Raw genomic sequence first — 144,179 nt, 5'->3', positions numbered from 1 at the left:
GGGTACCATAGTGCCCTGCCTGTGAAGCCGGTGGTCCTGGGTTCGAATCCCGGTAAGGGCATTTATTTGTGTGATGAACACAAATATTTGCTACTGAGTCATATGGGTGTTTTCTATGTATGTATATCGTCGCCTAGCAGCCATATTACAAGATTTGCTAAGTTTGGGGCTAGGTTGATCTGTGTAAGATGTCCCCTGATATTTATTATTTATTTATTATTATTAATATATATATATTTATATATATATATATATATATATATATATATATATATATATATATATATATATATATATATAAGTATCATATATATGTCTGTAGAAAAACTATGTAATACATATATATTCCAAAATCTTGTGCATGCGTTCTATAAATACACTGGAGTCACGTGTAAAGTGGGTCACTGGGGTCATGTTACACCGAAAGGAGCTAACTAATAAGGGATTTGAAGCTTAGTATTGAATTTCTTAGTTAATTAATTCCTCGTATACCTACTCTCCGCTGTTCGCTAGACAACGAGAATTGACATTAATCAAATATGAATGTCAAATAAATCTCACAAAATATAGGTAATAAATAGGCTTTAGCCATTTTTTCAGCAACATTCATTATTTGCCTATATCTTCTTTGAACCCCATTTCATTAAACGAGTTCAGTAAAGCAAAAACCAGCGCCGAAGGCGGTGGATTAAGGGCTCAAGCTATCAAATGACGTTGAAATCCATTACTTACTATCTTTCAACCTAAATTAACTTGCATAATTCCGAATACAAGTCACTCAGCTGTCTAACCTCGTCGGATGGGAAAAACGCTATGAAATATAAAAAAACATATTCAGCATAGGAATATAAAAAGTACCTAAACATTAGAACTTAGGACGAATAATTTAATGAAGGCACTAAGCGGATTTGCATAGCTAATTTTAGATAAGCTAGTTTAATTATTACGTAAGTTATAAGAACTTTTTTTGTAATTAATTTATAAACCTTTCTGGATAAATGTTTAAATCAACAACTAAATCCGGTTCGCTTTACAATAATTGACATCTATTCTTTATTTACTGCGTAAGATCTCTCACAAGTCTCACAACAGAATAAGATTTAGATAGATTCAAACGTATGATCGGTTTATAGGATCCCATGTCAACTCTACTATCACGTTTACAAAATTGTAGTTATTGAGTACCTACTGTTGTAGGCTATAGTTACATTGTTTAAGCTAAGTCAATAAGTAAGTATTTATTTGCAAAGAATAAGTAGGTATAATAGTGTTTTAGGTGGTAAGTGAAAATTGGTTGCTTATTCTGCTATTTGTACTATACTGGTTGTACTAGAAATAAATATTACCATTTTGTCTGTCCATCAAATACGTATAAAGAATATAAAGACATACGAAGTAATGCGAGTACGCATTTAGACGGCTACAATTGCTACAAATATATATTTTAAAATCTATTCATTTACTTAGTCTAAAAAGAAGACAAAAACTAAAATTTGACGCGTGTCCCTGCACCAGCAGTTAACATCAAAATATCTTCTACAATATAGTTATTCGGATAACATTATATTAGACAGTTTTAATAAACGCGAAAATATTACCCAATGATCTCAAAAAACCGGCCAAGTGCGAGTCGGACTCGCGTTCCAAGGGTTCCGTACTTTACACAATTTAAACAATGTATTTTTTTATGTAAAATGTCTTTAAAAAAAACCCGTAGGGGTCGGATCAAAAACTAAGTAATTAAGTCCGACTCGCGCTTGACTGCACATTTCTAATAGGTTTTCCGGTGATCTATAGGTAAAGATCTATTTTGTGTATTTTTTCAAAATTTTTGACCCGGTAGTTTCGGAGATAAAGGGGGGAATGTTTATTTTTTGCCTATTTTTTGAATAACTTCTAAACTATTTATCTTAAAATTATGAAGAATATATATTTGAGATTCTCACAATGAACTCTTTCATTTCATTTGATATTTAACACGATATAGTTTGACAAACTTTATTTTTTAATTTTCTCATTTACCCCCCAAAAGTGGATCCCGTGTTTAAAATTAATTTGTTTACGTTACATGTCCATCTTTGGGTCACAAACTTACATATGTGTACCAAATTTCAACCTCATTGGTCCAGTAGTTTCGGAGAAAATAGGCTGTGACAGACGGACAGACAGACGCACTAGTGATCCTATAAGATAAGGGACATAAGGGTTCCGTTTTTTCCTTTTGAGGTACGGAACGCTAAAAATCGGCCGAAATTTTATTTATATTAAAAAGTGCCGAGCACCCAAACATTCATTTATATAAGCAATCCGAAATCATGTAACGATACCTATTTGAGCATGAATGCCAAAAATAAATATGATAATACCTATAATTTGATTTTGACACTTTTTTCATAAAAGAAATTTCACGTTTCCCGGACTCACCCAAATACCTATATCACTATATAGGTACATAGTATAAAACAAAGTCGCTTCCTGCTGTCTGTCTGACCCTATGTATGTTTAGATCTTTAAAACTACGCAACGGATTTTGATGCGGTTTTTTTAAATAGATATAGTGATTCAAGAGGAAGGTTTATATGTAAGTAAAGGCGAAGCCGGGGCGCGTCGCTTTTTACTGAGTTTATATGAATGAGAATACCCACGCCAAAAGTAGGTACAGTACATAACACATAACATACATTTAATTAAAGGTTGCGGGTTTCCATTTAAATTTTAGCGTCTAGGTAACCAAACCTACCATTATTGTGTTCGGGAAATAATAAATCTCTAAGATTTCGATACCATGCTCAGGTCTTTTGTGTGCAACGACATAGGTATCTAACCTTTTTCCAGCATAAATAAGAAGACCGTTTTGTATTTACATTATTTGATGGGAACATATTTTTCAACACACTTGCTCGTAACGTGGAATTTATTGAACCGCTCATAATTAAACGCGCGCGAAAAACATTATATTACAGCACTTGTTAGGCAATAATAATGAATGATAACCCGACTGACATAAGAAGGTGTTTAACTGATTGCTATTAATACATGTGGAAACGGAGCCTTCTTAAATTGGTCGAGTAAATTTTACAACAAGGACTGGAGGGCGCCGGCACCAGGCCGGCCCGCCAGCGGCAGGGTCGAGGGGCGGCAGGCAGTATGACAGATTTTAGACTTTTCCTGTTTTAACAAATAAAATTTGATTAATATTAAAGCTTCATTTTGTACTCGTAAGTGTATTGAAAAACTTCGTATGAAACGAGTGTGCATTGGTCGTTACACACATCGGCTTCTTTATTGCGCGCTAGCTTACAGCTCACGCGCACAATATCACCAATTTTTTATTTGCCACGCGTACCGTATTTGGGTAATGGGTATACACGAGCGCCTGCAATCTGTAAAAGTAGGTAACCGAAGTTGCGTGTCAATCAGAATAATTTAGTTAACTAATCCTCTTGTACAATGATGGGTCTGTGTTCTGTGCGAATATTAAATGGTAATCTCAATCATGTGCTAGTGGCGAATCCTGGGGCCCTATTCGAGATGCACAACTGTCAGTTTCGGCTTCAACATCAGTTCAACAGTGGAATGAATCATTTGTTCATCAACCGTGGAAAGTGTCATTTGGTATAACCAAAACTCATTCATTGAAAAAATTATTAAACAAAAATCAACTTTGTTTTCTTACTACTATACGGTTTAAAATGGCTCTGAACTCGTCGTGGTTCGGTTTGGTTTCGTTGTCACCTAACTGTGGATTGCTAATGTCAAATTTACCTATTCGACAACACACGATTTCTTCCATTCAACTGAAGTTCAACACGTAACGTCACTTAACGCATGTCGAATACCGCTCCTGTTTGCCAGCCTCTACCTACACTAGGGGGCAGGCTATTATACTCACTAATGAGTTATTATGTATACCAGTTTAATAACACCAGCTGGCCAAGCGACAACTTCCAATTTCAGCGTATATTACAGTCGGGTCGCGTCCCGCAGCATAGGCGACGGATGCACTACGGTCTCCTGTTTTATGCGACCCGACACCAATAACTTTATATACCTAATACAAAGCAAACAATTTGAATAAACAAAAATCTAGAACAAAGTTCTATAATATAGGATGCGCGTTATACTTAAATTATCAGTCAACTGAAGCGTTTCTCAAAAAAGTTAATCGTTTTACTTGACAAGTACTGGGAAAGAAAATTAATATAGGTAGGTAAGAACTTTAATTAATGTCTCCTTATAAGAAAACGGTTTTATTGACCGCGAGCCAGTTACAAACTTTTAAGACCAAGTTTTTGATTTTGATTAGGTACTTACCTACTTGTAAAATTGTGAAGGAGATGAACATGTATTATGTTTGCTATGATGTGTAGTGAACGTCAGCTAGCAGTAAAACACACAAAACGTTAGTTAATATTAATAATATGTTTGTAACAGCTTTACATGTCCTATCGACAAAAATGAATCATAGATATGCAAGCATTATTAAATTTGTACTTTTATAAATTATTTAAACAGTGTACTTAAAACTTGTTATTGCAATTTCAAGCTTAAAGAGTCAAAACAAAACGAATACAGTTTTAATGAGCACTATTTGTTAAATAAATTAATAGTCTAAAAAACACTATAAAAACACGCATTTATAAATGCACGTAAAAACCAGCGATACTCCATCCAACGATATTCCATCATGGAATGCCAGTGCCTATCTTCCGGCTTCATCATCAGACCTTGAAACCTAATCGTGGTCAAAGTTCATTCCAAGACTTTTCTATCAAATCCAAACACAGCTATTATGATACGATGTTCCATCATGAAGTTCCAGTTCATATCTTCCGGCTCCATTATCAGATCAGTTCGACAGTACCATATTATTGTATTGTTATCAGAACTACATACAGCTGCCAATTTTCATGACGCTACGATCCTTGGAAGATGGTTAAATAGATTAGATTAGTTACCTTAGATTCCATTACATAGTTAGGTACATACAGGTCGACCTAATAAAAGCGTGTTAAAAAAATATATTTATGCTACTTTAATGATAATGACACCACATTTCACCTATTGTTCAAGTTTCCAAACGTGTATGAATATAGTTTATGATAATATTATATTTATATTGGCACAGTGTTAATGATGCCAGCATATTTAAAATGTATAATTTTGGATGCCTACGAATAGGCACGATTAGTGTTTTTTGTTAGTAAATGCTGGCGTCCACAGAAAATATAGAAGGCGAATTATTGCGATTCGATTCGCCTCGGTGAGTCTAGTGGACGCCAGCCTTAATACGGAATAGTTATGCTATAGCGATACTGATACCTAGACGGCTAACATTTAGGTAGTCTAGACGCCATGTTTATAGAACGCCATGTAAAGCTCTGGTTTTTTAGGATAGCCGTGCAGTTCATGCATATTTAGCCGTATTACTTTATATGGAGACGGCCGCTATATGAAGGCCCCACTATCCTAGGAAAATAGAGCTTTAGGGGGGAAGGGCACGTAAGTAAAATATAAATAGAAATATATATTAATAGGTACCTATACCTACGTAGGACTAGCATTCGGAGTCAGTTTGACTAACAGTCATTATGAAGAGACTTTATCCACGAAAAAAGAAGTGAAATCAAAATACAGAAACCATAAATTAACTCAAATGTAAGCATCTCCGCGGACAACTTGCGGAAACTTTCCACAATGAACCATTCAAGCTGTACTTTTAAATTGTTATTAAACTGCGAGAAACTTAAATAATATTTCTACAGCTTCGTCAACTTTCATCCGCTTTTTACCACTAAAAATGACGTTACTAAAGTCTAGTTCGGACTATTTACGTTAGTAATTTAGTCGAGTGGCGAGTATTACGTGACTGAACACCAAACATTTTGTCGAGTAGAAGAGTCAGAATTAGTAGAGTGGATCCATTTTATTCTAATTTTTCTGGCGAGTGAGCCTTCCCCCCCCCCCCCTGGTCCTCCCACCACTCTTACTAATCTGCTCGACTAAATTTTTGCTGTTAAAAATAGTCCGAACTAGGCTTAAGTGAGGCGCCAGTGCATCAAAGTTGCAAAACTATTATGTTTCAATTTACTTTCAATTCCTTTCAAATAGGTACTTACACTTACGATATTATTACTTATTCTGTGTTCGCACGTCGCTCCGAAATCAGCGTGACAGCGCTATGAGCGTATACAGAATGATCAATCCAAATGGGCCAGTAGGGAGAAGTCAGAAACTATGAGAGATATCGACATCTGTTCTTAGGAAATGGCTTCGATTTTCGATTTAATAACAATGCCTTTTTTTTACAACTTTTTTAACAGGGATCGCTATCTCTCATAGTTTCTGACTTCTCCCTACTGACCCATTTGGATTGATCACCCTGTATACCTATCAATGTCCCGCGTCCCGCTCGTAAACCGGAGCGGCGTGCGAATCCAGATCCAATGTGAGGACCGCCTATTACCTACCTACGCAAGTATTTCTTAGTAAATATGAAGACGTCAAGCATTGAAGGATGCCTTTCAATAAAAGCTGTAATCAATCAACATCAAGTTCAGAGGGTTCGCAAAAAAATCTTTACAAATTTAGCCGAATGAAAGAGTTGACAGATCTTTGTAATGACACCTGCCATTCTGCGACCGGCAAAGATGGGTATTGTAAGCAGCATCTGGTTTTATGAGAGCATAGATTGAGTGTCCGTACCTCTCTAGTGAAGCCATTTCAACTGCGACATTATGTCGCACCCGTGGTTCACCCTTAACCAATACTAAAGAAAATAGAGTATATAGTTATTGTCATAATAAATTTTTTAGTTACAGTGAATTTACTGCCCTCTATCGACACAGGATTAAAACTAAAAATGTATATAAATACCTATCATATGGATAAATGTTTTTTTTTTTTTAGACTGACTCGTGTTCTTTCACTGATATGTGTTAAAATTGTTAAATATCAAACGGTATCGCCCACGCCATCTACACGAGTATAGGCCAAAGGTGTGCCGCCATCTATTCGAGTATAACTTTTTCTTGATTTCCGAGGCATGTTTTTTCGTTACGATTGATTTTACTTATACGGAGTTACATATATCTTTTAATTTCTCATGCTGTGAAAGAGGGTCATTGTTGTTCTAAAAGGTGTGCAGAAAATGATACGTGTCTGCACTAGAGCATTTTACGTTCGAAGTACGATTTTTTTAATTTTTTTTAGGATAAGCAATTAAATTTTGAGTTGAAATGGATTTGTTATACAATTTTCATTCTGATATTTGACTCCCTATTCCATAAATAAAGATACTTTTGCATAAATTGTTAATAAAATTGAAAGTACCCTCAAGAAATACTGTAAAAATTCATCCTGTCATGTTAAAAAAAAAGCATTTTACTTTCCTCGTATTCGAAATGAATAGTATAGTGTTTAACTCGGGTGAAAGGCATCATTTCATCCCTTGGTTAACAATCTACTATTGCCAATACTAAACAATATCAGGAATATATGCACTGACTGAGTACAGTAGCGTCGTCGGAAATTTCACGAAACTACCTTACGCTTCAAGTTGTTCGCTGAGATGAAGTTTCCTCGCATGGTTGCGCGTTGAATGAATGAGTGATGAGTTGATAAAGATACACCTTTCATAACAAAATATAGGCATTACACGGGTCAACATCTTTTCACTGTACATATAGGTGTTGTAGAAATCCGTTCAGTAACTTAGACTGCATCAAAGACTGCATGGTGTAATTATTAACTTAACAATATTAACCGAATCTTCCCATGAAGATTAGGTAAAGACGAAAATTCTATTATTTTTAAGCGTTTTCACTTAACAAGGCAATTTCCGCAACTGGTCTATAACATTCGTCATGTAGAATTTAATGAGCTGTAATATCGTCCTAGATTATATTTTCATACAGTGCATACATTAAGAGTAAAAGTAATTTTCTACAGAATAAAGCACATTTTTAACCGACTTCAAGATTTCAAAAGGAGGAGGTTATCAATTCGGTTTTTTTTTTTTTTTTTTAATGTTTGTTACTCCATAACTCCGTCATTTCTGGACCGATTTTGAAAATTATTTTTTACATACATTTTTATATCAAAATCAAAAATCAAAATCAAAAATGTTTATTTTCTTTAACAATCTCATCATCTTAAAAATTAGTGGTTGGAACCTCCTTTTAAGCTTTAAAAGCCTGTGCCAGGAGGTACCGCCCTTCCTTATCTGGAGAATATTAACAATAGCGCGTGCTACATTTATGAGTAGGTATTTATGCTAGGTAAATATTACATTAAGATTTACTTACAGTTACAAATGTTACAATAATAATGCTGAGAAGCTTTATACAAGACATGCAAAAGGTATGTACATATAATTAGAAAAATAAACAGATGTATGTACGGCTGTGTGTATTTTATGTTCAATAGGTTAGTCAAATGAGCAATTCTTCTGTTTCCTCATATGTCTGTGTTAAAAGCCAAGCCGGTATAATCTTTTTGCACTCATAATAGTTTTTACTGTGAATATTAAGGTGTTTGTTAAAGAAGTTATATAAGTGTGCAGATAATGCTACGTAATGCCGTTTTGCAAATTTAGTATTATTTTGAGGTACAGTAGCAACTTTATACATTCGTCTTCTTTGTGTGCAAGTGTTATCATATGGTAATAAGTTATGTTTTTTCAGAACTATGTAAAGAATAAACAATCTTCTTATGGAAAGAAGTTTTGTCATACTATATAGTTTTTTAGTGGGAAATCTTTTTTTCTTAAAATACATGACCTTTAATAGGCTGCGCTGTGCACGTTCCAGTTGTAAGAAACGCGTTTTGGCTGCGCCTCCCCAGATAGGTATACAGTAAATTATGACGGACTGTACCAAAGCAATATATATCTCTTTGAGTAAATCTTTGGCAGAGTCTCTAGATTCATCCACTCCCCTTGGCACCACATATCTTAAACTTTTAAAGATCCAGATTAATTTTCTTATTCGTGAGGAGACATATTCAAGGTGTGGGTACCAAGAGAGCCGCTGATCCATGAAAACTCCTAGGTATTTGGCTTGTGCAACTTTTTGGATGATTGGACAGCTACAACTACATATTCCAGAGGTCAGCGTATCTTCGCAAATATGTATTTTAATAGTAAAATTACTGCTAGGTTGTGTGTTGTTAGAAATACTAAAGCAAACATAGTTTGTTTTTGCTGTGTTAAGCGTTAGTATATTATTATGCAACCATTTCTGGATTTGTCGTAATCCTTGCTCAGCGTGAACTCTAACTTCATCCCAAGTCGCCCCTGTAAAAACGACAGCGGTGTCATCGGCATACGAGAAGATTTTAGCATTAGTGATTTGCATACCGCAGAGATCATTTATGTAAACTAGGAATAAGGTTGGACCAAGAACGCTTCCCTGCGGTACGCCGTAAGTGATTTCCTTAAGCCCCCCTGTACAGTTTTCTAGTTTTACTTTTTGTTTTCTATCAGACAGGTAGTCCTTAAGTAAAAGAAGCGGAGTTCCTCTTATTCCAATTTTTTCTAGTTTATGTACAAGGATGGGAACAGAAACGGTATCGAAAGCTTTTTTCAAGTCTAGGAATACGGACATACACTTTTGCCGGTTATCTAATTGCTCTACTACTAGTGAGGTTAACGCTGCTACCGCATCTTCGGTTGATTTACGTTGCCTAAAACCAAATTGAGTGTTTGATAGGATATCAAATTGGTTTAGGTAAGCTATTAATCTGGAATTAAGCAATTTTTCAACAACTTTGGAGATTGCTGGTAGCACCGATATGGGTCTGTAATTACTAATATCGTCTCTGCTCCCTCCCTTGTAAACTGGCGTGATAACTGCCTGTTTGAGTAGAGTAGGAAATATTCCTTTCTCGAAACAAATGTTTATAAAATGTGTTAATACGGGGACAATTTCTGCATTTGCCATTTTTAGAAACTTTGTAGGGATATTGTCCCAGCCAGGAGCACTATCGGATTTTAGATTCATTAGTGTACTATATACCTCTTTATAGTCAACATCAAGTAGAACAAATGAATTCGGCTGAGACGATAAATTTTGCAAATAAGTGTTTTGCTCATCAACTGACAGATTAGTCTGCTGAGTGAGGTTCTTACCAATATTTACGAAATAGTCGTTTATAAAATCCGCGGAAGCAATTTGTGTTGATTTAAGGTTAAGTAATTCTGAATTAGAAGTGTTATTCTTGTTAGAATATGTAATGTTCTTAATATTTTTCCATAATTCTTAATTATTTTTCGTATTTTTTGCAATCAATTCTTTTTCATAATTTCTTTTAAGTTTCTTTATAAGCCTATTACAATAATTTCTATATCTAATATACGTTATTTTATTGATTTCGTTGTAAGGATCAGTTTTAACCGCTTTTTGTAGTCTATTACGATTTCTGATGCAGCGAAGCATACCTTGTGTTATTGTCTATATACATATAGATTGGTCCCGTTTTTGTCAAAACGCAGTTCTGATGATGGGATTCATGAGGAATCGAGGGAACTCCTCAAAAGTTAAAGGCATACATATAGTGGTTTTAGTATTTTCATCAACAAATCAAGCACTTACATTTAAAAAAAGTGACATTTGATGAATTGGAACTGCTGATGATGATCAGAACGGAACTCTTTAATGACGCATAGTTCACGTTTGGCGATTTGTCCTTTTCGTTATGTTTGTTAAGCAAGTTAGGTTTTCAAGAAACATTTTTATCAAGCTCGAGTTCTGATGATGGGATCCATGAGGAATCGAGGGAACTCCTAAAATGTGAAAGGCATACATATAGTGATTTTTGTATTTTATCAACAAATCCAGCATTTCCATTTTAAAAAGTGACATTTGATGAAGTGGAACTGCTGATGATGATCAGAATGGAACTCTTTAATGACGCATAGTTTACGTTTGGCGATTTATCCTCTTCTTTATATTTGTTAAGCAACTTAAGTTTTTAAGACATATTTTTGTCAAGCTCGAGTTCTGATGATAAGACCCATGAGGAACCGAGGGAACTCCTCAAATGTGAAAGGCATACATATTGTGATTTTTGTATTTTCATCAACAAATCCAGCATTTACATTTAAAAAAGTGACATTTGATGAAGTGGAACTGCTGATGATGATCAGAATGGAACTCTTCAATGACACATAGTTCACGTTTGGCGATTTGTTCTCTTCCTTATGGACCCAGACCCAAACTTGGACCCGGACTCGGACCCGGACCCGGGTCTGGACATGGACCCCAACTCGGATCCGGGCCCGGACCGAACTCTGACCCAAACTTGGACCCGGACAGCCGGACATGGACCCGGACTCGGATCCGGACCCAGACCCGGACCCGGAAATGCTACTAGAAAAGTGGGTTAGGGTTAGAACTGTGACCCTTACAGAAACGAAATGCTATCAGAAAAGTAGGTTAGGACGTTAGGTTAGGTTAGAACTGCGACCCTTACAAAAACGAAATGCTACTAGAAAAGTGGGTGGTTAAACCTCCTTTTCTACATTATTAGGCAATATTATAATAATTAGGCAATTAGGCAAAATTAGGCAAAAAATGGATTACGATAATTAGGCAAAAGATGCTGTCTTTTTCATTTCATTGTCTGGAATCTAAGAGTGCACCATCAACAATAAGTAAACTTTCAGCGGCATCCCCCATTGAAGTCGGTTTTTTTTTCTTAAAAATTATTTAAGATGACGTCGGTTCCTCAGGTGCCCTAAATTGAAATGGTCTTCTGATTACATAAAATATTACATCTAATTACTAATCTCATAAATGTTCTAGTAACGTCATCCTTAAGTCCTTTACATAGATTGTATTATAATAAGTAATATGAAACTTTTATAGCTCTTGCATGTAGTCTTTGAACATGGGCAATGCCGGCGAATGTAGGCATGAATAGGTACCTCGTAAAAGCTTCGAGATACGAGCCATAAAGATTTCGCTAAGCACGTACCTTCGACGCATGCTCCCTGCGGCGATTTTATACGTGAAAAGGGTTCGTCCAAATCGTCTCCAAAATAACGCTACCTACATAAAAAGCATTTTAAACGATGATACAGAATTTTAATTATTTGACCACATTTATGTGGTGAAATATTGTTTACAATTAAGTAGGTACAAAAACTATTATGACAAATAGTTAATACGTGTAATTGACACAAATGATTCCCAGTTTAACATGGTTCTGGACTATACTAAAATATTATAATGAAATTCAATTCATAACACTAAAACGACTTTCAATCTAGGAGTACTTAAACATACATAATCCAGGAGTAACTATTCTCTATTAAAAGCTCTTACCTAGTTCGCGTGAGGTAATCAATCTAAAAAGGTTTTTACCGATTACTTATGAGAGTTATGAGAAAAACTACTTAGTCGTAATATAGTCGTAATATTCGCTTTCACCATTTAGCTGTCAAACCATTAAGAAGCTCGAGTGGCCGTATTTTTATTGACCAACGTTTTCCTGAAGTGCAGGTAAGCGTGCGTACTGCGTATCCGTATATTTTTATTATTTTTGCTGGATATTTTACATCGACCGTACCTATAGGAGAGGAGCATAAGCCTATTGTATCATACTTATTAACACTAGGATATTGAGAGATGTGACAAAAAATAATTATAGCAAGTAGAAAGTGAACTTTAACCTAAGTAACTAAGGTTCTTATAAACGTCATCCGAATTCGGTTCTGAATCGACTGACATTTCATTAAATTCGGCTTAGTACCAATTTAGGAGTAGGTGTATGCGTGCGTACGTTTACATATACAGTGTAGTGTAGATTAGAAAATAAATAAATTTTAGTTCTTTCTTTTGGCTTTAATGTTTGGCTAGAAAAAAAATATGGCTAATTAACGTGTTACCTAATAAGGATGACTTAAGGATTCTAACACAGTGCCAGTTGCAATCTGATTAAGTTTATGAATATATAAGTACCTATGTCAAATTGATATTAATTAAATTATACAACTTTGAAATGCCAAGGTAAACCCTCCAGTGAATGAACACCCCCCAGTGAATGAATAAATTCACGTTTTTTGTCTAAAATAAGAAATATAGCAATTTCTACCACTTGTCGTATTTTTTTCTTATTAACAACTAAATTTCCTATGCAATGGCAACCCGTGATAAATTTATTTTCGACCAGTTTTAATGTGACTGGCGTTTGAAGTTTACGTGTTTCTGGTTCCCAGATAGGTATCTGGATCCCAGATAAGGACAGTGTACGTTTGGAGCAACATATGAAGTGCTTATTTAATGTTTAGCTGTACAGTTTAGTTATTTGGTTAGATTAAACCTTCTATAAATGTACACTTTGTCGGCGTATTATGCATAAAAGTATACTTATTTATTTTTTATAGCTCCATTACTGGTTTATCAAGTGTTCTGAAACCAGTAAATGAACGGTGTGTTCATTTACTGGTGTCGACCAGTTTTTTTTTTTCAAAATTTATATGTAAACGAAATGGTATTGTTATCGTTTTTTGTGATTCTGCATAGAAAACGATTCTGATTCATTCAGCCAGTATTGGAACAAAACAAATGTATAAAGTCCATTTACTAGATTTTTAATGCCTATGTATAAACAATACAAAGTTTGGCTTGTCCATTTATTAGATTTCTACTAATTCTATGTATGAACAATGTAGGTAGCAACGAACAATGTAATAACAAGTTTATTATTTTAAGCATTATTTGCTAAGCCTGACCTTTTTTCATCAAAATATGCACGCTGTTTCTTGATTTAAAGATATTCTCTTTTTCTTATTAAGTAATATGTAACAGGTTTCTGTTCTGTTCATCATTTTATAGTATTCTTATCTATTTGGAGGGGAAGAAATCAATATGGAGGGGATAAAAGTACGAGAATGAACGCTTTCGCTATACCTACTAAAATAGAGCTGGAAACGGTTTTTGTGTTAAAAATGTTTTTTTAATGCTGATTCAAAAGATTTATGTTTATTCACTGGGTTTTGCGGTGTTCATTCACTAGTTTTATTGTTCATTCATTAGGTTTTTGGGTAGTTTAGTTTTGATAAATTCTGTTATAACTCAAAAACTATGAAAGTAATAAAAAATCGCAGAAATTATTTATTAAATGAGGATTGATTAAATTGCACTACCAATTATTAATGAATGCCGAGAAATGATTTTTCAAACTTGGATAATTGCTTAAGTGTTCATTCACTGGAGGTCTTACCCTATCTATTTTTTGTCTCACGCTCGCAGCAGCATCGATTTTTTTTTGACTAAGCATTTTTAAGCATAAAAGAAGGCTGATTGAAAACATTTTAACCAGTTTGTGTTTCTAAAGAAATATTAATAGGCAATAAATTCTTGAAAGCAATCTCATTTAAAAGGGCTAGGCTGTAGCCGCTAACCTGTGTCGTATTGTTTAGCAAAGTGAAACTCAACCCATTATTAAGACCGCTAGGAATTGTCGTTTCGAGGAAATTGAACGGAAACAGAAAACATTGGAATTGTTCAAGAGTAGGTACGATTGAACGTCGAAAGAATTGTTTAGAGTTTTCATATAAGAATTTGGGTAAGAAAACATAATTTGCAATTCAATATAATTTCTTTATTAGTGACGCAACGAATAGTACTTTTATTTATAACACGAATAACATTTTCAGAATTTTACGAGTATGAATAGCAGCTATGATTGACGTACAACTTGCAGTTATCCCCATAGGCCAATAACCATAAGGCTTCCAAGTTCCAACTGCAAACATAACTTCATCACAAATGTACATATTCCATTTTTTTGCTACCTTTTTCTAGTTGACTACGGGATCCTTAAGGATGACTCACGCCTCGGCCCGGGCCAGGACCGAGGCGTCCGACATGTAATTTCCTATGACGGCGGATCGGTGATCACGTGATGTCTTCCATAGAAAATGTAGCGCCGGAAGGTCCGGCCCGGTCCCGGTCCGGTCTAGCGTGAGTCATCCTTTATAGTTTCGCCCGGCTGTCCGTCCATTGGCTTAGCTCAGTAAGTAATCGTTAGTACTAGAAACTTAGAAAGTTGGAATTTGGCATGGTGGTTTTTGATAAAGATATATTTTCGGAATTGATCGCTCCGATAGTTCGAACAAATGTTGGATGCCTTCTAAGTTTAGAACCATGAATCCAAAAACTGAAAAAAAAAAACATAAATGCTAAGCTTTATAAAGACTTGCAATAAAAACTATTTTAAACATGGTTGGTAATAAAGCCGTTTTTGGGTTTCACTAAAACTCGGGCCTTAGTAAAATGTCTTAAGTCTGTCTTTTATGACGAAAGGGCAACTATGGAACCCCACAGCGAGCAATCTGAGCATGGCCCGACGTCCTTGTGGCCGGTGTTTTGTGTTAAATATGCAACACAAACAGAGGTATTTTCTTAATGGCGAAGATATGTTCTTTGTTTTTTTATTTTAAACCTGGAAAACTCGCAACGTTATTCTTCAACGGCTTTCGATGAATACTTTATCATACATTATTTCTATTAGTATTCTAATATGACTGATAGAAATAACAAGAAACCTTTTTAATATTTGGCGAATACGATTATTCGTATTCGTTACATCACTAGTTTTTATCGAGTTTTATCAGGGGCAGTCTCTTGAAATATAAGTACCTAAGCAAAGAAAGAAATACAAGAAATATACTTAAATAATAATATAGAAAGAAGCCAAGGTTTATGTTGCCAAAGTTGCGTCAAAGAATTGGAGACATTTAAATTGTAAAAAATATAGAAACACTATTTAACTTCCAAGAAAAAATATATTTTATTACTTACTAACTTACCATTTTCATGCAAAATGCAAATACATATTTTGAACGGTACCTACATTTTATTACTCCGTTCCGCCCAAACTTTACCTACATACGCGCTCTTTCCCTTACCGTAAAGGTACTCGTATGATTTACGATGGAGTGGGTGAGATTTTATCTCATGAGGGTAATGGAATCGTGCGCCTAGTGTGTTTAAATCACTGTCACTTTTGTCATATCAATCACCGGCGCATTGTCTAAACTCATTATCATTAACGTCTTGACGTGCTGCTGACGCTACGATGAAAGGGCAAAATGTCAAGTGCAAGATATAGAGAAATGTTTTGAGCCCCTAGGTATTGTTTGGAGAACTTGAGCAGTTGGGCTCTGTTCGTTCAAACTGAAAGATAAAGCAATTTTTCTCTAAAACGAGACTTCGCTAGTTTCTATGACCTACCTAAAAAATGCGAGAAACTTGCTCACACAGGAATGAAACAAGGGTTAACATAACTATCAGAATGCCTACAATTAAATTACGTAACATTGAAGCACCTACCTTCGAGCATTTTATCGATTCACCTAATTTTAAATTATGTACCTAACGATCACTTAAAGGTCTTAAACTAAACATTAACTAAGTAATCTAAATTTATAACAGTTAAGTTCAAATAACCTAATGGACAAAACACCTAAGTAATGCACGAATTACCCAATGCACGAAACACCTAAAATTTATATCCTACATAATGGACGATAGATAACTGATCCTAACAAGGCTTAGTTCCCCCTCTGGGTTGGAAGGTCAGATGGCAGTCGCTTTCGTAAAAACTAGTGCCTACGTCAATTCTTAGGATTAGTTGTCAAGCGGACCCCAGGCTCCCAGGAGCCGTGGTAAAATGCCGGGATAACGCGAGGAAGAAGAATAAGAACGAAATATCTAATGCACGTTTCAACTAAAACCGTTTTACCGAAGCTCAGAATATCTGGGAAAGTGTATACAACTAATGCATGAAATACCTAAATCTTATTAAATTCTAAAACGGGACTTAATCGCGTAAGTATTTAAGTTTCAAGACTCCGACGTTTCCTTCGAGGACGTCGTCGTCCCCGTGGTCTTAAGTCCCGTTTTAAAATTTAATAATGTGTAAGAATCGTGAAAGTTTAAATCAGTATGTATACCTAAATCTGATATTCATCAGGGGTGTGTAATGATCGCTATAACAGTCTATTTTCATTCGATGTAACAACATGTTATGGTATAATTTTGAAAGATATATCACTAAGATAATATGATCAACAATGTGTATTAGGCAAATTGTTTTTCTACAAGATATTAAATAAAAGTCTTAATAATAACAATCTGTTGGCAAGTACCTAGACTTGGCTAACGAGATAACCATCAGCCATGTAAGATGTTGACTCGACGATCATTATTCCGATTGTCGTGTCAGGTGTGATACGTGTGTAAACGGTCTCATAGCGAAGTCTCGACCAACACCTAGAAAGACTCTCGCTGGGTGGCTAGATCAAGGGTCAGATGCAGAAGGCGGTAGTTTTGGGGTTTGGACACGGCGCGTAGGTATAGTATTAGGTATGTACGTCGGTTCCTCAATCTGCGGCCCTAACCACCGGCAGCTTGGGCCCTGCCCCGCTGCTGGCGGCACCCTATGTTAGGTTTTTTATAATGCGTTTATATGTATTTTTTTAATATTTTACTTTTATATCCATATTGTAAAAAGCCTTACCTGAGATAAAAGATAAATAAAGAGAATAACATTGTGTTGCTATCCTCAAAAGATCCCAATTACCTTCGAATACCTAATTTTCGAACTTGTGTAAATACACAAAACCTCGAAATGGAAAAGGTAAATCCTTGATTGAGCAATGATTTCGGGCGGAAAACTAAGTAAAACATACGGTTTCCCCTAAAGCTCCACAACACTCGGAAATGGCTGTATTTACGAGTCGTCGGGACCCTGAAGTAGTTAATAGACACTAGCAGTGTGCTCGAGTAGATCCGATGAACGTAGGGAATGATTGACATTAACCGTCGAAACGCCAAATAAATGTAAGGGCATGCACAGATGAACTGTGTATATATACGTGTGCACTGACAGGCTGAAATATGGGACTAACAGACTGCATTATTTATGAAAACTTCAGCATTTTCTTTGCAACATAGAAATGAAATTCCGCAAAGTAACGTACGTACTTTTACTGATTTAATTTATCACTTAACTAATATTACCTACTCAATCTACTCATACAATTTAATGTACTAGGAACCGATGTTTTAAAAAGTGAACTAAAGATAAGAAGTAAGAACATTAATTTTAGGTATGTACCTCTGTCATTTTCATAGGTGTGAGTAAAAAAAACGACCATACTACGTAGTTAATATCGGACGTACTCATAGGTACCATATGCAGAATAGGGGTTGGAGATATTAACTTCATTTCACGAAACTACAAAAAATAAGGTATTGTTTGTTATTTTTATGTTATTTGAAGACATAAGATTTTATGAGAATCGCAAACTTAATTAATTAATTAGCCCCGATAGAAAAAAATCACAAAGTTAGCTCTGATTTTGCATTTTTTAGCTAAAAACCCTAACATTTTCATGATTACTTAGGTACTGTTTTATACTGATGTTTATTCTTCATTTTATATTTAATGAGTGTATATATAGGCTCAGATATTTCAGTAAAATACATAAATAAATGTATAATAAAACTCACGGCTCACAATAAAACGCTAAAATGACTAGAGTACCTAGTATCAAAGTACGCGCTCTATATTTAACTTTAATTTAATATGAACGTCAAACACAGACGATAGAAAAACCACCCACGGTAGCTTTGATCTCGACTCATTTACTGGATAAAATCCTGATCTCAAATATCTCAATCAGAGGTTGAATAAATATATTTACAGTATTACAAGGTTACAGGGTTCAGCAGTTAACAAGGAACCCTTTTAGTTTTGCCGTCCATCTGTCCGTCCGCGGCTTAGCTTAGTGACCATGAACGAAGCGACGTAGAAAACAGTAATTCCATTTTGGGGTGGGTACACTGCGTGTGTATACTATATGAGTACGTGTACACTGTGTGTGTAATATGAACTACGGAGTACTTTCTATTTCTGTATGCCATATCACATTGTTGCGTAGGCGGTGTGACGATGACACGTCGAATAGATTTGATGGGCGGCGGCATTATCGCCGGTTTTGGGACCGCCGGGACAGGGCACTGTCGTGAATCGCTTTTAGGATATTAAACTGACTCGTGACCTATGCATGGACAAGTTAAGGCATTTAATGGTTGTCATACGTGTGTGTCAGCGAAACATGACGAGCATTTTATTCTGTGTAGTGATGATTTAGACAATGATAACTAGTATTAGTACTGCTTTATTGATAGGAATAATACAAACATATACTAAATTATAATATTACAAAATTAAAACTAAAGTTAAACCTAGAAATAGAATAAAAACACAAACTATAAAATATACAAGTACTTAAATAAAAACTGTAGGTATTTTTTACAATAACAAATTTCTACCGTCGGTATAAGTACTATATATATTTTACCTGTAATAGTTATAATTTTTCTCAAAATGCCCGCTATTAGTGCCGATAAAAAAGGTTATCACGACGTAAAAATTACCCACTAAAGAAATTAACCTTCATTCAAATCTCATTTTGTTCAGCCCCGATCCCTGCGAAGTTCCTCACTGCGACCTTTTTCTCCGGATATTGTTTTGGATGTCCTCTCGATAAGGGAACATTATCGGTTATCGTTACTGAGAGGTTTAATAAAAGTGCAAAACCTCTAAAACTTTTTGCAATCTCCCATAAAGATTCAGGCCACGGCCGACATAACATAAAAAATGCTTTAAGTGTGGCAGAAGCTGTAAAGGTGCACGGATATTTGGGACGGGCGACGTCTAGATGAGTTTTAATTTTATTTCCACATATCTGTCCAATCTAACGAGAATCTATATGACTGGATTGGTTCGTCTAGTTGCTAAGCAACAATCTGTTTGCCAGTATCTACTGGATATAGAAATATCCTTTATTACATTATTTAATAAATGATGGATGAGATAACTTTCTGGCATAAAGAATTACTTACCTAAATAATCAATACACTAAGAAAGTGAGGATAGTATTCTATTGGTAATTGTTAAGAATGTTTGTTACCTTAGTAACAAAAACTTTAGTATAATTATGTTGTGTAGGTAAAAATCTCACCGCGGCAGACGGGAGACAGCATTATCATTGCAATCGCAATCAATTCATGGTAGGCACCTACTTTTAGGCGATTGGGTAGTTATTAAACGTTCCAGTCATTACTTCATTAGGTAGAGTATGGTTATTATTATTTCCTTTATTTATTTGGAGGCTTAGGTTAGGGTTTTATAACATGCATATAAAAGTAAAATACAAAAACACTTACAAAACATTACAAAAAATATATAAACACATTATAAAAAACCTAACCTAGGGTGCCGCCGGCAGCGGGGTAGGGCCCAAGCTGCCGGTGGTCAGAGCCGCAGAGACAGGAACCGGCGGACTATCCGCGCCGTGTCCAAGATCACCGCCTTCTGCATCTGACCCTTGATCCAACCACCTAGCGAGAGTCTCTCAAAGTGTTGGTCGAGACTCTTCGCTATGAGACCGTTCGCTGAAACGACTATCGGGACAATGATCGTCGAATCAACATCCCACATGGCGGTTATCTCGTGAGCCAAGTCTAGGTACTTACTGGACTTGTCCTTCTCGGCTTTCACGAGATTCTCATCATGGGGGATGGTGATATCGACGAGCACGGCCCGGCGCTGCGATCGATCTATTATCACAATGTCAGGCTTATTGGCTACAATAGTCCTGTCAGTGATGATAGATCGATCCCAATAGAGCGTGGCACGACCATTCTCGAGAACTGGCACAGATAAATACTTGTAGTACGGTACTTCGCGGTCCACAAGGCCGTATAGAAGAGCAAGCTGCTGGTGAATAATCCTGGCTACGAGATTATGTCTGTGCAAGTACTCGCCGTTAGCAAGATGAGAACAACCGGAAATGATATGCCTGAGTGACTCTCCGGGACGGCGGCATGCCCGACAAATGTCGACCGTACCGTCCTTCAGGATATATTTCCGATAGTTGTTCGTCATCATAACTTCGTCCGCAATTGCACAGGCAAAACCCTCGGTTTCTCCGAAGAGGTCCCCGAATCGTAACCAGTTCACCGACGCGAGCAGGTCTACATCGGGTCCCATGAGGGCCTTATAGAACCGCCCGTGTAGCACCTTACTCTCCCATACCGCCCTGCGGCCCGCAGCACTTTGTACCACAGGTTTGTGCCAGTTCTCGTTTGCCAGGGAGAGCGGCGTGAAGTTCCTGTCCACTGCCACCACATCACGATGCATCCCACGCTCGTTGTTAAGGAAATAATTCCTGAGATTGCACACCTCGCGGTTGTGGGGATCTTTGGCGTTAAGGAAGCCTCGACCTCCACACTTCCGTGGGATTTACAATCTCATAACTGACGAGCGTGGGTGTAGCATACGGTGTGTGGTGAGCATTAGACGGACCCTCCGATCCAGTCCGATCTGAGTCCACCTTAGTATGCCAAAGGAGTATATGAGTAAGGGCATTACCCAGGCGTTGAAGGCGCGCACTTTGTTGCTTCCTGACAAAAGACTGTTAAGGACTTTTGTGAGCCGACTGAAAAAGCGCTCCTTCACCGACCGTCTAATACCCTCGCCCTCAATACCTAACGACTGTGACATACCAAGGTATTTATAGGTTTCTGATTCAGAGATAGATTTGAAAGACATTGTCTCAGAAAGTTGTAAATTTGTTGAATTTACAACCTCCCCCAGCTGTACATGCATAACCGCACACTTATCGACACCAAACTCCATTCTGATGGCGGTACTGAAAACTTCTGTTGTTTTCAATAGCACCATCAAGTCTTGGTTATTTGTCGCAAATAGCTTGAGGTCATCCATGTACAGAAGGTGAGAAATGACTTCACCCTCTCTCCGAAGCCGGCAACCTAACCCTGAATCCTTCAGCAGGGTGCTGAGAGGATTCAGAGCTAGGCAGAACCACAGGGGACTCAGACTGTCACCCTGAAATATTCCTCGCTCGATCCTTATAGAGTCCTGCGGGCCAGGGCGGTCATCTCCACCTCCTGGTTGACGAAGGACTGTGATCCACTGCCTCATACATGCACTTAGGAAGGATATTAAAGCTGCATCAAGTTTATACAGCTCAATACCCTTCTCAGCCATGAGTGAGGCACCGAATCATAGGTCTTCTTATAGTCAATCCAGGCGGCCGAGAGGGCCCCCCTGTTCCGCCGAACTTGCTGGCATATGGTCATTATTTATTATTATTTTAAACTTTATTGGACATAAAAAGTGTACAACAGGCGGACTTAATGCCATTATAGGCATTCTCTACCAGTCAACCATAGGGCTAAACAGAAAAGTGTCAAGGTGGGTGCACTGAGAAAAAACAAAAAAAAACGTAACGAGCGAAGTAAAACTTCTACATAAATAATATGTATAATAATATGTTGACTATGAGTACACTACTTATATAAGGGTTACCTACCGACTAATTCCTACTATGCCTTGCAGCAGGTTGTTATAAAGCAAACGTTCGAAAGAACGCTTGCTTGGAGCCTGTCTGATCGACAGAGGGAGCGAATTCCAGAGACGGATTGCTTGTACGGTGAAGGCAGAAGAGAGAAACCACTATGTTATCTTATTAAAATACACAGTAAAAAAGCGTCCTTACCTATATTTACCTACTTAGTGCTAGCACCTAGCATGTTTCTGTAATACGGGTTTAAATGTATGAACTTCTGGGAACAGCGTAACGAACAGATCGCCGAATGCATATTTGATGTAGAAATAAGGGTGTAGGTAGCTAAAGGGTGACCTTTGCAATTTGCCGGGAGCACAAGGCTTTACGTCCCACAAGGGGTTGTCTGGCCATTATTCTATTGAATTGTGCGGCTCACGTTTGGTTCACAACAGGCGTTGTATGAAATAGGATTAAATGCGCATAAAAACCTTTTCGTAAAAGGTACGACAAGCCACAGATCCCTTAGCGACTTAGAAGAATTATATATAAGACGACTTGCGGTCAACATGCATTGGCATTGGCACTCACATGCTTATTTAGTGCCTATACCTGTGAGTAGGTACGCAACTATTTCAGTTGCGTCCATATTTATTTACCTACGACCTGGAAATAACTCTTGTAAATGACTACTCAGTAGGTATATCAATCAAAATTGAGTTCGAGGGATGAACAACACTGTTAGAAAATGATAAAGGATATAATGCAACTAGTGTGGCTCGCGGCATAGTATATACCTGTGTATTAAAGTAAAACAAAAGTAAGAGTGCATAAGTGGTGAGCGAGAGTCTATGCAAATGCTTAAAAAGGAATTAGGTACTTACTTATTCATTTATTAGGGTTCCGTAGTCAACTAGGAACCGTTATAGTTTCGCCATGTCCGTCCGTCTGTCTGTCTGTCCGAGGCTTTGCTCCGTGATAGTTAGTGCTAGAAAACTGGAATTTGGAATGTATATGTCGGCAACAGATCGTAAAATCGGGCATATCGAGATATTCCTAGGCATATCATGAAACGCCGCCATTTCATGATCTGCCTAGCGACCACTAGCCATATCGTGCAAACTTCAAGGTGTGATATTCCTAGGCAGATCATGAAACGCCGGCATTTCATGATCTGCCTAGCGACCACTAGCCATATCGTGCAAACTTCAACGTGTGATATTCCTAGGCAAATCATGAAATGCCGGCGTTTCATGATCTGACGATAGTCCACTAGCCATATCGTGCAAAGTTCAAGGGTTTCAAGTGGAAAGATAAATATCAATTATAAATTAGAATTATTTTGTATTAGGCGGCTATATTTTACGGTTTTACAACAAAACAAAATGCGAAATCAGCTAAATCACGTCTGATGCCGTAGATAACTACCTAACAGTTAAACTCGATCAGCTGATGCTTTTCCGCCATCTTGCCGCAAACCAAACTTACGACGAATGTGCGACGAATACATTGCTCCTATTGATCTGCCGCCTCTTTTATAAACCATATCGTGATATGCCTAGGTTAATCTTAGTCAGAACATGAAATGGCGGCTTTTCATGATATGCCTAGGAATATCTCGATATGCCCGATTTTACGATCTGCCGCCGACATATATATAAATCAACAAATCCGAGTCGTAAATAAAAATAAAAACAAATTTTTAGTGAACTCCCATACAAATTATTTTTTCACCTCAGCAGCACGAACAAGGGTACTTTGCTGCTCAAAAAGAGTGAGCAAAATCGCATTTTGCTCACTGAGACAAAATGACATTCAAGTGACCTATATATTCGAATGTCATTTCGTCATTTAGTTAATAAGGAATGTTTGCATGCTTCTTTAAGTAAAATGTACGCACTTAAAATTACCCACTGTCCAACTATGTTTACCACTACATTTTTGCAAATAAATATATCTTATCTTAAGAGTGGGGCCTAATACAAGTTCGAAATACTTGGATTCTATTCCCTCTGTCCCTTTCACGTCATTAGCAAAAAGAAAGAGACAAAAAAAGTTAAATGGTCATTCAACGGTATATTAACGGTTTATAATAGACCCCCGAAATAAGTCAGAACGCATCGTTCCAAAACACCTATGAGTATGAATTCGTAATAAATAATTAATAAAAAAAAGTTTCAAATTTTATTGAAACACTATATTTTACGTATTTTATTGTAAAATTAAAATAATAAACTTAAAAAAATACAAAGATTATAACGCAAAATAAATAATTCTATTTTTAACGATCTCTACTATAGCTGACAAATAATAGTATCTACAGTTCGGACTCTATCTTACAAAGTTTTTTTTTAACAAAAAAAGTTGTCGATTGAACTGTCAAATTATATTCGTTATTTCCATATTAATTACTGAAATTTATTTCGTTTTGTTTTTGTGTTTTATTGCGGTAATTAAACTTAATTGTTAGAATATCTTGAAAAGATGAGCGAAAAATTGATGAAGGAGGATTACATTTTTTCAGGTTGTATTTTTCCTCCCTAAATATGTTCTCACTGCTGAGATGAAAAGTCTTGTGTACTACACGAGATCAAAGTTATTTACATCTCGTGTGCTTTTGAGTCCCTTGCTACGCTCGAGATTCTAAACTAGATTCACTCGCTACGCTCGTGAATCTATTATAGAATCTTTCGCTTGCACGGGACTCAAAATAAGCACTCGAAGAAATATCAAACTTTGCTCTCTTGTTGTACAAATAACTATTTTTTGCTTATTAGTTTTTTTTTATACCACGACGGTGGCAAACAAGCATACGGCCCGCCTGATGGTAAGCAGTCACCGTAGCCTATGGACGCCTGCAACACCAGAGATATTACATGCGCGTTGCCGACCCTTTAAAAACCTGTACACTCCTTTTTTGAAGAACCCCATACTGTAGCCCCTCGGGAAAACCTCGGCAAGGAGCTCATTCCACAGCCGAAGCGTACGCGGGAGGAAATTCCTCTTAAACCGCACAGTACGCGACCATTTAGGTGCTAGGGTGTGAGGATGAACGCCCTGCCGATGGCGAGCGGTGCGGTGATAGAAAGCGGCCGTTGGCATCATGTCAAACAATTCTTCAGAGCACAAACCATTGTACAGGCGGTAGAACACACACAAGGAGGCAATTATTATAGTGTAGGATATCGGGGTGTCCAACAACCACCTTTGGATGAAGTGATTATTTTCGGAAATAATCGCTCCGAAAGAAAAAAAATATGTCCCCCCTCTAATTTTTGAACCATGGGTCCAAAAAATACGAAAAAAATCGTAACAAGAGCTTAACAAATACTTTCAATGAAAACTATAGCGAATATTGCAAAAAGTCTGTCTTACTGTTCTTAGTAAAAAGACGTATTATACAAAGCGCTGCGAAAGTATACCTACTCCCTTTTGCTTGTAATGTACTGATTATGGACATGATACTGATGATACTTACTATTAGCCCCCGTTTAGCCTATTTTGACAGAATGGTAACTACGGAACCCTACACTGAGCATGGCCTGACATCTTTATCTTTTAGTAGCCTGCCAAAAATGTATGCAGAAACCTATTAGACTTGTGTCAGGTAAGATGGAATTTCTACTTAAGTTTGAATATCTACTAAATAGAGCAGTCTTGTAAGTTTGTATGCTCGAGTAACTGAACACCGAAACAAATTAATATTAATACTATCTACATATACCCACGCTTATATAATTTTTAAAACTTTCTCTCGAACTAGTATGGAGTTGGATATTATTTAAAAGTTCGTTTAACGTTACCCGACCACAAAGTTACCGGAACTCAAATAAGTAACTTAACAGTTATATAGGTAGTAACAACACATACGTTTGTTTTTGCCGCAACTGAACCATAAGTCAAGGGTGAAGCGGTAACCAGCTTATAATGGTCCTATCAAGAGGCACTAATTCATTATGTTAACGAGACACTGCCTCCGACGTTGATGGATTACGCTTTTTTCTCCCTTGCATAAACGTAAGGACCGCAGAAATGCGTAAAAAATGGACCAATAACTGTATGCAAAACTGGAGCGTCTTCGTCATAAAATAATAGGTTATTGAAATTTTCCACCCAGCGGAGCGGGGCAGACGAAACTGCGTAAACAGCTTTTTCTCTAGTAAAATTAGTGTGAAGAATGCATACGATCTGATGGAAAGTTTCACGTTTCTATTGCAAATTGGACGTCATGCATGATTGAGTTTTAGACGTAAAGTTATGAACGGTTGAGCGAAGCATATCAAATAGGTAACTGGAGCAGACTAGTTTTCGCATTTTTGTGACTGTAGGTATTAGGTATGTTTATCCCATCAAAAACATAAATGTGAAATGAGAGCCAAGTTCAACACGAAGAATAGGTATGCGTCGTTGTCGACTTCGCCGGAAAAAGAATTGAGATCTATAGGTATGGGTGCCAAGTTCTAGTTTGCTTAGGATGTAATTAAAGTTCAGGATTTGACTAGGCTAGTTTTTACGTACACGCTATAATTATATTTGTCTATTTTATTTTTCTAAAATTTTGTTTGTTGTTATAAAAACTATAAACTGGCATAAAAAATTATTTTTTCTACAGAAATTATAAGTTTATTTATAATTCATTAATTCATCATAGTTGATTTCGAAACTAAAATTTATTTTTGCTATTACAAATTCGATCGGCGCTTAGTGTGTAGGTAAATAAAAACTGTTTTTTGGAAAATAATAGAAATCACTAAAAAAAACACTGTTTATTTATCTTAGTTTCGTAACCACACAATCGCCAAGCTGGATGCCAAATTTCAACTTGCTAGGTCATCTGGAAGTGGGTTAAGTTTTTGATGTTCGGTGAGTCAGTACGTGAGTAGATACTTAAGTCAGTGAGAAAAATCCCGATTTTTAGATGTATATGTCTAGGCTTTCCATCACAAAAGGGTCCTTATGCTTCAAGCGCAATAAGATCGTTTTCATCTAAAATTCCAACAGAAATTCTGGTAGAAAGGTCCTTATTGCACATGAAGCATAAGGACCCTTTTCTGATGGGAAGCCACATATATCTTAAAAACCGGTTGAGCTATATATATATTCATGAAATTTGGGGTTCTAGTTAGCCTTAAGGGTCTTAATAAATGAACCAAATTTCATATGTTTATGTTAGATTTTGAGTTACGTAGGGGTCAAAAGTGGCTCCAAATGGTTCGTGTAATATAACACACGGCCGCTGCGTCGCCAGTTCTCTTCTTTTGAACTTGGCTTGACACGCTGCCGCGTGCATGTCTAGACCAAGAATTCCTAGACAAGCGAACCCCGGGCTTTGAACAGCAGTTGAGTTGCAATCGGTTTAAACCCTAAGACCAGCCAGAAATTTTATTCCTAGATTACGTTATGATTGTGAAATGTCTATGCACCAAAGGAGACTAGAACGGAAAATAGGTATGGGGGCGTTCAAATATTACGTAATGCAATTGGGGGGAGGGGGGGTCTTGTAAAACGTTACGATGCGTTACAGTACAGGGGGGTTGGAACAAGGCCTAACGTAACATATTTTTTTTAATAAATATCATTGTAATCACTCCTATTTCCCGGAGGGGTAGGCTAAGACCACGATACCTCTTTCGCTTCCTTTACTTTCATGCTATAACATTCCTAATACACGGGCGCTCATTTCTTCAATTTTATGATTATGCTTTCCTAAACATAATTGTGACTTTTAGGTAAAAATGGTCACTTTGGTGTTACGTAACTTTTAGGTAGGGGGAGGGGGAGTACAGAAAAACGTTACAACGCGTTACACGGGGGGGAGGGGGGGTCAAAAATCTTCGAAAATTGCGTCACGTAAAATTTGAACGCCCCCTATCCTACGATACTACAATATTGGTACTGTGCGAAGCTACCCCGAGTGTGAGGTGCCTTACATGGACAAAATCTCGTCACAGAAACGAGAAAAATAGACTACTTACTTAGATGTAGAGCTATTGAGATATTTTTTGAATGAAAAACAATTACAATTTTAGAAATGTTATTTTTGTTAAGTAGATAAATAATTAACACATCAAATAATAACATCTAGTTTAATCTCTTTGTCTTTATGCTGCGCGGCGCAATGGGCCTCTACCAGCTTCCTTCCATGAAAAGTCCTGTGACAATAATTGCACTTATGGCGTCGCACACCTGTATGGACACTGGAGTGTACCTTCAACTGGTTTGAACTGGCAAAACTTTTGTCACAATGTTGGCATTTGAATGGCATTATACCCGTATGTTGCCTCATATGAATTTTTAACTGGCTTTTAGCTTTATACTTGGCTTCACAAATTTCACAGCTAAAGGGCCTTTCGTCACTATGCCAAAATAGGTGGTTCTTCAGGGTCACTTCTGATGGAAACCCTTTAGTACAAACTGGACAGCTATAAGGCTTTTCTTTATTGACGAATCTTAAGTGATTTTGTAAAGTAAAGTCGGATTTAAATGTCCTGTTACAGTGAGAACATTTGACCGGGGCGTGTTTGATGTGTCGATTTGATACGTGGCACTGAAAGAAACAATTTTATTTGATTTTTTTGGTTATTTTTTTATTTGAAACTTTCTAAGCGAGGTTTAGGTAGGTATCTAGAACTGAGAGTGAAGTTTAAATGACGCGTCATAATAAGCACATTTCGTAACATTAAATAGAACAAAAAGATGACGTAGAGAGACTAAGAAAGCTATACATTCCTTCCGGCGCCACGGAAGTCGAACATAAGATAAATACATGACGATATATCTTCTCGTATTCTATTTTAATAACTAGGTATCACTAGTATCGTTGAAATTTAAAATATGGGGTTAGAATACTATGAAGTATGAACTAACTACCTATGCACGACTGATGAAACGACTCTTGCCAAACTATACCTAACAAATGTTATCTGCTGCCGCACCATCTGCGTTAGCACGATTGCGTTCATTATGTCCGCTTCACAGTTGTGCATGAGCGGCTGCGTGGTGCCGCGAATCACGGGTCTTCCATTAAATCTCGCTTTAGCTGCATTTTAAAAAATGAAACGAAAGTGCTTTATTGCCACAAGAAAAAAATTACAAAACGTTATGCTACTTGTTGCCTGAAAGCTTCCACGCGCGATTCGCGACTTGAGTGTGGAGCGCGAACATAATCCTCGGAAAAATCTATACAACGTACCTTCAAGTTGAAGAGTCGCTTGAAACCACGGCCACAAGTTTCGCAAATGTATTTATTGAACTCTGCATGATCGATCATGTGGGCTTCGATTGCATTTCTATATAAAAATCTGGAATAGTATAACAAAATGGTTAAAATGGATACATAGTGTTATTAATCCTTATCGACCGGTGAGATGACATAAAGATGATAAAGAGGTTAGAATTCCTTTTAAAATGTTAATTCCTTACTTCTTTCCACATATGTCACATATGAATTTATCAACCCTGTGCCACCGGTCGTGGTCCCGCCAGCACTTGTACGTCTTGAAGGACTTTTTACACAGAGTGCAATCCAACCCTGGCTTTTTTAAATGTACTGTCCTGTAGTGATACTGAAGGACAGCAGATGAACGCATAGTAGCGTCACAGACATGACAAAACATTTTGGCCTTTAAATCTTTTGGTTGATGCGCATATCTGGAAAAAAAGAATGCTGCAAAGTTTTGGTTTCGCGCTATTAAAAGGCGAGATTTTTTTATAAGTACCTATTTGAAGATACGACACGCAAAATAATATAGCTGCCGAGCCAAAAAAAAAAACTTCGGCTCAGTATTTCGAAGAAAATGAAAAGTATCTTCAACGTACAGATTCCAAAAAATACTGACCTATGTGAAACCATACTCGCGAAATCTTTACCGGCAAAATCACAATTTCTGCAATTCATGTCATTGCTGATATCATGGCCGTCCAAATGCTGTTTCATTAGCTCCCGATCGGATGTAAATTCGCATAGACCTAAAAATATTAGAGCATAGGTATAATTTTTTCAGAAAATTAGTTGAGGTACAAGTAATTTTAAAAGTAGACATTGAATCGCTTATACTTGTCCGGTTACGATGGATATTCCAATGATGTTAAAACTGTTAATTGCTTATTATATAGGTACAAAGAGCGCCCCCAGATAAAATCTAGGCGGATAAGGTGTCACAGACTGTAGAAACGAGGCTGCGGGGCTTATGGAGATTATGAAAACAGGGCGCCCCAAACCGTATTCGGCTTCGTTTAAGACGGCTAAAAAATAGGGTGTTTTTTTTATGGAACACTTGATAGCGTTTTGGGACGTTAGTACTGTCATTTATTTTATGTTTCTAATTATGTCTTCAATGAGCTTTTAGTTTTAAGCTGTGTCCAAGTTTAAGTAAGGCTAAGTAAGCCGACGAATTTATTCATGTGTAAAGATTACTATTGCCTTTAATCTTTGCATTTAGTTTATTAATATAAGGCACCATACTAACTAGCAATTTTATTATTAATACAACACAACCCAATACAACTGGGGTATGCTCCATGAGAAGGCGGTGCTAACAAAGCTACGAGTATGAGCAGCAGTCCGTACATCAATGTCTAGCGGGTGAGGTGAAAAGCTGAAAAGCTCTCTGACCTCGCATAGGTGTTGCGGATCAAGAGGTCTCATTGCACTAGTTTATTGGAGGAGTCGACTACCCGTATTCGCAAAGCAATTTTATTATTTTGTCATTATTCTCAATATTAAAAGCTTCTCAAATGTGAACAACTTTGGGAACAAATCAAATTATGTTATTAAATATTTTGATTTGTGTTTTTAGGTAGTCACACTACTATATATAAATTATAAACTGTAATAGATGTCATATATTAAAGAAAAAGCCGCGCGTTAGCCGCTTTTGTCTCGTTAAAGAGGAAATTTTAACGAGACAAAAGAAATGCTACTTTAGTTTTTAAATAAAAAGTTTGACATTCCGTTGAAAACGAGTGTGCTATAAGCTGCACAAATGCATACCCACTTTATGAATGGAATTTATGCATAGCAGGTGTGCACTTTTGCAGCTAGGTGTACATTGTTATTGTTATGCACATTGACCGGCACGAGTCTGGGGCTGTAGATACCGATCACATCTGGTGAACTGGTTAACGTAACATATGATAGCTATCATCTCATAAAAAACCGGCCAAGTGCGAGTCGGACTCGCGCACGAAGGGTTCCGTACCATTACGCAAAAAACGAAAAAAAAAAATCGTTTTTAGTATTTGTTGTTACATTGGCGACAGAAGTACATCATCTGTGATAATCTGTCCATCTGTATGTCTGTCCCGTTTTTACCCTTTGGGTACGGAACCATAAAAACATCTGTCAAACGTATGATAGGTTAAATTTTATTGTAATAATTATCACGATTTTATGTAGTTTAAATGGCGTGCAATCACGATATAGTTTTGCAGAGTTGGACTAGATGGCGGTAGCTAAGTTACAATTAGTTTTTTTCTGACCTAACTAATTTTTATCAAGCAGATATGTCTACGAGCAATACTAAAAATGTTTATATTAAAGGATTTTTTTTAATTAATACACTGCTTCCGGCATGACTTCTCTGATGTGTATGTGTGAGAAGGGCGTTTGTTTTCTTTGTAAATAACATTTGCGTGTTGTTAGTTGTTACATGCGAATACATTTATTTTAATTACACACAAGATCTTACCGCAATATAACATTTCACTCCAAGTAACTGTTGTTTTATTTGTGTTTTCACAAGTTTTTAAATGATTCAGTAACCATTTTTTATTTTCTGTAAAACAAAAAGCATTGCTTTAAAGTTTTGAACTAAACCATGACTACTTATCTAATTTTATTAAAAAAAAACTTACTGTACTCCCTCCTGCAATTATCGCATTTCAATTTATTTTTGATATCTTTGGATTTTTTCTTTTTTATCACATTGAGGCCAATGTCTGATATAAAAGAATCAGTTCCCTCAAATATGCTTTCTTCCAATACTTCGACAGATTCTTCTTTAAGTGAATCAATGTCATCATGGTTTTTAATAGTATCAATTCCAGAGTAGTATGCATGTCCGTCTATATGTAAACTGTTACTTTCAACAATGTGAATTTCATGGTTTTCCACCTTTATGTTTATCTTGTTTACAGAACACTTCTGTAAAGAAAACAATTGGACATTAAATACTTGTTTTACAAGTAACAGGTTTATCAAAAAAATATTTTGAGCCAATTTTTTGAAACGATAGAGGAACCCCAGGTATATCCTAATAAACCTACATCTAAGTGGATGGTAAGATGATCAGAATCTACTGTTTAGAATTATGTACATATATATGAAATCTCCTAACATAAGCTGACGGTTAAGCATGGGGATAATGGCAAATATCTTCAAAAGAAGTTTAGGTCAAAAAATATTTCTTTGATACACACTTTTATTGCAGACTGTACTCCCACTCTTTTGCATGTCTGTCAAGTCAAGTATCTAAAGTTTTTTCTAAGAGTAAAATCAATGTGTAGGAGTTTTTCCTTTGAGGAATTTCTTTGGCAACCTTCAACTGCATCATCAGATGATTATGTCTGTGTTAGCATATCATTTCCTTGTAATCAGAATTACAGAAATATGCCAAAAACTTGATATCAGACACCAAAGTGGTTCTAAAATTAATTGTCAGAAATATAGTATATGAAAAACCCGTAAACTCAAGTAATACAATTGAAAGTATAATTCTGACAAATAATATGGAATATTTTTGCTTAATATTTTTATAAGGTCCCTTACAAATTCACAACATATCATTAAACAATAAAAACATATCATTAAACTCACCATTTCATCTGGCAGTAGCGAACACCAAAACTCTTCTGACTTATGGCACTGCTTTTTGAATTCTGCATAGAGCTTTATTAGATCTGCACACTTGCAACATAATAGTTGTGAGCCCCCTTCAACTGATACCTAAGATACAAAGAACATAAAGAATTATAAATCCAGACTCATTGGGTCAATTATAGATGTATATATATCACAGCCAAATAACACTAGACCTACTCATAGTGTTGTGTTCCTGCCGGTGAGTTAGGTTGCCAGAGCTCAACGAGGGTGCGGAGTGTTAGGGTTCGCAACACGCATGTAACTCCTCTGGAGTTGCAAGGGTACATAGTCTACAGAGACTGCTTAATAATCAGGCGGGCCGTATGTTTGTTTGCCACCGACGTAGTATAAAAATACTGGGCACATAGATTTGCTTTTTGCTTTAACGTTTGAATAGTATAAGGGTAAATAACGATTCGTAGCCGGAAAGACAAATGGTCCAAAGATATCACTGTCTGGTACCCCCGTGATGGGAAAAGGAGAAAAGGAAGACAAAAGAAAAGATGGGAGGACGAAATTAGAGGAATAGCTGGACCATTATGGAGAAGGAAAGCCATGAACAGGGAGTTATGGCAAATTCTAGGGGAGGCCTTTGCCAAAGGGCAGACTGACAATGAAAACGTCCCGGATGTCAGAAACACAAATTAGAATAAGTGAAATATATATATAAAGATGTTTTTTTATTGTTAAAAATAAGTCAGTAATAAAGGCTTTATTTATTTATTTATTTATTTATAAATAAATTGTACCTACCTAATATGCCATGCCTATAAAATTATGCCATATCAGACTACTGTTGTGTAATTCTAAAATTTTAAAATCGTGTTTACTATTTACAATAATATGAACTGAATTAAATAGTACAAAGTGATTTTCAAATATGTTAGAGTAATTTGAGCTAATGTCCGATGTCCAATAGTATCAGTTTCAAGAAGAGTAAATCGACAAGATTAGTAAATATGTAATGAATAAGCTAACACTCTTTATGTAAGTATATCATTTATTTCAATGAAGAGTCACATTTGTTATTATGAATTAGGAATTGCTTCATATTGATATATAGATTACATTTTAGTAGATATTAATTTAGCTTCTATCTGGGGTATATAGATAATATATTGTGCTATACTTCGTACTGGACATAATAAATACACAGTGGACGTCTCATAGCATTTTGGGGGTAGCTCAGTTGAGGTAGAGCACATAACCTCTTACAGCAAAATATGCTAGACCCATCCGGTATCCTATGATACTTAAATATCCAGGTCCTTTAAAGGCCGGCTTTAAAATGCATGCAAATATAATGGAAGCATGTACTTCTAGGAATGATAAAAGTGTAGAACGGTAGGCTTGAGACTTCTGACTGGTAATCTATTCATGTTGTATTTTTTCTTCAAGTCGGCCGCATAAACATAAAATCAACAAGAACATATAACCTAACGATTGATTCTACTTCCTTGAATTTTAAGCGATAAGTAGTGACTTACCGATATATCGACGCAGAATTGATATAATTCTTTCCAAGCACCGCCTTCACCACTCAGTTGAACATAATTTGTGCTTTTTGTATCAAGACATGCACGACAGGCCTCTATAAGCTCAAGTTGGGGTTGGTCAGGTAAGGACATTTTAATTATAATAAATAAATAAGGACAAAGTTCGGAGGATAAATATACAACAAATTTTCATCAATTCGCTGAACTTCACTTTTCACTTTATTTTTTGTGAACTAAGAACGTTCGAATATGTCGTGAGTGGTGCAATTTTCGAAATACGCTACGAGGTACAAACCAAAACTATTGTATTACCTTCTCAATTATTATTTTCCTTAAGTTTTATGTTTTAATTCAATATCAGAAAAGAATTTTGCCGTCAATGTAATTGATTAAATTTAAAAATTCAATGTTTCCCGTATTTTCATTTGATTATGCTTTGAAATCTGAACGCTCTTCTGTCAATGTCAAGCGAGAGGTTCCTTTTTTGTAACAGGCCACATACACGAGCGCTTTTTCAACGCGCGTTAAAAAAGCGCTTGAATCCGCCCGCACGCTAAATTCGATTTAAAGACCAAGGCTTAAAGTTGAAAATGCATCAACCCTTAATAAAAAGCGCTACCGCCATCGTTCTGAGGTGTGAATAAATACGTCATGTTTTACAAATACACCGTCTAGTCGTAGTAGTCGTCGTACTTACCACTAGACGGGTGGTAGACGGTTGTCACACTGGATGCGATTCGCACTTTTGCACGTCGCTCAGATCAGATGTTTAAGCGAGACAATTCTATGCGCGTATTACATAGACCTAGCATTACATAGACCAGCTATACGCGTGCGCCCGTAAGGGATAGACATAGATGACGTCATAAACGTGGGGATACCATATTGGTAAAAATTACCCCAATATTTGATATCACGTTGGGGCGATTACCCTGAAGGCAAAGTTAGCTTGTTTGACGGTATTAAAAAATTGTTAAATAAAATGTCAATGGGCCGTTCTTTTTAGGCGTATGAACAATGAAATACCTCCTATAATTCGCGCAGGTGGTACAAAACTAAACATGTTTAGTAAATAAAACGTAAAATAAAATGTATTATGGGTTTTAATTTAAAGAAATCACAAATCGCAATCACACCAATTAATGTACACCACATTTAATCTTCACAACATTTGTTCATTTATTTTTTGGAATTAGAAGTACGAAAAAACTTCGAGGTCAAAATTACCCATAAAATTATGATATTTTCATCTGGTATCCCTAACATGATTGTTATGCAGCTAAATTAAGAAGAAGTTTAAAAATGGCTGACCTCAGACTCCTACCTACCTACGTAATTTGGGCGGATAATTTTACAAATAATGTTTTGTTAATTTGCGTAAATAATTGTGATATTTTTATTGAAATCGTTTGATTCTACATTGCTTTGAGTGTAACGTAATTTTACGATGTTATTCTCACATATTGCGTTAAGAGGAAGGTGTAAAATACCGTACTTACGTGTGAAAGGTATGATCTCATATTTTTGCTCAGAGCGGCTATTACAGCCGATTACATAACAATTCACCAGTATTTTATCAAAGTTCAAGCATTCAAAACGCTAACCATCACTATATTTCATAAGAGAAAGCACAATTTCATACAAAACAACGATAATTAAACAAGCAACGAACAAACATGACATGTCACGTACTTATTTGTTTGCCACAACCTCGGTTGTGGCAGCGGTGGAAAAGTGAAACTATGACAAGGACAAACAATAACAGCGCTTTCTCTGTTACTCCTACTGAAAGATACATAAGACTATCCCGTTCGGTCATTTTCCCCCACCCCTCATGACCGATCCAGTTATACTAGATTCATGGCGTATTATAGCGACATCCCGCTCGCACAACGGAGCGACGTGCAAATTGTATCCAGTGTGATAACTGCAGTACGCTAGTCTATTAGTACCTTTATATTATAAGTTGCTTGCGCACGGTGTACATAAATTAATTTGTCAAAGGACTGTCTCATTTCAAACATAGACAGAGAGAATCATACTATCTTCGTCTTACACTAGTACTAGCACCCAAAAGAAAAGGATGAGTATAGTTTTTTTTGTTCTTATTTACTGACAATTTGGTCTGACCAACTATAGCAAGTTAATCAAATCGTGTGGGAGCTCCATTCCAACACACTAATTAATACCAGTACCCAAGTTTTTTTTTTTTTCAATAAATATATAGTTGGTCAAGCAAATGTTGTCAGTAGAAAAAGGCGCGAAATTCAAATTTTCTATGGGACGATATCCCTTCGCGCCTACATTTTTTAAATTTGCCGCCTTTTTTTACTGACAAGATTTGCTTGACCAACTATAGTTGTTCAGCAAGTAAGTATATATATAGGCACATTATTCATTTGTTTAATAATAGTTTTATAAATAACAGTTGATTTCCGCAATACCGCAGTAGGTATAGTAATCGACCAAATAGAAAATGTTATTGCCCCATCATACCTATCTACTGCTCAGGAATGTTTATATACATATGTAAGTACATATTTTGAAATCCTTCGCTTCGCTTTGGTTACTTTTCAGCGCAGCCGAGTCGGGCATGCTGCCGTATACCGGTATACGGCAGACCCGGCAGTATCCAATGAGGATTTCCTCCACCTCTGACAAAAAAAAGTTCAGTAACAGAATATGTTATTAAGTAATTATACTTAGTTACTTCGTAGAGGGCCCTCCACACTCATGCGCAAATCACGGCGTGAAGCCGTGAACGCGAGTGTGGAGTCAATTTCGCAGATCTGCGACGCCGCTCCACACTCGCGTTCACGGCTTCGCGCCGTGATTCGTGCACGAGTGTCGAGGGCCCTTAAGACATGGTAGAGATATCTGTATCTCACTTCTACGTATTGCCGCGTCCCTGTCGTCAGTTAATGAATAAGCAATGTGTGTGAAGCGCAGAATACGTAATACGCAGTATCTTCTTAGTAGTTTGTGCGCAAAATGCAGAGCCGACATACATTTTATTACAAAATTATTTTGAAACAAAAGCTCGACGCGACAAAACATTCTTTTAAGTGAGCGCTGCCAAGTGGAGTGTAAACAGAATCTTCAGGTGTACTTGTAACTGTGTCGGATGCGAGATGCGAGCCTCACCTGTAGACGTGGCACGTGGCACGTTCCTGCCAGACGCGTAGGCTACGTGTCGTGAATTAATACGAACTTCTTTGAATTCACTCATTATTTTTCCTTTGTCCCGTTGAAAATTATGCCAATAATAAGTATACCTTTTTCTCCATATGCTCGGAAATGTTCACCTTACTGTAGCAAAAAACTATTTTCAAAAAGAAAGCTGTCGCGCCAAGCGCCAAGCGCGCTGTAAGTTGGTAAGTGGTATGTATCAACCAGGTTCTACTTTGTCATGTGGCAACACTGACAGATAGAATGACAGTTCTCATGGCGGGGAAAAGCACGATGGCGCCATTAGAGAAAAAATGAAGGTACGTGCATGAGGTGTTGGACGGCGCTGGATGTACTGAGTCGGTACACGGTGCGCCTTCACGCTGTAACGAGAGCCTGCCCAGGTGAGTGTTTATACACTTATTTATGCGTAGTTTCACTAAGGTGCAGTCCAATCTCGACATTGGACTGGGAAGCCCGGGGCTTCCCTGAGTGTGTACCGGAAGCACACAGGCAGGCATGTAGTACGGTCGATTATGAGCTGGAGTATAAGGGCCGGATCTAGGGGGCAGGCATATGGAGGATCCCGTGGGGGCACCGCCCCTACGTCCAGGTGGTGTGCAGGACACCAGGGTACTAGACGGTAGTACCTAGTCTGGAGGCGAACCGATCGTACGGGAGAGTCACTCTGGATAGGCCAGTAGACTGCACTCATATAGGTACAGACGTGCGATGCCAACTCGGAAGTAAATGTACTTGTACATGTAACAGTGTGGTCGTAGGTGACCCCTTCTCCTACTCTCATGTAGCATGGTGTTATGTGTATTCATGATGATATATTTTGTTGCCCAGAGCAATCTATACCCAATTGGATTCAGGCACGTGTATTATGCATGGCTGGGTATAGATGGCGCGACAGAAGCTCTTAAATATGGACAAACTAAAATAAATAAAAAATACATCAACTGTGATATACGGACAGACAGACAGACAGCCATAACAAAACTACAAGGGAACCCTAAAACCGCCAAGATAATAATGCCACCTTTTTGGTCAAACAGCATCAAAACCGGGTCTTAAATTCAACGACTAAAAATCAGTATAGGGTAGTGGGACCAAAAGATGACCGAACCCCAGAAGATGAACATTTGGCTTTAAAATCGAAATAATTAAATCCTGACGTTACCTTACGTGCTTAGTAGTATATTTTACTAGAACTGTAACTCTTCCCCGAGGCTAACATTTCAGATTTAAGACAATAAATCTACGTATGCGGTCGTGAGTGGTCGCCGCGTACATTCTTCCCGCCAAAAACATAGTTTGTAAGGAAATCTTATTAAGATATCCGCTTCAAATTCTTCAAAACACAAGCCTTTAGTTGCGTATAATATAGAATAGGGATGATGACATATGTTGAATTTTATAACAAAATCTAGTAACAGATAGCAAATGAGCAATTTATCACAATAATATAGTTATTAAAATAATGTATGGAAGTACTACAAAAATACAGGACTTGAAAGTTTCAAAATTTAAGTAATTTTTCAACTTCCAAAAAGGAAAAAGTAAGGGTACCATCTGTTTCCTTACATTTTATCCAAAAAAATATTGTATCGCAACTATACACATAAGCGCAATATTTCACCGACAAAATCGCAATTTTCTTATTTTGTCCATACATTCAAAATGGGCTCTCAGTGAACTTGACGTCACGTTCACTTATCGTTTTGCTAGAAGCGTTTCGTGAGTGAAGTACGACTGTCGGGCTTTGACTAACATTTCTGGCTTTTGTATTGCTTCAATGCAATGGGTCCCATATAGACATTTGATCCTAAAAATAAACCTGATCGATTGATACCATTAATAAAAATTTGTCTTCTAGCCTATAATACATATATTGATATGATTTTGCTTCGTATACATTCTAGACTAGACTACAGACTATTCATTATAGACTATTTTTTCTACAGTTACATTTACTATTTATTAAAATATGAGAAATTTGCTGTTCAAGTTATGGTTCCGATATAGTGCGTACCAATAGATTACCCATAGATGAACGGTGTTCAACTTTTAGGCATGACCTAGTTTTTAAAATGCCGTTATTCTATCTATCTTTTGAACACTATAAGACCATTTTATATGATTTATTTGTTAAATTTCCATACTTGAAGATATCATTTATATTGGTTCAACTATAGGACCACATTGTTCATCTTCTGGGCAAATTGGCCTGTTGTGGCACTTATATTTATTTTTATAAAAGTACTAACTGAATAATGATAATATAGTTTGTCAAAGGACAATCTCATTTCAAACATAGACAGAGAGAATCATACTATCTTTGTCTTACACTAGTACTAGCACCCAAAAGAAAAAAATTAGTAGTTTTTTTTTTGTTTTTATTTACGGACAATTTGGTTCGGAGTCGTTTAATCTTAACTTGAAAATAAAAGTGACTTTAAACGCGTTCTAACATATAGAAAAAAATCTAAAGTTGGGGTAGTCGCTTAATTGTTCATCTATTGGTGCCACTACCCTAATACTTATAACATTTTGACGATTCACGAAGTTAAAACTGAGAATAGTTTTTTAATCTTCAATAAGTACCTACCTAATTACTAAAAAGTTCATGAAATAAAACTATGAAAACGGATTATATCGCGTATATTGAATTTATAATACATCCCGACGTTTCGAACTCTTTACAGCGTTCGTGGTCAACGGGTGACGGGTGAGTCACCCGTTGACCACGAACGCTGTAAAGAGTTCGAAACGTCGGGATGTATTATAAATTCAATATACGCGATATAATCCGTTTTCATAGTTTTATTTCATGAGTAACTATCGCGGTAACCGAAGAAAATATTACTAAAAAGTTTTTTTGTCACAATTCAAAATAAAAGTTTTACCGCCAGCCTAACTGCACTTTTAAGTGCACCTCTGAAACGTCTATCATGCAAAACGAAGAATTGACACATTTATCACTACCAGTGAGGAAAAATGCCCCTCCTATTCCTTCGCTAGTTTGGACGAAACTTCACTGTCGCAGGCAAACTTAAAATTGTAGGACAATACCTTTGTTAGCACTAGCCATTCTGTTCCTCGACTGTGACGTCACTTGGCATCATGCCCTAGTTTCCTGGTAATGGGAGGGCCCGGGTAATGAGCGAGTCATTTATGATTATATACACCGATAAAAGCTGAACACTTCCATATTCTTATATTTTTAGGAGTAATTTATCGTTGCCCAACCAAAGAGCTAGCTAATACCCAAGCAAAGATAATTTTAAAATGGGGCATTGAAAGCAGCTTACCTGATCCCGTGCTGTGCGACGCCAAAATGGTTTTAGGATACTTTCCATAACTTTTGAACGAAGATTAGCATTTTGAGCTTCTTAGAGATCAATTTACTAAGGGAAACTGAAAAAAAACGAAGGGTTCCGTACAATTACGCAAAAAACGGCAAAAAATCACGTTTGTTGTATGGGAGTACCCACAGAAATATATCAAGATAGAAGGAAAGAGTGTATCTCGCGTGGCGAAACAATGACACGGTGTCACAGTTGCTCGCCGCGAACTTCAGTTCAGTCTGCTCCCGGCGACCGCGGTCTGCTTGCGACGAAAATGGTTTGTTGCGCAATAATTAACTGATCAAACACTTCCAATAAAGTTGGAGCTGTTAATGGAGGTATTTCCTTTCATCGGTAAGTACAATTTGTCCTTAAATATCTGTTATTAATTAAAAAACTATTTATTTTATTATTTTCATCAAAACAGTAGCGGACGATTGTGTGCCAACGCTAGCTTTCCATTGCGGCTTAAATTTGACAAGCCAGACCAGACTTGGCGTGCGTTCAAAACCAGCGATGTAAAAATAAGCTATTCAAACTGTCGAGTCACGTTCAAGGTCGATTTCTCATTTTTTCTATAGAAAAGTAAGAATAGTGCTGTACACTGCGATTTTCTTACTCGATTATTAAAATCGATTTTGAAAACAGACGAAATGATAATTACGTTCTTATATTATTAATGACACAACATCAATATATATATTTTTAATACAGTTGCTCAAAAAGTGCTACTTTACGTAGCTGTTTAGCGTGCGGAAAGTTGGTTTTCGCGAGCTAGTGCTGTTCACTTTCTAATTTTTTTTAAATTTACGCTTGTTCCAATTCACGACTACTTATTGATGAGTGTTAATATTAGTTTCCTTTAAACGTAATCGTAATCGTAACTCGTAATTAACATAAAAACCTACTGTTAATGTAAGAATACGATATATACATATTTCATATTTTATTACTTACCTCCTCATCATTATAGCACGTTTATTTTTTAATATTGAATATTGAACGAAATTGATTGATTGATTGATTTAAATTCGATTGAAAAACCGGTCTTAATAATGGAAGGTAGAGGTAGGAATAGCTGTCGAAACGCCTGTCAAAGAAAAGGCGTTTTTTCTTACTGCAAGTATGTTTTAAGTTTCCAAAGGCAACATTCGATGTTGTTTTTATTCCTTACTTGCTGTTATTATTATTATTTCGCAACTGTATTAAAAAGCGTCGTTCGATACACGTGCGGACATGTCATTCTTCACTCGTTATCGATCGATATCGATATCTCGGTACTCGTGAAGTAATGACATACTTTCCGCACTAGCATCGAAATGTACTATTTTGATTTAAAATTCTGAGCTTTCTCATTTCCTCTGCCAAAAGTAATTATCATTCCCTCTGTCAAAAATAATGATTATTTCCTCTTTCGGTTCTTATCGATATTTTAGAATCGATGCCGTGTCCTAATCGATCTGTGAATCGATGCTTTTGAATCGTTTTCGCTCGGCAAACTTAAGCAAAATGTTACATGCTCGGTCTCCCTACAAATTGCTGAGCTATTTCCTTCTATCTTGATATATTTCTGTGGGAGCACCACTTAAATATTTATTTTATTCTGTTTTTAGTATTTGTTGTTATAGCGGCAACAGAAATACGAGTACATCATCTGTGAAAACTTCAATTGTCTAGCTATCACGGTTCATGAGTGACAGACAGACGGACAGACAGACGGACATCGGAGTAATAGGGTCCCGTTTTTACCCTTTGGGTACGGAACCCAAAAACACATGTAGATACTTTACTTTCCTCGTATTCGAAATGAAATAGTTATTTGTTATACAAGGGTGCAAAGTTGTATTTTACCCGCGAGTGTGGAATTGAAACACGAGCAAGCAAAAGGATTCTATAGTTGAACCACTAGCGAAGCGAGTGGTTCTAAAATAGAATCCTGAGCGTAGCGAATGTTGCAACACACGAGAAGTAAAATACATTTGCACCCGTGTGTAATACAAAAATTTTCCCCTCACTATAGCGAGGAAAGTGCAACATCCACAGGCGTTAGATTAACTTTATCACTGGAATCACTCATTTTTTTACGATAATACGATATTATAACAGAAAACTCTGGAAGTTGTGTATTTTTACGTGTCGGAGTCGGTGAGAAAATTTTTGTTGACAATGTTGACATTTCTGACGATGCGTTTTGAAATTGCATCGACTTCAGACGTTCAGAATTACATTCAACATCATTTAAAAAAACAAATGTTTTTTTATGGAATTTAAGGTTTATGACTTAAAATAATTAAATAAAGCTAAATTTGGTATTTTTTATTAAATTCTCAAACCATGTATTTAATGATAATTAATATCGAACGGACCATTGTTATGAGCGTTTTACGTTTTGTTATCTGTCAAAAGCTACTTAAACACGCTCCATCCAAGGTCAAATTACTTTCCCCACTAGTGGATAAAATGCGTTTTTCCCCGCTTGTTTCAAAGGATACAAGACGGCTTTCCGAGCTAGTGAGGGAAAAAGTTTTTTGCGTAATGGTACGGAACCCTTCGTGTGCGAGTCCGACTCGCACTTGGCCGTTTTTTTTTTAATATGACTAAGTATAATTTTGACAGCATTTCTTGAGCGTACTTTCAATTAACCATTTAGGTAAAAGTATCGTTATTTACAGAGGGAGTTAAATATCAGAATGGAAATTATAAATCAAATCCATTTAAATCAAATTTCAATTGCTAGCGTAAAAAAATCGTACTGGGAAAGTCAAATGCTCTAGTGTAGTAGAAACGTATCACTTTCTACACACTTTTTAGAACAACAATTAACAACTTTTTTAAATTATGATGGAGTATTATTTTACCTACCTAAACGAGTTATTGCTAGTAATACTTGCAATCTTCTTTTTATACAATTTCTTACGATGTTAATGATTAAATAACTAACATTCTCGCGAAATAGCTTAGATTCTCTTGAGATGCAATCTAATTACTGGAGATACGTGAATGTTTAACTTCCGGAACGCGAAATAAGAATGAGAAGCGTGGAGTGTATTAACTCCTTGCGCCAATTACTTTACGTACCTAAACTACGTAAATCTATTTAATATTATATATTCGTGGAATGAAATACTTAATATGTAATATATATTCATGCAATATTTTAACGGTGAGCTCTTATCGGCAGAACATCTTAGCTTCCAGTAGATTACCTATTTATTTCTTTAAATCATGTTAAGCAATGTTTCATTTTGCATAAAAGGCAGCTAGTACTTTATTTATTTTTCCCCTCACTAGCTCGGAAAGCCGTCTTTTATCCTTTAAAACAAGCGGAGAAAAACGCATTTTATCCACTAGTGGGGAATAGTAGATTGTGTCACAAGGGAGCAAAATGACATATTTACGGCGAGGGCGTACAATTGAATCCTAAACGAAGCGAAGGATTCTATAATAGAATCCCGAGAGTAGCGAGGGATTCTAAAGTAGAATCCTGAGCATTCTTGAGGAAGGTTTTAGTGTATAATTTGTAAAGGTTTTGTATAACCCGTGCGAAGCCGCGGCGGGTCGCTAGTTTATTACAATTAGCTATACATACCACCTTACAGAATAGTCCAACACGTGATTATATATTACATTAAAAAAAACCGGCCAAGTGCGAGTCGGACTCGCGCACCGAGGGTTCCGTACATTACACAATTTAAACAATGTATTTTTTATGTGAAACGTGAGAGATAGGTAATTTGCGGGTTACGATTTATGACGTAATACCTATTTAAAAAAAACTACTTACTAGATCTCGTTCAAACCAATTTTCGGAAGTTTGCATGGTAATGTACATCATATATTTTTTTAGGGTTCCGTACCCAAAGGGTAAAAACGGGACCCTATTACTAAGACTCCGCTGTCCGTCTGTCCGTCTGTCTGTCACCAGGCTGTATCTCAAGAACCGTGATAGCTAGACAGTTGAAATTTTCACAGAAGATGTATTTCTATTGCCGCTATAACAACAAATACTAAAAACAGAATAAAATAAATATTTAAGGGGGGCTCCCATACAACAAACGTGATTTTTTGCCGTTTTTTGCGTAATGGTATGGGGAACCCTTCGTGCGCGAGTCCGACTCGCACTTGGCCGGTTTTTTAGTTTTATCATTCTCTTATTTTAGAAGTTACAGGGGAGGGGGGGGGACACATTTCACCACTTTGGAAGTGTCTCTCGCGCAAACTATTCAGTTTAGAAAAAAATGACATTAATAGAAACGTCAATATCATTTTTGAAGACCTATCCATAGGATACCCACACGTATGGATTTGATGAAAAAATTTTTTTGAGTTTCAGTTCTAAGTATTGGGAACCCCCAAAATTTATTGTTTTTTTTTCTGTTTTTGTGTAAAAATCTTAATGCTGTTCACAGAATACATATACTTACCAAGTTTCAACAGTATAGTTCTTATAGTTTCGGAAAAAAGTGGCTGTGACATACGGACGGACAGACAGACAGACAGACATGACGATTCCATAAGGGTTCCGTTTTTTGCCATTTGGCTACGGAACCCTAAAAACGAAACATTGGCAAACAACAGTAAGTGCATAAAATATTAAAACACTACTTATGTGAATCTCTTAAATATTTGACAATAACTAAACATAATTTCACGGCTTGTAACTTCTGTAAATTCAGTCAGCGTGCAGATAAAGAAATCTTTTTTGGTAGAGACTTCATTTAATATTAATATTTCTCTGACAATAACCATTAGCCAATAAGTTGGTGAGTGTCCCGCGTTCAAAAATAGAGTTAGCGTTTTTAGCTATTTTCAGCCTTTTAACTTCTTAACGGCCAGATTAAGATAATCCCTGATCCAGGCCTCATTGCAATTTCATAGACCAAAAATGAAGGGAATTGAGAAGCCGTTTTTCCTTGATTAGACCTAACCCTGTTAGTGATAAAATAGATTTAGAACAAGTAAAACAAAGTATGAATAGTAAGGATGTTATAAAACATTTTTCAATTGGTGAGAAGGTGATGGTACGAGACCAAAGAAAAAACCAAAAAAATTGGTATCTAGGTAAAATAATTGAAGTTCTAGTTCCAGGGGTAACTTATAGCGTAGAAGTAGATGGTCTAATTGGAAAAGACACGTGAATCAATTACTCGAATGTTCTCAAAGCATAGAGTAGTTATTTAGATTAGTACCAGAGATTTGTAATTATTTTTTGTAAGTGGAGGGAGAGTGTTGTATCTATATATTAATAATACGAGCTGGCAACTCAAGCAGTCTCCCGCCAATATGGATGGAACTGTCAATGTCATCTCTCTGTTCGTGTGATATAAAAAAAAGCATTGCATATGAAATATTATCTGGTCGTATTAATTAATTACACCAAGTTAATTAGAGATATAACATTGGGATTTTCTGGGAGCCGATTTGGCCTTAAAAATTACAAGTCTCATACAAAAAATATATGTCTTAGAATACCTAAGTATAGCAGCAGCAGCTAGCAGTGTTGCTGAAAAAAAAGTGTGTGCGTGTAATCTCTACGCGCGATTGAAGTAAAACTTCTTTGACGGTGACGTTTATCGCTATGTTGGCACTTTGACGTGTGTACTATTGTGCGTGTGTCACTACTGATCGTTACTTCCGTCAGAAAAAAATCTGAGTTACCCTTTAGTCGCGCCTAAAGAAGTTTTACTTCAATAAAGTATGGCAAACCTATTTTGTAAGTAACAGTCTTCGAGCAACACCGCACCGGCTTCCGACCAAGACGTAAACTAAGATATCTTACTATACAAATCGTTCTGCCATTTTTTGCGGGGGGAAACCTGCACATAGTCACACTTCTCACTCACTACATATGTTCCATTCCACTTACAAGCTACTCCTGCTTGACAAACTAGATACTGAACTATTATAGTAAGTACATTACGATACAAGTGCGAAAAATAGAAAATTCGCAACGAGTGGTGATAAATTAAAACACGACTGAAGGGAGTGTTTTAAATCGACACGAGTTGCGAATTACCTATTCGATTCGCACATGTATCGTACAACGTTTTACAGAACATATGGCCCTTTAAATTTTCGACATAAGTCACGTAATGTGCCAATTATCGCACTAGTGCGGTAAAGTAGCACCATATGTACTGTAAAATATATTAATAACGGGTCACTCACGTATTTTTAAGTCGAAAAACGCTCGACATGTTTCACTCAGTACCGAGGAGTGTCATCAGGAGCTTGCGTTACCGGTGGCGGCCCGTTATTATTACTATATTGAATATGCTTGTCTCACGGAAGTTTTGTTATTTATTAAAATAGATACTGAACTATTTCATTTTAGCGAAAAATAGCTCAAAAGAAACAAACGATTTTCCACGAAATGGAAACTGTACAAATTCAAAAAAAAGCTAAATTAAAATATTTCTTAAATTTTTATTTGTCTATTATTCACTGTATTCTCGGAATTTGTTATTTTGCCTGTCATGGAAGCTTTTCCACGTTTCCAGCTTTTTACGTTATAACGATGAAGCTCTGCCCTCCACCATTAAAGTACCACTCGCAGGCTTGAATACCTTACAATCAAGGACAAGATCTCGTGACCTACGGCATATTAGAATCAACGTTTCAATTATTCACACATTTAAAATTGCCCCCATAGTTTTATTGCGTCTATTGCGTACACAGGTGTCTGTAAATTACCGCCCTACTTAGAGTTGAGGGGGTGGCTCCGTGCTTATAGATCGCGCGGCGACCAGTGAGTCTCGAAGTGCCGGTTCGCGCGGACGCCTGCACGACGCCGCGAGAGAGAGACGCGTATACACGCTTATCCCCACTCTGGCACGCTAGAGCGAGACGCAGCACATCGACGTTTCAACAGGTCGTTATTGTTGCCTCTACTAAATGGTGTTTTTGTGCAATAATTCTTCCATTTTTTGCGATGGAGTTTGATGACGCAAGCAATTTGTTACGGTTGCGCTTTTGAGCTTTAATAGCATTTACATTTTAGGTAAAAAAAAAAATTTAAGTACAGGCGAAAACTTTTTTAGCAACCCTTAAAGTAAAGCGGTAAAATATTTAGGTAGGTACTCATTAATATTTTATAATGAAGACATACCTTAAAAGGGTATCATGGTTCAGATGTGACAAGAGTAGCAAAGATATGTAATTTCGTATAAGATAAGTATATACCTAAGGAAAAAACGTGCCTCGGAATATCAAGAAAAAGTTATACTCGAATAGATGGCGCCACACCTTTGGCCTATACTCGGCTAGATTTGACGACACCGTTTGATTTTTAATCATTTTAACACATCAGTGAAAGAACATGGGTCAAATTCATATGACGTTCTAACAAAAAAAACATTTATCAATATATATAATATATATTTTTTCGATATTTTTAAACGTTTTAATTTTTAGTTTTAATTGTCGATTGTTGTTGTGTCGATAGATGGCAGTAAATTTACTGTAACTACAAAATTGACTATAACAATAATACGAGAGGTAAATATTTTTATATTTTAAACATCAATCAATATTTATATATGTATTTAAAAATTACAAATTAAGTTACCTAAAACTAAAGCTTACAAATAAAAATTAAAACTATAATATTGTCTTCGGTTACCGCGATAGTTATTAGTTACTCATGAAATAAAACAATGAAAACGGATTATATACTTACTGAAAATCAGCGTCGCGGAGTGTGCCATTGCCATGTTGGCTCACACCGTGACACCAAGCTGAGTAAGGACCATTTAGCGCAACCTCATTCTGTTTAATTATTTCTAGTTTTAGTCTTGTTATGTTGTGCTAATAAATGCTTTTTCTTTCTTTCTTTTTTCTTTCTATATCGCGTATATTGAATTTATAATACATCCCGACGTTTCGAACCCTTTACAGCGTTCGCGGAGTCACCCGTTGACCACGAACGCTGTAAAGGGTTCGAAACATCGGAATGTATTATAAATTCAATATACGCGATATAATCCGTTTTCATAGTTTTAAAACTATAAATTTTAAAAAATTAAACCTCTTTCTGCCGTTCCCGGTGCAAAGGTGCCCATGATAATCGCAGCATTTCCACGCTGGATTACCGGCCTCTATACTATCTATTCTCTTTGGAGGTAGGTACGCGTAGCTATCAGCCACCCTGCCTTGCGATCAATGGCTAGGTATAATAAGTATAGGTACATGCATATTATAACTATAACTGTTTTCAAAAGTCGGTTGTTTTGAGTGGGTAGGTGTCTACTTTGCCTTGAGTTTTATTATTAATAATTAATGAATTTATACTTAGATACTCGTGTCTCGTATATTGATTGGCGCACTTAATATCAGTAATTAGTGATAAAGGTTAGATTTTTCCATAGTAAGTAATTATACTAATTATAAAATTAGCTACCTCCGTTTTAACTATTGGGTCTTGCGAGCCCGGTCATTTATAAGGCGTAAGGTTATAGATCCAACACTATTATTATCCTGTTATTACCAATTATGAAATTAGATATTAAGTATATAATATATAGATAATATATAGCTGGCGGCTTTCTCGCACAACGTATCATTGCATTGCGATGCGATACAGCGGGGAAATGCCACCAGCATCCTTGGTACAATGCCTCAAGGGCCTATTTTAGATTTAAGCTAGTTATTAATTTCGTTTACGTAGTACCACTGTATATATCTTGTATGTAAATAAATAAAGTTAATTTTTTATAAATATTTATATATAGATAGATAGTTAACATAAACTTACATTAAATAGAGCATGCATCGGTTTATTAAAGATAAGTAAGATTCATTCACTAAAGACACATTCACTTTCGCAGTGCATGTGTCTCTGTTCGCAGGCGCTTTTTGCTACAAAGCTCAGTTGAGCTAGTGAGATCCACTCAGTTTATAATCTACAAAGATGCTTTAATTTTTAGGGTTCCGTATCCAAAGGGTAACAACGGAAACCTATTACTAAGACTCCACTGTCCGTCTGTCCGTTTCTCTATCCATCTGTCTGGCACCAGGCTGTATCTCATGAACCGTGATAGCTAAACAGTTGAAATGCATGCAACAAACGTGATTTTTTTTGCCGTTTTTTTGCGTAATGGTACGGAACCCTACTTGCGCGAGTCCGACTCGCACTTGACCGGTTTTTTTACAATACATGCATTTTTCATGTTTTTTTTTTTGCATTGAAAACTGAAAATGTAATCGATTTATTAAGTTTGGGCAATATTCTACTTTTCACATTGTTACAATGATAGTAAATTTGAAAGCCATGAGGAATTTTTGATCGAGCGAGCACGAATCGCAAGCGAAGCGGCTCCGTTTCAGCTTGGACAAAAGTACTTTGTATGTCTGTCCGACTGTTCTCCCCTACAGGTCGCATTTCACGATCAATTCTCGTGATAGTTGGTGAGATTTAGAATTTTTAGTCGATTTAATTGTTGCATTTTTTTGAAATGGTGTAGGCGGAAGCACACAGAAACACTAGTGACCAAACTCAATCGTCAATGTTGTAATTTGGTGAAAATAAGGGTTGGAAAAAATAACTTCACGATTGGTGCCCAACTTCGCCCAAGTATAATAATAATTATACAAAAAAATAGATAGATATCCATTGAATTCACAATAAACAGAGCTGCGTGAAATATGTTTTAAAGTAAACAAGTGCGAGTCGGACTCGCGCACCGAGGGTTCCGTACTTTTTATTATTTGTTGTTATAGTGGCAACAGAAATACATCATCTGTGAAAATTTGGAAGCCTGGTGACAGACAGACAGACGGACAGCGGAGTCTTAGTAATAGGGTCCCGTTTTAACCCTTTGGGTACGGAAGCCTAAAAATATATATATAAAACAACCTGATTTCACCACCCGTCCCCAACTTCGTCCATTTTTTTTAAATGATGATAATACTAAAACTTATTCCATATCCTAAATGTAAAGTACTAAACACCCATGATACAAGTTATAGTAGAATTATGATTTAATAGGCGAAGTTATGTACTAAAGGCGAATTTAGGATACGTATTTTTGCCAACCTTATTCTTCATTAGCTGCAACATTGATAACGGGGTTAGATAATAATATCAGGTTTCTTTTTAAATTAGGGTAAGCTACTACACACTCGCCAAAATTTCAAATTAATTGACCATTTCTAATAATAGTAGGTACAGCAGGCATTTAATTTTTGGTCGAAGGTTAATTCAAGTAAATAGTGTTTAGAGACTTATACGAGTAATTGAAACAAACACCCCCCCCTGGCTCTAGGGGGCCCTGCAACGGATAATTGTGTTACAAATGTTATCCAGCTACGCTGAGTGTTAGTACATGCGTTACATAACCGTACATATGTTACCGCCTACGTAATGTGCAAGAGCCAATAGTAATAAATAAAAAGCAGTATAAAAAATCATTTTATTGTCGCAAAAACAAACTTACAGCAACAGACGAAAAAAGAATGTGCATCAATAGGATGCAAGTCCAATAGGGTTGTTGACTGTATACCTATATTAAAAATATAAGTATTTATTAAATTATAAACTGGCTTGACAGTCAACTACCCTATAAGGTCTATAAGCATTATTTACAGCACACAACAAGTAGCGATAAGTATGCATACATTTATAAAAAACTACTTATATAATATTTATAACATTTTGAACTATTTGTAAACATTTCTAAATTCTTATTCACATCGACGGGACTTAATCGCGTAAAATAAGTTTTAAATTTACCTCCGACCACGAGACCACGCCGTCCTCGAAACGTCGGAGGTAAATTTAAAACTTATTTTACGCGATTAAGTCCCGTCGTTGTGAATAATAATGAGTAAAAATCGTGAAAGTTTAAATCAGTATTTCTAAGTTCTATTTCATTTCAAATTCTAAGTGCGACAATAGGCTCGGGACTCAGCTTTTCCCGCGAGTCTGGTGACTGCACAGCGCTGTTTTTCAGCCCGCACCTGTCTCTTTGCGTATATAAAAGAAAATATTAATTGCTAGCTATAGGGGGAGAACATGCCTTCGTAGCCTCTAATAACATTTAAGAAGGTGCTCATTTAAATTAAAATAACATTTTTTTACCATTTATTAACAGCAATAGTTACCTATTTAATAAACATGAAAGGTACCTTGTAGCTAATTTCTGATTGTAATAACAGATTATGAACTTGATCGGGATCTGTTTCAACCTGATGAAACGCCAGTTATGACACCGACAGATAATATCCACATCACAAATCTGTTAGTACAATCCCAATACGCCTTCTGCTCGAGATTAATATCAATATGTCTCACTTGCACCAATGATTTTACATGTCATTCTTGTCGTAGCGCTACGCCGTAGCGTTCATAGCGCGTATGCTTATCGGTCATAATTAAATTCTGGCCCCGAGTTCCATAACGTCGGATCGGATGTTAACATTTATTTGCGCCAATTTGAACTTCCAATTTGTATTTACAATACAATAACATATCAATAACGGTTTTTTTGGGTTCCGTAGTCAAATAGGAACCCTTATAGTTTCTCCATGTCCGTCTGTACGTCCGTTCGCGGCTTTGCTTCGTGATTCGTGATCGTTAGATCGTTAGATCGATAGAGGCGCGTGCTACAAAGCTGCAACTCGGCATAGATAAATACATAAATCATGCATGGCGACTCAAAGAGCATACGAGTATAATAAGATAGAGCAATACTGTCATAGTAAATTTTGTAACAGCTGTAAATTCACTGCCATCTATCGACATACTTTAAAACTATAAATGAAGATTTATAAAAATACGTTTACGATTTATAAATTTGCATTAATTATTTTTATATGATTTTGACCCATTATCTTTCACTGATATGCGTTAAAATTATAGATAACAAACGAAATCGTCAACGCCCTCTATACGAGAGTAGGCCAAAACTAGTGGCGCCCTCTGATCAAGAATCAAATTTTCGTGATTTTCGAGGCACGTTTTTTCCTTAGACTGTATCCATCTATTACGGAGTTATATCTATCTTTGATGGCGACAGAACGTTAAAATAAAAACTAGAAAAAATATTTTTTTAGGGTACCTCTCATACAAAAGGTTTTTTTTCGCTTAAACCCAATAGTGCGGGGTATCGATGGATAGTTCTCTTAAAAAGAATAAGGGTCTCCAACAACCATTTTTTAATAGCGAATATTTTCGGAAATAATCGCTCCGAAATAAAAAATATGTCTCCCCCCTCTAACTTTTGAACACGGGTCCAAAAAATATGAAAAATCTTGAAACAAAAGCTTATTAATAAGTACTTTCTATGAAAACTATAGCAAACATAGCGAACAGCCTTTTTTGAATTATTACAAAAAGTCTTCTCTTCTTAGTAAACAGACGTTACAAAGCGCTGCGAGGGTTTTCGAGTATGCTTATAATGTACATGATTTTAGAGTTCTGACAGAATGGTAACTACTAACTACGGCACCCTACACTGAGCATGGCCCGACATGCTCTTGGCCGATTTTTTAAAGTTCGAATGCTGCTCATGATTATTACATACACCACACGTCATGTATTCACATAGAATCATGGTATCTTTGTGTCCTTAAATGTGTAAATGTCCGCTCGTAAAATAGTTATTTGTTATACAAGGGTGCAAAGTTGTATTTTACCCGCGAGTGTGGAATTGAAACTCGCTTCGCTCGTGGTTCAATTATAGAATCCTTTCGCTTGCTCGTGTTTCAACACACGAGAAGTAAAATACATTTGCACCCGTGTGTAACACAAAACTCTTCCCCTCACTATAGCGAGGAAAGTGCAACATCCACAGGCGTTAGATCATCTTCATCACTGGAATCACTTATTTTTTGCGATATTATAACAGAAAACACTGGAAATTCTGATTTTTACGTAAGTCGGTGAGAAGTGTAAAAAAAAGTAAAAATTTTGTTGACAATGTTGACATTTCTGTTCTGACGTATGAAATGTCAACGATGCGTTTTGAAATTGCATCGACTCAACTTGTGCGTTCAGAATTATATTTAACAGCATTATAAAAAATATAACGTTTCTTATGGAATTTTAAGGTTTATGATTATGACTTAAATTTATTAAATAAAGCTAAATTTGGTATTTTTTATTAGATTCCCAAACCATTTATTTAATGATAATTAATATCGAACGAACCATTATTATGAGCGTTTTACGTTTTGTTATCTGTCAAGCAACTTAAACACGCTCCATCCAAGGTCAAATTACTTTCCCCACTAGTGGATAAAATGCGTTTTTCCCCGCTTGTTTTAAAGGATAAAAGACGGCTTTCCGAGCTAGTGAGGGGAAAAAATATTTGTTCGAATGTGTGAAAATGTGGAAAAAATGATTTTTTTCCACCAATGAAACAACCAGGTATACCGATATCCTTTTTCGTAAAATCGAAATCATCATGGAAAACGTTTGAATATCGAAAATAATAATATTTATCTACGCACATATCATTAGTGCTCTATAATGCGTTCAGAAACCGTACGAAATGACCAGCATTATTACAACCAATTTTACTACGAGCTTTCTTGTCTGTGGTAGTGGGTAAAATCTAAAATCTGTACTTTAATGTTATTACAGTATCGATTTATGTAAGGTTATAATAGTTATAAGTTTAGGAACAGCTGTCAAAACTCGAGCGGGACTTTATTCTAGTATCCATAGATACAACAGTAACATACACACAGGTATATAAACAGTTATCGATACGAAACGTCAATCCAGTATGTTTTTTTTTATTTGCAAGCTCGTGATATTCTCGCTTTTCTATACCTCTACTTTTTTTTCGTTTGTCATAAATTTTTATCTTCCCCCAACTCACGTCTCCACCTTTATCACTCATTTACATGTAAATATAAGACGATGTAAATAAACGACGCCTTTATAAGGAATCGTATCAGAAGGATAAAGAATGGCGCAGAGCAACAAGTAAGAGCTTGATAACGACCTACTTTTGCCCACGCTCAGCTATAAAATGTCAAGTTTAACTCTGTTACACTTCTGTATATAATATTTTAAGATAGAAGCCTGTTTTCAGCTCAAGTTATCGTTTAAGCTCTCTTAGAGTAATAAAACACAAGATCACACTATTTGGAAATATAAATATATACATTCTGGTATAATCATAACTATTCTGTACTATTCTTTAGTGCTTACTATTCATTTTGATAGAGAAAATATTTGATTTTAATCTGAGTAAAATATTAAAAAACATAACCTTACTGACTATTAATCTGGGGTCCAATTCGACTCGTAAGTGACAGACGATGACGATGTTACAGCTGAACTGTTAAGCTTTAAAAGACTAAAGGCTATAAGGCAATCACGACCAGTTGCAATACAGTATGTATATGTTAGCCACGTCTCCTTCGGTTACTTTGTCTAATCTTTGGCCTTTGCCCTACTCGTCCAACAAGGTACGTCCTAGCGACCTTACGTATGTCTATATATCAACTCTGAACAGTCTGAACGTTCGAGCAAGTTTTTAAATGCATGTATGAATGAGTGAAGTAGATACGCCAAACACGACAGGGTCCCACACCCGACAAGGGTATATGTGAAACTCAACGGACCGAAACAGTTTCATAAATATGTTGAAATTGTTGCGTGTCATCATATTTAAATATTTCGGGTACACGTGTTGATGCCCGTGGATTATAATCACATTAGCATAACTGTATATTGCAGCAGTAAAATGCCATATAAATAGGCCAAGTAATAAGAAGGTATAGAGGGAAATGCTAGGAACACAATTTTTGACTTTGTAGCTTTGTTTGGACTAGTTAGGAGATGAACATATCAAAAGTCCCCGACCGTAACCATTGGAAGTATCAAGCGGGAGGCGAATTTTGTTATAGACTTTTTTTGCTGCCACTCCTCAACCCACCAGCGGAGCGGCAGTTGACGTTCACGAGGGTTTATCATACATAGCCGTTAACCGCTATACGAGTTTTCGCCCGGGAGGCGATGACTGACGAAATTTGCGCCTGGCTCGCGGTCTAATGTATAGAAAAGTAAATTACGTAGACGTTGGCGTATATGTCAGTGTTGACACTGTCAGTGACTCGTGGTACGGGTACTGGCTTATGGCCGATTTTTCAGTTACCATTTAACTCGTCCGATAACTATTCCAAAGAATTAAGTTATGAGAATGAAACATGAGAATCGTGTTATCAATGGAATAAATCCTATAGGTCTGTTTAAACTGCGGACTGAAAAATCGGCTCTTATAACAGTTATATTTTTTAAACTATCTGGCCAGCAAAGAGGGTCTATACGCTCACTGGTTTTATGGTACTTGTACCAAATTCATTAATGTTTTGAAGATACGTAAATCATATTTGTCAGGAAATAGTCGACGCGAGGGGATTTCACTTTATGAATAAAGGAAAGCGAAAGACCGGACACCACATAATGTATCGACGCTCTCACGAGCATGACACGTGTCACAGGCTACACAACAATATTTCCGTCGAGAGGAAAGGGGACGACTGGTTCTCCATACAAAGGTTTCTCTCTGGATATTTACATTAGGTATAGAAAATATTTTTATAAAATTATCTATGTTTATTTTACTATAGCTATGCTTGATTACTTGATTTTCGATTTTTTGGTTATTATAAGAATTAGGATTGAAAAACCCCCATAAAATTTTTAAAAAGCTCTTATAATTATTATTAATAATTAGAAAATCGAAAAAATAAATAAACGTATCGGCAAAATTATGGTCACTAATGTACATTTTCTTTAACGTCTATACCTAGGGACTTCAGGGAGGAAAATAGGGACTATGTTTCACAACATTCACGAATAAATTTAAAATTATAGTGTTTTTGGCCACAATTTATATTTGATAAATCGGAAAAAACTTCAAACAGAAGGTAATGATTCCGACGTTACAAACAAGTATTCCATATAAATTCTATAGGTTAGCCAACATCGCTATTTTATCGCCTGCAGTGTTAATTTTTTTGCTATAAATTTTCCATATGAATTGAGGTTTCAGCATTGTGTGTAGATACGACATAACAATTGAATGAGTTTCCCAATTTAACATACCTACATAATATGTGATCCTTGGTGAGGCGGAACTGTCTATTTCACGCATGCATTACATGAATGACCCGACAAATAAGTTTAAATCATTTACAAATTAGGCATCATTAATTGTATTTTTACCCCTGGCGGGACATATTCCTTTATAGGGCGAGATAATGTTTGTTTGTTTGTGAGTTTATACACGTGTTCGTGCATACTTACTAATTACTTAAAAGTCGTTTTGATTACGGTTTCCGGTGAATGATTCGTGTTTTACAAGCGATGGTTCTTTTGGTTTTAGTTTTTAACCCACTAGATGGCGCTGTTATAGTTTTGTCGGTTTTTTATTTATTTTACATTTATAGTTATAAAACGTCACTAATACAGACCGCCAACTACTTATTCTTAGGTAACTAGTAAGTAAGAACACAATGAACAATAGGTTAACGAACGAACAGACGAACTAGGTAAGATCTGTTTTTTTATTCCGTAGACTAAAATGACGTTTCATGTGTATGAGATGACATTTCTTAGTACCACATGAAATGTCATTTTAGTCTACGGAAGAAAAAAACAGAATATAGCTTAATTAACAATCGCTCCCGCTCTTTTTTTAATAACCAAACTTCTCTTATCATCTTCCTATCAAAAACTTTGTGACGTGACCCCGGCCGTCTCCATCGACCTAATTACTCAAAGTAAACTTTTCTCATAATGCAAGGAAGTCATTGGCTCGATTACTGGTATTGACAAACAATATTGGTAGGTATATATATATACATATATTTGTAATCGACTTATCATCAACAATTACCCTGTAATTTACCATAATATTGGGGGGCAAGAAATAACATACTTAGATAAGTTTTCTTCATATGTTTTATTTTTCTCCTTAACAATTATTAATGATTGATATTTTGAACGAGCAAATAAGCCAATATCTTCAATAGACTACCTACTGATTTCTTATAAACAAACGTCCAATTAATTTGATTTAATTTCTCCATAGTCCTGTTCACGAACGATGAGAATGATGACGAAAACTGTCCCAAATTAATTTTTCAGTATGTAATTTTGGGGTTACTACCATAGTTTTTAAACGGCGACAAGATAAGCATTAATCATTACTTATTTTCTCGAACTGATCGAATAACAAGTTAGATTATTATTCATTGTTATTTACCAACTACCAAAAATCAACTCATATATATTTCAAAGTCAACTCGGCTTACAAGTATTTTTCCCTTGTCTTTTAATTATTAATTTTTCTTCGATTGTAGTGTAGAAGACCGCGGGCCAGGAACAGATTTCCATGACCAATCGCCTCCCGGGCGAAAACTCGTGTATAGTGGTTAACGGCTATGTATTATGAACCCTCGTGAACGTCAGCTGCCGCTCCGTTGGTGGGTTGAGGAATACATAGATGTTAACCGGTATACGAGTTTACGCCCAAGACACGATGACTGACGAAATTTGCGGCGCCTGGCTCGCGGTCTATAGGTGCGTAATGAAAGTAATACTGGCTTTGCAATTAATTCAACCAATTTTGTAATTATTTTTTGTTAAAGAATAAATATACCACCGTTATAAAATAATAAAGACTGTATACGATAAAACCCGGCCATGCATGATCTGGTATATATATTATTTTTACCGAATGCACATATTTAAGCAGTTATTTTATATATATATATGGGGTACTCTACATAATAAAACTTTATTCCGAAATTTAGAATGTCGAATTTTATTATTCCGATTTTTAAATGCTCGACCAATCAAAATCAAAAACCCGAAAAGCCGAATTTTGTAAATTCCGAACCACATAATTCCGATTATAACAATTTCGATGGTGACAAACACCGAATTTAACAATTACGATTTTTGAAATCACGAATTCCGAATTGCCATTATTCCGAAATTTTAAATTCCGAACCACATAATTCCGATTATAGCAATTCCGACAGTGACAAACGCCGAATTTAACATTTACGATTTTTTAAATTACGAATTTTGAATTGCCCTTATTCCGAATTTTATAATTCCGAATTGACGTGATTCCTATTTTAAATATTCCTACTTTTAAATTTCCGAATAACGACGATATTCCGAATATATTTCTTGAGGGTCTCAGTTCTAACCTAACCTAATCCACTTTTCTGGCAAATCTTCGTTTTAGATTATTTTAAACCGGGTCACTCACGTATTATTAAGACCCTCCCCCCTCCCTCCCCCTCCCCTCCCCGTAACCCCCCCCCCCCCTTCCCTCGTAAATTGGACCGAAACATGTCGAGCTATTCGACTTAATAAATCTTCGTTTTCTTGAGGGTCGCAGTTCTAACCTAACCTAACCCATTTTTCTGGCAACAGTTCGTTTTATTAGGGGTCGCAGTTCTAACCTAACCTAACCCACTTCTGGCAAGAGTTCGTTTACTTCGGGGTCGCAGTTAAAACCTAAACTAACCCACTTTTCTGGCGACAGTTCGTTTTCTTGAGGGTCGCAGTTCTAACCTAACCCACTTTTCTGGCAACAGTTCGTTATCTTGAGGGTCGCAGTTCTACCGAATTTATTTATGCCGAATTTTTATGCCGAATTTAACGTGATGCGGCACGACAGGCACCCGTATTAATAACTAAAACGTGATTCTTCATTTGAATATCACGGATTTCATTTTTCCAACCTTACAAAAAAACCGAATTTCTGAATACCGAATTACTAAAACGCGAGTCTTCATTTGAATATTACGAATTTCATTTTTCCGACCTTACAAAAGACCGAATTTCTGAATACCGAATTATTATATTTCCGATCGGACAATGATTTTTCGGAATTAAAGAATTCGGAAAAAAATATTTTCGGAAAAGTGTAATATCGGAACTTTAAGCTTTTGGTCATATGACAATCGGATTTTTAGTTTTCGGAAATAGCACATTCGAGATTTTATTCCATCGTGTTCTTAAAAATCGTAATTTTGATATTTCGGACTTATAAAAAATCGGGATTATGAAAATCGTTGTTATAAAAATCGGAAAAACATGTTTCGAAATATTTGGGTGTTCCCTATATATATATATAGTAATATATAATAAAAATACAATCATATTACAATGTATGGGCATGTGTAAGTTTTCGCCGAATATATTTCATCATATCTTTTTTTTTTTTGTCCAGGGTTTTTTGATAATCTTTACTCGCTTCTTGCTACAAACCCACAATTGTGTTTATATTTTTACAACCTGTTTTATACACATTAGGATGTCATCCTACCAAAAAAACTTACTTTTTGAAACTCTTTTCTACTTGAGGTAATCAGGAAGACTTTCTACTCCAAGCACTGAAAGTCGTGTTTGTATGATGGGAGGCCAGTATAGGTATATTGCCAGGGAGTATATTGCCAAAAAGTCGAATTCATCAAAGTTAAAACGCCTCATAACTTTCTCAATCTGAATTCAATTAGAAAAAAATGTTAGCTATTTTGAAAAGATAATTTAATAAGTTATAAATTGGCTTATCTTATTAAAAATAATAAAATGTTTTTTGGAGAATTTGGTAAAGATTGTCAGGAGACCGTGGACAATTTTTTTTTAAGTACTGTGGAATATATACTCAATGCTCAAAGTCACAGTCAACCTAATGTTATATTGTGTTTGTAATTTTATTATGTAGTTTGATAACCACAAATTAATAAAAAAATTAATGAAAATGCACATTCATAAGATTTACCATATCATGCGTGGCCGGGTTTTATCGTGTACAGTCTTTATCCATGGTGGTTTCTGGCGGCGGCGTGGTTTGTTCTTTAAGCACCCGAGGCATTTTTGTGTCAAATAAAATTTCCCTTTACCTAATACAAATCTTTGCGAGTAAACTTAATCTATTTAATTAAAATAATGTAGCTATTTTATCTCTGGTTTGCCTTTTACGCCTTATCCTGGTTAATTTTAGGTAATTTAAAACGTTATACTCAAATGAGAGTATTTTTCCTACTAATGAAGCCAAACAAATCTTATCTGATGATGATACTGGATTATCAGTTTCACTAGGTTGTAGTTTCGAACTAGCGACATCGACAAAGTTAGCATAGCTTTTTAGTTAATTCGAACTTTCTTTGCGTTGTCCCAGCTTTTTGGCGACTGCCATCTGACCTTAAACCCCAGAGGGGAAACTAGGCCTTATTGGGATTAGCTCGGTTTACTCATAATGTTTTCCTTCACGGAAAAGCGGGTCTGTGTACAAGCATACGGCCCGCCTGATGTTAAGCAGTTTCCGTAGCCTATGTACGCCTGCAACTCCAGAGGAGTTACATGCGCGTTGCCGACACCTAACCTAACCTAACACTCCGCACCCTCGTTGAGCTCTGGCAACCTTACTCACAGGCAGGGACACAACACTATGAGTAAGGTCTAGTGTTATTTGGCTGCGGATCGTACTTATCATTCTTACTTTATATCATACATTTTTCCCCTGGTCGCTAATATTTATATGTATATTTGTATAACCACTATTTATAGAAGTTTCGTGCCAGCGCGGCTACGCGCTACGAGCGTAGTCGATAACATCAATAACATGCAAAATCTCGGATATAAAAAACAGCGACTACCAATAGAGAACCAGACTATCGGGTCACTGGCACTTTTAATGAAATTGGAGTTATAGCGTAACGTTAGCTTATCAGCTGTTCATGAATTTAAAGTGAATGTGTTTTTTTTCCAGATACGGCAAAGGTCCACCATGTGCTACTTCAGCATCATAGTGATCATATTCGATGTTGTGTGTGTGAAGTGAGTGTGTAAGTGATCGAGTGTCTGATGACCCGGCGACTGAATAGTGGTCATCAAAATGAAGACGCATCGGTTTTGGAATATACCCCTGTTTCTGCACATGATGGTGGTGTTAGGTAAGTGAAATTGTTTATTGAATTGAGTTATATTATGACGGCGTCAGCATCAGAAGTGACTCCGAATGGTTTGTGTGGCACACATGAGTTTTGTGGTTTGTTTTATACATAGGATAGTGACTTTATTATCGACAGAAGCCACTTACTTCGATTATGAATTAGTTACTGGTGTTTATATTAACAGAGATATTATAATTATACCGGTATTGTACGAGTGTGGAGATAAAATATGTTACAGTCCGAGACGGAGAATAGGAAAGTACCGCAATGGAAAATAACTTGTCAGATATAACGGATAGAATACTAACTCTAAACAAATGATTCCAAAGAAAAGTATTATGAATATGAATAGTTCAGTCATTTATAAATTTACTTCGAAACAATTCCATTCTTTGACCGTAGCATTAGCGAAGTTCTCCGTTTTAACTCAGGCATTTTTCTTTCGTATGTCCGGATGTTCTCCTCTACAGGTCGCAATTCTTAACTGATTCTGGTGAAATTTTGTGACCAAATTCTTTGATTAATTTTTTTTTTGTCGATCCAGCTTTGGAGATTTTCAAAATGCGGAAATTGGCATAAACGACTTAAGCGTCTATGGCGCTTAAGACCATTGTGAGTTCGCTGTGATAACCACTCAACGAACTAAGTTTTTTCCAGTTTTACATTTTCTACAGCTCACAGAGCCACTATATTACTAGTGGCTATGGACGTAAATTCTGCAAATATCCGCCCTTTTACGGTATTTATTACAGATTATCAATATCTTTACTGTAATATAAAACAGTAAGTAACATTTGCGACATGTTATTTGCATATAAGTGATGAAAATTTGCGGTCTCTTGTACCTTATTTAGAGAGGTGGCGCCGCTTCTAGTGTTAACATTAATTATCTCTTTCAAAACCTTGACTCTCAAAACTTTGACAAAGTACAATTCAGCTTAATTGCTGTTTAAGTTATTGTCGCCGTGCGGCTAACCCACGCGACCAAAATGTTAACAACTCCACAGTGGCCCAACGATTAGGTCAGAAAATATTTAAAAGACTGACTTATATAGTTAGTTCTCGGTTTTATAAAATTCGTTCGTAACTTTCTTAAATTATACTATAAATAACTTATAAAGTCACTTATATTCGTTTGAAGACATCACAATAAAGATATTAATTATTAAATTTTATTTAACAACTCAACCATAAAAAAACAACCATCAAATATTTTTAGTTCGTTATGGCATTTTGCCATTACGCTTTTTTTTATTTCTGTGTTTTTTTATTATTATTACTTAGGAGTGTTAAAGGGGAACGAAAATTTGATCATTTTTGCGCATGCATGGTTTAGGAGATACAGCCCTATAAAGATTTCTGCGTGACTAAACAACTTATCCTGGTGAAAATAAAAATCTTTATAGGGCTGTGTCACCTAAACCATGCAACGTAGCGCAAAAATAATCAAATATTTGCTCCCCTTTAATACCCCTCGCACTGAATAACCTATCACATTAGGACATGAAACAATCATGATGAGATCATCATCATATTTTTATTATTATTTCATTGCAAGTTTGAGAAAAGCACTACACAAATCTCGGCGAGAAACGGGGTTGCCGGCCGCGTATCCCTAATATCTTGGGTATAGTGATAGCTGTCACTGAACCCAAACTATGTTAAAAAATACTATAGATGAAACTTAGATAGTAAATACTAACCATCTTAAGAATACCTACTACTTTAAATTCTTCCTGTTTTTCAAGTTTCACTCCGTCTGTAGACTACCGTTTCCTAAACTGTGTAATGTAGAACATACTATGCGCGTCTCAAGTTAATGCTCCGTATATCTTGTGTACTTTAAAAGCAGTGTTGGCTTGATAAATGACTGTTGTAGCCCTTTCTTCGGAGTGCGTAATTTACCCGCCAGTGTGTTGCGTTAATATTTAAGAGCTAAGGCACTTCTGTTGTGTAGGCGATGAGTAACAAGATTGAGCGAGGCTGCGTAGACATGCTACACCTAGTAAATAGAAGAAAAAAATATTCGATTACACTCTTGGTCCCTCTCGTGCACTAGAGGCTTGAGGGTTGAGGGTCTACCGCGAAAATGTAAAATCGAAATTTCATGGGACATAAGATAGTTTTAACTCCTTCAGTGTGTGAAAAGGGGGGTGGAATTTACTATGGAAGTGGTATATGGAAACAAATTCTATGCAGACGAAGTTTCGGGCAGAAGCTAGTAAAAAAATACATAAAACAATAATACAACGCAATCTATCAAATAAATTAACAGTGACATCTCTTATTTTCCGCTATTTTACTAATATCAGCGGCCTTTACTCTATCAAAACACTATTTTTTTAAGATAAGATAAGATAAGATAAGATAATATTTATTGTATAACTGTGTACGATGTTGGTAATAATACATTTAGGATTCAACAGTTTGTCCATCACGGACGTACAATATACTTAAGACTAACCTATAACTAAATAACAAAATTAATACATGCATGCACTATTGTCATAAGCGTCAAATTCTTTCATGCTGTAGAACACTCTACTAATAAGCCATTTTTTTAGAATGGTTTTAAATTGTTTGCATTCGACTGACTTTATTTCAACAGGCAACTTGTTAAAAACTTTTATTGCTGCAATGTAGGCACTTTTATCCATAAGCTTATTGTTCACCTTTGGGATACGATAATTATATTTATATTGCACGCGCAAGTTATCATTAATTGAGGACAGTTTTGTGAAATACTCTCCATTGCGCTTTACAAAGAGGCAAAGCTCGAGTATATAGATTCCAGTTAGAGTCAAAATCTGCTTTTCCTTGAAAACATTTCTAACTGAGTGACGGTGGTGCAAGTGAAACATGTTTCGTAAGCATCTTTTTTGTAACCTGAATGTAGTAAGAACATCAACAGAGTCACCCCAATAAATTATGCCATAAGTGAGTTGTGAATGTACATTTCCATAGTATGCGCTCTTAACTACATTTTCTGAACATGTTTCAGAGAGTATAGATAAGGCATAAGCTGCTTTTGCAATTTTACAGTTTAAATCAGCAATGTGAGACTTCCAATTGAGATGAGAATCTATTGTAATTCCTAGGAATTTAGCACTGTCCACTTGTTCTATTGGCACCGCTTCTTGTGTTACGGTGATAGACATAGGTGAAGTTCTATAATTTCTAATTTGAACGAGTTTTGTTTTGTTTAAGTTAACATTAAGGTTTAGTGTTTTCAGCCATTCAATTACAGTGCCTAGTGTGTTGTTTATATTGTGTTCAAGTTGCTCATCAGTTAGTGATCCTGAAAATAAAAGTGTAGCGTCATCAGCAAATAGAACGCATAATTCATTGACAATTTTGGGTAATTCGTTAATAAGTTAAGGTTAATAAGGTAAGGTTTTTTCCATGCCTGACAATGATAAGAAATGTTAAACAAGTTTATTGTAAGTTACTAACGACATTTAGACAAAAAATTCAACATCTTTCTAGGGAAACGTCTACTACGAAATTTGTATGTACTTATAGGTAGGATAATAGTCTTGTGAACCCAAGGTTACGGACTTGAAATCCGCTGTACTATGGTTTTGTTAAGGCACCTATATAAATAAATAAATAAATAAAAATCATTTATTTCAGACTAAAAGGTCCATACATAGTAAAAAACTAAAACTAAAAACTAGACGGCGAGTGCAAGCAGCCTCTGCCAACGGTTGAGCATGGGGCCATTTTCGCGCTCCATAAACACGCCCAGAATGCTGTTATATAGCCACTTATTTCATAAAAAAATATTTTCGTTTGAGTAAAGGAATTGAGTAATGGTATTTTCACGTTGATTTCACGTCATAAATAATATGAAAAAATCGAAAAATATAGCATTATTAAAAATTATATTTATTTTTTTATACTTTATTGCACAATATATATATATATATATATATATAACTTTATTGCACAATGTACAGATGGCGGACTTAATGCCAAATGACATTCTTTTAATCTTTTTTTTTAACCTGACTTGGGCTCTCTATTACACTAGGACGCAACGACGACGAACGCTGTAAAGAGTTCGAAACGTCGGGATGTATTATAAATTCAATATACGCGATATAATCCGTTTTCATAGTTTTATTTCATGAGTAACTATCGTGGTAACCGAAGACAATATTATGTACACTAGGGTAATTAGAGCGGTAGGACTGTGTGGAGGGATGGTAGCCTGGGGAAAATCCAGGACCCTTCCGCATCACACGAGACGATTTTGCTACGCTGGAATACTCCTAAAGAGTTTTCGCTCCAGCGCAGATCAGTTGAGCGGTCTCAACCTGATCTGGGGGTGTATAGGGAATCGAGCTAATGGGAGTTTTGTCGCTGGTTCGCAATAACCTAGCCGAGCCGAGAATACTCCAGCAAGAAACTCGGCTAGGCTCGACGACTGTCGGAGTGATGCTATCCGGTACGCGGCGGTACCGGGTTGTTAAGGGACTAAATGTGTCGATGTGGTCGCGTGGTGGACGTCCCCGCCGGCGGGAAAGCCTTTGTGTACGCGTTGTGTCCGCGATGCATGCTCAGCAGCCATCCTAGCGATGGACGCTGAGTTTGCGTCGTCCGGATCCGTGAGTGTGTGCCTGGGACGACGGACCGAGCGTCCCCTAATCAGTGTGGTTCAGGTTACTTCAGAGGGGGGAGGTGGAGGAGTGGGAACGTAGTTCGCAGCCTTCCTAACTAACGGATTTCTATGGTGGGGAGTGTTATCAAAGTAACGCCGGGCATTCTATACCAGTCAACCATAGGGCCAAACAGATACCTTGAATGGGTGCAGAGAGAGGAATACTTATAGTGTTTAAAAAAACTATACTTATAAACTACATAAATAAATAAAAATACAAAATACATACTTACTAACCAATTTACTGTTTTTATAAAGATTTTCAGGGGTATTTATTAGTTTTTGAAATAAAACAGCAATGGACGTAAATTGTATTGCCTAGGCGTATTTGGCTTTCGACTGAACAGACAATCGGCTTTAAGTACAATATACGCTGTTATTACACTAATACATTTTTTTGAAATAAAATAGCAACGGACGTAAATTGTATTGCTTAACCCTTAAATGCATAATGATGTATATATGCATCGTATATTTGATGGTCCGTGGCTCAATATGCAGCTATCCAAAATCACATTTTGTTCAGCGTTGGAGGTAATGGCGACCAAATGAAAGCAGAGAATCTGATATCTTAATTTAATGTTTTACAGAAGGCTGGTTAGAAAAAGTGGGCTTATCTACATACATGTAGAAGCTTATATAGTAAAGTACAGCGCCACACTATGACACTACGGATTGGTTAGGAACTATTACATACATTGACATAGCTAACAGCTTATTGAGCACTTAAACTAGTACACAATAGTTTCGGTAGATGTCACCTTTACATATCATAGGACGATTGAGAGACTTAATCTGTCTAGATTAGGTAAGTAGGTACTTAGGTATGCTAATACCTACTTATCTGCTACTTGTTAAGATAGGTCTTAACATTTTGCCACCCCTTGAAATAGTTAATGTTTTATGAGTAACATTAGGTATTTCAAAGAATAGGCTTTATACATTTTACCTATCAGTAAGGATGGGCAGAGTTCTTTGTTACGAGTTATAGTTAGGTAATTACTTAAATTTTAATTAGATCTGTGCCCATTCTTATAAATGAAACAACAATAGGAAATGATTTTTATTTTAAATAGGGAGTAGGTATTCTAATTATGTACATAGGTACTAGGTAAGTAAGGTAATTTAGGTACTTAATTATACTTATTAGACACTTAGTTATAATTATTTGAACTTTACATTAGGTTGGTACTGTTGGTAGGTATTTACTACTTATATGACTTCACCCGAAGTAGGTAATGGACAAATGTTATTGAACGCGCGTTGGATGTCCCCTCTGGCGGTTCGGATGACGGCCACCCTGGTGACGCCATCCCGGCCCGGCTGCGTCGCGACGATCTTGCCCAGCCTCCACCGGCAGGGCGGCAGACGCTCGTCTCGTACCAGGACGACGGTGTCGACTGCGAGGCTTGGGCCGCGCGCGCTCCTCCACTTCGTGCGTTCCTGCAGCGTTCCGATGTAGTCACGTGACCAGCGCCGCCAGAAGTCCTGCGTGATTTGTTGCAAAAGTTGATAGTGAGTTAATCGGTTCTTTGGTACATGGTTATAATCTTCGTCCGGAAGTGAATTTGGTGCTTTTCCAATTAAAAAGTGAGCTGGCGTAAGGACAGGATAGTCAGGATTTGAACTAGGTAAGGGACATAGTGGCCTAGAATTTACCATAGATTCTACCTGATATAGGATTGATACAAATTGTTCGTAAGTTAACAAAGATAACCCTAACACTCTTTTTAAATGATATTTGGTAAGTTTTATACTAGATTCCCATAGGGACCCCATATGAGGTGTATAGACAGGAATAAAACTCCATTTTATGCCCTCGTCTGCGCAATGAGATACTAGCTCGCTCGAGCTGTCCTGTAGGTATTTTTGTAAATCTTTTAGCTCGTTACTAGCCCCATGAAAGGTTGTTGAATTGTCACTCACCAACTCCTTCGGTTTACCTCTCCTGGCGATGAATCGTCGCAGCGCCGCCAGGAAATTGGCTGACTCGAGCCCTGTAATTAATTCGAGATGAATTGCCTTTGTTGCAAAACAAATAAACACTGCTATATAGCACTTAGAGACCTTGTAACCACGCCCTGTCCTATCTCTAATGTTATAAGGTCCTCCATAATCGATACCCGTGATAGCAAAGGGGGGGGAAGGATTTACCCTTGAGGGGGGTAAGTTTCCCATTATAGGGTTAGTAGTCTTTGGATTTGCTCTAAAACACGGAACGCATTTATTTACAATTTTCGAGGCTAACATCCTACCTTTTGTTGGCCAGATGCGCTCGCGAATAGTTGAAAGTAATAACTGAGGGCCAGCGTGCAGAGTACGTATATGTGCGTTTGCCATCAGTAGTTTGGTAAGCGCGTGCTCGTGACTTAATATTAAAGGATGTTTTTTTTCATATGCATAATGCGAAAGACCGATTCGTCCGCCTACGCGAACGAGTCCGTCCTTCATGAATGGGTGTAAAGATAATATTTTTGATTTGTTAAGAACCGGTTTATTGTTTTGCAATAATTTATATTCGTGTGGGAATGATTCCATTTGTGCATGTCTAATTAATGCGTGATCCGATTTTTTTAATTCTTCTACGGACAATGGTCCTGATAATTTATTATTTGGATTAATTGTTCGAGTTTTATTTTTTGTATTATATATAAATCGAAGTATGTATGCTAATACATGAATAAGTGTTTTATCGCTTGACCACCTGTGGAAAAGATATTGTATCGTGTCGTTAGATTCTGTGCTAATAGCCAAGGTGAGAGTTATGTTTACGTCGCTCTCGGCCTCGGGTGCATGATTTAGTGACTCAGAATCGTGGGTCGGCCATGTGTCCGGACTTTGGGTCAACCACGCCGGCCCAGACCACCATAACTGGTTGGTTTCCAGCTTGCCTGGTGCTACCCCTCGGGACAAAAGGTCGGCGGGGTTATCCTCCGAGCGGACCCACGACCACTCGTGCTTGTTTGTAAGTGATAATACTTTTGTGACTCTGTTACTAACAAAACAAGTTAATTTAGGGTTACTATTTTTTATCCAACATAATGTTATTTTTGAATCTGACCACAGGTTGATTCCGGAAACGTCACATTTTAATGCTCGTTTTATTTTGTCGACATGTGTCGCGAGCAGTAAACTGGAACAAAGTTCCAAATTTGGAATAGTTTGGGGTTGTATTGGACTTATTTTTGATTTTGAGTAAAGTAGGTGAACTTGTACGTTTCCTACTCTATCGCTTGATCGTATATAGATGGCAGCGCCATAGGCTTTAATACTACTGTCACAGAACCCATGAATTTGTATCGTTACATAATTGGGTATGACTGTACATCTCGAAATTTTCAATTGGTTTAATAAAAACAAGTCTCGATAGAATGTGTTCCATTCTTGGATCAAGTCTTGTGTTAATTCGGTATCCCAATCTAATTGAGCCTTAAATAATTTTTGAATAAATATTTTGGCTACTACAATTACTGGTCCCGTCAAGCCTAGGGGGTCGAAAATGGACGAAATTACCCCTAGTACCTTTCTTTTGGTGATTGGGTGTGAAATTTGGTTTTCTTTAATGGTATACATAAGCTCATCTGAGTCACTAGACCACGCTAAACCCAGGACCTTATGTGTTTTATCTCCAAATTCGGTTGTGTGTGTGTTTTGGTGTGTGTGTGTTTCGCTCACCCGTTTTATGATGACTTCGGAATTGGACTTCCATTTCCGCAGCGTGAAGTTGGCTCCCCGCAGGATCTCGTTCACCTGTGATGCAGTTTCAGCTACCTGATTCTCGTCGTCGCCGCCGGCGATAAAATCGTCCATGTAGAACTGGTTCGCTATGGCCTCTGCAGCTGCTGGAAATGTGTGTTGGTTTTCGTTTGACAATTGTAACAAACATCTGGTTGCAATATGTGGTGCTGACTTTAAGCCGAAACTTAATGTGGTCAGCATATAAATTTGGAGTCGTTGGTGAGTATTTTCCCGCCAAAATATGCATTGTAGGTATTGTTGATTTGGTTTAACATAAATACATCTGTACATTTTTTGTATGTCAGCGTTAATAACATATTGGTATTTTCGGAATCGTAGAAGTATATTTATGAGTTCGTCCTGTATTATTGAGCCTTTGTATTGGATATCATTCAAAGAAATGCCGTTATCAGTTCTGCATGAGCAGTCGAAAACAATTCGAATAGGGGTTGAGGGGGAGTCGCGAAAAACAGCTTGGTGGGGTAGAAAATTACATGGGCCATCATAATTATCTTGTAATTGAATCATATGGCCAGCTTGTTCGAACTCGCGCATGAAATTCACATATTTATCTTTAAATTCGGGGTTCCGCTCGAACTTGGATTCTAATGTTTTGAACCTCCGATATGCTATGTGCCTAGATTGACCTAACTTGGTAGGTGGCTGCTTTAATGGAAGTTCTATTTCGAAATTACCCTCAGAGTTGTGAGTGTGAGTTTTCAGAAATATATCCTCACATTGTTTTTCATCATAGGGTAAATTTGGTGCGGAACCCTCCTCTATTTCCCAAAACTTTTTTAATTGAGTTTCTACTGTAACTTTACATTGAATGGCAGACTCGGTTTTTTTTTGTACGGAACCCGTGACTATCCATCCTAATCGCGAGCGTCTCAGAACCGGTAATCCGGGCCCGAGCTTGTATTTACCGGTAAGAAGTAAATCAAAGAATATCTCCCCACCGATAAGCAAATCTACATCTTGAGCTAAGTTAAACTCGTCATCAGCTAATTTATAACGCGACGGAATGTGCCAACGTTGCACGTTTGGTATTAAAATGTTGGTAGTACAAATTATAGGCGTAATAAAACAGGACAAATTCGTTGTAAAGGTTCCGTCTAAGGAATGCAATGTTACGTCACACGATTCTAAAAGGCTAGACACTTTTTCATTGAAACCTATGACATTTAAGGCAAGTTGTTCCTTGTTTAATTGTAACTTTTTGGCCGCGTTTTCGGTAATGAAATTTTCTTGCGAGCCATTGTCTAAAAATGCCTTCATTTTATGCACATTGTTATGCTTATCCCTAACGAGCACTTGGGCTGTTGTAAGGAAAACTGACCTTTTTCGCGCATTGTTTATTTGTTTTTCGATTAAAGTGTTATTCGACAAGGTAGTCTCGATTTGACTAGAACTCGGTTGTTCGTCGATTAACGTTGATATTGGTAATCGCGTTGGTACGGGGTTACTACCTACATGAGTGTTGGTATTTGGTTTGTGTAGTAACGTATGATGCTTGCCCTTACATACTCGACATGTACTGGCCCTGCAGTTTGTTAAGACATGCGTTCCGGACAAACAATTAAAGCATAATCGTAATTTATTCACGGCTCGGATGCGCGCGATAACGTTTAATGCACTAAACTTTGGACACTGATTAATATAATGCGTACTCGAACAATACGGACACTGGTTACATTTAAACTGTTTGGAGGTTACCTTGATAGGTTCGGACGTGGTTACCATGGCCTTCTTGGAAGTGCTGGGTGCGTCCGATGGTACTGCTGGGCTGGTCGCTTCCAGCCGGTCAGCTCGGTTCTTTAGGAAGGTTTTGAAATCCTGCAACGAAGGCAATTTTCTCAAATCAACACTGTTTTCCCACTTTGATTGCAATCGACTGTCTAACTTTTTAACTAACATGTGAATAATTGCGAGATCCCAATTTTCGGTAGGTACATTTAATGAGCGCAAAGATCTCAAATGTTTGGAAATATTATCGCACAGACCTCTTAGACCCGAAGGAGTTGACGGTACCGGTTCCACGTCGAACAAGGCTCGCATGTGGTTGGTGACTAAACGTTTAGGATTATTATAACGTTCACAAAGCATCTGCCACGCGAGCATGTACGCGTCCTCGGAGAAATCGAGCGAACTAATTACCTCAAGTGCGCCGTCTTGTAAACAACTGCGTAGGTACTTATATTTTACGATCGGTGCTAAGCTAGCTTGGTTGACTAGGGCATCAAATGTGTCTCGAAATTGCAGCCACTGTGTTAGGTCTCCGTCGAAGCTAGGGAGGCTAATTTCGGGATATTTTATCGACTCACCGAGGGGTTGCTGCGGCGGGGCTTGCGGACTATGGTCATTTGGTGTTGAATCGGTATCTACCTTCGCCAGCAGCTTGCCCTTAGCGCTAAGTCGGTAAAATGTGTCCTCAAATGACATACGCTCGGCCTCGTGGGCTTCGATGTCCCCTTCGTCGCTGCACAGTGTCTCGATCCGGTCCTGTATCTCAGAGAAATCATTGTATAACTTTGGTAATTGTTCTAGTCTTAAGCTTATGTCTACAATTATTTCGGCCGTCAATGCACTTGAGTCGATTCTTTCTATAAATTTATTAAATACAGTTAATTTTCGCTTACAGACACCTCGTCTATTTTTTAACTGCCTAATTTCTAACTCTTCTAGAGTGCTTTTGGAAGTTTCTAACATGATTAAGAACGATTACAATTTACAATTTGTAGGAAATAAATCGATTACAATTAAATTTGGTAGGGAGATTTGGTAGATAGGTTAGGGAATGCCAGCTCACTTGCCTTCTCGATTGATGCTCGTGCGCGTGGCGTAGCTTGGTGATTGCCCTCGCTTGGGCGCTCCTTCTGCCTCTGGTGTGGTACCACCCACGTGGTCCCTTTGGTACTTGCGGTAGCCGTTCCCTGCTGCGGCTGCGGTGCCACGCACGTGGTCCCGCTTTGGTGGCTCGGTCGGCGCCTGTCGCGTTGGCTCAGGCCGCTCGATCGAGTGGTGTGGTCGCCTCCTAGTCACCTCTTCAGCTTCTTCAGGTCGGCGGAGCCCCACGCGGTTGCTGCCTACGTGGTAACGTTGCTCTCCCGGCCTAAATCAGGATACGCGGCGATTCCTCGACGTACCGGCTCGCAAATTTTACTAAATTTACTAGCGATTCGCTTTAAAGTACTGAGATTAACCGCGATTTAAACTAGGGGTCACCATTATGTTCAGCGTTGGAGGTAATGGCGACCAAATGAAAGCAGAGAATCTGATATCTTAATTTAATGTTTTACAGAAGGCTGGTTAGAAAAAGTGGGCTTATCTACATACATGTAGAAGCTTATATAGTAAAGTACAGCGCCACACTATGACACTACGGATTGGTTAGGAACTATTACATACATTGACATAGCTAACAGCTTATTGAGCACTTAAACTAGTACACAATAGTTTCGGTAGATGTCACCTTTACATATCATAGGACGATTGAGAGACTTAATCTGTCTAGATTAGGTAAGTAGGTACTTAGGTATGCTAATACCTACTTATCTGCTACTTGTTAAGATAGGTCTTAACACATTTATTACTTTTATACAGCATGACACATCTATTTCAATTTATTAAAAAGTTATACAAAAAATCATACATTTAAGGGTTAAGCGTATTTTAATGGCTTTCGAGTGAACAGATAATCGGCTATAAGTGTACGCTATCTATAATTATACATTGTACGCTGTTATTACACTAATACATTTTAATGGCTCTCGACTGAACAGACAATCGACTATAATTACATTGTACACTGTTATTACACTAATATTTTTGTTTACATTTTGACTGAAGACGAAAACGAAAATAAACAAGTGGAGTTGACTGTATGATACAGTTGAAATTGGATGATCTCAGTGGAGAGAGCATTCCATGTCAATTCAAATACAAAGTTATGCGGCTTATGCGGGAGGTGTGGAGACACCGTAGGTATAGTTAAGAAAATTAGACCATGATTAATTGTTTTGGATTTTAATCTGTTTTTGATGTATTACTATAAATACAGTAAATTTATCATTTGGCACGATTTTAATTGTATGGAAACAAAATGTATGGAAACAAAATTTCTCTCGTTGGTGATTTTTCTAGTGTCTTAAGCTAGATTGGTCTCGCAGAAGCTGTTGATCCTGGATAGAAATAAAAAAAATGACGATTGGACGTTTTTCCGAAATCTGTAAATGTCAATAAAACTTACTTAATAAAAAAAGTTAGGGATGGTCTTCAGTGACCATTTTGGCTTGCACGGGATCTAGTAGCTGCCCTTTGCGCCTCATTTAAAAATACACTGTGTACAGGTACGTACAGTTTTCTTTTCATAAGTTACTTGCTGCATACATATTACCTATTTAACACACTCGGCCGGATTTTATTTCCTATAATAGAGTCAAAACATTATAAAAACACTTATATTGACCGGGATATAGACCGTGAATACCGTGATTACCTTTTGTATTATTTTTGAGCTCCCGATATTTAAAACAAAATATCGGCAGCTCAAAAACAATACAAAAGGTAATCACGCGGTCTATATCCCGGTCAATATAAGTCTAGTGAAACTAACCGTGAATCATTCAATACTGTTATTATAAAAAGAAATGAAATATCAAACCATATATTAGAACTTAAACTTGTATAATTTGTGTAATAAAGTCGCTCTTCTAATGTCTAAAGTAAACTTTCAGGTACTTATTACGTTTATTAAGATACAATAGCAGTAATGTGGTAAATGTCTAAAGTCTACGTAAACTGTAATGAATAATATAAATTATTACAACTTAACAGGCTTTTATATTGTCAGTCAAAAAGCTTTTAGGCTTATAGCGTGAAACCATCGTATTTAACAGATTAAGCATGACTTGCAAATTGAACGAATAAATATGATAATAGAAAATAAAAATGTAACGTGTTTTAGGTACTTATTAGTATTGAAAAAAAACGTTTCAAATTCAGAATAATAAGCGTTATCTTAGTCATAGATTGCTTCGACCAAATTTATTTACGATCCAAAAAACATCATTTATGCTATCCGAATGTCACCACATTCGGATAGCAAAGCAGCTGCATTATTGCAGTGCTGCAGTTGACGCGGGCGTTGTCATTGTAAATTCCCTTAATTAAATGAGTCTTTTACTTTAAGCCTAACACTTTTTACAAAATACCTACTTGCTCCTGTAGTATCTGTATCTTAAAGGCCAGCAAGTACAGCAATACACTTACAACCCCTGTGGTGTTGCCCATGGTGACGGTAAACGCTTACTATCAGGCAATTCGTCTACTCGTTTGCCTACTATTACATTATAAAAACGTTTTCGTATTACTTTATATTAAATAGGTACTTAGCTAAATACCTAGCACTAAACTACTACTAAAATGGCCTAGCACTAAGAGCGTGCGACTTTCAATCCGGAGGTCGCGGGTTCAAACCCCAGCTCGTACCAATGAGTTTTTCGGAACTTATGTACGAAATATCATTTGATATTTACCAGTCGCTTTTCGGTGAAGGAAAACATCGTGAGGAAACCGGACTAATCCTAACAAGGCCTAGTTTCCCCTTTGGGTTGGAAGGTCAGATGGCAGTCGCTTTCGTAAAAATTTGTGCTTATGCCAATTCTCGGGATTAGTTGCCAAGCGGACCACAGGCTCCAATGAGCCGTGGCAAAAAGCCGGGATAACGCGAGGAAGATGATGATGAGCTAAATACCTCCCGGCGCTTCACTGACTTGCTTATTCAAAATGTCATTATCTTGGATGTTGACATGGTATAATAATATACTCCGCCTGGTACTCTCTTCCGAGACTCGCGAACCACGTGACTGAGGCTTGTGTCAGTCACATGGTTCGCGAGTCTCGGACGAGAGTACCAGGCGGAGTACCTATATTATTATACCATGAATGTTGATATCAAACACAGAGTGTAAATTCGAGAGCAATATGGAATTATGGACACATAATATTGCTCATATAAAATATTTACGCTGTACATGTTATAACTACAGATGTTACATGTCTATTGTTCGAAATTATTATTGTTACGAATTGTAGGTATGTACAGAAAAAGTAACAATCTAGCGTGGAAACTGTCATGCAGGGCTGCATACCATGTACGCTCCATTTTTACTTACAGTGTGGCTACCACCAGTTTGGCACTGACATAAACGCTATCGAGAACGTAACTTACTTTCTATGCATCTCACTCGTACTCGCATATTAGTGCGAGCGCGCGAGATGTAAAGAAAGTAAATCACGTAGACTTTAGCATATAATTATGTCAGTTTTGACACTGGGGTGCATAGAAAGAGCCCCCACGCAGGGGTGCAAGGAGGAGGAGGAGGAGCCTCCTCACAAGACGCAATATGAGCAAATGATGTGTTTTTACGATACATCCAAGCGTCCGCGCAACCTGGGCATTACGGTCAACTCTTGTGTTGACCAGCAAATCCTTCCACCACGATGGTTTCAACAAGTTCTAATACGAAATTATACATGCGATCAAAAAATGCACTTTTCAGCGCCAGCCTTGACTGTCGTCTCTATAAACATAGAGCGCTTCTCGGGTGACAAAGCACAACTTCTGTCTGAAATGTGCCGCGAGACACAGTGTCACGTTTTATGCATTCAAGAAACCCACCGTGACACAGGCCATCTTCTTCTTCTTCGTCTTTGCCTTTATCCCATTATTTGGGGTCGGCTCTCCTCGTTCTCATGCGCCAGGACCGTCTGTCCTGGGTTGTCTGTGGATTTAATTGGGCTCGTTCTAAATCCTTTGACACGGTGGACCACCAAGTAGCAGGCCGGCGCCCTGGTCCTCTTTTGGTTTCCTGAAGGGCCAGCGCCTTTTTCACGACATGGTCATCGCCACGCCTCATAACATGTCCATACCACCTCAGCCTCTGTTCGGAGAGTTTCTCAGTGATGGGCGCTATTTTGAAACTTCCTCTGATGTGCTCGTTACGCACTTTATCAAGTCTAGTTACACCCGCAGCCCATCTCAGCATCCTCATTTCGTTGGTATGGACTTTTTGTTCACCGTGACACAGGCCATCAATGGCTGCATATACGCGAACTGATACTCGCAGCTTAAATTCCGCATGCAAAACAAGGCAGCGCGATCTTTACAAGACCGGACACCCGGATTACTTCTTCTTATGTCCTGAGGGAAAGTATGGAGCTTATAACCCTAGACATTAGTCAATGTACGATTACTTCAGTCTATAAGCCACCTCCACACTTTCCAGCCTTGGGACGTATCCCCACTAGGCGACCAACGGCCGACAATTATCATAGGCGACTTTAACAATCACAGTACTACGTGGGGCTACCGAGACTCAAAAGCAGATGGTGAAAAAGTGGATGTATGGGCAGAAGCGAACGGGCTGATACTTCTGCATAACCCCAAACTACCTTCCTCCTTCAACAGCGGGTGCTGGAAGCGGGGCTACAACCCTGATCAAATGTTCACAAGTGTGGCACGGCTCCCCAAACGATGATACACATGCTGTCCTGCCCAGCGAACCCGCACACATGTTCCGAGCAAGATTTACGGAACGCAACAGACAGGGCGTTAAGCGCCGCTACCTTCTGGTCCCGTTAGATATAAAATACGAAACCATCGACACGAGAAGAAGAAGAAGTTTTGACACTGTTAGTGACTCATGGTACGGGTACGGTTGCAGCTGTCACTAATAAGTTGTGCGGTTTACGAGTCAGTCGTTTAATCGGTCACCGTTAAAATACTATTTCCTGTAGGCCGAGCACATGATTGACGCGACAGTATCTCGCCGCAAGATAGACTACCCGTCTTTTGCCAACTGTATGAATTAAAGGGGGACGGGTAGTCTATGTCGCGGTGAGATACTCTCGCGCCAATCATGTGCTAGCCCGGCTGATACATTATTTCAGTTCCAGTGTCTACAAAAACAGAGCATTTGCAAATTTAAAGCTTTGTTTTTTTTGAAGAAAAACAGCATGAAACCTCTCCCAAATCATTTACTAAAAACAAAAGTCGGTCGGGGCTTCAAAAACATCAATGTTTGGACGGTTGAGTAAAATTCCGGGAACGGGAATAATAAAACAACATTACAAATGTGTGCACGTGCTGCGATCGGAAAACTTCTTACTCACGTATTCGTACAGGCAAACTTTGCAGAGGGGCCTAACTAAATTTATCCGTGCGTCCCGACCATTAGCGACTTTCTGCCTTAAAGATCAGTTTCCTGGTTAAAAGTGACTGACAAAAGAAAACAATAAAACGATCTGAATTTAATTCCTATATTTAATGTAACAGAGCGTAGGTAATGTAGATATCTGTTATCAGAATTGAACACCTTATACCAGAAGCTAACTGGACTAAAATATTCACGCCGGCTAAGTATTAAACCTTTTCACCAATATATCATCAAACGCGTTTACAAACATTTAGCGAAAACAAGTCTCTGGAGGTGAATCTTAAAGTTGTAATGTGACCGACCGAAAATTCTAATTTAGGAAATTGTCCCATAAGTCGGTTTTGATTTTCAATTTGACACAAGAATCCAACAAAATGACAAATTATCTAAACGAATGACAACCTTAAGCGCTCTTAACAGACTCACAATCTGCTTAAGTTGCGTCGACAATGTTAATTATATCATTTTGCAGTCCAAATTTTCCTTACTTAAGAACGCCATAATAAGATAATATTTTTTCATCACATTCGCTCAGTAAATGTGGAAATTGCACGCAGGCTTAGCGCGATCTATAGAAAAAGCGTTTTCCCTAGGGAGTTATGTAGTTTCTAGTATTATAATTAACAGTTTTTTGTCTTTATACTTCATTTTTGTATCGCAAGTGTGATGAAAAACATTGTGTGTAACTCGGGGCGTAATAATATTGCAAACTCGAGTTTATAAATCGTTCCGGCAAGCCGTCGCGATTTAACTATACTCTCGTTTGCAATATTTAACTTACGCCCCATAATGTTGCACAATGTACTATATTTTTAATGTAACTAATGTTACTCTGAGCCACGAAAACTGTGGGTTATTTCTATTTGTACAGCGTAGAATTTCTACAACAATAATATACACACATATTGCTTACCCTCCGTCAAGTAAGAACATACATATATCGGCATAGCTTTAAGTATTAAGGTCTTCGTAAGTAAATCATGAAAGAGAATCACTGGGGCAGAAACAGGTCAATGAAGATGAAAGGATAACTTAGACGCCTATGGCTGAGACCAGTCAAAATGTCACACAGGAATCACAAAAGGAGGCTTGACTTTCTCCTACTAGTGGCAAACTTGAAACATCAAAATAGCAGTAATAGAATTTTGTTCTGTTTTTAGGTTACATAAAATACCAAGACGATATCACGTCTGTGAAATGTAAGTAGATAATACTTAAGTACCTAATGCTGTTAATATTAATGTTCTTTTGCAGTAAGTAGCATAATATACTTATATTATTTTATAATTTTAAAACGAATACGGGACTTAATCGCGTAAAACTTACGTTTATTTATAGCCTGACGTTTCGAACGTGACGTTACGTTCGTCGTCACCAAGACTGGCGAGGAATTGTATCAACATCTTTCGGCGCGGGTTTTGAACCACCGACACTCTTGATCTTGATTATTTAGGTACTTGTACGCTAGGGTTGTCACGATCAAGATCGTAGTCACGGGTAGCTCGCAAAACCCGCACAGCAAGAAGATATTGATACAATTTCCTCGCCAGTCTGCCTGTGATCACAAACATAACTTCATGTTCGAAACGTCAGGCCATAAAGAAACGTATTAAGTTTTACGCGATTAAAAGGAAAGGGGACGGCCGCTTCTCCATACAAACGTAGTCCCCATTTGCCTCTCTGGATATTGACATTATCGAAAATGTTTTTACATAATTTGACGTATATTAACCATAGCTATACCCCTACGTTTGATTTTTTAAAATTTTTTGATTATTTAAAACATTTGGAGCGGAATACAAATTTCATACAAATTTTTAAATTTTTAATTTTTTCATACAAACTTTCATAATAAATTAAAAATCATAGCTGTGGTTGATATACAACAAATTGTTTCAAAAATTTTTCAATAATGTAGTTCAACTTTAACCTGTATCTCAAAACTTCAACTTGCCATAACTTCTTCATTTTTATTAACATTTCGGGGCCTCTTCGAAATTTGGGGTACTTGAAATATTAGAAAGTATTTTTCATTCTTGAAAGTGAAAAAAGTACAAAAAAAATATTTTTGGTTAACTTTAATCTGCCGATGCCACTTTTTTGAGAATCACTCACATATTTAATAATTGACGCTCAATAAAACTGAACCTTCCATGTTTATAATAGGTACTTTATTTTGTTTGAAGTGGCAATTAAACTAAAAATAAATTTCCAACAACAAATGCCAGTGGACAGTTCCCTCCCACCTCGTGCTAGTTCAAAGTTTCCCTGTTCCCAGGGACCGGTAATAAAATTACGCGCAATTATTCCCCGGGCTCGGGCTGGCCATTTGGCGCACCCGCGCTGCCTTTCAGAGTGATTCCAGTTAAATCTTCCCGCGCTAGAAATAGAAGTCCTGGAAGAAACTTAGACGACTTGACGACGTGTGACCTGATTCTTGAAGAATCTTGATTCAAGGATCGGTTGTTGCGTTGCCAAGTAATATATTTAGTAGCTCGCTTTGTTTAAAAAAGCTCCTTACCCAACTACATAAATGTAAAGAAAAAAAGAATCGCTAATAATACATATTACTTACAATGTACTTATCTCTTGTATGTACTTACAGCGAGCTGCAAAAGTGCTCATTATAAATTAAATCCATTCATAAACTGGCCATGCTATTTTGCAGGTCGTTGTACGAACTAGTATATACCTACATATTATATTAATATAATATAGGTATGTGGTGTAAGTTTCTACATAATTGTGTTTGTTTTAAGCACGTTTTGCATGCTCAGCGAATGTTTAATGTATAAGATTAAGTTTGATTTGCCTCAGCTGTAGGTGTCATGAATTATAGACTTAGGGTCGGTTGCACCAAACCGTCTGTCATCGTTAAAGAGTTCGCTAAATTTTATTGTATGGGAAGTTTCATAGTTCACGGCCAATTGCTGTTGATCAGTCTGTCAAATGCGGAAGGTGCAACTGGCCCTTAGGGTAGCCAGTGGTTATTTTTACAAGCTGTAACTTGACATGTTCGTATGTAACTTTTTTTTTTTCAAATACAAACCATTTTTCAACCACTTCCTGATATCTCATGAAGCTGAAAATTTGCATACGTATGTAAGTCGGGTGACAATGTAATATAATAGTACCATCGAGCTGATCTGATGATGGAGACAGGAGGTGGCCATAGGAAATCTGTGATGAAAAACGCAACCTAATTGTGTTTGGGATTTTTAGAATTGTCTCGATGAGTATTAGTTGCTTTTGGAAAGAAAAGTGCAGTCAGCAATAAAAGCTTGTACCAAAACTTATTTTTTTGCAAAAATTCGCTATTTTACATAGACATATATATTACTTCGTAAAGACCGGCCTTACGAGCACTACAAATGGGGCCGATACATTGGAGTCAAAATCGCATTTAGTTACACCAGCGCGCTCAGTCGTGTGGCGAATTGCGCAGTGGAAAGGCGTTACCATTGGTGTAAACAAAGTATAAGCGTATGCATACAATTCCGACCGAACACCGACGCCTTTCCACTGCGCAATTCGCACGACTTCACACTACTGAGCGTGCTGGTGTAACTAAATGCGATTTTGTTTGACTCCAATGATTCAGCCGCATTCGTAGAGCTCGTAAGGCCGGTCTTTACGAAGTAATATCTAGTCTATGCTATTTTATTGTTAAAGATTAGGGCGGGTTGAACCACCAACCAACCACGTACCTACTACCAAAATCTGTTCTATCAGTAATTTATTAGTACAATTTTCATTTTATCAAATCGGCTCGAGAGGTACCTGTACTAAATAAATAACATAAGATGTTCTCAAAATTTACTTTGTTCTCCCAGCAATTTACTTGTAAAAACGATAGCGTGTTTGCAATGCTTTGATTAGAATCTAAATAGGTAACACAAAAATAAGTCGTAAAAAATTAAAGTAATGAAGTAATCACTTCCAGTTGGCAACAATTACGTTACAAGAAGGGGTAGCTGTCGGCATATTGTGTACAAAGTGGTGTCGCAGTCGATTTTAAACCAAACTTAAATTTCATGCGACAGTATCGAGGCCATGAAACATTTTTAGGTTTCGTACCAAAAAAGGAAGTCTGAGCGTTTGTCAAGGCCTTTTTTCTTAGAAAGTATCAAATTGAAATTAATATGACATTCTCTTCTCAGGTCTTCCCCTCAAAGCTAACAGTAAAAATAAACTTCTAAGTCAAGGCAACTCAGGGCAACAGGCAACAAGACATGTTTATGTCACATATTTCATACAAAAATACCTAGGTACTTACTAACTTCTTGTTGACCTAGAAGTAGAAATACGAAATATTGAAATTTGACAAGAAGTGTTATCTTATAAGAAAAAAGTTATAAACGCAAGTCTAGTTTGGTAGGTATGTACTTACGAGTATAATACCTATAGCTAGCTATAACTACCATACGTAAAAACGTAAGAGTGCAACGGCCAAAATTGTTACCTATCTACATTCGAGTCAATAGAAGTGCCGATGCCTGATGGTCAGCGGGATATTTGATGGTAATTGTAACTTTACAATAATCATTCATACATTCTAAAGGGGCCCACTGACTATCATCGGCCTGTCAGTTGTTCGGAACTGTCAAATTTTTGTTCTAACTGACAGGCCGATATCCGGCGGACTGATAGTCAGTGGACCCCTTAAGGGGGAAAACTAAGCTTCATTTAGATGAGTCCGACTCACGATGTTTTCCTTTACCAAAGATTTACTCGTAAGTCGGATCATAAATATTAAAATATATTTCGTACATAAGGTTCAAGCAATTCATTCATATTATGAGTTCGGACTTCAAAATTAAGACCTCCGTTTGCAAACCAGGTTTCTTTTTTGAACTGTCAAAACGATTTTGCTACTATGGAATTTATATGAAACATTAGCATGTGACGTCACAATCAAATTACCTACTCTTTATAGTTTCATACGGGTTTTAAAATATAATTTGTGTCTAAAAATAACTGCTGTCTACGTTTCTCTATTAATCTTCTAGTGCTTTATTTCATGCATGGTGTAAAATAATTTATTTTAAATACAGTCAAATACCCTATACCTTCATAATTCGAGAAATCAATTAGGTGTTAAGTGTGCATTACGCCACAGATTAATAAATAGTATTACGCCTGCGTTCACAATAACAATAAATATAACATGAAGGAACTATTGAAACCATTTCTTAAAGGTTTGTGAATTTATAGTTGATTTAAAATTTAATATTGGTTAACATTAATTAATAAACCTCTGAATGAACCACATGCGAAAAAATAAAAAAATGAACATTTATGTGCATTGCACTCTATGAATGAATGAATGAATGAATGAATGTTTCTTTATTCAGGCAATAGACCCATTACATATAATACAATAAAACATAAAAACATAAAAAGAAATACGGTAAAAATAAAATAGAATAAAAATATAATAAAATAAAACTCACTAAAAACTAAAAAACTAAACTACTTACGGTTCGGTTGCTGATGCGCGGACAACCAATGCAGGAAAAACGCATTTTGGTAAATGTTTTCATTTACTGTCACAATAAGCCTATTATTAGAAATGCGTACCCTGTTCCAGAACGACGCTATTCGGTTTCTAATAATGGCAAAGAAGTCAGGTACCCTGGCTTCAACAAACATCGCTGACGCACTGCAGAACCGTGGTTGTTTGGTCAGAATTCGCAAAGCGTCATTGTACTGTACTCTAAGGATGCTGTAAGCTTTTCGTGTATATTTCGTCCATAGTTGGCTATAAAGGTGTTCATATTATTTACTGTGGCTGATGAATTTTAACCACCTCAATGAGGGCTACCGCATTTAATTTCGCCGCTGGGGGCGCTAGTGTAGATGGAGGTCTTTCAAAAAGTCAAATGCATAGAAGTTTTGGGGGTTTCAAGCTTTTTTATCGGGAATTTTCACTCCTTGTTCATAATTTGTGGTAAATCTTTGTCCATCTTTGATTAATCATGGTAAACAATAGATATAGCTCAATAAATGTTAGTGGTTTTAAAAAAGTGCAAACTAAAATATATGCAAAATTAAACATGTTGAAAAAATGGCACATTTAGACGTTAAAATACTTTTGTGTATATTAGAACGTATTGACTTTATAAAAATAAGCATAGAATAATTTTGAGAGCACAAAAACGGTAGCCCTCATTAAAAATTTGTGGAACATTCTTATAAAATTGGTATAAATATTTCCTGTTATTGTAGTCGTCAAGACTTCCAATAGTGATCACAATATCCAAAACAATTTAAGATGGCCATAAAATAATTTGTTTGTAATCTATAACCCTTCAAGTGGCGCCAGTGAAAACGCGAAAAGTAGTCAAGTGGCGCCGCGGATTTGCGCAAAAACAGTCACGTGGCGGGGCCCCGATGTGTGGTCACTGCAGATTAAGAAAATTTTACAAAATACTAGTTTTTTGTAATTTTTGTATTGCTGAAAGCATTTATTCAGGCAGGCAGGCGGTTTTTAATCGACATACATTAACCCTCTTTTGCTTTAAGTACCTTTATGTACTTTAGAAATAAAATGGAATTATATTTCATTTTATAAATTAATGCAATTTGGATTTCATTTAGTTCCGTTTAATATCACCGCTCAAGCGAAACGACAATATTATACATCCTCAAATATTTCAATAGTTGTGACTAGTGTACCCTTTTTATTATTAAATAATAATATAAGAACTAATAAAGAATATACGTAATTCTCTTTACTCAAATAACGGGATATTTGCTGTTACCCATTTAATTATTGTCTTCCATTCTTCCACTATTGTACCACGCTGCGTCCATCTCACGTGACTAAGGCCGTTTCTAAGTGAACCTCTAAGCTGCATTTTATTCGTTTTCACAAAGAACCCGGGCGTAATTACATTTCTTGAAGTAATTACTATTTTCTTTGTCGAAGTATTTCTTGCTACTTGTTTCAACCTCTTCGCTGTAGAACTCTTTGATGAATTTCTTTCATTTGCGTGTCCTCTCTTCTTAATTGTGTTGATAAAAGTTTTCTTAGGAAATCCTTTTAGAAACAAGTTATAAGTAATTTGTATAATCCACCTAATTATATTAACAATAAATATGTTCAGTGTATCATAACCCTGTTTTCTTATGAGCAAAATCTTATTGAATGATGAATATTTCAGGATTTCTGTTAAAAACCATGAAACGTAAAGCATTTCCATTATGGTTATACCAAAAACCGGCAAAGTGCGAGTCGGCCTCACGTTCCAAGGGTTCCGTAGAACATTACAACAACAACAATATTTAAACAATGTATATTTTATGTGAAACGTAAGTGAAATGTCATTAAAAAACGCGTAGGGGTCGGATCAAAAACTAAGTAATTAAGTCCGACTTGACTGCACATTTCTAATAGGTTTTCCTGTGATCTATAGGTAAAGATCTTTATTGTGTATTTTTGTCTTGACCCAGTAGTTTCGGAGATAAAGGGGGGGGGGGGGGGGGGGGGGAATTAATGGTAATTTTTTGCCTATTTTCTTGAATAACTTCTAAAATGTTTATCCTAAAATTATAAAAAATATATATTTGAGAATCTCATAATGAGCTCTTTCATTTGATATGTAACATGATATAGTTTGAAAAACTTTATTTTTAAATTTTCTCATTTACCCCCTAAAGTTTCCCCCGTGTTTAAAATTCATTTGTTTACGTTACATATGTCCGTCTTTGGGTCATAAACTTACATATGTATACCAAGTTTCAACTTAATTGGTCCAGTAGTTTCGGAGAAAATAGGCTGTGACAGACGGACAGACAGACATACAGACGCACGAGTGATCCTATAAGGGTTCCGTTTTTTCCTTTTGAAGTACGGAATCCTAAAAAGGCTCAAAATCAGAAAAAAAGCTGTGACGGTGGGCTACAACCCAGAAATTTACAGAGATGTAAATTACGACATTGCCCACCGCCAAAAATGTTTTACCCAACTGCGTACAACTGCTACTGCCTGCGTAGGTAATGTTTGTACGCTAAAAAAGCTTTATATATGTATATATGTCGACATTCCTTGTTTAGATATTTTCGGGCTTTAACGTATAAAAAGTACCTACAGGATAATTAAATCATACTTTTGACACTTGTATGGAAAGGAGAAAAATCGTGTAGGTAACATTACCCATTTTGTATAGAAGATTACAAAGTTAACCCTAAGATTTTATAAATGGAATGCTAGGATTACCCTTTGGCTTCCATACGAAATCGACGAGGGCAATGTTGAGAAAACTTTACCCGCCATCAAAATTGTTAAAAGAGTGGGTTAAAATATGTCGATTTAAAAATTAATTCTTGCGTATGATCATTATAGATTACATACCTAACAAGAAACAAATGAAAGCTGTTCATAATAAATGAATAAAAAATAAATATTTTTTATTTTAGAAAATCGTGTTTTTTTTTCGAAAAAAAGCAGAATGTAAAAACACTACTTTGACCGTACATTTCGACGTCAACAAAGATATCTAAATGGTGTCATTTTGTTATTCTCCCGTACGTCTTGCTCGCGCCAATACATGTAGATGCGGATACGGACAAATAAGATCGAAATGCAAGTGTAAAAGGAAGCCAATTCGAACGTAGCACCTTTGCATACAAACTTCTATGCAGGGACGGTACCTTTTCTCTGCAGCTGACAGTACATTACGTTCAAATTGGCCTCTTCCAAATGAGCAAGATTCCCGAATACGCAAGCAATGAGAATTCAAAATTATCTAAACTTTATAATTACTATTTGTTTGTGCTTCCTCGCTTAAAATATCTTCTCTTTAAAATCGCTTGTTTTCTGCAGCAAACAATATTTTTATCGGAGAAAAATCTCTGGCGCTAATTAGGTCTTGCGATAAATATGCTAGTAACTAGATTTACGAGCGAACAAGGGTGGGTAATAAGTTAACTGGATCATTTGTGTACTCACGGTAACATACATTCCCGCGGGGGTCTTTCTGACATGTAATTATTTAATTACGAAAATTAAATCCCAGAAGCCTACTTATATATTTTACTTAATTAATAATGATCGCAATTATGTTTGTGGTTGTTTTCTTCTTCCGATATTGCGTAGTTTGATTTTTACCTGGCTAGTGATGAAAGGAAGATTCGTCTTGTTTGTTAGGGTTGTTATGCAATATTTTTGTGAATACTCAGTTCGGAAAATTGAATCTATGAGAAAATGATGAAATAAATACTTCAAATCTTATACTTAAGTATAAAATAAAAGCACTGCGTTAAAAGGAACTTTGATAAAATTTTACAGCACCGGGATTGGGTGATTAAATGCTTAATTCTGATTTTATAGTCAGTAGACACGCGACAACACATACTCCTACTTTTCATATATGTTTTAAATACATTCTCGCGACCTATATTTAGAAAGATTTTGCACAAAATTTTGCTGTTATTGCTTGGATACCTAAATAAACTGATTGGAACCTCAAACGCCCTAAAAATGATTTTCCTTTGTTTGTAGGCATGTAACGCTACAGGTAAGGAAAATTAGTTTGTGGTTAACAAACTAACCAATTTTTCTTCAATCCACGGACCGCAATATTTACGTTCTTCTACGGAAAATCTAATTATGGAAAATTATTCTTCCCAAGGCAGCAGTGTTTCAACTACGCGTAACCAGGAAAATAAAACTGTTTATTACTACACTACTTAATCAAACCTCAACTAAAAGGAGCGTGTAAAAGGCCTTAGCTTTATTTACCACATTGAATGTGGGTCCCGTTTTCCTTTAGAAAGTAGGTAACCCGATCAATACTTGTATATCTGTCGCAGGCATTTTGTAAGAATCCGCCGTTTACAAATGATGCGAAGTATGAAACTTTGAATTGTATTATTTTTTTTGTAAAATATGAATTTGAGCCAAAATAACAAAACACGTGTCTAATATTTCTTCATGTTCTCCAACATATATTCAAACCAGTAATTAACAAGCAATTTTTTTCTTCTTTTTTTTTAGTTTAAGAATTTGCTTGAACAAAGCTCTACAGAAGTTAGGATAGGTTAGTTCGGTTTTGTCACTTTTCAGTACTTTGGAGGCCAATTTCTCCCAGTAGGTTGAGTTTGGGCAGTTATAAAAAATACGTGTCTATTATTTTAGACTACTCTATAGGTAACATATATAAAAATAAATGAAATCGGAGCCGGACAGTTGGGTACCCTCCCTTGCTAGTGCGGTGGGACCATGGTAAAAATAAATTACCCGTAGACTCTGCACTGGCGAACACTTTAGAACGGTGGGACAAAGGGTAAAAAAAAGTACCCGTGGACCCACTGTGGGTTAAAGCAATGGGACCACGGTTAAAACGCGCGTAAGGATGAAGGTATGGTATAAAAGATAATATAAATTTATAAAACAGCAAACCATGGTCACCTCAGACAACCGTTGACACTATTGAGCGCACTAACAATTTGCCTTCGGCAATTTACAAACCTGAAAACATATGTATATTGACGACGCCGTTTGTAAATGGCGGATTCTTTCAATTTGCCTGCGACATAATATATCTACCGGGACTGAAGTTGAACCTTTTTAGTTCTACCTGTGGGCTTAAGTCATTTATTGAGTTGTGAAACCCAAAATGAAGTTGTTAATGCGGTGTCTATTTTATTTACTGGTTTTTTTTGTTTTTTTTTTAGGGTTCCGTACCCAAAAGGGAAAAAACGGGACTTCGCTGTCTGTCTGTCTGTCCGTCTGTCACCAGGCTGTATCTCATGAACCGTGATAGCTAGACAGTTGAAATTTTCACAGATGATGTATTCCTGTTGCCGCTATAACAACAAATACTAAAAACGGAATAAAATAAATATTTAAGTGGCGCTCCCATACAACAAACGTGATTTTTTTGCCGTTTTTTGCGTAATGGTACGGAACCCTTCGTGCGCGAGTCCGACTCGTACTCGTTTTTTTTTCAATGGCGGTTTTTGTAATCGTCTAACAAACCGTAGATAATAATTTGTCCCTTTTATGTTTGTTAGAAAGAGACAAAATTTGACAAAGGTTTGTAAGAGGTTGCTCAATTTTATGATAATTTAAGTTGGTATGTATTTGGTATGTATTTGCAGCCTCAGGGCAATATGAGAAAGGCTTACTTTTGCTCTTCTAACCGCTGAAAGCAGTAGGCGATAGTTAAAACTGCCGTTCATCCGTAGTTACGGTACGGTCATTTTGACATTAATTGCCTGTCCTCTGATGATTGATGACTATGCCCAAACTGTGCGTTGCGACGCCCCTGTGAGTTCTGTTGGGACCTGTACAAGTGCACAGGGAGTCGCAGTGCAAACGTATATGTTTGTGTAACCCTGGTGTAAGAAGAAGTTCGGTAGTTAGGTGCTTGCGGCTTATTATTTTTCATGTGAAAATGCACCATTTGCTCCTATGTGTTGTGGTGGTAGTACTGTTCATGTTCCTTCTCTGTGCTTGTCGTCTCACTTTATAAGTATTCATACCATATCTTACGTCGGAAAGTAAAATTAAAATAAAAAATTCTAATTTTAAAGTAGGCCGGTACCTTGTGGAATTAAGATCAAGTCTAACTATCGTATGTATTTAAATAAAATGTGTCGAAGTCTAGTCAAAGGTCCTACTTTGTCGCTTACCATGACGACAAGGTTTGCTTGTATATTTATACGAATAACCTGTGAAAGCATCCTTATGGCAAGCGACAAAGTGGGACTTTTTGCTTGGAAACGACACAAAAATGTCGGTAAAGTGGAATTGCGGAATGAATACGAATAGAAACAGTTTTAGATAGTTTTATTGTAACAAAGCAAAATGTACCATGAAACTTTCAGCATTGTAGCTAAGATAAAGTTTATGACCATTGCGGTATGCAGATAAACTATGTTTTAAATATTATGCTCGCAATTCTGCTCCAATAGTTAAGGGCGTCTGCTAGCTGGCGCGGTAGCAACGCTAAATGTTACTTGGGTTATTGACGCGGACGCGTTTTTTAAATTACTTTACTTTATTTATATCCGACCAATAATGAAGTCAATAATATGTTTCACTATTTCTACAATTTAGCATAATATACCTATTGTTATTTTAGACACTGCGTTTAAAAAAATAATTAGATCAGTACGGTTTCACTCACTATTTTTGATCTACTCACCCTTTCATTTGGTACCCCATATGGTATATTTAAAAGAAAAACGTAAAAAACTTTGTTCTGCCGACTTTATGACGTCACAGCAACTGCTCCCACCACTTTCGCGCTTATCATCTCATATATTTGTATTCAAGACATTATACTGAATATACTGATACCAAATATACCCATGTCCGAGATGACATGAGCGAAAAGTAACCTAGAGCCTGTTCGGCTACCCTACTATAAAGGGGCACATTCGTATTACAAATATACTGTACGTGTACGCCAATTACCAAAATTTCCAATAATCATAGAGAATCATAAGCGTAAAGTTTTATGATCCGATTTATATCGCTAATAAAATAACATACTAGAAGCTTAAGCGGATTATCCTGAGAATGACCATTTTGGATACCTACATTTTGATGCATAATTTTCGTAATTTTGGTCAGATGCTTGAGACGTTATCTTTAATATTGTGGCTTTAACGTCCGACTTTTGGTTTACTTATAAAACCCAAATAATCGAATATTTTTTTGCACCATTTTGATTTCTTTGTAAATTGCTCTTGAACTGTTGTATATTTTGGTACACAGTGTATGAATTAAATCCGCACACGTGTATGTGCAATGCTTAATAGTTTGGGTGCAATATGCAATATTCACAACGAAGCGGGTCATTTTGATGACGTCATTCCGCTGAAGTAGATGGCCGGTGCCGCTGTCTCCTGGCAGTTTTGGAGATCCAATACCATGCCCAACAACATACTAAAAGTGGAAAGCGGTTTCCGGATCTGAACTATATTCCCATAAGGGAGTGGAATATGGGTTGTTTTGTGTCACTTATGTCTGTCAATGTTAAATACATACTATCTACCGATGAAGAAGCTGTCAAGGCCTGATTTGTTTATTTTATAAGTAAAATTCAACAGCGAGGGCAGATAATGTAATTTATAATTTAATGTCAGAAAGCGTCAAATTCCGAGTCCGTCATTACGTATTCCGTATTCCTGTCGACGGGGTGTGGACTGTGGGCAAACAAAAAATGACTGTTTGCTCTCCTGGCGTTGTTTGCGACGCTCGTTGGAGCTGACGCCGCGATTTTTACCAATTTTGAGAAGCTAACTAAAAAGCACGCTCTTCAAGTTCCGTTTTCATCTTATTTCTGTTTTGTCGTAAACATAGTTTCTCTCAAACTCGGTTATTCGACACGATGAACCTCGGCAGCTAGTAATTTAGACCCGATTTGCTCACTCGTTGCTAAAACAAATTGTGTTCCGTCCTTGAAACAAAGCTTTCGTTTTGCTAATGGCTCCGACTTTAAGCAAACATTTGAACGAACTAATTTTTTACTCGCGGGTCAGTAATTATATTAGAAAGAAACTACATACCTGGCTGTTATCTTTTACGTCGAAAATGTGAGGTTAATAGGTAACATATAAAATTTCAACCTATGGGAAACGAGCGGAAAAATCTGAAATTTACATACAATTAGCCTAGGTTAAAATACACTGGGTTTACCTAAATAAATAGACACCTATACAATATAGGAATATTTCAACGGATTTTTCATGATGCGCACTTTACTCCTACACCAATAAAGAGAAACGCTCAATTTCAGATTGGATCAAATCCTGTTGTTTGCCAATTAATTGGTTTGCTCGTGCACCGATCATGATAATAATATATGAGAGTGAATAGTGGCATGTGCTTGTCCATTCTTTCATACTCTATATTCCATCACAATGTTTGCATACTAACTGGACCACAAATATTGGCTCGCTCTGTTTTTCTGTGTTTCAGTGTGAAACCATAAAAGACCTACCTACCTACACCTACTTGGTTACAGATATAGCTACAGATATAACATGGCGTTACTACACCGCCAAACGTGACAAATTCATGCGTTTAACCAAAGTGTATTTGCCACTGAGAATACATGCAGTAGTTTTAAAGTAACGAAATTGAACTATGGAGCAAGATATTTAAAAGAAAACACGAGAAATGCTAATAGTTAAATCATCAGATTATTCTAAATCGGAATAGAAAACTCCCACAGGAGAATCTTTTCAAGATACAAATACTTAATGAAAAAGATGAATTATCAGGTAAAAAAACCCAGTTAATATTTTTACGGCATAATGCCTTTATTCAGAAGGCTTCTTTTTGATGAGCAAAGTCAGAAGAAATCAAATTATGGTAATAGGAGGTAGCACGAAGAGAGATTTGTGGTTAAAAAATATTATCAATTGTGGAATGCCTTGTCTTATTATATCTTTTGGTTTATTTGACTTATATTTTAATAGACGTAACGCAATTAACGCTATGCCTATAAGTAATAATAATAAAATGTATGTCGGATAGTCCGGCGGCGGTTCCTCTCTGCGGCCCTGACCACCGGCAAAGAGAATATATAGGATAGAGACCCCTCTATCCTGTCATAGTAAACTTTGTAGTCGCAGTGAATTTACTGCCATCTAACGACACACGATTTAAACTAAAAATATAAATATTAAAAAATTATTAAGTACGATTGATTGTACAAATATTCTTACATGCTACAAATAAGTGAATTAGTCGAATTTATTTTAGTATCGTCATTCCGTGTTTTCTAGTTCCCACTTTTTTTACAGTTGCCATCCAGTCTCAATTCCTTCTTAGTTCCTCCAAGAATCAAGAATCATTTATTCAAAACCCAGCTGTTTCTAAAGAGCAATGAAAATGTTGACTTGGCAGGCAGCAGTTTGCTATACGGCGAGTGGACCCGGCGTAAACCGGTAGAATGTAAATTCTGTTCGCGTTCTGTATCTGAACTCGACCATAGATTTCATCGCATAAATGCCGCATCATACGAAGACTTCCGCTCACCACACAATCTCATATATGTACCTACTCGTAAAGTATAAACTGAAATAGATATCATACACTAAAGAAAAAGTGACCGAGTCCACCGGTGGCCGAAGCGGGAATCGAACCCGCGTCTTCAGCTTACGCGGCAAACGTCCTCGTAAAGTCGTCGTACTCGTAAAGTGTCTTAAGATACCTGGGTGCATAGACAAGATGCCAATCGTTAACGCTCCGTAGCGAACGAAACACAGATGTCTCTGTCGCACTAATATGGAAGAGTGATAGAGAGATAACTACGCTACGCTACGGATCGTGAACGATTGTCATCTTGTCTACGCACCCAGACTCAGTTACACTATTTTATTCAGTACTATCTCTCCGAGTAGGAAATCTTTAAAGAGTACCCTACTCTAAAACTCTGATTTTTAGTCATCATATCTGGAGAAAGCTAAAAGGCTTTTTGCGTAGCTTTCGCTATTCGTCCGCTTATTTGTGGAAGGATTGTAATACATATATACCGACGGCCTCTTAGCCTAGTCGGTAATAACCTAATGACCCTGCCTACGAAGCAGGAGGTCCCGGATTCGAATCCAGGTAAGGGCATTTATTTATGTGTTCGTTACGAATATTTGTTCCTGAATTATAGATGTTATACATCTAAGTATGTATTTATTTATACATGTATATATGTCATCACCTAGTACCCATAGTACAAGCATTGCTTAGTTTGGGGCTAGGTTGATCTGTGTACGAATGTCTCCAACCCAAGTATTAAAAAAAACTTTTTCCCCTATAACAACAAATAATAAAAATAAAACATATTATCTTACGTTATGGGGTCTCCATAAAAACACGTGATTTTCAGCGAATTGTTGGCACCAACGATATTTCGTCTCATGAATTATTAATATAGTTCCTTTATATGGTGAGCGCGAGTTGTTTTATATACTCTATCTAGTTGGTTAGGATCTATGAGCTCGACTTACTGAAAGGAGATTGGTCGCGGACAATCCGATTGCATTGCCGTTCCTTATTTTATAGACAAAGAATTTATGGTCCAACTTTTCATTTCACGCAATCACTTTGCAAGAGTATAGATATTACTTCATATTACTGAAAAGATAAACTGCTTAATATATGATTAGATACCATAAACAAAACAATACATAAAGATTACCTAAATTAGGTAATAATAAATAACGGATCAAAATAAGAAAAAACCGGCCAAGTGCGAGTCGGGCTCGCGCACGAAGGGTTCCGTACCATTACGCTAAGAAACGGCAAAAAAATCACGTTTGTTGTATGGGAGCCGCACTTAAATATTTATTTTATTCTGTTTATAGTATTTGTTGTTATAGCGGCAACAGAAATACATCATCTGTGAAAATTTCAACTGTCTACCTAGCACGGTTCGAGAAATACAGCCTGGTGACAGACGGACATACAGACAAACAGACGAGTCTTAGTAATAAGGTCCCGTTTTTACCCTTTCTGTACGGAACCCTAAAAACGTCCTGTAATAGACATGCTAATGCCCAATAAATGACACCCTGCTGTCACCAGACCCTGCTGTCTAGATATTGACAATGTAAATTTAAGTCATTTGACGTTTACATCAAATGACTTAAATTTACATGCAGATTACATGTACTGATACAGTGACGAGCAGGACGTCTGCAATCAAACGAAGGCTTTGGTTTCATTGCACATTAATTTCATTTCGTTTCACCCATTTACCTAAATTTCTTGATCTCAAAACGAAACAGTGTGTAAATGTCTGAATATCGGAATGCCTATTTTTAATCGCTGCAGTCGTTTTAGTTTTTCCTACAAGAACTTTTCACCCGGGCCGGGCAATAGCAAATCCACCTAATCACTTTGTGTTTTCGTGCAAACTGAGGCGGTTGACAAGTTGAAGGCTTGCCTGTATTAAGATGAATTGTTTTATATAAAGTAGTAAAAATTTAATATATAATATTTATACAAATTTTAGTTCCAAAACTCAGCTGCCTTCTACTAGAAAATCACCGAGTAACTTTTTTACCAACCGACTGAGATAACAGGTAGATCATGGCAGGGTTACATCATTACACAGACTGCGCTCTGATTGTTGTTCCAACTAGTCAAAATGTTTTTGTTTTGTTTCATCCATTTGTGGAATACTGAAAATTGGCAATTAATCGTCGGATTCTGTTTTCCTTCAGGCAGCCAATTATAAACAAAGTTTGGTTGGCTGATAATTTAACCTAGAGCACTGGTTGACTAATCGTTTAAAGTTGGAAACATGTAACTGTACAAGCAACATGTAAAATCACTTTTCATTTTGTATACCTAAGTGTCCGAGGTCCATGTATAGTTTCCGAGATATAATCGAAAAACCGAAAAATGGAACCTTCAAACCCCCCTCTCCCCCCCGGCACCAGGGTTACGGGCGGGGACTTTTGATATGTTCACCTCCTAACTAGTCCAAACAAAGTTCCGGAGTCAAAAATTGTGCTCCTAGCATTTCCCTCTATACCTTCTTATTGCTTGGCCAGCTTGGCCTATAATAACTACATACTATAATAATACATACATTCCATTAAAGTTGAACTTAAAAATTACTACTAGTTAAATAATAGCTTGTAAAAATTAAACGAATACCTACGCTTAGCCCACGCTTGATCAATCAGCAATACAACATTTTTAAATTTTTCATAAAAAAGAGAAAATGATACGAAATCTAAGTGTAAAAAAATACAAAAAGTTTTGTCCCAGCAAACAAATATTCTGGGGAACGAACCAGAGCTAGACCCCCCCCCCCCTTCTTCAAAGCGAATGCCATGCGCCATGATAGCTCTTAGCCAAGCTGAAGATTCTCGAGTAAAAACTAAATAACTAAATACCGCCTAAACCAGTGTTACAAATTTTCAATTTTTTTTGTGATTTACTCTGTAAGCATATCTCAAAAATAAAAAACTTATGATATTGATACGGCTATTAGTTTAGGCGCGAGCTATCACGACTCCGCCATTTTGAAAAATATTAAAAAAACCGAATCGATTTTTTATATTTAATCATAGAATCTAGTCACAAAATTACACGAGAATCGGTTGAGAATTGCGACCTGTAAAGGAGAATATCCGGACATACGAAAGCAAAATGCCCGAGTCAAAACGTAGACCTTCGCTACGCTTCGGTCAACTACGCTTCGGTCAATAATCAATAAGCAATATCTAAATTACTATAATCACTTAACAACAATGTAGAGCAATTTAGCCATTTTGTTTTGGAACAAAATAGTTTCACTTAGACGTATTTGTTTAATTTAGTTCGTTAAAGTTTAGTAAACAGTGCCTAAGTTCGCGCTGTAATAACAGTAGACAACTATAACAGCTAGCAGTGTATGTAATGTAATTTGATTGATAAAGACGAGTTTGCTTATTATTTGTTTATTATTATTATTGTTTATTATTTAAGTTGACAATTGTACCTTAACAGCTAGAGTCACAGCGGCACAAATTGGGAGACAGTAATAATTATACATTGGGTCCAAAAGTATTTACATAACAATATTAATGATTCTTATATAATACTACTTACAGGCATCTCTCGCTCTATCACTCTCTTACATTCTATCATCAGTCGTCCGATTGCACTCACAAACAAATCACACTCCGAGTGTGCCTCGAGCACGGAGTTGAGCAGAGCGTGCGCGCGTGCGACCGGCGCCTGCGCGTGCGCCCGCGTGCATCCGCGTGCGCCCGCGTGCGCGCGGTGCCCTCCGCCAGCAGCGCGGGTAACGCCGCGCGCGAATGTTAGGCACAAATAATCGCATGAGGCCTCGACAAGGGCCACGCTATCTATTGTGTTTCTAATAACACCGATCGTGAATTTCGCCAAAGAGAGCAACCTCCGCAACTGGAGCGAGTCGTACCCTAGATGTCCCTGCAGAAACAGAGTAGGGTACATATACGGATAATAGGTGTGTATTTTTTGCCCTAAGATACGACTTTTGGACTTGCTCTAGCATAAGTGTATATTTAGTTTCATGCGGACTCCAGACCACTGCATTCGTTTCGAGAATGCTGCGCACGAGTGCTGCATACAACACGCGTGTGGCTTCCACAGTCAGGGGCGCGGAATTGCGCAGAACGAAACCCAGTCTTTTGTATGCAGTCTTGACCACGGCCTGGACATGTTCGCGAAACGTTATATTTGAGTCTAAGAGAACTCCTAAATCGCGTACCTGTTCCGAGCGCGATATTTCGGTGCCGCCAATATTGTAACTAAATGTTTGAGGTATATGGGACCGCGTGATGGACATCATTTCGCATTTACTTGCATTGAAATACAGTTCATTTTCAACACTCCAACGATGGACCGCCTCTATGTCCCGTTGCAGCTCCTCGCAATTCCTTTGACTTTGGATAGGTTTAATCAATTTCACATCATCAGCGAACATTAGTAATGTGCAGTGATGCACTTCGACCGATAGATCGTTTATGAGCAGCACGAAAAGAAATGGTCCCAAGTTGGAACCCTGACTGATACCACAGCGCGTGGGGTAGCTTTCTGAAACGTAAGGACCATACTTCACGTACTGCTTTCGATCGGATAGATAATTCGCAAAAAGATTTATAAGTCTGGGTGTGAACCCCATAGCACCTAGTTTTAAGAAAAGGACGTCATTATCTACCCGATCGAAAGCTTTTTGAAAATCCAAACTTACCTTTCTTAACACTAGGATTTTTGGTCAAAGTTGATTCAGTTATTAGAGCCCTTATTACACACCATGTCAAATCGTTAATAAGTAATGTGTTTAGAAAACCGAGAATACGTAAACTTAAGCACAAATTAAACTTGCAAGAATTAAGTGTGTAAAGTCGACGTCAAAGACATGTTTACACTTTTGCACCTTAGGTACTCCTTTGTAATAAGACGAAAAGTGTAAACATACCTAATCTTTGACGTTGACTGTAAAATAGGTATAAAAATCAATCAACGATTAGTCACTAAGTAGAAAGTCTAATTTAGTTAGTAGGTAGGTAGTTAAGAGCTAAGTTAGTGTCGAGTTTAATTATTCTTGAAACTCATAACATAAACTTTAACCTGATTTGACTTATATTAAGTAATAGTAAGTAAATATTCTTTATTGCACCAAAATTATACATTTTATATACATTTAAAACTACAAAGAAATTTTAAAGAAAAATAGAACCAGGTAACAACAGGCGGTCTTATCGCTAAAAAGCGATCTCTTCCAGACAACATTTGGGTAGAAGGAAATGTAGAACTCATACAAAAGTCAAAAGGTAGTGCAAAGAGCTAAATATGGAGACTATTAAACACAAACAAACATACTACACACTACTTATACATAAAAGTATTAAAACAAAACCTAACACACAAATAAATATACAATACATATATATATATATAAAATGGCAGCTTAAGGTAGATATAAGTATAGTTTCAGCTGATTTTCATAATATGTGTAGATTACTTATAAGCTACTCCTTCTCCAGATAAGTACAGTCAACCCTTCTAATAGCGACCCATCACAAGTAAGTAACTTGCGAAACCATGGGTGTTACGTCAAGTAAGTAGTTTGCCTAACGTCTTAATATGTGAAACGTACTAAAGTGGTACTATACGTGGCATATAACACAAACTCACATTTATAAAGGGTTTGAGTTAAAGCTCAACTTGATACGGTGTCCGTTTGTTTGTCAGGCCCGTTTAGGCCAGGTAGACTTTGCATTTGAAATATATACGCTATAGACTTATGTAAATATAATTTTTATTCTTCTGTTAAAACCACATTATACTAGTAAATAAATAAATGTACATACTATGGGATAATCTTATACAAATCGATCTAGTCTTATTACGATAAGCTTAATACTGCTTGTATTGTGTAAGTTGGGGTTTTTGACTATTTTAACACACCAACAAAATTATTTTCATTATTTAGCAACTAAATACTGATTTAAACGTCACTTTAATTTCATTTTCACATTTATGGCTCATCACACATCTTGCTTAGGTAAATATAATTATACTAGCTGTTGCCCGCGACTTCGTACGCGTGGATTTGTATGTTGGTGGTTATGTATTATACATGAGCATAACATAGAACATTATGCAGCAAAATATATCAGTAGGGACGGTTAATCATTTGTTATACAACGCATGAAATTTGTCTTTCACAAACTACGAAGTTTCAAGACCCTAACTGAAAAAAATTGTTCCCGATATAATCCCTCTCGACCCTCTTAGAAGATTTACAAGTCCACTATTTAAAAAGAAAATCGCTCCCGAAACTATTAATACAAACTTTTCAAAAACGGTGTAAGTAATCAGTTTTCGTCTATTTTAACATAATGCCCTTTTTACCAAGTTTCAAGTTCCTAGCTGAAAAGAAAATTTGTACCACATATAAACTTACATCCCCTTTTTAACCCAGCCGCCAGGGGGCGTCAACACGCGCGGTTGACAGAGAGCGTCCCATTCGAGGTAGCTTTCCGCCCGAGGGGTTATATAATGCCTTTCTAAGAAGTTTCAAAGCATTTGTAATAGATTCACTTTCAACCCCTTTTTAACCATTTTAGGGGATGAATATTTAAAAACGCTTAAATTACTTTTCTTGTATTCTAATAATATGCCTTTATACAAAGATTCAAATCCCGCACTCAAAAAAATATTTGATCTACGTACAAACTTTCAACCCCATTTTTACCACCTTGGGGGATGAATTTTCAATAATGCTGAAACAAGTTTTTTTTTTAATTGTATATCTTTCTATGAAGTTTCAAGTACCTAGCTTAAAATAAAATTAGGACCACGATAAACTATCAACCCCTTTTAACCACTTTAGGGGATGAATTTTTAAAAACGCTTAAATCACTTTTCTTGTATTCTAATAACATGCCTTTATGCAAAGATGTAAGTCGCGCACTTAAAAAAATGTTTGACCTCCATACAAACTTTCTACCCCTTTTTCGCCACCTTAAGGGATGAATTTTCAAAAACGCTGAAATTAGCTTTCTTCTCTTTTAATGAAATACCTTTTTACGAAGTTTCAAACTCTTAGCTTAAAATATAATTAGGACCCTATACAAACTTTCAACCCCTTTATAACCCTTTTAAGGAATAAATTTTTAAAAACGCTGAAATTAATTTTCTTGTATTCTAAATGCCTTTATACAAAGATTCAAGTCCCACACTCACAAAAATATTTGATCTCCATACAAAATTTTCAACCCCTTTTTCATCACCTTGGGGGATGAATTTTTAAAAACGCTGAAATGAGCTTGTTTTTTTGTTATAATTAATAAACATTAATATTATAAAATTTAAACCTCAAGACAAACTTTTATCCCCTTTTTAAGGGTTTTAGGGGTTGAATTTTCAAAAACGTCAATTTTACTTTTTTTTGTAATTGGCTATTATGCCTTTCTAGGAAGTGTCAAAATATTTGTAATGGATTCAAACTTTCAACCCTTTTTTAACCCATATAGGGGATGAATTTTTAAAAACGCTGAAATCACTTCTTGTATTTTAATAATATGCCTTTATACGAAGTTTCAAGTCCCGCACTCAAAAAGAATTATGATCTCCATACAAACTTTCAACCCCTTTTTCACCACCTTAGGGGATGAATTTTGAAAAACCCCTTATTAGTGTACACTAACGTCATAAAAGCTACCTATTGTGAAAAAATCAGCTCTCTAGGTCCAACGGTTTGGGCTGGGCGTTGATTTAAGTGAGTCAGTCAGTCAGTCAGAACTTTTACGTTTATATATATATAGATTAGTATGCGCAGCGAATAATATAAGTAACTATTTAATCAATAACTGATTTTTAATGTTCGCATGCCGCTCCTAAATTTAAACAGAAATGTTAATACATAAATAAAAATAGGGTTAAAAAAAAATTACACACGATTTGGGTTTAGCATCAGATTAAAATAAGTTAGAGTTGAATTTACAGAGAATTAAATTTACCCCTTTACTCGAGCCGTAGCTACAGCTACCGCCTACAGGATGGTTTAGCCCCCGTGAGTTATGGCATCATCAACCCGACGCAACCTGCGAGAGAGGAGGAGAGAGAGAGTGCTATTGCTACAGTCTACATACAATTCGGTCAAGTACTGTAGTTTGGGATTTGGCAATTTTAGATTTAGTCAGAATACCTAAAATTGGGGTGTGTAATGCTTAATGTAATTATTTAAAAAAAACTATCATACATTTGTTATAATGCCATTTGATATTTATATAATTATATATTATAATGTAATGTTTGTTATACTTATCTTTTGTTATATTGTGATTTCGTCTAAACTGTCATTGATATAATGCCTATTTTAATATAATTTTTAAGTAGCAGGTATATAGACATCTTTCATAACGGATTTTGTTATATTATATTTTTAATTGTAAGTATAATGTAACACTTCGTACAATTTAAAAAATATATAAATATATATTGCATACCATCTTTCGTCAATTTTATTTAAGTATTTAATGCTATCTTACTATATTTCTGATTTATTCTAAGGAGGTCGCAGTTCTAATCTAACCATACCCAAAATTATTTTTTGCTAGGTATTTTATTCTACGGGAGGTCGAAGTTCTAACCTAACCTAACCCACCTTTTGTTAGCTACCTATCGTTGTGCGGAGTCGCAGTTCTAACCTTATAGCACAATCGGATTAGGACTGACCTCGAAATCTCTGGAACAGTCCTGAAATTTAGTATGTATGTTAATAAAAGGTCCCTTTTTCATGTCCACACTATTTGACATTTGGGGACCTCGAGGAACCGCCGCCATCTTGGAAAATGTGTACCATCTTGGAGATCGGTATTTGCATTTTACTCGGAGCCTAAGTTCTCTATGACGATATGATGTAAGGCAACATTAAAGCCGATTAAAGTCTACAAGTCTTCGACACTTTTGCGGAAAAACTACATGTTCTCAGAGAAAATACTTGCTGAATCCAGATTTAGCGCTTATACTTTCCCAGGGGACATTCTTAATAGGAAACTTTGAGGAATATGAATTCTAATTTTGTCTATATATTTGTAGATGATCTACCCCAATAGTAATACGATATTAAAAAAGAGTCAGCGTGGCGGATAAATTAGGGCATTGGTTCTATCATTCCAGAAACCCTATGAGAGCTCAAACTGATCTGATAGCCTTACAAGTCTTACAACTAACAGAACCAACGCCTTACATAAACGTTTGGTAAAAATATACCATGGTTGTCATTGTTCTTGGGTTTCCTTAGGCTGGTACTGTTTTGATAATGATCAGTTCGGACCTAACAAGATCAGCTATATATTTTTACCTGATTAAACGGTCAGTTGCCGTCCTAAAGTGTTTTCTCAGCTTCCTCTCTGTCTGTAGGCGAGTATGTGATCAACATAAAACGCGTAATGTGCAGCGCTCGCCGTACGCGCGTCACATATTAAACGCCTCGGAAATAAGTGTTTCAATGAAAAAGGACGGTATTTATTAACGCCTTTTACCTTTACGTTAAGGTTTAGTTTCGCAGATTACAATTTATGTTATAGGCCAATCTTTTCGTAATGGAGTTTTATTTTCAGCTAGATTCTTCCTAAGTTTAAAGACACGCCAGCAGTATTTAATTATACTTAGGATTTACTATGAAAATCGTCTAATAAATTTTCTTTTCATCGGTATTTGCTGAAGCGCTTTAGTGTTCCGTTAAATTTTATGCTGTCATTAAACGTTAATTTATAGTGCACCTTTTTATGCAGATCGAAAGAACCTACACAACACACGTCTTCTACGTTAATTTATTTTATCAAGGAAATTGAGAATTATAAAGTATATAGTTTAAAAATCATCACGATAATACATGGCACACTTTTTTATTTATTATATGAGGAAAAATTTTACGAGATAAACACACTCTATTTCATAAATAAGTTGACCCGCTTCCTTTTTCTACCGAGTAAATAACTGAAGTAACTCCTAATGCCAGATACTATGGACATCATCTTACACTTCTAACATGAAAATATTGTTGTTAGGCTCTCCGAAACATGTCGCGCGAGTGACTAAAACAAGTGAGTCTAAACCGTAAAATGATTTAAAATATTGTTTGTTGTCAACAGTTGCCGGTATGTCAGACGTGTGGGTGGACCTGCGGATGCCCCGGTTCGTCGTGCACCAGCACAACGCCACACTCCACTGCGATCACAACGTCGACGCAGACTCTATTTATAAGGTAAACTGCAGTTTTTCATTTTGCATGCAGTGGGGAAGCAATTGATTATTTGGGAGAGCCCTGACTGACAATAACTATTGACTAAGAGCCAATTTTTCAATCGCCAGTTAAACAGACGGATAGGATTTATTCCATTGATAACACTATTCTCATTATTAAATTTTTTGAAAGTTATTGGTCGAGCTAAATGGTAACTAAATAATCGGCCCTAAAATATTTACCTACCTACGGTTTAAAAAACTACAGCCATCTGTAATACTGATGAACTGCGCGCGGGAAACTTAAATGATTTTTAGAATAGAATAGAATAGAATAATATTTATTCAGGCAACACATCATTATTACATTACAAAGACACACACGTTTTTCACATCACCTATTCGAAAAGGGAACTTTTCTTCCCTGCTAGGAGGGATCAAAGTGGCACTTTTCTGTTCAAGGACATTTTGTTGCCAGTATGAAATATTGACACAAAGACATATGAAATTAGTATGCATATAATCGATTACGTGCATACAATTTTTCTAACTTAAATAACATTTTGTTGTAATTGTAAACAATAAATGTAATTAGCGTATTTTAAATTAATTAATAGCATATTTAAATTAAGTAAATTAATTAATTAGCGTAATATTTACAAAGAAAAGTAAAAACATAAGTTTAATAATTTAATTTTTATTTTGACATTTTAGGTCTCCTTAAACGCAGCCAGACTTGTCTATGCAATTTAAAAAGTTTATATTTAAAAAGTTTTGTACAAATATTTCACAAAGCATAATTATGCGGTTCTGCATTGTGTATAAATTTGTAAATACTTAGTTTAAATCAATAACTTTAAAATAATAAATATAAATTATATCAGTCTTCATAGTGTTCTTCCGAAGATTTGGTTCAAAGGGGTAAGTTCTACAAAAATAATGTACTTGATTTTCATTGTATCATTTTAGGTGTTTGCTGCTGTCTTTGAAAAGATATTAGGTACATAATTATGAGCTGTAGGTACTTGTCAGTACAGTCACGTCTGAAAATATCCATACGGACAAAGTGCCAGAAGTATGTACCTATACTAAGGTCGTGTATACATATTTTTGGCACTTTGTCCGTATCGATCTTTGCTTAAAATAATAATGTTTTGAAACCTATATTATATCTACCTAAAAAATGTATGTAATTTCCTCATAGATGATGTGAAAAGCAGTATGTGTCACATGGTAGCAAAATTATTTTTACCTTGGGCGTTAACACTTGAATCCCTCACTACGCTCAGGATTCAATTGTACGCCCTCGCCCTAAACATGTCATTTTGTTCCCTTGTGACACAATCTACTATTAACCCTCTCCATCTTCTTGTGACACTTGAAAATATGCTTTTTGTCCAAATTTGCAATTATCCCAGTTGCAATTATACCTATTGGTTTGAGTATATTACTAAATTTTGTGTGTTTATTACTAGCACAATCGGATTAAACTCTTAATCCTTCCAAAGATATGAAATTTGGTATGTATGTTAATTAAAGGTCTCTTTTTCATGTCCACACTATTTGACATTTGGGGACCTCGAGGAATCGCAGCCATCTTGGAAAATGTGTACCATCCTGGAGAAATTTGCGTTTTACTCTAAATATACGTTCTCTATAAAAATTTGGTGTAAGGCAACATTAAAGCTTATTAAATTCTACACAAAAAAGTCCTAGATATCTTTGCGGAAAAAATACATCTTATAAAGTTGGGCCGGCCCCTAGTATGGGACGCGACGTGCGTCGATACTCTTGCACCGTCCCACCTTCCAGGGACCTCGACCAAGGCTGGGTCGGCCGAGCACCTCACACGGCGCAAATATGCTGCCATTGATTCTGGTTGCATGTTTGAGCCGTTTGGGGTGGAGACCCTCGGGCCTTGGGGACCCGGAGCACACTGTATATTTAGGGAGCTAGCGAAGCGTCTCACTGATGCTACGGGTGACAAGAGGGCTGGTTACTTCCTTGCCCAGCGTATTGGCATCGCAATTCAGCGCGGCAATGCTACCAACCTTCTTACCATCCGGCGCCGAGCTAGCTCTCATTTTTTTCTTGTAAATATATGTAGATATTTTTAGTTAATTTAATTATTTATGTTTTTATATTTGTTTGTTTGAAAATAAAAATTAACCTCTTATTAGAGAAAATGATAGCTGAATCCAGATTTAGCGCTTATACCCTTTCAGAGGATATTCTCTTAATAGGAAACTTGTAGGAATATGAATTCCACTTTTGTCTATAGATTTGTACACGTTATACCCCAATATCAACATTTTACTCGACTGCGACTTAAAGAGAAAGTAGGGTTATGGGTTTAAATACTGATAATCAGTACACCCTGTAGCTCAGGATACTGGACGGATTTTTTAAAATGACGTATCGGTAGATTCCTCTTGCCCTTCACAACCTATTTACACTTGTTTTATTAAAGAAAAATCAATACAGCCGCCTTGAGAGGATGCCGAATATTAAATCATATTTTTACTTCTAGCGCCTAAACTATTGAGTGGATTTCAATGAAATAGACATCATTAGATCCATAATTGGTACACGAGTGCTATGCAATACAAATTTACTAAAATAAATGCAGGTGTCAAATTTCATTACTGTCACTATTGTTTAAACCCCATTTAAGTCTTAAAATCTGTTTTTGCAGTCACATTTTTAAGTCCTTAATATTTTTCCTGCATTTATTCTAGTAAATTTGTTATTGCATAGCACTCGTGTACCAATAATGGATCTACTGATGTCTATTTTATTAAAATCCACTCAATAGTTTAGGCGCTAGAAGTAAAAATATGATTTAATATTCGGCATCCTCTCAAGGCGGCTGTATTGATTTTTCTTTAATATAACAAGTGTAAACAGGTTATGAAGGGCAAGAGGAATCTACCGATACCTCATTTAAAAAAATCCGTCTAGTATCCTGAGCTACTGTACTGATTATCAGTATTTAAACCCATAACCCTACTTGCTGTTTAAGTCGCAGTCGAGTAAAATGTTGATATTGGGGTTTAACGTGTACAAATGTATAGACAAAAGTGGAATTCATATTCCTACAAGTTTTCTATTAAGAGAATATCCCCTGAAAGGGTATAAGCGCTAAATCTGGATTCAGCTATTATTTTCTATAATAAGATGTCCGACACCGAGAGGTATACCTTGGGACACGAACGTATTGGAGGACTTAGACTACGCGGACGACATCGTGTTGATTTCGCCTACTTAAAGAAGAGGCTGATAGAATGGGCCTGCGAATCAACAGACGCAAGACAGTCAGCATGCTAGTGAACTCAAGTACAACGGATCCGCTATCACTGGGGGGTGAAAGCTTAGACTCAGTGTCCAAGTTTGTGTACCTAGGGAGCGTATTACCCTGCAAAGGTGGAGCGGATGAAGACATCGACAACAGGATAAAGAAGGCGAAGGCTGCGTTCGCTCAGTTAAAGGCTGTCTGGGAGTCAAATGTGCTCACGCGACGTGTTAAACTTTCCCTCTTCGAATCCATTGTGAAATCAGTGTTGCTTTTTGGCTGCGAAACGTGGAGAGTGACGAAGGGCCTAACGAATAAACTTCAAGTCTTCGTCAACACTCAGGTCGATACTTCGCGTTTTCTGGCCAAAAACTATTCGAAATGAAGACCTATGGAGTATATGCCGGCAAACACCCATTGGCGAAGAAATCGCGACACGGAAATGGAGATGGATAGGACATACTATTCGAAGAGGGGAAACGAATAACGGAACCGTCGCTTTCGGTTGGAAACCGCCGGAGGGAAGCCGTGGCTCCGGGCGCCCTGTACACTCTTGACAGCGGTCCGTCATGAGTGAGCTACGAGCGGTCGGGTTGAGCTGGAGCGAGGCCAGAAGGGTCGCTGAAGATAGGAAGGAGTTGCGCGAGCTTGTGAAGGCCCTTAGCACCTCTGGGGTGCCATAGGACAACAACAACAACAACAATAAGATGTATTTTTTCCGCAAAGATGTCTAGGACTTTTTTGTGTAGAATTTAATAAGCTTTAATGTTGCCTTACACCATATTTTCATAGAGAACGTATATTTAGAGTAAAACGCAAATTTCTCTAGGATGGTACACATTTTCCAAGATGGCTGCGATTCCTTGAGGTCCCCAAATGTCAAATAGTGTTGACATGAAAAAGAGACCTTTAATTAGCATACATACCAAATTTCATATCTTTGGAAGGATTTCGAGGTTAGACTTAATCCGATTGTGCTATACGTGAAGTCACTCACTACCCCTAGGAGTTAAAACTGTTGCTGGGCATCGTCGTTCATCTTCCTCGTCGAAAGCACTTCACCAACCTTTAATACACCATTTCGTTGGAAAGATTTTGTTAAACCTGTTTATCTAATTAATCAGTTACGCAAACTCTTGCCTCCTTTCACCGGATCATTAATATGTAATTAATATAAATAATTTCAACTTTAAGGAAATACTTGGCCTGTCAAAGAAAATGGAGTAGGCATTTGGTACTTTGAATGAATTTTAGGTACTGATACTTGATAACAATCTTTAAAGCAAAAATAATCCGTTTCAAATTACAGTCAAATTATTCGTATTCTGTCAAATTATGATAATTTGTCAAGGCTCCCCAAACTTTTAGTCTCGGTTTGATAGATTTGTCTCGAATGAGATAAAGAAACAATAAACCCTAGCCCATTATTTTTTTAACTAAACGAAGATTACAAATATTTGTTAAGCTTTAAGTTGGTTCTCAATTTATGCTTGCATTTTGTAAGCTGCCTGAATTGCACTTAACAAAAATCATTCACATTATTTTAATAAAATACTTAGATGAATGGGGAGTCGTACTCGTGCTACACACAATCGACGAAATGATGGCTGACAGGTTTTCCATTATAAACATGTTATAAACTGTCAAATTTACTTTACATGCAAATTTTATCATATTACGAGTAGGCATAATTACAGACAGTTTGGTTTAACACTTAAACTTTAACTGAACCTGCAGCCATATGAAATTACTGTCCATTAACCGCATACTTTTTCACAAAATAGGTAATTAAATAACTAAGGAGAGCAAAAGAAAAGGGCAGACAATGTCGGCACTCAGCCAAGGGCACTGTAAAGAAATCTCGGCGAAAAGTGCTCACAAAGAATGCAGGATAACCCGGGCTTTAATCGAGGCCTTTTATCAGGCGGTATTCGAATATATATTTTGATAGGGTCCAATTTCATTGGCGATATGCATAAAACATTGATTTCTTAAAATATGATGCGATGGAATATTGTGAGGCCCCGAGGCCGACTTCTTGAGTTTGTATAGAAATTTTCATAAACAGTGACCCGTTTTTAGGGTTTCGTACCCAAAGGGTAATAACGGGACCCTATTACTAAGACTCTACTGTCCGTCTGTCTGTCACCAGGCTCTATCTCATGAACCGTGATAGCTAGACAGTTGAAGTTTTCACAGATGATGTGTTTCTGTTGCCGCTATAACAACAAATACTAAAAAGTACGTAACTCGGTGGGCGAGTCCGACTCGCACTTGTCCGGTTTTTTACTTTTATTATGATAGATATGTTTGTATGTAAAAGCCTAAAATGTAATTATGGCAATTTGTGTATCTGCTATTGGTATTTACAGTTTTTGATTTTTGATTTTATTTCCTGTAAATAAATGCACAATCTGTTCCTTACAGACAATAATGACAAATGATAATTTACTGACACAGTAAGTAAGGGCTGTTTTATATCCTAGATACTTAAATACTAATGTTCAATTGGCCAATATACCTACCAATCTGTGTATACTACAATAAATATAATATACTAATATGTAGAGGAAATGTATAACTTTCTTTTAAACATTTATTTTTTACTTGATCTGTTTATCGATAGCAGGATTATAGATATTTGTTGTTGACAAAAGTCGATTCCTCGTTTTTGCTAGAAAAAGTTCTTAGTATATTTACGTGATACAGTGCCAGTGGGTAGATTGTTCCACCGACCCTGTGATTATTTCTTTATTGTAACTACCTAAAAGTTTAAGAGTGTTGATCTTGGATTTAAAACTATAATTGCTATCAAATTACGTCCCGGAGTATCGTAAATTAAGAAGCCTTTTCTTTAACATAATATGTAATATCACTTACTGAGGGCACAATTATTACTAAATCGAGGCTGAAATAATATTTTTTTATCAGTAGACAGTGAGTAGGTACTATAATGTAATGTACGAAAATAATAAGAAGTGTTTAATTACCGACATCGACATCAGAAAACCAAACTTTTCATAAAAATAATTATTATGCTCTTTAAAAAAATGTTGAAAATACTTTTCTTGCTTTCTAAATCGACGTTATGGTTACTTAAAATTTAATATCTGTCTCTTATTCTTTCTGACATCTCTAGACTCGAGATTCAGTGTTGGTCAAAAGTCAAAACCAAACAGTTAGATATTTTTTTTAATACCTCGTGTCTAAATTAATATTAAATATTTATTTATTTAATCTTTATTGCACAGAAGAAAAAAACCTTACAATACAAAAGACGGACTTAATGCCATAAGGTATTATCTACCAGTCAACCTTTTTACAGTTTGTTTTTAGCAGGGACAAGAATTCCGCTTAATTAATTGTTACGACCAGCAGCAGCAGCCCATAAAGCGCGATATTTTTCAACTCATAAGAAACCTCGTCTCGTTCGATTTGTCTCATTGGGGAGTAACAAAGGCTAAAGTCACACGAACTCGCATATATTGTATACATGTGTGTGTGTGTGTGTGTGTGTGTGTGTGTGTGTGTGTGTGTGTGTGTGTGTGTGTGTGTGTGTGTGTGTGTGTGTGTGTGTGTGTGTGTGTGTGTGTTTCTGTGTGTGTGTGTGACTTCGATTGTATGGCGGCGGCTAGGTGCGTGCGATTCTTAATATAATTTCTGGTTCTGATTCTGAGTTTAATTTCTGGTCCAGCTCACAGATCAAACGCATAAAAAAATTCAGTACAGAAGAATTATTTTATTCATGAAATATCAATATTAATCAAGTGTCAAGTGAACGTTTACTAATTCGCGATCAAACCAATGCATAGCTAATCAGTGTAACATGCGTTTTAGCACATACGCGAGATCAATGCACATGTATTTGCACAACAATTGGCCAAATCACTGGTTCACTTCAATAGAGTCGGGGGCACTGGGAGCGGCATGCCAAGTTTAACAATCTGGGGGCCGATTTTTGAATTTCGAGCGCTCGATTTCGTGTGTTGCTCCCTTCAATACTATCTCTACTATGTAACTCCGAACTTTTATATTTTACTGTATCCTTATTTATATAAAATACTTATTTATACACCGCACAACACAAACAAATACATGTCACTAATTGAATTATAATTTCAGGTTGTGTTCTACAAAGATGCGAAGCACTTCATGAGGTACATCAGAAATCGAGACCCCCCGTATGAGATAGTTCCCCTAACTGGCGCTGTTATTGATGTAAGTAACCTGTAGAATTGTGCGGCCTAAGCTCACTAAGTTCTTAAACTCGTATTGTTTTGTAGGTATACTCCATTCCAAATAGGATTAAGTAGGCAGAAGAAAAAATGAAAAAAATATTTATTAGCAAAATAATTTAAACTAAAAACTAACTAAAAATGTGGCCACCATTTGCCGTTTAGTTGATAAAGCAAAACATAAGCAGAAATCAGAATAGAACTGTGTGGCGAAGACCAAAATTTTGGAAATCAGTAGGACAACAATATTAATACACTGATTTATACAGAAATTTATTGGTTTGTAAGAAGACATAATTCTCCCAATGAGGGCTCCACTGGACGGTCGACGCAGTCTAAGAAATGGTGGGCGATATCTTTTGTTTAGTATCTTGTTAGTTTTCAGGTTAATTTTCTCTTCTAATATCTATAGGTATAATCAGGCTATCAAAAATTATTTATCTAAAATATTAAACATATTTTAAATGTGCCTCTTGTGGGATGCCACCTGCGTCAGTACGTTCGCCGCCACGCACCTTGGCCGCACTGTGCGATCGGCGGGAGCTGCCGCTGAGCGGGCGGCATCCCTAAAGAGGGACAAGTACTCGGGCCTAACAAGCTACTTGTTTGTTCCCCTTGCCGTGGAGACGTCTGGGTGCTGGTGCGCGGAGGCAAAATCTTTTCTCGGGGAACTGGGGCGCCGCCTGCAGGAGAGGGGCCACGACCCCCGCTCCGGGTCGTTCCTGGCGCAGAGGTTGTCAATTGCGGTTCAACGCGGAAACGCAGCGAGCGTGATGGGCACCTTTGCGTCGGGAACGATGCGGGGTGGGTTATTCGAGTAGTTTTTTATAGGTTACTTTAGTTTTATTTATAGTTAAGGTTTTTTTTTATTAGATAATTTTTATTTCTTAGGTATTTTTTAAGTATTGTGTAATATTTAATTTGAAGATTTAATAATCTGTAATTATTGTAAAAATATATTGTGTAATTTTAAATGTTGATTTCAAATGAGAACCAACTAATACTTGCTTCCAAAAATATTAAACAGCCTTCCGAAACATTTACAAGATTTATCCTAACCAATCCGGAATCAACTAGATATGAAAAATACCTGTTATGAATATATTTTATAAGAAAAATAACTTTATTATAACATGTGTGCAATATTAAAACATACCTATGTAGTGCATTTAGTCAAAACTCTGGCTGTAAACAAGCCATTTTGGCTTAGCAATTTTATTAAGAAACATGAAACTACGATTTATTTAATGTTTAGAACTTTAAGAAATCAAAAAAAAAAGTATAGTCAGCTTTATTAGTAGCGGATGAAATCTACAGTTCGCCTTCAAATGCATCTGTCACAGTCTAATTACTCTACATATACCTATAGAGATCTCTTTTTGTAAAGTTATTGGAGAATGGTAGGTACTTATGATGCGTAGTCTGATCCGTTACTTTTGATGCGGACTGTCCAAAATTTCGAAATTTGTTTGTTCTGTTTCGAAGTTTGGCGTTTTTGGATTTGTGCACTACCTACCTATTTCCCATTTTCTACATTTGCTTTAACCACGCGTATTCTATTTCAGATAGCAACCGTATCCGCTACCACTGTGACGTTAGACAAATTAGATTTCCCGGCCTCAGGATCATACGCTTGTGAGATTGCCTTAGATTCGCCTTTATACTCAAAAGTCTCCAGAGTATATGAACTCAATATTATTGGTAAGTTATCCTTATACAATATACTTACAATTTTAGAGAAAGAAAAAACTATTTTTAAACTTGTATTAAATTATTTAAATTACATCTAATGTAGATGCTGCATAGCACGAACCAACTGTCCAAGGTTTCAAGAACATAATTCTGCGATCCTAGAATTTGAGCTTCAAATCTTTCTTTTTAATCCTCTTATCAACATTGTTCCGTGATCAAATTTTTGTAAAAAGTGGCCGCCAATTTTTTTTTTTAAGTTTGGTCAGATCATGTCGGAAATCAGTGCAAATGACAAACTAATAAAAAAAATCGGCCAAGTGCGAGTCGGACTCGCGCACCGAGGGTTCCGTACTTTTTAGTATTTGTTGTTATAGCGGCAACAGAAATACATCATCTGTGAAAATTTCAACTGTCTAGCTATCACGGTTCATGAGATCCAGCCTGGTGACAGACAGACAGACAGACGGACAGCGGAGTCTTAGTAATAGGGTCCCCTTTTTACCCTTTGGGTACGGAACCCTAAAAACAAGCCTTGTAAAAGTAGGTACATTACGATACAAGTTCGAAAAATAGGAAATTCGCAACGACTGGCGATAAATTTAAACACGACCGACGGGAGTGTTTTAAATCGACACGAGTTGCGAATTACCTATTCGCACATGTATCGTACAATGTTTTACAGTACATATGGCCCTTTACGTAATGTGCTCATTATCATACTAATGCCGTAAAGTAGCACCATATGTACTGTAAAATATTGTATGAGACATCTGCGGAAAGGTAGTATTGAATTTCTCTTTAGAAACCACTTTACAAACTTGTATGAAAAACAACTAATTATTCCTATTATTTACAGTGCGTCAGAGGTATCGGCCGAAAATAAAGATTAAAAACAAACGTTTTTCACCTAATGACTTTCTGGATGCAACCTGCCACAGCGCCCCCGCGCACCCCGCTCCGCACCTCACCTGGTTTATAAATAATGTCAAGGTAAAGTTTAGGTAGAACTCCACAAGTTTAAATAAGACTGAAGTTGAACGTTCTGTGTCACTGAATACACCGTCATCTCTTGGAAGGAAAAAAGTAACCGCTGACTAACGACGTCACTTGAGAACTTTTACTGTAGCAGTAAAATTTGTAATGTTTATTTCAGTACGTGTACATATTTATAGTACGTATCGAATATTCCAAGTTGAAAACATTCAATTCCAAATTCTGAAATTACTAATTTTTTTAAACATTTTGTATAGATTTAATTAGACATTTTATGTTGACGCTAATCAGATAATGGATTCGGGCCAAATTAACATGATACGACTAGCATTATTATAAGAATAAAGTCTTCGACAGAAAGAAAAATTTCGTTAAATTATGTTTTAAGATATCGTTTACATAATATTGTCTTCGGTTACCGCGATAGTTACTCATGAAATAAAACTATGAAAACGGATTATATCGCGTATATTGAATTTATAATACATCCCGACGTTTCGAACCCTTTACAGCGTTCGTGGTCAACGGGTGACTGAGGAAAAATTACAAAGTGCATGCGTGCATGTTTGCATGTACAACCAGCCTTAAAGTTTATAGTCTATGATTGTTCATTATTTTAGTATGTGGGTATTTTTGCACTTTGTAATTTTTCCTCAGTCACCCGTTGACCACGAACGCTGTAAAGGGTTCGAAACGTCGGGATGTATTATAAATTCAATATACGCGATATAATCCGTTTTCATAGTTTTATTTCATATCGTTTACATATTATTTGACATTAGTAAAATACGAACTACGATTTACCACCAAAAATCGGATTATAAATTCTGCGCACTATCAAAGATTATTACGCGCTCTCTTTCAGATTGAAACCTTTTTCAGTGAAAGTTGAAAAGCCCCCAGTTCCAGGTAAACGAGAAACGAGTAAAATGTTATTACGGGTTAGGGGCATATGCAATTTGTGCACCCAGCCGCTCTAGTTAGCCGGGCCGTATCCTGCTCGAACCCGAGCGAGCCACGATTTTATCGTAACATCGCGATCTGCGGCCGACATAACTAGTCAAAAGATACCCGTTGCATTGCCGCGTTCATTTATCTGCCTTAGTTTTAATGTAACAACAACTTTTGTGTTACGTACCTATTTGAAAACATAATCGACTTTACTAAATATGTAAGATGTATTATGTACTTTATGTAAAATTTAAATAAATTATATTATATTGTATATTCTGAGATAATTCTCGTAAACTATTTTAAATCATATTTTTTTTAAAGTAATGATTCCAAATTTTCTTGTTTGAAATAAGTAAGTAGGTATTCTTTGATTTCTGACAATGAATAATGTCCTAAATAATAGACGATTCAATATTCAACCTCATTGTTCATTTATGAGATATTATTTGAATATATAATACCTATTGATTGATTAGAAAAAAAATACAATGATTCATATCAAATATTTATTAAAGAATTGAAGAAGTCGAAATAAAACTTGCATTACTATTTTAATCATTGTAAAATATAACTAGTTGTTATATGAGGACAGCTAAAACGCACCCAGTCTACTTTTTGGCATAATTATCGTAATAATTTGTGGTTTTGTTAAGTACTAAACATCATTGCCAAGGTCTATACGGTGTACTTATTCATGCCTAATTTCATTGTCAATTGAGTGGTAATCTTTGTTTTTAGGGTTCCGTACCCAAAGGGTAAAAACGGGACCCTATTACTAAGACTCCACTGTCCGTCTGTCTGTCTGTCACCAGGCTGTATCTCATGAACCGTGATAGCTATGAAATTGCGTTGAAATTTTCACAGATGATGTACTTCTGTTTGCCGCTATAACAACAAATACTAAAAAGTACGGAACCCTCGGTGGGCGAGTCGCAATTGTCCGGTTTTTTTCATTTAGTCTACTTCCTTACAAATATAAAGAATCTGTCCGCAGCTTCGTCTGCGTAGAATTAGTACATATTTAATGCATCTTGGTATCGGTATAACTTGGTTTCAAACACTTTTAATCGCTAAGGAGTCCTTGAAATACGATTGATATAGAGATCTTCGATTTTTAGATCGATTCGTTTTATTGATTAAATGGTAACGACAGGTAGACGAGAAGTTGACGATCCCGCACGGCACGACGCCGGTGCACCGGCGGCACCACGGCATGCAGCTGAGCCTCACGTCGTCTTCGCTGCATTTCCCGTTGTCTGGGCTCGAACGCACGCCCAATCAGACTGTCGACATCACCTGCCTGAGTACCATCCCTAGCTATGCGAGCGTGGTAGACGGGTTTTCTGATATTCAAAATCACACAATTTCCAGTAAGTTTCTTTTTAAATTGGTTTAAACTAACACAATTTTCACTCATAATTTTAAACTGACACGATAAGATAAGTTTATTGAATAACTGTGTACAGAGATGCTGACAATAATACATTGATCCCTAATCAACAGTTATCCATCACGGATGGGAGTTAATAGCGTAAAAACTTACGTTTATGGCCTGACGTTACGTTCGTGGTCACAGGCAGACTGGCGAGGTGGCGAGGAATTGTATCAACATCTTCTTGCTGCGCAGGTTTTGCCAACTACCCGCACTTGATTTCGATTATTAACTTGTACGCTAGGGTTGTCACTTTGCCTACACACAACACTCACAACATCCGATGGTAACGTCACGTTTACGCGATTAAGTCCCGTGTTAGTTTAAAATTATAAGTTTCTTTATTTCCTAGGAAAGTTTCCCTTTGTGAGTTTGCAAGTAGGACAACTGTGTCACAGGGATATTGGTGGACTCGATCCTCTGCTTTTAGGCCATGTGTGCGAAAAGCGAAAAAACTAAAGCATAAGCTCTAAAGCAATAATAAAACACAAGCTACCTTTCTCTGTTTGGTTTGCCGATATTTAAAATGACGTCATATACACTACGAGTATACACAGTAGGTTAGGTACCTACCTACCTATCATATAAAGGAATTGACGAAAAAAAACTACCTAAGTACCTAAAAAGGCTTACCCGGTTGCCAATTTACATACCGTACCTAGTAAGTCCAAGGAAGTCGCCTGTTAGTATCCTAAAATATGATAAGTATTCGTTTTTTGACAGATGGTATGGTCGCATTCATAATTATTAATTATGGATTTGTTTGTTTGTTTTTTGAATGTTTTTCTTTTTTCTTGTATACTTGTTTTTTTATTTTTGTTTGTGCTCTTTATGTATTTCTTTTTGGTTAGGTTAATATGTTTATATATAATTAGGTATTCTTTGTGTGTATCTTTGTAATGTTTTAATATGTATCTTTGTGTGTTATCTGTCGTGGCATCACCGAATGGGCCCTACGGAAGACCAGCGCTGGCTTTATAGCTAGCATTATGCTGAGTTGGGTCCATTTCGTGATGCACACTTGATGATCTCTTCTTTTCTTGCTGTTGTTGTCTGTACATATTCGTACTTGTGTTGTGATCGTCACGAATAAATGTCTTTTATTATCTTATCTTATCTTATCTTAAAATAATAACTACTTATCTTGATTTTCTTAGGCCTTGATTTTCTATTTTTATTTTATTAAGGTATTTTAATAAGGTATTCTAATCAAAACTAAAAATAAACCATTAAGGATTTAAAATAGCCTACCGGTATGAAAGTAGTAAATTCGTAATATATTAAGATCATATTGGTATTTTTGATCCGACACAGCATTAAAGGATATCAATCCAATAAGATTAAGGCTTACGATTTAGACGTTTATTGCTATTGTATTATTTGCTTATTATTTCAAAGACGATATTCCATTATATTCAGACCACCTCTGGTTTGCAATAAAACAGAGACCTATAATAATGTAGAATAATGGATCAGGAACGTATGTAATAACTTTTTCATATCGTTATTGCGTTTTTGCTACTTCTTTATAGTTTGATGGGTTTCTCATTTGAATTAAATGAGCATTCATAAAACAATTGATATCAGAACGCAGAGAGCGAGCGTTATAATAATGATGAGAGTAATTTGCGCAAAAAAATTAACTTTTGTATATCTTGTATTTTTCTATCCGCTTATTTTAATGAACAAAATGCTCTGGAATAAGCTCAACTAATAAAAGGAATGAAATGATTCGTAAAGTTGAACATAACATTTATTTTAGTTAACGGGCGCCTACATGTCTCTCTTTTAGTCCGTGGTGCACATGGCAAAAAAGTGCGATTTACGGCAAACGATGATGATTGAATTTCCTTCAATTGCACAGTTGTTCCTTTTGACTAAAAGATTAATTTAGAAAGGGGAGCCAATCGAATTTTTGATGCAAAATTTTGACTTACGAGGGGGTGCCTCCCGGAATTTGTAAAAAAAAGTTTTGTTTGAAAATGTCACCAAACTTATTGCAGAAACCTAAACAGGTGCGCTCATAAATTTATGATTGTATGGGACAAATCACCCCCACCCTTTCATCCCCACCGTACCAAAAATCAAGGTGGCTACCCTTCCTAAAATGATGTAAGGGTTCTAAGGACTCACTACTTATGTAAAAAGGGATCTCATCATCATCAAGGTCTGCATTTAATTTTATTTGTTCACATTTTTTCAAATAAATATTCCATGTGTATACTTTTTATAACGAGGAACAATAGGGCTTCATGTTTTTTTGTTTTTTGTGTGAATTTTAAAATAAGAAAAATATAAGCGTTTATTCCGGAACAAATAAAATAGCTTATTTTAATGTTTTCCAAAATATTTATATGAAACCGTATACATTAAATATCAGAAATAAATTGAGCATCCTTGAGCTACACGAAAAAAATGATACCAAACTTGACCACGTAGCAAAACTCCCCCCCCCCCCCTTAAGTCAAAATTTTGCATCAAAAATTCAATTATCCGCAAACTTTAAATATTAACTGCTTAGCTAGTAGGCAGTTATTGTATTAGGCGTCCTGTTCCAGTGAACGTGTTTCGCATCGAGCCCGCGCCCACGCAGCTGCCGGTGATGATCGTGAGCCCCGAGAACTCCTCGTCCCGAAGCCACGCCGCCCGTATACTAATCGTCTTTATGTTCTTGGTGTATCTTATCTAACTTGTAACACTTCATCGCTGTAGCGTAATACATAGAAATAACTGTGGTAGGAATTGAATGTATTGTCGGAAGCAATGTGATTTCTTTGTTATATTAATTTATTTTTCTATTATGGATATTTCTATTTTACTCTTTTCTATCTAAAATTAAGAGGCAACTAATTTGAGATACTAAGTAATATTATGGACAATTACTCTAAAATGCAATTAAATTAGTATTGAAAAACAGTGTTGTGAAACGACTACGTACCTAATGTATTTATATTTGAATTGAGCTTATTAATAGCGTCATGTAAAGCTATCAACCACCAAGAAATAGTGTACTGTTTGGGTTACTCAATCACTCTGTTTGCTCGTCACTTTTAATGGGGAGCTTCATGATATCTATAACACTTTAAACTCTCGCGTTTTGTACACATAATTAATGTCATTACCGGGTCTACGCGATTAAATTTCATTATTTTACCTTTTTTCCGACGTTTCGACTAGGTTGCACAAGCTGTGTCACGGAAGACTGACGTCCCCGCAAATGCCAATTGAGATATTGGTAAACAACACTAAACTACCCGACATTAGTATATATAAATGTTCGGGGTAGACAAATAAATTTTATCTACCCGTTTCTGTTTAATGTTTATTGTCCACGGCACGACACGCAACACTAACAATATCCGCGCACTGCAGTCGAAACGTCGGAAAAAAGGTAAAATAATTAAATCTAATCGCGTTAGACCCGGTAATGACGTTAATTTCATGATATCTTTTGTAAATTTAAAATTTTCACTTTCTTACGCAATTATGAGACTGAATTAGGAAGTTAGCGATTTTAATATGACCTAACCAGCCCTATCCCCAAAGCTAGAAGTCCCTTAACAAGTCCTTACTTATACTTACCTTATAGAATAGAATTGTGGCAAAAGCCATTTTATAGATATAAATGGCGAACATAAATCATATTTATAAGCCAAAAATAAAATGTACCAACCAGTTTCCATCAAGGAAAACTTGAAAATGCATTATAAATCTGGTATAAAAAGATGACAATGCAAAACCACTCGCTCCTTCATTTACTGAGCCTCGAGTTTTTATTTTGTCGTAATATTGATTCATATTATTTTTGTCTTTTTATGGGATAATATGGGTGTTCGCTGTTAATCATATAAACCACATATATTATGTAGGATATAGAATTGTAAGTTTTAACTTTGTTGCAGATTTGTATAATAAATTTTCGAATTGAATGTTTATATCAGCTTAGCTATTTTAAGTGAGATCTAGGAGCAATCGTGTAACAAAAACATATCATGACTAGGAGTGAGTATTTGTATCAAATTTATATGTGTTGTGGGGTAAAAATGGAAAACAAATGAGATAATTATGGATAAATGCTTCTTGATGATGATGACTAAATAAGTGTTTGTCGACAAATGTTACTGTAACGTTTAGATTTTGACCCAATCTACATTAAATTTGTGCGTAGGGCATTTTTCGAAATTTAACCCACAAATACGCAAACGTCACTGACTGTAATAGAACAGCAGTACTGTTCCGTTGGGTAGCTCTGTTTACTTGTTGTTTTGTTGTGGTCAAGCTGCACTTACGTTTGAGTGCACATTGAGTGCCGGGAACCCGCTCGGCGGGTTCTCTGTTCGTAGTCGCTTTCCTCTACAAAGCGGAAAAACGCTGGGATCGGCTACGAGCGTATAGCGCTACGACAATTTTGGCAGTGAATGCGATAAAACAACTAGAAATTTTAATAAGTTAGCTGACACGCCTGGACGACCGCGTAAACGGTTGCCAGCTTTCTTAAGTACATAGATATTTTTGCATACAACTATGAAAGATCGGTGCCTAATGTGTCATAAACTCATTAAGTCGTATTTGATGATGACAATGATACATGACCGTGGAAATCAAGTTCTATAGACACCTTGCCACTGGAAAAATATTGTCGTAATGCATATTTAGGACAAATAAATAAGGCTTTATGCTACAAATATGAAAACGATACAATAAAAAACAATACATACAAACATACGGGTCAAACTGATAACCTCCTTTTTTAAGGCGGTTTAAAAGCATGCCATCGTGGAGTTAAGCACGCGATTGTTTTTAAAACAATATAGTGTTATTCATTAGATTATGTAATGTAAAATGTCATAATTTTTTCCTTCATTCCGTTGATCGCATGCGACGCGTGAGACGCTGCGTATATCGCATAAAACAACCGCGCGCTTTATCACTAATAAGTGACAGGAAGTCAAATTTAGAAAGTTTTGCGTGTTCTGTTTGTACAGAAAGGCAAATGAAATATTAAGAAATTCTCAAATATTAAACTCATAATTAAAGTAATATTAAATAGGCATGTCACGGCTCCTGCTTGCTTCCTTCATAGAAAATGCTGATTATACAATCAAAGATAAATTGTAATATTCATACTTGTGAACCACATTTTTTTTTATTAAGTATTTTTAAACAAAATACATGGTTTTTAATTTGTGAGCTCGTTGTAACCACGAAATAAGATTTGTTTACAACGGCAATTAGTAGTTGCTTTTTACAGTTTTTTTTTTACCTAAACTTAGATATACTTAGCCAAGTGTATGTTATGTATAATATTCATCTAGAATAAGGTTTTTAAAAAAAAAAATACATTAGGTTTGAAATACCAAGTGACTGTTTTTTCAGACGAATGTCTCATTTTTTTTGGCTATCGCCACGAAGTCATTTGCCAGATGAGTTGTTTTGCTTTTGTTTGATGAAATGTCACTTTGACACTGACATATCCGATCCATGTCGTATCTGTATCAAATTATTGACGTATCTTAAAGTTCGAATTAGTCCGTAAGTAGATTAAAATCAATAAACCTACTGAAATTGTTTTGAAAGCTAAAAGTTATAGCCAGTAATATTTAATTGTATTTATCTTTCAAACAATAGTCATTACCTATTTAATAAAGTTTATCGTGGGCCAGTGTAGGGCGTTAGTGAACGTTTGGACAATAGTTGTACGTTTTAGACAAACTAAATAGCGGTTCAGACAAAAAAGTATGTGCTTACGCAAAAACCAAACATACTTGTATTGCTTATTTAGCTTTAATTTCCGTTTTAGCCATCACATTACACCGTATTCATTATTAGAATCTTAAGCTTAATAACATAACATTTAATTAATAATTTGACAGTAATGTGCTTCTCCAAAACATCGGCTAATTCGAACATACGAATATTGCTTTTATACATAAATTATTACAAACGGGTCAAAATAAAGTTAGTATTGATGTTCGCACTTATGTTTCCTTAGAGAATCAAGTGACTGTGTGTACTGTATTTCTATATTGATGAAGAAATTCATGCAGGCTATCGATGTCTTCCTTATTGCTATACACTCTTTTTATAAATTTTAAGTATACTGTAAGTTAGATTGTATAATGATTAGAATGTGAATTACAAATGGATATGATAAAAATATTTTAATGTATCTACTACATGGATATCAATGCATAATAGCGTTGCTATGTTAGACTATTACTGTCAATTACATATACCTACAAAAAGTTGGTAACTGACCGCTACATTTAAAGTTTATAAATTAATTTCTTTTTTTTTCCGGAACCCGGCCCAATTTTTGAATATTTATTCGAGTCATTCAAATCCCAACTAAAACAGGCCTCCACTGGATGTGAAATATCTGTGAATTTGACTCATCGATGTTGCAGGTGTGATTATGCGAATAGTAGCCATATTCGCATAATCACACCATCATATATACATATAGTTTTAAGTAAATTTATAAGGAAAGTTGGCAATTGGGCATAATATGTAGTACATATATGTAATATAACTACGTTATACTGTCATTTTGATGAGTGGAATCGTCCCGCGGATTTATCAATCAGTGCGAGTGGCAAGAGAGCTTACGAAAGATTGTGCTTCAATTATATATTAGATAAAATGGAGCTTTTGTATCAATATCATTCGTATTATTTAACATATTTTTATATTTATTTAGAAGTAATTAAAATCTTGCTCTATGCAAATGAGAAATGAGAACTCTTGTAATTATTTTTTATTACTTTTCCTCTACAACAATATTTATATAATCATGGCATAATAACAGCCATGAAATTTGCTACTATTTTTGAGATTCTGCACTAAAATAAAACATCATATATTAGCACATAAAAACCGATGAACGCCTATAAAATGGAAGATTAGTATAATTACCTAGTACCTTTTTTAAAAATATGGCGCGAAGATAGTATTGTAAAATTGAGTAGATAGGTATAATTTGTCGTTATGAAACCAAAATTGTTGGTGTGAATAAAATAAAGATGTTTATTGGACATGTTAAAATTATAATATTATTTTTAAAGTAATTGTAAAAGGTTTTTGAAAAAAATACTAACTTAGTTTTCAATGAAATTTATATTAATAATTATTTGCACCCACTTACATATTAAAATAAACATGGAATACCTATTCAAAACATAATTTTAACTTGAAAATTACCTACAACTCAAGATGAAAGCCAACGTTTATACAGAGCCCAGGTAATTAGTATTAAGTTTGTTAAACTGAACGAGATTTAAAGTAAAGGGATTAAAAATCTGATCAAATCAAATACTTAGAAAGTTCATGTCTAGTGTAAGTCCTAACCTAATATGTCCTATGCATTCTGCTACATTGTGTAACGAACGCCCTAAGCGCATTGTTAGACAGATATAAATACAGGCACTGCTGAGTGTTTGACGTTTAAAAAGACTTCTTGAATAATAATCCTCTGTTTTTTTTTTAAATCTATTTTTCCTTTTAAGTCAGTTTCAAAGAGAGACAATGGATATCCGTTTGCATAGCCTAAATGTTATTTTACAGTACATATGGTGCTACTTTCTCGCACTAGTGCGTAAAGTGCACTTTTTGTGCATATGTCGAAAGTTTAAAGGGCCATTATGTACTGTAAAACGTTGTACGATACACGTGCGAATAGGTAATTCGCAACTCGTGTCGATTTAAAACACTTCCTGCGGTCGTGTTTTAATTTATCGCCACTCGTTTCGAATTTTCTCTTTTCCGCACTTGTATCGTAAATAACTATTACGTGTTTCATTGTGTATGTTTGTATAAATTGTCTACGTATTTACAAGATGTGGAATTTTATCTCTTTATAATATAAATGTACCTATAACGCGTTCGGTTTACACATGAATATTTTTGTTTTATTCCTCTTTGATACCCAACAAGGAAAACCATAGATAGTTTAGTTTTACAATTTAGTACATTTTATCAAGGTATCAGCCGCACCTTTCTCGAGTCATTAGTTGCCGTCCCAGTGGAAAGCCAGATCTATAATTCCATTAAAAGTCTGCACTTATGCTGTACAATATTGACGAAACTTTAATTACTTCATTATTACGTACATTAAAGATACCATGTACCCTGACCCAATTCTAAAGTAGGTAGGTAGCATCCACGCCAAACTAAATCCATAAAGTTGCCCGCTCAATACGTCGAATTGTGGAGACATCGAATAATTATTCTGGTTTATTCCTAGATTCTTATCAGAATTGAGAATTAGCGATTAAGGGTTTTTGTTATCGTCTTATCGTCCTTGCATTAAATTTCAGTAAGTAGGTAAGTAGGTAGGTAAGTTTGTTTTAATTATTTAGGATAATCCTTCTGAAACCTAAAATAACCCACGTAGACATATCAGGTGGTGGTGGCGGTGTATTCCCATTTGTTTCTGCCCCACCGCCGCCATACATGAGGCGGGGACAAATGGGAATGATTGATATGAAGCGTCTATTCCGCAACTCTTGGTCTTATTGCATAGTTTTATTTTGCTTTATCGCCTAAACGGAAAAATGTGGACACCATTTGCCATGTAGTTGATATAGCGAAAAATGAGCAAAATAAAAATAAGCGAAAAAAATAGAAAAAAATATGTTATTAGGCTGGTACCGGTAATCCCGGTTCTTCTAAATAATACTGGTAAACGTATCACTTTGACAGTGACGTTCGGTTGGTTTATTAACATTTATTCCGCGAGAATAAAAATTTACTATAGGAGGTAACATTGGAGGCTATTCAAGGACATTCTAATGGGGGAATCCTTCACTAACAAGTTATTTTATTTTTATGAAAAAGGGCTACACATTTTTTTAATAAAAAGTGAATACCGACTGTCCGCGCGCCAATTCCGCGTGCATTCGGGGGTCGACGAAGTGGGGTGGGGGGGGGGTACCGCGCCCGTACGTACAGTCGCCATCAGATATATCGGAGCGGCCAAGGTGCTCAAAAATATCTGAACACGCACTTAACGCCTTGACAATAGAGGCGTGTTCAGATATTTGTGAGCGCCTCGGCCGCTCCGATATGTCTGATGGCGACTGTACAAAATGACACCAGTCACCATCACTCTGTCATGACGCCCAACATTCCTAACATTCCTCAGCCGTGCACGGAATTCGCGCGCGGACAGTATATTGTGGTTTTCCACCCAGTATGCTTCATCTGCAATAAGGAAGTTTCTATCAGAATTTCTGCTGAAATTACAGATGGAAACGTCCTATTGTGCACTTGAAGCTTATGGACCCTTTTGTAAAAGTCACAGTTTGAGTCTCCTTGGCCGTAATTTTACTGCTTATGAAAAGAAAAATAAAAAGAAAGTCATACATTATATCCAGTATTTATTTATTTTAGAATTAAAGCTTAAGTAAAAACAAAAGTTAAAGCAAATCACCAGATCGTGTGAAAGCAAATTTATACGATAATCGGTGATATATTTATGTAATGTAAACGACGATTTATTTTTATTAAGCGATACGTTTCCTCAGCACATAACTTTCGGTCTAATCTTCGACTTCCGACTGAGGCCGTAAGCTTCTCCGATGACGTCACTTCAGTTAAACTCAATAAAGTGCCAAACTAAAGTTGTTCCACCGTATCGTTACAATATCGACCCTCGACCCTCGGAGATCGTCTCAGCAGATTCAGTGATATAAACGCTCGTATTTCGTTCGGGATTTGCTCAATAGGATAACCTTGTGGATCAGTCAAGCGCGGTCGGGAGCCTAAATTGCCCCCTTTGTTTTTATCCCCGAGCTCGTCTTGGGGAAAATCTTGTTACTGCCAGTGTTATGAACTTGTTTGTATTCACTGCGAACGCCCGGCATGGTCTTCGGATATGGATATTGCTCGCGGCTTGTAGAAAAAAGAATGGTGTAGAGGCGGTCGTGGCGGATTGCGTTCCGGAAATGGGCAACAGGTGTGATGGTGACGGGGTTAAAAAGGTTTTTTCAAAAAAGTTTCAGGAAAACCAATACCTTCGGCTCTGCGTTAAGAGAAATCAAAGTTAGGTAGATATATTTTTTGTATGACCTCCGAAACACTTACAATAGTGCATATAATCGAGCTATTAGCCAAGCGTAAAAAGTAACATATTATTATAAGGTATGGCAGTTATGAGCTATTACATAAATTATGGTTCTACGGTAGACAATAATTCAAAGTACGTAAGTCTCGAAAATATAATCTACGCTCCCATTATGACCTACCTCTACGCACGTGTTCTGAGAATGTTTATAGTCCGATCCCTAAATAAATATACCTACTTAACTGTTTAAATTGGCAAACTGTTGCTCTACAGGCAAATTGGAGTACGTTATGGAATAACGAACTAAGCGACAAAAAACAGTTATGAATGCAGTCTGAGTATAAAAATTTATTTACTCGACTATTTCTATGTTCAAAATTCATGTCTACAGCCTTATTTTAAGGAGTAGAATCAAGCAACACATCAAAATATGTTGGAGATTATGCACTAAGGCGATACGTAAAAAAGAATTGAGCGCCAAAGTTACTTAGAACGAACACAACAAACGCCTAAAATTTGTCTTTAGTTCTTTTAGTTTCAAAGTTTCAAAATATCGATTCAACAGCCACGTCTGTCGTTAAATTCGTTTTTACCATATCTCAAATCGCACTATTTATCTTTCGCTTGATTGTGAACAATGAGAACTAAGTGCCAATTGTGCCATACAAATGGATCTTTAGAGATTTGATATACTTAAAGGAAGAATAGACAGAGCAAGGCTTTTTTGTAGTTTTAAGCCATGATGACGTTTTTCATTTAATTCTCAAAAGGATTTTTTTTTGCTGTTTATAAATAATGTTATTACTACTACTACTACGGGAGCGTGGGGGAATTGGAGCCTACTAAGGATATTTATTAATAACTTTTATATTTGTTGTAATATCCATAATCAGATAAAAAAAAACACAAAAATAAAATCATCATCATCGGTTAGACACGAAAAACAAAAAAATTGAATTCGCTCCCATTACCCCGCACTTCGGGTAATCAGAGCCAAAGAACAAGTGATATCTGAAATAGTTTTAAATTACATTTTCTAAAGTTTCTACTGTCCAAAAGGCTTTTGTCGTTGTAAGGTCTCCCTTTCGTGGCATTTAGAAAGGTAAATAAAGTCAAATATATGAGAAAACAATTATAAACTGCGTTGGGGTAATGGGAGCTAAATTCAACTAGTCTGCTATGGTACTTAGTACTATGAAGGCTCTCATTAGCCGCATATCCCCGTGCAAAAAATTAAAAAAATATTAAAAATATATGATTCGCAGTTGCAATTTCAAAAGTAGCGCTAAAGATTAAATAGACTTAGCCATATATTTCGTGGAAATACAAAACAGTATGAATATATTTTAATGCTTAGCAACAATGATGAAATTTATATATATTATAACGGCGGAGCCAAAAACCAACATTCGTCTCTTGCAACTAATCGTGGGGAACTACGGGGTTGCCCATAGGAGGCATGCCTTGGCGAAGGATTCCTGATCATGACACCGCTCTCATTACCCGCTCGCTCCCATTCCCCCACGTCCCCTACACCAAATTGTTATCTGTATCAGAGTTATTAGGTATCCTAACAATTGTTGTGGCTCAAAACTGCATATTTGACATTTTTACATTAAAACAATACCTATATTAAAATGTCTGGACCTGGATTTAATCTTATTCCATTGTCCATTTTAGCTCAAACAAATTGCATTAAAGAATCAAGTAACAAATTGTCGCATAGTACGTTACTACGAACAGATGGAGAAAGATCGTAAGAGAGAAAGTGATACAAAGGGAGGTCACGACCCTCAATATTGAGGAATACGACGCAAGGAGGAGAACGTTAATACGAAATAAATTACTTTCGTAGTAGATTTAGTGCATAAAAGAATTAAGCGGAAAAAAGCTAATAATTTCAAAACTTGAACAATACAATACAACAATACAATACTTACAATATTTTTATTTCGAATAAAAAATCCATATTATTGTTAATATAAAATAAAAAGAGACAAAAATATAAGCTAATTAAAAGCGGCGTGGTGCGGCGAGCGAACCCAGCGCGCGAACAAAGGCGTCCGTCCCAGCGCTGCGCCAGCACGTTTAGAATACTGTTAGGGCTGTTGCGAAGACGGTTAACTAATGACGCACACCGTTTTCTAACTATTGCGTCGAAACTATGAGTGTGCGCCTCGCCAAACATAGTTGACGCGCTGCAGTAACGCGGCAGCCCAAACAGCACTAAACTAAACGCGTTAGGCTAAGTGTATGCTGAGCCGCAGGCGACGCAGCACAGCATTTTGCAGATTTTGCAGGGCAGGGCAGTTGGCACAGATATAGGCCCCATCCGCATACTGCGACGCAGCTCCACGCTGACTGTTCGCCTCCTAGCTATTACAAGAAGTAGACGTTTGATAAACAAAATAAGTTCAGTCAGTCTGATTGTGAGTATGTTGTGTTGTGTTTGTATTGTATTGCGAACTTAACGAGTTATTGCTGCTTTACAGTTTGTCAAAGCTTAGAAAAGGTATTTGGCAAAGTGATTATTTAAAGAAATGACTCGTGGCAAAGTGATTATTTAAAGCAAATCTGCGGGCCAGCATGTTACTACGAACATACAACGCCCTACGCTCCCTCTCTATATCATCATTATCTGACATGTTTTCTGTTACCCAGTGGCCAAGGTAAGTACTTGAACAACTTTTAAAGCGGTACCACAAAGGGCAACTTCATGTGATTCACATATCTTCACCAATTGCTGTAGTGCACTAATCAAGGGCCTCGAGCCCTCGATAGCATCATATTATCCGCGTAGCTGAAGTTATTAACACTTCCCTTCCCAGAGGCAAACTGAGCCCATATTATCTGAGAATCATTTTATTTTTTCTACGACTTTTGGATTTAGTTCAACGAATAACATTATATAAAGCATAAGTACTTTATTTATTCAACATTTTTGATTGAAAACTATTTTTTTTAATCAACATGTGGGACACTTAGGTAACCAGGGTATCACACTCGCGTTGTGTTTCAAATAGTGATTAAAATAATCCATAATTTTTACGTGGAGAAACGAATCATAATTAATCATACGGTCGTGCTCATTGACACAGCGATAAAATGTGTATAGTGTCTTAGTGTCCGAGTGGATTTGCTGCAGATACCACACAAAGCAAGTCGATCGTGCAATGGAATGAAGCTCGACCCTTTTCTGGACTTATTCGTCAAAGGGGCTTGAGGTGTCATTCTCATCGCTTATTTCACACAGATGAGTAGTGAACCAATATTAGTGTGCTCTCTGATTATGCACCGTTGTTACGGTTTTTGGGGTCATGTGATCTGGCTGAGTTTAACTTGTTTGCACTTGGTAACCATCAATCGTAAATAGGAATACAAAGCCTGGCGGGAAAATTACAATGCAGTAAAAGGCGAGACGCCCGCAAGGCTCTTCTCGCCTTGTTTTTATCCCGTTTATTATGGGAACCCTGTTATTCGGAAGTTATGAACTTGTTTTCATTCAGATTGGGAGAACCAACAGGTGAGCAGCAAATACTACGAGGGAAATGTTTGCTCGGAAGATAACGGTAAACACTGCGCTCAAAACCGAGTTGTGTCGAGTTGAAATATTATAGACGCTACGTTAATACCGCAAAAAATAAGTATATAATTACAGTTTATTTCAGAGCTTTTGAACCTCAGTTAGACTTTACGTGACTAAGTAGGCACCAATATCCTGCCAAAGAGAAATACATAGTAATAAATTTAGATCTTCAAATATTTTGGTAACCTTTATTTGAAACCAACCTTGGGAAATCTCTGTTATTCAATATTAGTTAAAAAATCAAAGGCTATTTAAAGTTGCCTTGATGAACGGAATATAAATTATGTTGTTCTGTTCCTAACGAAACTAAACTCCGTGGCTGGAATTTGAGGAGGATAAATTCGCCAAAGTTCGTTGTTATCGTATATCTGTCCGTGTAAATGGAAAATAGGTAGGAAACGAATAATAGGTTTCTGCCTATATACTTATACAAACAAATTAATAGATTCGTCTCACAATCAATGCGAAAAGTTAGGAGGCATATTTAGACTTTCAAAATAATATGAAAATAAGTACTATTATGCAGGCAGTTTAAACCATACATACATACATGTTTATACATGGTTTTTAGGGTTCCGTACCCAAAGGGTAAAATTACCCTATTACTATTACTAAGACTCCGCTGTCCGTCCGTCTGTCTCCAAGCTGTATCTCATGAACCGCGATAGCTAGACAGTTAAAATTTTCACAGATGATGTATTTCTGTTGGCGCTATAACAACAATTACTAAAAACAAAATAAAATAAATATTTAAGTGGGGCTCCCATACAACAAACGTGATTTTTTTGCCGTTTTTTGCTTAATGGTACGGAACCCTTCCTGCGCGAGTCCGACTTGCACTTGGTCGGTTCTTTATTTTGTTAGTCCTTTTTTTCTATTTGATTTTTTGCAGGATGTAGTACAAGGGAAAAATATTAAAATAAAGCTTTTTAGACCACAAATAAAGATTATTTGTTCCCTTTTCACATTAAAATTAATGCATTAGGATTTTAAGAAAAAAGTAGTTAACAATTATTGTCATTTCGTTTTTAAATTTAATTAAACTTAATTATATGTCGTCGTATACAACACAAGCCTTACATAGACTAGTATTACGGCTACCACGACTTTGGCATTATTCGCTAACGTCTGCGCAACTTACTGTCTATACTCATTTCGTTTTTAAATTTAATTAAACTTAATTATATGTCGTCGTATACAACACAAGCCTTACATAGACTAGTATTACGGCTACCACGACTTTGGCATTATTCGCTAACGTCTGCGCAACTTACTGTCTATACATCTCGCTCGCACTAATACTTAATGCCAGTATATACGAGCGAGATTCATAGAAAGTAAGTTACGCAGACGTTAGCGAATAATGCCAAAGTCGTGGTAAACGTACTAGTCTCAGAAAGGCTTGTGCTGTATACGACGACATACGTAATATAAAGTTATATAAAAATACACATCTTTATGCGGGAAACATCCATAACGCTCGAATATGTCACTGTCAGGTCATTGCCAAGCTTGTGGTGAGGGTATAGATAGGTCGAAATTGTCCTATAAATAAATTATTCGTTATTTACTGTAGAAAATATTTGTGGTATTCATAAAATATTCAAAGTGCCGTGACGGCGGCCATTTCGGGCTCACTCTCTGCTTCCGTGATAGCGTTCGCGTGTATTTCGGAGATTTATTATCTGATTAGCCAAGGATAAGGCAGATTTGGGCTAGCAACGCTTAAAATTGACCAGTTTAAGGTAATTTGAATACGAAGTTGCCTAATGGTCGCGGTATCACTATGACGCAGCATGCTTTGTACCTACTGACTAAATTGGATTACCTAAAATAATATTACTTAATCTTATAACTCTTATAAGTAGGTACTAAATTGATACAAACCAACCAACTGAGCATGGCTCAGAAAATTGATTGTTACTTATTGAGGTAGACGAACCTGATTTTGACCACACACACAATTATAATAAAAAGTAAGATAGCACAAACACTATGTAGAAGGTCATCAGGTCACATACTGCACATAACTCAACAGTTAATTTGATTTTTCCACAGCCTAAGAATTATAATTTGAAAAATAGCAAAAAAACTTAAACATACCATATTTTTCAAACCACTAAATACTAATCATTCATTCTTTTTTAACCCGTATTACCCTGAGCACAATGGAAGGACTGAACAGAATTACTTCGTTCACTAATTACGCGCTGCAGTGAAATGTGGCTTTGATGTCACTACAAACAAGCATAAAGCGATCGCGGTGAAATGTGTTGGTAGCGTCATTAACACGTTCAATTGTAAGTAACTTAGGTGTACAAGTATTATGGGCTGCCGCGATATTGCAGCGCGTCAGGGATGTTTGCGGAGGCGCATGTGGCATGTTTTAAAGCTACTATGCGCCTGCGAGCCGCGTCCCTGGTGCGGAAATGATTGCGGACAAGTTTTGTCCGTATATCACATTTTGCTGCGGACTTCATACGCCCGGCGGCACTGTGGTAAACACATTGAGAAATAGATGAAGGGTGTCAATGTGTTTACCACAGTTACCTACCTTAATGTAATTTTTGTAGTTTTTTGTTTAATGTTTGTGTTTTGGTTAATGTTTGTGTTTTGTTTAATGTTTGTATTATGTACTTATGAGAGACATCAGATACTCGAAATAAATTAATTTTAATTAATTAATTATGAAAAGAAATATTTCTTTAAAATAATGACCGTAATGTACGTGATACCGTGGACTACTAGTTTTTGTGAAACGGCGTTTTCCTTAGTTAAAACTAGTTCTCCTAAACGCCTTGGCGAAAACGCGTTTTTACCAGTACCCCAAGTGTAAATTTCATTTTATAGCGTGACGTGACGTACGCGTTGGCGTTAAGTCTCATTTTGTATGGGATTTTGAGTTTCCAAAATTTCCCGCTTGGCGCGCTGTTCAAAATCCTATACCTACAAAATGAGACTTCACGCAAACGATATCGAATAAAATTTACACTAGAGGCTCCGTAGGGATACCTAACTAGTTTTTTCGAAGACGTTTTGTACTTCAGCATATACACGTCGCCAAAGCCGATCAAATTAAATAATAATATGATTAACAGTCACGATACAATTTCAACTTATTTATTGTACAGTCGCCATCAGATATATCAGAGCGGATAAGGTGCTCACAAATATCTGAAAACTTCTCTATTGTCAAGGCGTTAGAGTCAGTGTTCAGATATTTTTGAGCTAATCGACCGCTCCGATATATCTGATGGCGATTGTACATAGAAAGTAGCAAAAAATATTAATGTATCCCAAATTTCAATAAATCAATTCAAGTATCAGGTATGATAATTGCATATAGAAATGAGTACACCTCAAACCTTACGTTACATACAGAATTTACAAATCAGTCGCCATCTTTAAACGACATGACAGGAAAGTATCACCTAGTGAGTGTTAGCACACATTGTAGCCGTTTTTCTTTTGAAATATACCATATTTAAGTACTTGGTACTGAACAATTCATATAAAGTTTAATCCCTGTGTATGTTGATATTGATTTTGCACGAGTAAGTAATAAGATGCTCCCACGTCGCGTCGTCGGGTGTAATACGCGGTACAGCAGAGCTCGAGGGCAGTTTCCAGCCGAGGCAAAAGGATGATAAAATACATAAAGGGAAGCTCGCAGAAATTAGTCATTTCCTTTCTTAGACATTTACAGTACTTATTACAGCTTTATATTCATTACCAGGCAGCGAAATGCCCAATAAAAAGGGTTAATTATGATTTTTGCTGTTCACGTAGTTTATATTTGTTTGGTTTGTTAATGTACCTACATCCAACTGCAAAAGTACATATGTGCCTACTCTATGAATGAATTCCATTCATAGTTGGTAGGTATGCACTTTCGCAGCTCGCTGTACCTACATGAAATCTTGTAACTTAGTGGATTTAATAGGAGTTCCAAAGTGACTTCCGTTTGTAATAATAACTAGTTACAAGCTTTAACTGGCTCCAGGCCCTGTACTTATTCCTCTAGTTAGTCTAGTTAGTGCGGAAGTTTAAGTTCGCAAGCGAACATAATACACCCACACCCACCCACGACAGCTCTAAATTAATCAAAAACAATATTTTTTAATTTATTTTAGTCATTATGACTTAAATCATACAGAATATGCCTTTCTCTGACTAGCTCATTTTTTTATATCAATAGCGCTTGACATCGCGTCGTTCTGGCGTTCTTTGTTTTGGTGGGCAAAGAACTCTAGAACGCCCGGCGTTCTCTCTGACTGCCTACTTGTATTGATTGCAAAGAACGCAGAACTCCAGACCGCTAACTGTGTGCGCGGTCTCTAAAGCTCTGGTTTCCTAAGATAGCGATGCCGTCATATAGCTGCGGCTGTCTCCAGCCATATTTACAATTTACCCGCTATATGAGAGCACCGCTAACCTAGGAAAACAGAGCTTAAGGTTCTCTATGATTGGGCTTAATTCGGTCCGTACTGAACGCGACATCCTGTATAAGTAAACTGTTGCTTAGTAAAATAAAAACCGGCCAAGTGCGAGTCGGACTCGCGCACCGAGGGTTCCGTACTTTTTAGTATTTGTTGTTATAGCGGCAACAGAAATACATCATCTGTGAAAATTTCAACTGTCTAGCTATCACGGTTCATGAGATACAGCCTGGTGACAGACAGACGGACAGACGGACAGACAGACAGACGGACAGACGGTCAGACGGACAGCGGAGTCTTAGTAATAGGGTTTCCGTTTTTACCCTTTGGGTACGGAACCCTAGAAAGACCTCACATACTGCCTTTAAGCTCTTATAAGCACGTAGGTCAATAAGAAACAGTTATTTATTTATTTAATCTTTATTGCACAAAAGAAAAAACCTTACAGTACAAAAGGTGGACTTAATGACATAAGGCATTCTCTACCAGTCAACCTTAAGGCTAAGCAGAGAGATTGTGGGCGGTGCTACAAATACAACGGCAAAAATAAAATAAAAATTACATATAATCACATATATACAAATATAAAATACATATATATATAATATATAAATAACGACGAGACTCATTATGAAACTATTAATAAAATACACTAAGAAACTTTCATTCCGCTAGCAAAGAAAGCACGTAAGGATTTTTTGAAAGCGAACTTATTTGTTCGGTGAAGAGGGATGGACAGACCGGTTGACTCGAACTGCCTGCTGGCGCCCCCGCAAGTAGGCAGCAATCCAGTTAAGGGCTATTTCAGAGACACTGATATTTTTGAGCAAGGCAAGGAGAATGTCATGTTCAACGGTATTAAATGCGTTAGAGAAGTCAATAAGAATAAGGACCGTGACCATTTGATTTTACATGCCCCGCCTAATGTCTTCTGTTACCTTAACAAGCGCAGTACTGGTGCTATGACTTGGTCGGAAACCGGACTGCAAAGGGATTAAAAGGTTATGCGAGTAAACGAAGACCGAAAGTTGTTTATGAACAACCGCTTCAGCGATTTTCGAAAGGAAAGGAAGAATTGAAATGGGCCTAAAGTTTCTGAGAGTGGTGGGATTACTAATTTAAGGCAATGGAATCACAAAAGTTAATCCTCAAACTTACCTGTTTACTTTAAAAATAACGGGACCAAGCGACCTTAACAACGAAGGCACGTGTAATAATTATGATATGAGTAATTTAACTCTGTTGCTGACGCTGCTGCTGAGTGGAAACGTTTAAAGCTAAGGAAGTAAGAAATTCAATTACATACATAGTATATTTCACAGAAATAAGTTCCTCGCATATTATTAGACTGTAGCATCAATAAAGCATCATGTTTAGGATACGAGCCGAGACGTTTGTAATGGATTTTCGTGCATCATCTGAAGTCTAGATCTAGACCTGTGAATGTTACGTGCCGCGCCGCGCCGTACCTACTCGTTAAGTTTGCCGAAAGTTGGTATGCCGAAAATAAGAGTTACCAGTGTGATATTACTAAACGGTCTCACCTCGCTCGCTCGCTGCAAACCGCCGACAACAGAGAAAACCATTAAGTATTAGAAACTAGGTATACACAGCTGTGCTTTTAGCTAAACAATGTAGGTAATGTAGAGTCAGATATTGAGCGAGTTTATACAATTAGTAAAAGGAGATTTTGTTAGGCACTTGGGTCCAGAACAAAGTAGAGCTTATTGGATTGAAACGAACGTCATAATCTCTAGATTACGATAGTAAAAAAGAATCACGAAATAAAACGGGAATATTGAGAAGTCCTGCATTAAAAACATGAAACATGAATCTGGAAAGAAAAACTTTTAAGGGTCCCTGGCAAGCGGCTGCGGAGGGGTTTGGCTCCATACAAACGTAGTTCGGCCCTCATTTTAAAATGACTAGCTAGATTGCTCTGAAACTTACTTACAATAGGATAAGGTATATCTATGTCGGTAATTAGTTTATGTAGCTTCAGATAAATATATGGTTAAAAGTGAAGAGCATAGATAGACTAATTCGCATGACTGAACATAGAGAGACATATAGACATATGGTCGCCGACCTCCTGGACGGAGATGGCACGTAAAGAAGAAGAAGAAGCTTCAGATACCATAGTAAAAAAAATACTGCGAATTTAAGTTTTTCATACAAAACTTGTATTTGCTCTAATTCGCTTTTTTTATAAACTGGAGCTATGTAAACTAATAGGGTATTTGACTGTATTTAAAATAAATTATTTTACACCATGCATGAAATAAAGCACCAGAAGATTAATGGAGTAACGTAGACAGCAGTTACTTTTAGACACAATTTCTATTTTAAAACACTATTATAGAACTATAAAGAGTAGGTAATTTGATTGTGACGTCACATGCTAGTGTTTCATATAAATTCTATAGTAGCAAAATCGTTTTGACAGTTCGAAAAAAGGAACTGATTTGACTAGTAGTCAAATACCCTATTACAGACCTATACCTCATGTCATTGTATGTGCAAAGTTTCATTACAATCCAACATGTAGTTTTAAAATAAGAGCGGAACTACGTTTGTATGGGAAGGTGCAATTCGGCGGAGCTTGCTGGGGACTCTTAAACACATATGCGTATAGGTGCTATTCATACTATTCCGCTCCGTATATTGTGCGGTTTTTTTTGGAAAAAACTGCGAAATATGGCATGTAAATAAAACTGCAATCATTCTCTCATATAATTTGAAGTAATAATAAGTGTTTTAATCTTGTTTGTAGTTCATTATTTCCTAATGAAACTCATAACTTTAGTAATAACGCAACATGCTGGTAAGAAAGGGACCTGAAGCAGCGACAAATTTATCCCTATTTAATATATACATGCGAAAGTAACTCTGTGTGTCAGTCAGTTCGTCTGTTACCTCTTCACGCTTAAACCGCCGAGCCGATTTAGATGAAATTTGGTATGGAGATATTTAGTTTGAGGCCCGGGGCAGGACAAAGGATATCTTTTATCAATCATCGTCATCATCCCACGCAGAAGAAATTGAGGGCGAAGCTATATTTTCATAACTTTCGAAACCAACAAACAAACAACCATCACCGGAAACCTAAAACATTTGACCACGGAGTAGGATGGAGATGGCAAGTGGGCGTTCCCGTCTATCCGACAGTTAGTAGCGACCGACTCACTTTATGCACAGACTATGCTCAGTTGTTGTGTAAACTTCATGCTCGAATGACATTCACGTCGTACGTACGCTCGTCTAACAAAAATTGATAATTAAATTTAAAATGCCGTATTGTGCAGTATTAAGCTGCAGAAATCACAGCGGTTTAAAAAATCTTTCACGTAGAGGTATTTCCTATCACCGGTGGTTATTTATTTAAATATAATCCGATAAATACGAAAAATCTGTTTCTATTGCATTATTTACGAATGTTCGTTAAGTAAATCTATATTTTATCAGTTAGAACTTAGAGTTCACAATCCTTTGTCACTATTCTTTACGTTTATCTGGAATATTCGCTATCCTAAATGTCAAATAACTTCGCTACTCAGATGCTGCGCAATGTCGATATTTATATCGATAAAGTTAAAGTTACGATATTTCAAGTTTGATGTTTGGTAGTTCGGTAATAAATTATTATTTTAGACACGTTTCTAATTATTATTTGGGATAATCAATGTCTTAGTAAATATGGCAGCTCTGGTCATCAAGCACTAAGTTAAGTCGGGGTCATTTCATGGCAACCTTTCAAACCTTCGTATTCCTTTACATACGTTTTTGTTTTTTACACCCATCATATTTTCATCGTTAATATAATTAGACTAGGTACTTAATGCACTTATGCGTACAATGCATGCAATGTGCCATGAATAAACGTTTTATATTTTCTATTTCTTTATTATTAATTATTGTAGGTTACCACAAGATGCCGATATTAAAAATAAATGGGTCAATGCTACTGGGCAAGAAAATTAGTTTCCGCAAAAATATAGCACCATTTGCTAGGAGCATTTCTTAGAGAAAGATTTCTGGGGATAAAATTGCCATACATCTCATCTAGCGTCCACACGCCTAAAACTTAGTTACTAATTTAGTAATTATTAGTGACATTCGGGCTCACTTAATTAATAAAAAGTGTTCCGTACCACGCAAACTAGCGTGAAATATTGGAATTTTGCCGCCCCCCTTCCTGATTTGATAGGTCACAATCTTACAATCAAATCAAGTGGGATCGATGAGCCAGTTTCATGTATGCTTTCACACCATACAATTAATTTGACAATTTAATCAGGTTGTCCCGTCTAGATTGGCCTTAAATGCTGCTACAAGTAAATATATTGTTAAAGACGAATACTTACCTATGTAAGTAATTGCAGATTTGTGATCACAAAATAACAGCAATACCGAGTTAATAGACCTTTAAACAACTATGATTTTATCTGTTTGACTTTAAGATATATTTAATGTTCACATTAACAACCTAGTTGGTCAATTAATAAGAAACAAATTTCTAGTTAGATATTTGTTGTACTGTACTACATATTATTTTTCATACAATCACGATTATCACTACCTATATTATAATCATAAATAAAGTATCATCTAAATGTGTATATGTGTATGTGTACATACGGTAATGAAATATCAATACCTAACTGAACACACAAATATCGATAAAACACTCCGATTACACTGTCCCCTCCCTATATCGAATGGAACGATGTTCCAACGGTTAGCTACTCGCAGGCGTGTAGAGATCTCGAAAAGACCAGTGTAACGTGACCGTGAGATCCGTAACAAACCATGCGTAATTAGACCTTACTTATACTGGTTTTTTAGCCCTTTTCTCGCCTGTAATAAGTAAGTGATTTTAAAACTATAAAATAACGCCATCTGGTGTTGAGTAGTTGTATTAGGTGAACGTTGAGCGAGCTTTTGTGAGATGAATGAGATAATGAAAGAGTCGTATGTCATATAGCTTTGACATTATAATTTAAACCGTCACTCATGTAGCCTACAGTTGATATTCGTTCGAGAAATGTCCACCGGTAATAACTTTTTGGTATGGAAAGTTGCTACGAATCAGAGCAATTTTGTAAGTGTGTGACGTATTTTAACGTGGCTATGAATGTGTGAGTTTAGCGACACTGGTTTTCATACTAAATAGGAGTCATTTCACATCCACTAGTTTATTAATTCGTGCATTTGACCGTCATTCTGACAACCGGACCGGTATTCGGCATTTCGAAACCCAATCGTACATCAGGCAGGATTTCGGCATGAAAAATTCAGCAGGCTTAGAAGTGGACGGAGTGGCCCTGTTCGCTAAGAGCTTGTCATGTACCGAGCGATTTCGTAAATTAGGTACTGTCTTAGAAATTTAGTGTTCCCGACTTACAATCTTTTGAAGCAACCCAAATTTTCCAACAAGCATCAACGAAAAGTTTGTAAAAACAGCACGGTAATTATAACGGTCCCCGTTATATTCCAGTTTGGATAAAAACCGATAAAAAGAAAATTCGAGTTTTTTATTCAATAAAAGCATCTGGTTTAGCTCAAAGCTTTTATTGGAGCTGTTTAAAAGGCCCATTCCAAGTGCCGTCGGCCGCACCGCATCGACGATTTCTCGTCTATTTTCACGAACCCTTGAGTGCTCAAGTCAAAAGAGCAATATTCTTGTATTAAGGCGCTCATTCGTCACAAATTTAGTTTCGATTTTGATACAAGAGTCAGCTTTATTATTTGAAATCTTTAACCTGCCTACAAATCAATTGTGTACATTAAATACTTCTCGGCCTAGGCCTTCGTCATCATAACTAATGAACTACCCATGGATCTACAGTAGAGATACAACCGGACATATTTTCGCTAATTTCATATGTAATATGCCCAAACCCTATTCATACCCATAATTCTATACACATATTTATCATAAATATACACATCTCTTCATACTCACAATCACATCGTACATCCAAATTTGTACCTTTCTACCTTTAATTTTCTGCACTACAAAAATAACTTTGTAACGCATATATTTGTACAGGAAAACAAACTTAATTTTGCGTGCGAGTAAGTGCCATACGTAACTTTCTAGATCGTCTGGCTTATTTTTTTTATGACTATTTAGATACTTAACTTTAACCTGTAAAAATTACATATTGCCTCAAGAACATTTTTTTGAATTTTTTGAAAAATTATTTTGCACGCGTCTGGCAAAGGTTAAAAAGACCCGATCAAATCGTCTGGCATAATTTTTTTATGACTAAGTATTTAGATATTAAATTTTCACTTACTAGAAATTACAGATTGCCTCAAGAACATTTTTTGGACACCAAAAAAAAATCTTTAAAAATTTAAGGATTGATTTAGACCCGCTACCCTGTAGCCAGACTTGCAGTGCTGAGTTAGGGTATGATAGGAGAAGTATCAGGCAAATTTTCAGCTTGCCTCAAGGACCTACTCCAAATTTCTACCAGCTCTCGGACCATACGTTGATATACGCCCGTATTTATTAAGTCCGCATAACTTATTTCCAAGTGAGAGAATATTGTTCTGTTATAGTTATGCATTAGCAATGTTTTCCAGAATACGAAATAAATGCAGCACTAAAGTTAGGCGGGTGTCCTGATTTCCATATAGAACGTGTGGAATATTCCGCGTAAGTATACTCCTATGCAGGTTTTTGAGAAACTAAACATCAAATTACTAGTAGCTATAACTAAGGGTCGGTTGCACCAAATTGTTTGTCATCGTTAAAGAGTTCGCAAAATTTTATTGTATGGAAAGTTTCATAGTAAACCCGCCGCGGTGCGCCGGGTGATCAGTCTGTCAAGTGCGGATGGTGCAACTAGCACTAACTCTACAACCTAGAACCCCCCCCCCCCCCCCCCCCCCCCATTAACCAACGTGAACCTATATACTTACGTGTACGAGTATTGCTGTTCCTTTTTTTGATAATAAATTTGTAGTTTATTTATTAGCCTTTAGTCGTACAGAATATTTAACATTTTAAATTATTATTACGGATACATTTATTTCTCTCTTTTTTTTCTTTTATTCACATTGATATAGTTAGACATATAGTTATCCCACCAAAAACATTTTCATGTTAAATGTTGCCAAGACGAAACCATAACTGTCAAAAAGTTATCAGATCCCTTGTAGAGCCAAGCTTCTTACTCTATATACAAGCCCTAACTTCACGAACTTTACATCTTAGCCAAAATATGTGGCTTGGCCGTTTCGCTACCGTCACATGGACATAATAAGGTGAAAAATTGATTAATTATTCATTATTTTTTTATTTTTTATTATAAAATAATTCTTGTAGTAACTAAACCTGCCTATGTCGAAAATTTAAAGGGGCTTTTGTACTGTAAAACGCTGTACAATACACGTGCTAATTTACTACTTTTCGCACTTGTATCGTAATGAACTATTGACGTCGACTGTAGGTACAATAGTGACATTTTCTTAAATGATTTTTAGCCCTCAGACCCTAATCCGTTAAACGAAAGCTTTTGTTTCTTTTATGGAGAGGCGCCTTAGTTGCGTGCCGAGCGCGTGCCAAAGCAACCACGTCGTTAAAAAGCAACTAGGTATCGTGATAGTATTACGGTTCAAAATGAAACAGCTCATTCTGAATAACGAGTTTGGGTAATGAAGGACGATCGGTTGCCTGTGTGGCCTCAGAATACAGAGCTGCTACATAAATTTGAACCATAATAATATAAATAGGACGGTAAAATTTATTTTTAAACGAGTTTGTTCCCGTTCAGTCAGTAGCGGTAGCATTGGCAACCGCTGAAGAAAATAAAAAGGCTTTTGTTTAACAGATTAGGGTGTGAGGCGTAAAAATCATTCGAGAAAATTCATATTATACAGTAATACCCCGCTTTACGCGAGGGATACGTTCGCGAAATTCGCGTATATCGCTGGTTGACGGGGAATCAATTTTTCAAACAGAATGGTCAGAGAAAGCGGGGATTTCCGCAACCAAAGACAAGTAAATGACTGCATATTTTTAAGTATAGTCACAGAATAAGTAATAGTATTCATATATCATACAGAACGACCACGTACCGCCCCGCCCCGATTCGAATTATCTCGCCCCGCGACAACAGATTGACGACCTTTTGCCGACCGCTCAGTACTGTTTTTAAGCAACTTACACAATGACGCATGCCGTGTGCACAGACGTGCCGTTCACACATAGAAACGCAAGTGATTTTTGATGTATAGTATAGCGTGTCCGCCCTGTGGTATAGTCTGGCGAACCCATTTTGTGAGCAGTAGAGAGAAATTCAAATTTTCTATGGGAGGTCAACCCGTCGCGCCTATATTTTAAATTTGCTGCCTTTTTCAACTGGCAGAAATGGCTTGCCAAACTATACATAAGCAATCCGCGTAATGCGAGGCATTTTAGCGCGAAATTTGAAATTCGCGGTTAAAGTGGCCAAATAGTTCGGGACACCATACTAAATATATGGTGTACCGAACTATTTGACTACTTTGGTTGTTAATGACCAAAGTATTTGACGCTGAGTGTACAATCGTTGACTGTTAGTGAGCAGTACAAATCACGATCAAGTGAAATCGACACTACACGGTCAAATGATACCAGAGAAAAATATAAATTTCCCCATTTACCAACACTGTAAAATTGCACTAGGAAATGCATTCTGAAAAAGGATTTGAATAATGTTTGGATGGACCCGGCTCGACTGTCTCGCGGCTTACGTTACGGCCGTCCACGCGCGTGCTACGGATTTATATTTGAAATGGAAATACTACCTACAACTATGAATTTTATGACGTTTAAAATATTTTTAATGTAGAAAATTAAATTATTATTATTATTATTTGTGTATAAAATTGAGAGTGATGAGCTGAATACATTGAGCGTACATTTTGATATCCAAATGATGTCCGTTTGTAATACTCGTGCGTACATTTCGACAAACAGACATCATTTTGGTGTCAAAATGTAAGCTTGAATTCGCCTTCATATTGGAATAGAAACGACGGCAAAGACTTACGGTATACCCAAGATGAAAGTAATTGGTTATATTCTGCTCATGTTCTGCTGAACCTCTTAAAACATAGTGACCCCTTTCATCGCCGGGTAAACAAAACACACGAACAGTCAGTTTTTATGGAACGACACTATACTTGGGAAATACACAATTATTAAATACCTACACGCACAAAAACATAACAAAAACCATGGAGACTGTATAAAGGAGCCAAATCTCTATGTATGAAAAGTGTCCATCAAAAAACAGTAATTAGGCGGCACCACCATACACCGAAATACTACCAAAAACAACCTACGTTATTTGGTCGGGTTATTTGTTGCCTTATATGGTTCATGTTATACTCATGTTCCAGAGCCTAACTAGCGCCACCGGAGAGATTAGGAACTATTATTTAAAGCTTAACGCTGTCACTTTTACAACAATTCT

General features: G+C 36.6%; 3 protein-coding genes across 11 annotated transcripts; 1 reads left to right on the top strand and 2 right to left on the bottom strand.

Moving 5' to 3' along the window:
• Positions 1 to 28,404: 28,404 nt before the first annotated feature.
• Positions 28,405 to 34,965, bottom strand: LOC134743703 (zinc finger protein 888-like). Its single transcript, XM_063677308.1, has 8 exons — positions 34,739 to 34,965; positions 33,207 to 33,335; positions 32,246 to 32,534; positions 32,080 to 32,166; positions 30,229 to 30,358; positions 29,813 to 30,040; positions 29,583 to 29,691; positions 28,405 to 28,937 (listed from the first exon to the last, which is right to left on the bottom strand). The coding sequence occupies exons 1-8, from the start codon at positions 34,877 to 34,879 to the stop codon at positions 28,458 to 28,460; spliced, it is 1,593 nt and encodes a 530-aa protein (XP_063533378.1). The 5' UTR covers positions 34,880 to 34,965; the 3' UTR covers positions 28,405 to 28,457.
• A 13,027-nt stretch (positions 34,966 to 47,992) lies between these two features.
• On the top strand, positions 47,993 to 119,696 carry LOC134744107 (uncharacterized). Its single transcript, XM_063677804.1, has 8 exons — positions 47,993 to 48,139; positions 62,019 to 62,202; positions 103,930 to 104,042; positions 111,435 to 111,530; positions 113,113 to 113,248; positions 114,096 to 114,229; positions 116,340 to 116,556; positions 119,177 to 119,696. Exons 2-8 carry the CDS (start codon positions 62,145 to 62,147, stop codon positions 119,305 to 119,307), a joined length of 885 nt encoding a protein of 294 aa, XP_063533874.1. The 5' UTR covers positions 47,993 to 48,139; positions 62,019 to 62,144; the 3' UTR covers positions 119,308 to 119,696.
• On the bottom strand, positions 67,919 to 74,027 carry LOC134743052 (uncharacterized). Of its 9 annotated transcripts, XM_063676385.1 has the most exons (4): positions 72,928 to 74,027; positions 72,320 to 72,439; positions 68,792 to 68,862; positions 67,919 to 68,353 (listed from the first exon to the last, which is right to left on the bottom strand). In XM_063676385.1, the coding sequence occupies exons 1-4, from the start codon at positions 72,964 to 72,966 to the stop codon at positions 68,074 to 68,076; spliced, it is 510 nt and encodes a 169-aa protein (XP_063532455.1). In that variant the 5' UTR covers positions 72,967 to 74,027; the 3' UTR covers positions 67,919 to 68,073. The 9 variants fall into 9 exon arrangements, 8 of the variants coding, with proteins under 8 accessions (XP_063532455.1, XP_063532435.1, XP_063532464.1 ...); XR_010127990.1 differs by lacking the exon at positions 72,928 to 74,027 and adding an exon at positions 72,607 to 72,921 and having other exon boundaries at positions 67,919 to 68,862; positions 72,344 to 72,439; XM_063676365.1 differs by having other exon boundaries at positions 67,919 to 70,707; positions 72,928 to 73,923.
• Positions 119,697 to 144,179: the final 24,483 nt, after the last annotated feature.

Source organism: Cydia strobilella, chromosome 1 (assembly GCF_947568885.1).
Source record: "Cydia strobilella chromosome 1, ilCydStro3.1, whole genome shotgun sequence".
NCBI lineage: Eukaryota > Metazoa > Arthropoda > Insecta > Lepidoptera > Tortricidae > Cydia > Cydia strobilella.
The sequence above is the reverse complement of the archived record's forward strand: the minus strand, read 5'-3'. Positions and strand labels throughout refer to the sequence as shown.

Excerpts from the sequence above, each read along its gene's own strand:
- LOC134743703 (XM_063677308.1), bottom strand. The coding sequence starts at position 34,879 with ATGTCCTTACCTGACCAACCCCAACTTGAGCTTATAGAGGCCTGTCGT. Across the intron at positions 33,336-34,738 it reads AATTCTGCGTCGATATATCG|GTATCAGTTGAAGGGGGCTC; the intron begins GTAAGTCACTAC and ends TTTGTATCTTAG. Across the intron at positions 32,167-32,245 it reads TAATTGCAGGAGGGAGTACA|AAAATAAAAAATGGTTACTG; the intron begins GTAAGTTTTTTT and ends TTTGTTTTACAG.
- LOC134744107 (XM_063677804.1), top strand. The coding sequence starts at position 62,145 with ATGAAGACGCATCGGTTTTGGAATATACCCCTGTTTCTGCACATGATG. Across the intron at positions 104,043-111,434 it reads ACGCAGACTCTATTTATAAG|GTTGTGTTCTACAAAGATGC; the intron begins GTAAACTGCAGT and ends TTATAATTTCAG. Across the intron at positions 116,557-119,176 it reads TCAAAATCACACAATTTCCA|TGAACGTGTTTCGCATCGAG; the intron begins GTAAGTTTCTTT and ends GTCCTGTTCCAG.
- LOC134743052 (XM_063676335.1), bottom strand. The coding sequence starts at position 72,966 with ATGACCATAGTCCGCAAGCCCCGCCGCAGCAACCCCTCG. Across the intron at positions 72,440-72,927 it reads CCCGCCGCAGCAACCCCTCG|GATTTCAAAACCTTCCTAAA; the intron begins GTGAGTCGATAA and ends CCTTCGTTGCAG.